The sequence below is a fragment of the Eptesicus fuscus genome, chromosome 12 (genome assembly GCF_027574615.1).
Source record: "Eptesicus fuscus isolate TK198812 chromosome 12, DD_ASM_mEF_20220401, whole genome shotgun sequence".
Lineage (NCBI taxonomy): Eukaryota > Metazoa > Chordata > Mammalia > Chiroptera > Vespertilionidae > Eptesicus > Eptesicus fuscus.
The window spans coordinates 46,392,370-46,536,548 of NC_072484.1; the positions used below are offsets into that span (position 1 = coordinate 46,392,370).

Below are 144,179 nucleotides of genomic sequence, written 5' to 3' on the forward strand. Positions count from 1 at the left end.
TTTAAAAAAATATATGTATTGACTTTGTAAGAGAAAAAAGTTAAAAGTTAACTAGGATATGTAAGAACTCAGGAATATAGCAAAAGACAGAAGAAAGTTTTAAAAAATCAAGCCAATTTGCACCACACAAAAATTGCCATCTTTAATATAGTGAACCTCGTCCTTTGTAGGAGGGGTAGCAGTTGGCACAGATGCAGGGGTGTGTGGTTGTGTGTGTGGGGAGAGAGAGAGAGAGAGAGAGAGAGAGAGAGAGAGAGAGAGAGAGAGAGAGAGAGAGAGAGAGAGAGAGAGAGAGAGAGATACAGTTACCTGTCACCTGGAACACCACAGAAAACCAAGCAAGACATCTACTCTACTTGCTATGGTGCATGAAGCATGGGATAGAATATTGAGGAAAATAAAAAGGTATTTTGGGTCGGGCAATAAGAGAGATGTAATATTCACAGGGAGTAGCTAGGTTCAATAAGAGAAAGAAGAGGGATATAACCCTGAGAAAGATGATGAAGAAGAGATAAAAAGAATTTTGCAAATGTGAGAGACTGTGTTTGGGAGAGAAGAGTGGAAGATTTTAGTGGGTCAAAGAGGCATCAGAGATGGGTATCACTGAAGTATTGTCTAACAACAAGGGTATACACACTCATTTGATGATGATGGCCGGCTGAGGTAAGGTGATTTGGAAGCATGCTAGGCTCAGTCAGGAAGACGTTTCCAAGAGATGTGTGGGTGGCATCAATTTTAACTTCACGGGTTTCTCCTACCCATCCACCAACCCCAGGTTGCATGTCTAGAAAATTAAAATAGAGAAGCCGATGGTGTATTTATAGAGAGTGCTCTGCTGGGCTTCTCTGTCTTTCAGTAGGAGGGAGTCGTCTAGCCCAGTGCCTGAGACCTACAGGCCTTCAGAGGAGATCCTTCTTACTAGAATGCACCCCCGAGTGCCCTCTTATCACCTACAGTTTATTCTCTTGTGTCCAATAGTATCATAAAGAGTACGTATATTTCTCTATATTTGTTTTAACTAATAAAAGAATGTAACAAGGGGTCTAAATCCACTTTTTTGATGTTTGCTGACAGTTTTTAGGTCTCACCCCTCGCTGTTCCTTCTGCTCCACACCTGGACAAGTTGATAGAAAGTCTGGGTTCTCCCTCCTTTGGTGCAGGTGGGAAAATGAAAAAGCAAGTCCTTGTCTGCATTTGGGAACCTTCATCCCAATCCTTCTCCCTAACTGTAATAAAACCCCAGCCAGTGTTCTTTCTTGCTCTCTCAAACCATTTTGCACTTGCATTGGTGGCCTGCCCTGTATCTACAACACACCTTTCATGAACTCTTGCTATGTGTTTCATCATCAGTCTTAACCTCAAACCAAACTGTACATAGGGGTTCATCTGCTTCTTCAGGATGAGAATAGCAATAACAAGGACACAATAAATGCATTGACTATGGATGGGAAAGAACACAAATTTTCAACATTTAAAGGATATTTTTAAAATTAAAGTGGCTTTAATTCATGTCTCCAATAATATCTCAAAACAAGATGTTTTGTCATAACTTATAAAAGTTAATATAATAGGATCTTGAGACTGAATGTTTGGGTGGCTTTGGTAATTGGCAAAGGGAACACCTGACTAATTTTAAAAATATATGTTTTACAATCCTACATCCCAAATACAGCTGCAAATAGTTGGTGCTAAAATGACCTCTAAAGGTTATTAACTGGAAGGCAAATAAACTCTGCTACCCTGACCATACCCCAGCCAGATGTCTTCTGCAGAGACCTTCCTGGGACCCATGTATATGATCAATTAGTAGAGGGGAGAGGTTGGATAAATACACAGTGAGAATTAAAAGCATGCATTTTGGGAAAGTTGAGAATATTGCAACTATCTCAACCTGTTCTACTGTTGAATAAATGCAGAATATTCCAAAAAGCCAGGTTATAATAGAATCACATAGATTTTGAGGTGCTTTTAAAGGAATATTGTTCACTCATCTCCAGCAAGATGTCTGTTCAGGCGCTGGATCTGATGTCTACTGCACCTTCCCAGGTAGAAGAGACATTGAAGACAGAATGGGTCAAAGAGGCATCAGAGATGGGTACCATATAGACACCAAATAATATAATATAATGTTTGTATAATATTTTTCTGCTTGATTCTATTCAAATATTGAGTTGGTCAATTCTAAATGAAGACAAACGTGCAAGTCTAGACATGTAGTGATTCAAGCCATTCAGGATGTTGAATACAATCTTATTAATGAATCCTTTCCTATGGACTCACTGTGTGAAATGAGAATTCCTATATTTCATTTTTTAAAATCCTTTTAACTTATTATACCCCTCTTTGCATATTTAAGGTAAACTATATGCTCTTTAGTGCAAATACTGGTATAAGACATATTTATACTTTAATCCCATATCCCATACTGCATTTTACTAAGATGCTAAGTATTTTGTTTAAATTATTATCCTTAATATATTTTGTTATAAACACTTTATTTAACAAGTTATGTGATGGGATACTTAGACCTACCAAAGTGCTCTAAGCAGGAAAGGCACTGATATTTATGTTGCTCATTCATATTTATTTGGAACCTTAATTTCCTTTTGTGTAAAATGATGATTTTGTACTAAATCAGAATGATTTGGGGAGTTTACATGGGGTAGTGTTTAAACCTTGGGCTCAAGAGTCAAATTGCTTGGTTTTAAATTGTGACTGTGCCTTTTAATAACTAGATGGGTAAGTTATTTGAACTCTCTGTCACATTTATGACAGGTATGATTGAGTATTAAGTTCTCAATGCTTATGAGTATACCTGGGATAAAAGTATGTTTGTATCTAACTTATTATCTACCTAATATATGCTAAGTGTCTGATCATTCGACCAGTAGCTATGACACACACTGACCACCAGGGGGCAGACACTCAATGCACAGGCATGGAAACATGGAACAGATTGAAGAATCTCAGAGATTCATTGCAAGAGGGCGCAGGCCAGACCAAGGGACCCCACTGGTGCACGAATCTGTGCACCAGGCCTCTAGTTTTAAATAATTATTTTATTAATGAGCCCTAACATTTTAGAAGAAATTACCTGGTAGATCACATACCAGGTAAAATAGCTCATGTCAGGAAATACAATCTAGAACTAAACTTATTTATTCAATTATCTGACAAAGTTTCTTTTAAAGTAATATAAAGGCACTGCACTTACAAGATTGTTACTAAAATATTTGGCTTCTTTATTTTTTTCTTAATAGATGGATTATATGCTGCAAAACTATCCATTTGGGGAAGTCGATTTCCATGCATTTTTTAGAAGATTAGAACACATTTCTCCATTTAACAATGTGAGGAAATTGGGGAAGCAGATTAAACATCAAATTGAATCTCAGGTGAGATAAAAGGAATAATTAAAGAAAAATCACTTTAAGGTGGTTTTCTGAGGGAGTCCCTTTAACAGCTTAACAGGAAAAACTTCTTAAGAGAACTGTGAAAGAATATATTAACAAGTCATGGATACACCATGCGCTAATAATCCAAAACTCCTTAAAAAAGTTTTTTTGTTTACACATTTCCTAGTGTGAATTTTAATGATATCCATGTATTACATTTCTCCCACTGGGGACTGTCAGGACTGCTATTTTTAGTTTATTGGTAAGTATAATACTATATATTTTTATTTCAGTTGCTGTGCTGAATACTGGCTCGCATTGTTCACTATAGACTAAATAAAACTCTTTAGTGTTTTAGTAACCATAGTACTCATAGAACATTATTTTTGGATCATAGACAAAATAAAAATGTATGTATATGACCAAGTTTGCATGTAGGGATATGGTCCTGACCTAGAGAAATTATATACTTGATACATGCTGGATATTAAGCAACCCTCTCATCGAATGCAAACTTCACCCATCAGTCGCAAAATCCAGCTTATGAAACTACTGTTTGACATATAATCATGTATATTTTACTGATTCGCTAAAAAAGCATTTCATATTGTGGAGATTGTAAACATAAATCATGATTTTAGAGATCAAGGGGCTTATAGCCATGGAATTATAGAACAGTTGCTACAGCCCTGATTTTATTATGCAAACATAGTCATTTGATAGTATAATTTCACATTCATGGTCAAAAATACAATGATAAAATATAGCACTTGGGGAATAAAAACATCCTTCTTCACACATTTATTTAGGGACTCTAACACATAAAATCACATTTTAGAGCACATGCTTAAATTGTCAATCTCATAATAAGGTAAATACTATTATTACTAATAATGCCTTCATTTAAAGAACTCCATAGAGAGGAACCAAGATGGCGGCATAGTTAAGCAGCTAATCTGCTGCCTCACACAACAATTTCGAGGGTACAACTAAGGGACAGAGCGTCTACCACCCACAACCACGGGAAAGCTGGCTGAGTGGAAGATTTACAACTAGGAAAAGAAAGGAGCACAAACGCTGGGGAGCTGAGGTACGGAGGCACGCGAATCGGGCTGGCAGCGGGCGACTAGGCGCGCGGTTTTTCTTCAACCCGCAGGGAGACAAGCTCCCGATCGCTCTGAAATCCAGTTTCTGGGGACACTCGGGGGACCCAGACACCTACGGGGAGAGGCTGGACTCTCGGCCATCGGGTCGGAAAGGGAGAGTGACTTTTTTGCAGTGGTGTGCCCAGCAATCATTATTTACTGCGCTGGAGCGCGGGGCGCAGGGACTTGGAAACGTGGAAAGGCAGAGACGGCGGCTGACGCCAGCCATCGCCGTTGGCCACGCCCCAACCTAGTGACGCCCTGAGACCCCGCCCATCCCTGAGGCCCCGCCCCGCACATTCTACAAACCCGCCCAGGCTCCACACAGCGGCTTTTGCATATAAATGGCCTGTTCTGTGGCAGCTCATCCAAATTAGCTGCAGCTCCAGTCAGACTGCTCCAAAACCGCCCAAGCAAAGGAGGAGAAAACTAGTTCTTGCTGTAGCTCCTGCTGGGACACACAGTACACAAGGGTACACCAAGAGTGTCCATCTCAAGTAACGGGGAGGCTGACCCGTTGAACCAATAGGACATCTAGTACACAAAGCTACCCTACCAACTCAGGGAAGCAGAGAATATGAGAAGGCAAGGAAACAGATCACAAACCAAAGAAATGGAGGAGAACAAGCGACTGGACATAGAGTTCAAAACCACAGTTATAAGGTTTTTCAAGAATTTCATGGAAAAGGCCGATAAATTCAATGAGACCCTCGAGGATATGAAAAAGGACCAACTAGAAATTAAACATACACTGACTGAGATAAAAAATATTATACAGAGACCCAAAAGCAGACTAGAGGATTGCAAGAATCAACTCAAAGATTTGGAATACAAAGAGGCCAAGGATACTCCTCCAGAGAAGCATGAAGAGAAGAGAATTAAGAAAGTTGAAGATAGTGTAAGAAGCCTCTGGGACAACTTCAAGCGAACCAACATCAGAATTATGGGGGTACCAGAAGAAGAGAGAGAGCAAGATGCTGAAAACCTATTTGAAGAAATAATGAACGAAAACTTCCCCCACCTGATGAAAGAAATAGACTTACAAGTCCAGGAAGCACACAGAACCCCAAACAAAAGGAATCCAAAGAGGACCACACCAAGACACATCATAATTAAAATGCCAAGAGCAAAAGACAAAGAGAGAATCTTACAAGCAGCAAGAGAAAAACAGTTTGTTACCTACAAGGGAGCTCCCATACGATTATCAGCTAATTTCTCAACAGAAACCATGCAGGCCAGACGGGAGTGGCAAGAAATATTCAAAGTGATGAATAGCAGGAACCTACAACCAAGAATACTCTACCCAGCAAAGTTATCATTCAGAATTGAAGGGCAGATAAAGAGCTTCACAGATAAGAAAAAGCTAAAGGAGTTCATCACCACCAAACCAGTATTATATGAAATGCTGAAAGGTATTCTTTAAAAAGAGGAAAAAGAAGAAGAAAGATAAAGATTATGAACAACAAATACATACTTATCAACAAGTGAATCTAAAAGTCAAGTGAATTAAAAATCTGAGGAACAGAATAAACTGGTGAACTTAATAGAATCAAAGGCATAGAATGGGAGTGGATTGATAATTCTCAGGGGGAAAAGGGTGTCTGTGTGGAGAGTATGGGAAGAGACTGGACAAAAATCATACACCTATGGATAAGGACAGCGGGGGGGAGGTAGGGGCAGAGGGGGGTGGGAATCGGGTGATGGGGAGATATGTGGGGAAAAAGGAGAAACAATTGTAATCTGAACAATAAAGATTCATTAAAAAAAAACAAAAAAAAATAAATAAAGAACTCCATAGTGCCAGGCTTGAAGATGCCCAAGGACAGTGTTTGTGTGCTATTTCATAATTAGGCACTGAGGTGCTTTGGCATAATCTATATAATGTTTCCAGTCTGAGCTACAAATAGCCCTTTTATAACTTATTCTTATAAAATCACATTATTCTTCAAAAAATAATACCATCAACTTTCTGACTTTTTCCAATTTACAACTACCTAATTTTATGACATGTTCCTAAGTAGTTCAGAGAATCAAATAACTGACTTTCCTTAAACATTATATAATAGAAAAATATTTTCACATTAGACTGTATCCAATGCATTCTTTCTCAAATTAGGTGATACTCAACCAACAGGACTTGGTTGTCTAATGAGAGGCAAAGTAAAATCAGACAAATAAAAGAACAAACAAAAATCTATTGCAAATACTCCTGTAGCCAGCCTTCATTGTTAAATTTCATATCACCATTACATTGACAAGACATTTTTATCCTATATCCTCATGCTTATATTTTCCTCTCCAAGTTGTAACTAGAGACAATGCTGAGAAGATCACAATGAGTGAACATGCATCACTGTATTGCATCCATTACTGCAAGCACTTCCATTCTCCAATGAAATAAGGAAATAATGCCCTTTCTAAGTGTACCAAATGATCTCTGCATTTAAAGGCAAGCATCTGTTAACAACATAAATAAAATGCAAATAAAGCCATAAAATCTGTAAGCTTATGGGAACAACTATAAAAAGCATATCTTTTCATTTTCAATAAATTCTTCATGGCTCAGCTGCAAAGAGAGTGTCTACACTGACTCGTGCTGGAAATAAATGCAGTTCATCACATAGCTGCAAAATATTTGAAAATACAATAAACATAAAAGACCTATAAAATATTTCCATCACTTTTATCTGGTATAGAATATTTGTTTTTAGCTGTCATGTGTGTGCTGATTGACTCTAGGAAAAAATTGGTGAGCCTGTGTCCATCTCTATCAATATTTGTCTTGAACTGACTTTATAATCCATAATTCAGTGTCACCACCTTCCCTTCCTATTGTATTTATGCAGCAACAATTAGCACATTTAATCTCCAAATAACAAGAAAGATGAGTTTCTTTGAAAGTGACTGAAATTAAAAAATATGATACTATCGCCCTGTAAAATAATTCTAATGCAGCCAGCTGGCTACGTTTCTGGGCATCTGACACTTTTTAGGACTGGAGTTAAGAGGAGAATGGTTTGTAATCAAAGCCTTATCTGTCCATCTTTCTGGTCCTATTGCATGTTCTGCTTGATGTTTTGTGGGATTGTATCTCACAATCACTTTAAATTGAAGTTAATGGAAATTTCCACAAGTCTGATCAATGTTTCAATATTTCATCAATTTCCAGTGTTCATTCTAGTATGTTAGATGATTTTCTATATTTTCATGAACATTTTCCATGAAGTTGAGAGAGATGGTAGCAGAAACAGAGGATTATATTAGCCATTGTCTTGGTTGGGTTCCCCTGGAAAGAGACCTGAAGATGTTGATAAGTAAAAAGTGATTTATTATTTTATGTAACTTATGTTTGATTCTTATTTTAAAAATTAAAGATCTATATTATATTAAAAATAAATGTTTTTAGGTTTCCACATGAACTAGAGACATAGTGAGTTACCCCACCTATATACTGCCTATAGAGTACACATACATATACAGATATACACATTTACACACAAATACAAATATACACACATATACATATAAACATGTACTACTTATACTATTGGATATATAAAATTAGTTACCATAATTAAGCATAGCTTTGTTACTTTAGATATTAATTAGCTGATTACACCTGGTTAGATATAAATGCATATATGTTGTATTGATTTTTATAGCTCACCATATATTTATTGAGCTCTGATTTGCACCTTTCCATACCAAAATTTAGCAAGAATTTAGACCCACCACTTATGAGACAAAATAAGTGGTTCTGATAGGAACAAGTAACCTCCAAGGCATATTTTCAGAAGATAATTATGTCATACTTATTACAGTTGTGGATGCCATCATGATGCACTGTCAAGATTTCTTCTTTAAGACTAAGTCATTTGTTCCTTTGGTGCTAAAAGCAGTGACATCTCAAGGCGCTTAGCCAAATAATTCTGTGGGAATTTCTTACTACCTTGTCCATGCTCATGGCACATTCTTGGAACAGAGTGCATCTAATGATTAGTCAACATAGAGAATACAAAGGCTTATCAACTTTGTCTTTAGGTAGGGCAATTCTAAAGGGTTTTTGCCAGGTCTAGAAGATTTTATGGGATCATCTGAAATCTTTACTGCTGCTTTTGGGTTTTTCAAAATTTCTCTTTTACTTTCTTCACTTCCCCACTCTCCATACATGTAGCACTGAATTCCTCTAGACAATTTTTCATAAACCGTACTATAACAATCACACCTTATCTTTGCAAGCAGATCTACACTGTTGTAATAATACAGAGCAATTCCATAAAATGTGTTTATTTTCTCTATCAGATTTGTTCTGTCTTCACTGTAGATTTAATTTTAACATTTGAATGGCAGTAACTCTGTTATACTGCAGTAGGCAATCAAAACAGATATGAGCTTTTCAAGAATGTAAAATATTTATGTAGTGGTTCTCAAGGAAAACTATTTAATTCTGTGAAATATTTTTATCTATTCTACCACTTGAAATACCATGATTAATCTCTAATTGCCACTCAATCTTTATAGTAATTATATCCATACTGCCTCTAAAGGAAAGGCACTACAATTTGACATATTCTATTTTAGAATTTTATATTCCCCATTGAAAACAGGGAGCATAGTTTCACAACGTATCCCTATTATCACCTATGGCTTACAGAAAGAAGCCACTGGTGACCTAAACAATAAAGTCAGCATGAATTTCATCAGCACAATTTTTATGAGCTCAGAAACAGAAAGCTGTTTGGCTTTTTCAAGGAACAAAGTCATCTTGTAGGTTCTCTTACAACATAGATCCATTCTTGCGTGCCCACATTCTGAGTTATTTTATCATATTCTCTATACTCTGCCAAGCGAGTTCTTTAGTTTTCACTCTATTTTAGATGAGCCATCACAATGCCAAGCTTCTAGGATGATCCTAGTAGTGGGTTATGATTAGTTCCTGGTGTTTTAGAGAAAGGAATTTAAAATCCTAAATCAGAGAAGAGTCCCCAACACATATCAAAAAATTTTATTTCATGCTCTCAACTTCTTATTCCCTGTTGTTCTATAATCCTCATGGTCCTCTCAAAAGCATGCTCTTCAAGTCTCTAATGATTAATATTAGTGAATTACTACAGTTGCCTTGATTCACATGCTAATTTGTACACAGCTGCATCCATTGTGCCAGCAGAGATTTGACCTCATTTCTGGACTTGTGGCCAGGAGAGGAAGTAGGGGTCAAATCTAGAGAGGAAAGTATTGTTTTGCAAACTACACTTCACAGTTTCAGGACAGAAGTGATAGGCTCATTGAGGAGAACTTAGATAGGAATCAATACTATTATGTGTGACTCCACATTTCCCACTGAGTCCCACCTATACCACTTAGCAGACGTGTGGCCTTTGATCGCATTATAGATACTCCCAGTCTCAGCTTTTGGATATGAAATGAAATGTGGATATTGTATGTTACATAATATATATGTGTGTATATATTATATACAGAGAGAAAGAGAGAGTTGAAAATTAGTCCATTCTTGGTATTTTAGGTTGCAAATCTAAGTGTTAGAGTTCAACATAAATGTTGAGCTAACAGATTATGGCCCAAAGAGTATAAATAGGATTGTAAGGGGGGAAAAAAGTTCACATATGAGAAATGAATTTGGCTTTTGTAAAAGAAAAATTGGGGGGTGGGAGAGATGAGAATTATCTTTAAGGAATCAAGAGGATACTCTCCTAGGAGGAATAGGATGTGTGGTATAAAACTCCAGATGAGATAATTAAAATTAATGGGCAGAAATTATGATGAAGAAGATTCTGTATCAACATAATATCCTAAAAACAACTACAGAGAAAATTTACTAAAATTTATCTGGAATGGGTTTATTCTCGTGTCTGTGGATGTGTTTAAGCAAAGGCATGATGGACACTTGCCCACTGTGTTGCACAAATGTATGCACCTCTGGAAGGCCTGTAATATATGCTCAGCGATTAACTTCTCACCATGAGATCCTAGTATAGTATTTTTACCTAGCTGCATTATCCTATCCTATATAATAAAAGGGTAATATGCAAATTGACCCTAATGGCAGAACAACTGGGAACGAGGGATCACTGTGATGCGCACTGACCACCAGGGAGCAGACGCTCAATGCAGGAGCTGCCCCCTGGGGTCAGTGCACTTTCATGGGGGAGGTCTGCTCAGCCACAACCTGGGCTGATGGCTGCGAGTGCAGTGGCAGTGATGGGATCCTCTCCCGCCTCCTCTGCAGCACTAAGGATGTCCTACTGTGGGTTAGGCCAGTAGTCGGCAAACTGCGGCTTGCAGCCACATGCAGCTCTTTGGCCCCTTGAGTGTGGCTCTTCCACAAAATACCACAGCCTGGGCGAGTCTATTTTGAAGAAGTGGCGTTAAAAGAAGTTTAAAAAATTTGGCTCTCAAAAGAAATTTCAATCTTTGTACTGTTGATATTTGGCTCTGTTGACTAATGAGTTTGCCAACCACTGGGTTAGGCCATTGGGGAGTGGGCCTAAGCTGTCAGTCAGACATCCCCTGAGGGCTCCCAGATTGTGAGAGGGTGCAGTTCAGGCTGAGGGACACCCCCCAAGTACACAAATTTCATGCACCAGGCCTCTAGTATATTATACTTAATCCATGATTACATTTAATGATATATTCAGGAACAGCAAATATTAATATACTTACTTTGCATTTCTTTATTAAAATGATTTGTACCATGATACGTATAACACTTTCTTTTAGGAAAAAATAAATAATTACTGACAAATTCAAAATAGCCTGGAAGTACTGATTCATTTATAAAAATAAATGTGAAATGTCACAGTATTTTCTTACATTCAGTACTATTAAAAGCCATGGCTAAGATATATTGATGTTTTTCCTCATTTTACTTTTTATTTATTATAGATTTATTTTTTCTGCTATATTAATCAATGTGAATATAACTGAAATAAACAGAATTTTTTATTGTTTTTAAAAGGTTTGTGTAAAACTTTAATCACCAGTTACAATGGTGATTAAAGTTTTACACAAAGTACCATTTGTGAATTTTCCTCCAAACATTAAGACTTTAAATATTCATTTAAATTTTTCTAAATAAATTTTCACCCAAGAAGTTTTTTACCAACTTTAATATTGTTAATTTGCTGTCATTTGGTAAATATATTAAATTTATATTGGTGAATATGAACTTCACTGATTTCACAGTATATTTAACTCCAAGAGGCCTGGTACATACTAGATACAGAAGTACTAGAAGTCTGAAACAATGAACTATCCTTGTAAACATTTAACTCTCTGTTTTAATTAATTTTTATTAACTTTTCTTTTGAAAATAATGTCTTTAATAATTTTCAGAGAAATAGATGAGATTAACAACATTGAAAATGTTACACTATATGATGGATAATGTCATGTGTCAACTTGTCTAGGCCATGTTAACCAGATATGTGGTTAAATATTATTCTAGATATTTCTATTTAGGAGCTTTTTCTTTTTTAATGTGAGATTAATATTTAAATCAGTAGACTTTATCATTAAAATCCCCATCATTGCCATTTTAGGGGCATTTCTGAGGTAAGATAGATAAATCCATATACTGAGTCTAGTGGTTCTATATGAAATGATCATAGGATTTAAAAAAATATATTCTTATTAATTTCAGAGAGAAAGGGAGAAAAAGAGATAAAAATATCAATGATGAGAGAGAATCATGGATTGGCTGCCTCTGCACACCCCATACAAGGGATCCAGCCTGCAACCCAGTCATGTGCCCCCCTCTTGGTTCATAGGTCGATATCTAATCACTGAGCACACCGGCCAACCTAGCCTTTTTATGTATTTACTAGAGGCCCAGTGCATGAAATTCGTTCATGGAGTGGGCAGGTGTCTCTCAGCCCAGCCTGCACACTCTCCAATCTGGGACACCTTGAGGGATGTCCCACTGCCCGTTCAGGCCAATCATGGTGGGATCGGGCTTAAACAGGCAGTTGGGCATCCCTCTCACAATCCAGGACTGTTAGCTCCCAACTGCTTGCCTGCCTGCCTGCCTGATTGCCCCTAACCACTTCTGCCTGCCAGCCTGATCACCCCCTAACCACTCCCCTGCTGGCCCGATTGCCCCTAACTGCCCTCCCCTGCCAGCCCGATCGCCCCTACCTGCCCTCCCCTGACAGCCTGGTCACTCCTAACTGCCCACCCCTGCTGGCCTGGTCACCCTTAACTGCCTCCCCTGCAGGCCTGGTCCACACACAACTGCCCTCCCCTTCCAGCCTGGTCACCCCTAAGTGCCCTCCTCTGCCAGCCCAATTGCCTCTAACTGCCCTCCCCTGCCAGCCCGATCGCCTCTAACTGCCCTCCCCTGCCAGCCTGGTCACCCTCAACTGTCCTCCCCTGCAGGCCTGGTCCCTCCCCCAACTGCCCTCCCCTACAGGCCTGGTCCCCTCCAATGGCCCTCCCCTGCAGGACTGGTTGCCCCTAATTGCCCTCCCCTGCCAGCCTGGTCACCCCTAACTGCCCTCCCCTATAGGCCCAGTCACCCCTAACTGCCCTCCTCTGCTGGCATGATCACCCACAACTGCCCTCCCCTGATGGCCAACTTGTGGCAGCCATCTTGTGTCCACATGGGGGTGGACATCTTGTGTGTTGGAGTGATGCTTAATTTGCATATTACTTATTTATTAGATAGGCTATTTTTTAATTGATTTTAGAGAGGGAAAGTAGAGGGAGGGAGGAAGGGAGAAAGAGAGAGAAACATCACATCGATTAGCTGTCTCCTGCATGTCCCCATCCAGGGATCCAGCACACAACCTAGCCATGTGCCCACACCAGGAATTGAACTGGTGCCCTCTGGGTACACAGGATGACCCTCAACCAACAGGTCAATCATAGGTTTTGAAGATAACATTTTTATAGTATTATCTATTTGTCATTTGTCTATATCCTTGAGGTGTTCAATACTAAAAGAGAAGATGTGAAGTGCAATTATGAATTTGGATAGAAAAGTAGAACACTGCTAGAAAGGATATGGTGACATTTCAAATACAAGCTACTATGCTGGAAGATGATAATGCAAACTTTAGCTCAATCCAAACATACTATCAAAGCAAAAAAAATATAGCAGAATAAAAGTTCAAAATATTTATGCCACGCCAATTACCTTTTATAGCCAATATGGTCAATTTTTTCTTTACTGTATATGAACTGTTCAAAGAAGATTGGTGCAGGAGTCAAGGACATCGATGCACTAAATAAACCTAATTACAATTGCCTGGTAAGTCTCCAACATATAGAAATTTACTTGCCTTGTTTTGAGATAATATTTTAAAGGTTTTTTTTCCATATAATCTTTCTAGAAGGGGAGGTATAAAAGTGAAATCTTGTGCTCTTTCAGTAATTAATGTTATAATTTGAAGGAATGTAAGAATGTGTAAGTCCATGTAAGTTTTATCATTTGGAAGTATTATCTTATTGAATAATGTTAAACTTTGCTTATAAATAATAAACTTCACAGCTAAATTTTTTACAATTTGTTACTAATAATACACTTCTCCAGTGTTTACTGTCTTTACTGTGTGGGATGCAATCAAGTAGGTGTAGTGAGAAACTAATGTTAGTAATTGCCTGGTAATTTTCATGCAATTAGCAGATTTTTGTTGCTCTGGAGGAGGGAAGATAATATGGTATAAAAGAGAAGGATATAAATATTGACCTAAGAATCAGGGAAATGAGCGTTAGGATTTGGGGTAAAATAAATTAACCAAGTATAGACATAAACACACTATCATATCACCTTCTTACATTATGAGATCATGAATTGAAATATCTGTTCCATGACCTGCAGAAATTGGAAACCCTTATTATTACCACTCAAGGCAAATGGAGCCTCTGTTTAAGTCACTGGAATTCAGTTTCCAGCTTGAGAAGGAAAGTAAAACTTAATGACGTTTCCTCTATAAGACAGATCAGAAAAGATTAACACAAAAAGAAAACACAAACAGAATGAGTTTAATTCTGAGGAAGCTAAGTAGCTCAAATATAAAGTCAGGAGAATGGAGAATAGAGAACTATGGCCCAGAATTAGAGATGGAGTAGACTCTGGAGTTCTTCAACTTACATTGGACATTGTTGAAACTAAACAAATAGGTCAATATAAAGAAAAGTTTGGTCCCTTAGATATGTTGAGATCATAACCCTCAAGGTCATGGTATTAGGAGGTGAGGCCTTGTTATTAGTGCTTCTATAAAGGAAGCTCCAGAGAGCTCATCTGCCCCTTCCACCAAGTGAGGGTACAGTGAAGAGATGGCCTTCTATGAGGGTGCAAGACACTAACTTGGCTGGCACCTTGATTTTGGACTTCCCAGCCTCCAGAACTGTGAGAAATTTCTATCATTTATAAGCCCCACAGTCGATGGTATTTTGCTATAGTAGTCTGAATGGACTAAGATACCATCATATATCTTTTTTCTTTTAAGCCTCACCTGAGGATATTTTCCCATTGCTTTTTTTTTTAATTACTTTATTGATTAAGGTATCACATATTTGTCATCAACCCCCCCATTCCCCTCCCAAACCCCCCCACACGCATGCCCCCCTCCCCCCGTTGTCCGTGATCACTGGTTAGAGAGAGTGGAAGGGAGAGGGAAAGACAGAGAGAAATATTGATGTGAGAGAAACACATCGATTGGTTGCTTCCTGTACGAGCCCCAACTAGGGCCCGGGCTGGGGAGGAGCCTGCAACCATGGTAGAGGTACAATGCCCTTGACTGGAATCGAAACCCAGGACCCTTCGGTCCACAGGCCAATGTTCTATCCACTGAGCCAAACTGGCTAGGGCCCATCATATATCTAACTTTAATTGTTGCAAATTTGAAACCTTAATAGTATTGATCTTTTGAGCCATTAACACGATGTGTATATTTCTTTAAATTATAGAGGTCATCTTTAAATTTTCTCAGCACTATTTGCACTGTTCAGTGTAGAGGTGTTTACGCTTGTCAGAATTGTTTCTGTTCTATTTGAGAAATTAAGAATATTAATAGAAATGATTCTAACTCCCTCTAATCATTGCCCTAAAATGAAATATGGCATGTCTTGGGTGTGCTCCCAATAATGGTACACAGCACTTTACTTGATGTAAAGCTCACAGGAAATGGACAATGAGAGCTGACTCAACAGAACTCAAATGATCTTTGCATTCATCTTTGCATTGGAATGAGACTTTTCTTTTTACATCTGTGAGGTTAAGCATGTATAATATGTTTAGTTTTACAATACAACTTAGAGAAAGGTATTTGTCAATTTTATAGAGTCAGGAAGATGGCTAACACTGGTATGTGAGAATGATTGGAGCTGTTTAATTTGCAAAAAAGAAAAATTGATGTGAAGACAAAGTTTGCACATAATAGTAATAGCTGATATTTAGCTAAACATGTAAACAACCTGACATGAAAAAAAAAAAAAAGTACACCCATCCCACCTACATAATTTAACGTGCCTTTCAGCAAAGCATTTGGTATTGGGTTTTATTAATTTGCCAGCCTTCAAAGTTTTAACATGTTGCCATTTGGCCCATTACTACCCTGCTTCTGAAAATTCCTAAATCTAGATTTCACATATTGGTCCTGGTGACAGTATTTTGGTTCTATTCTTCACAATTAGAAGAGAGATAATCATTAATATTATTGTTTCTTGAATTTCTATTTGGCACAGTTAAAACTTTTACAACTTTTTAGCATCTTGGCAAATAAATTTGAGATAGGACAATTACTATAAGTTGGCATTGTGCATACTGTGCATTACTTACTAGACTTTATTAGAACTACTTTAATAACACTACCAAAATTTATCATGTTCAGAGAAAAGAGATCTGTGCTTATTTAGACATTATTTTCAGAGCATAACTTAATTATATTTTATATAACCTAGATAGTAAATATGATTATTTAAAAAGTTATTCATCATCTTTATTTTGTGATTTTTTTACAAGTCTAAGTTCCTAAGAAAGTTTTATATTAAATATGTTATGTAACAGAATGAAATTGCTTCAGGATCTAAAAAAAAAAAATACTAGTATTTCATCTCTATGTTTTTCTAGTTCCTTCTTCCCTTATTTATTTGCACACTCTTTATTTACTATTTTATTTCTTTCTTTTTATTTAATTTATTGTGGTGACATTAATTGATAAGATTATATGGGTTTCAGGTGTACATTTCTATGATACATGATCTTCATATTGCATCTTTTAAAAATATGTTTGTGTTTATTTCAAAAAGGAAGGGAGAATGAGAGAGAGAGAAACATCAATGATGAGAGATAATCATTGGTCGGCTGCCTCCTGCATGCCCCCTACTAGAGGTTGAGCTTGCAACCCGGGCATGTGCCCTGACCAGGAATCGAAACATGACCTACTGGTTCAAGGTCAATGCTCAACCATTGAACCACACCAGTCGGGTTCATATTGCATCTTTACTCAGTATTTTTTTTCTCTAGAAAAGTGATTCTTACTAGTTTTACTAGTTTTAATGTGGGCTTATACATTTTTGGTAAAAATCACAGATGATTAAAACTGAGTGTTCTTCCAAATTAGTAGTCTCTATTAACATTTTGGTTAAATCCATTTAATTGGATATTTGTGAAATAAAATTCATTATTAAATAAATTTGGAATGGTTATTTTCTTTACGTACAATCTAATAACATAAGAAAATAATAATATATGTGACCTTAAACATAATTCATTTTCAACAGGACATCAAATAACTAATACTCATAAAACATAATTTTCTGCCCTAATCGGTTTCACTCAGTGGATAGAGCATTGGCCTGCGGACTGAAGGGTCCCAGGTTCGATTCTGGTCAAGGGCATGTACCTTGGTTGCGGGCACATCCCCAGTAGGGAGTGTGCAGGAGGCAGCTGATCGATGTTTCTCTTTCATCAATGTTTCTAACTCTCTATCCCTCTCCCTTCCTCTCTGTAAAAAATCAATTAAATATAATTCAAACAAACAAACAAAAAAACACAACATAATTTTCCCCAGGAACTGTTTGAATTGCTTTACATAAACTAAGTCACTAAATGATTGTAGGTTTATTATTAGTGCCATGCTACCTTTGATAAAACACAGACACAGGGAAGCTCAGTGTTGAGCCGGTTTCACACTCAGGGTATAAGGAGCTTAGGAAATATTTTAATTTCCATCATGTTATAATATATGTGAACTTAAACATAATAGTTGGTATTAAAATTTAGAAATATGACTGTTGAATTTGAATTTTATGGAATACATTTTATATAATTAAATTGTGATTCTTATACATACAGGATTCTCTCTAATGTGAGAGATTTATAAAGATCAATTGTGTGTTTTAACTGAGGCATTTTTCATTGTACTGCAAATATAAACAACTATTCACTAATGTAAATAATTTCAATATTCATACTATATAAAGATAGGAGGAATCCTCTAACCCTGCTAAATAATTCAGGATATTTTCATTAAATCATGCCCTTGATAAACTTCAAACTTCAATGAAATGCCCATTTAAATATGAATAGCTAACCATGCTACTGTACAAACCAAGTACCACTTCCAGAGGGTTTCCAAAGTCAGGCTACTTTCAAAGGCTTTCAGTTATGTCTACAACACTAATACTTAATGAAATATAAAATAACTTTTCAAAAATCAGCACAATAACTTCATATGCTTTTTACATTAAAAGGAGCAAACTTAAATTATTACTTTAAAAGAGATAAATTTGTAGTGAAATTCATCGATTTATACACTTCCTTAACATTAACTCAGCACCCATATTTCTGCAAGTTACTGATTTTTTAAAATTTAAGACTAAAATTGAGAGTTAGTATTGGTTTTCCTAGTCTTGATTTCTTCAGCATTCTCAAGGAATTTTAAGGATATCAGTCCATGTACTAAAAAGCTATTTGCAAGAAAGAGTGGCTGTCTGACTCTGGTTAGACTGTGCTCCATGTGGAAATGGGCTGAACATCCCTCAATCTGCCTTATTTTACTTTTAATTCTACCAATAAGAAGTGGTTGTGTACGATGGGGACAACACAAGAGAAAGGGAAGGCAATTATTCCCGTGGTGATAGGCTGGCCTATAGGCTTCTGAGGAAGTAATACATTGCAGCTCCTCCATGAGTTATTTTCTTCCTGCAAATTTTCTGTCCTGTGCTATAGGCATGTGTGATTATTGTCATTGTTTTCCTAATTAGGTAACTTTTTGACTTCCTGAAAAAGAAAATAAACTGTCTAGGAAAGGTTCTCCTAGACTTTTGTAAATCAAATCCTATACAATAAAAGACCACCATGCAAATCAACGGAATGGAGGAACAACCAGTCGCTATGAGGCACACTGATAACCAGGGGGCAGACACTCAACACTGGAGCTGGCCCTGGTGGTCAGTGCGCTCCCACAGGGGGAGCGCTGCCGGGCTCACCAGTGGGCTCATGGCTGGCGAGCGCAGTGGTGATGGTGGGAGCCTCTCCTGCCTCTGAGGCAGCGCTAAGGACCCCTCAGGGGTCCTGGACTGCAAGAGGGCGCAGGCCAGGCTGAGTGACCCCCCTCCCCACCCCCGCCCCAGTGCATGAATGTCGTACACCGGGCCTCTAGTCTTTCAATATTTTCATGCATTTAATTCTTTCAATTGCACCATATCTCTTTAACTTAGAGGGATAAAAATCAAACTTCAATAGGTGCATCACTTGGTCCTGTAAATCATGTTTAGCAATTACAAGATCAGGACAAAGAGCAAGACAATAATACATCTAGATTTAACAACAAACTTGGCAATATTTCTTATATTCTTATGGATACCTATGACTCCTATGAATTCTGTGATAATATTTTTAAAAAGATGTATATATGTTGATGAGATATCTATCTGGAGTTCACTTTAAGATGCAATACTAAAGATCTCTCATAGAAAATGACTGTTGAACCTTAAGCTTTCAAAATGTTTGTCCATAACCCCAATTAAAAAGTATGAAAAATGTTATCATATCATCAGATGCAATAAAGCTAAGAGATTGAAAAAATAAATTGTGTACCATTAAAATTCCCCTGTCTTGTGCTTTTAGCCAATTTATTATTAAGTTTATTTTGACATTTGTCAAATCCAAATCTTTAAATTATGCGAAGTCATGTAGTATAGGATATATTTCACCTGCTTGGCATTTTTCCCATGCTTGACATAAGACTATATCAAAATAATTTTGGTGTAAATTCATGGGATATAACACATGATATCATTCGGTCCACAGCTGTTCATTAATTCTTACTAACTTGAGATAGAAGGCATCCATGACCCCAAAAGAGCAACTGTCTCTTTCAGCACAGCTTTAACCACTTCTCTTTTGGATAAGTGAATTCTGTAAGGATAATTTATACCTATCCAAAGAGCCTAATTTATTATTTCATTAATGACCTAATAAGTACTCAGCTCTGCACAATGTCCTATGATTATTAAAGAGATAACTTTTTGGCATGATAAATTGCAATCCATTCAGAAAGGAGTAACTGATATGAATAAAAAAAAATCTAAGCTAACTAGAAATAAAAAGATCAGTAACCACTCTATCTTTCTATGACCTGTAAAGTATCACTATGGGATTTTGCAAATTAAGTGACTTGCACTTAATCCCTTTTCTAAAGGTACTTCTTGAGGCATTTACTAGTTTTTCAGAGTGAATGTGGATGAAGACAGTGCTTTAAAACTATTTTAAAATATGCTCTGCTGGGGTTAATTTTGAAATCTAAAAGGCTGCTTCACACTGGACTATGTTTCAAAATAAAATTGCCCATAAAAATACTATAGTTCCAGCCTGATAAATTCATGTTTTAGAAAAGTTTCCATAATTCTTTAGTAAAGCATTAAACCCACTTCACTGTTAAATTATATAGGAAAAAATGATCTATAGGCTTTTGTTTTAAAGAAATGACAGGGATGGCCACTACTTAAAGAAGATCTGTATCATATGAGAAGTACTGTATAATGAAAATCACTCTACCAAAAGTGTCCATTCAGAGGAATGGCTGCTTTGGGAGAAATTATGGATGAAATGTGAAGTTAGATGCTGAAAATCTAGGTTATTTCAAAGTCATAGAATCCTCTCTGAACCAAGCCAAGTTAAAGCTTAGGCAGCAGACAAAACTATCTATTCCTTTAAGGGGTGAAAATACCAAAGAACGAGGGATAAAAAGTAATGGTTAATCAATTAATCCAGGGGTCCTCAAACTTTTTAAACAGGGGACCAGTTCACTGTCCCTCAGACCGTTGGAGGGCTGGACTATAGTTTAAAAAAAACAAACAAACTATGAACAAATTCCTATGCACACTGCACATTATCTTATTTTGAAGTAAAAAAAACAAAATGGCAAAAACACCCGCATGTGGCCCGCGGGCCGTAGTTTGAGGACACCTGAATTAATCAGTCGATTGAAGAGTGCTTTAATTTCTAACTGGACAATCAATGGGTACATGCTGCCTGTCACTACTTGAGCCAGTTAAGCAGATACAGGGTTGAATCATATGAGCTCTGTCTCTCCCCATAAGTCAGCTGCTTATATTGGGTAGAAGAACAAAGATTACATGGTGAAGTAGGCAAAGGGGTATGCCAAATGGGCAGTTAACAGGTAGTGAAGGCTGGAGATTTGCAAAAGCCTGCTAGTATGAAAGGGCTGGAGGTCTTAAAAGGGCTGGTGGCTCTGGTTTCTGCACCCAGGTTGTTAATCTTTCCATAATAGGCAGCTCCCTGATCGGGAGGGTGGGCTGCATTTCCAGGTGAGCTCCCAGGTCCCACGTGCAACTCCCAGCCAGGTTAGAATGTGCCTTCTTTAATCCGAACAAAACAATCATGATTAACAGGCATCATTAATATTTTTAATAATGATAGCTGGTCCCCAATATTCTATTTCTTCCCCTATCAAATTCACTGGAATATGTCCAATTAACTTAAATAATATTTACCTGAATATAAAAGACAGAATATCTTTATTTGTTATAATTATAAAAACATTTTAATTATCCAGTATCATATAATTTCCAGTAGATTTTCACATAGATTTTCTAATTTGATATTTAAAAACAGGCCACATACATAAAGCAGGTGTGTATTCCTACAATGAACCGTGACAGGCATAGGAGCATATTTGTTTTCCTCAACTCCACCTTCCTGGCAGATAGATATTACTATCTTTGATTTTGCACTTGAATTAAGTGAAGTGGGGCATTTTAATCACAGGTTGATTGAATCCATACCTGTTCTCCAAGCATAATCCAGGCAAATTCCACATCATATTGTTTAACACTTTAGGACATTGAACATAAATCATTATTCAGAGCACTAGAGTATTGAAATGTAGCTGTAAGTGTATTGGATTTCCAAAGAACACACTACCACAAGGGCTGGAGAACTATGGCCTGTGGGCAAGCTGCCTGGTTTTACCATGTTTTATGGAACGGGAGCCCAGTGAACCTTCTAATTCAGGCATCACCCATGGCTGTTTTATATTATGCAAGCAAACATTGAAAAGTGGCAATAGAGACCAGAGACAGGGCGCCCAAATATGCCCTGATTCTTTAAGGAAAGATTCGCTGGTCACAGCCTTGAATTCACAATGGCCACCGACAATTTCAAATTTCCACAAAAAAAAACAGTGAGAAGCTCAATCCCCAATTGGAAGGAACTCAAAACCCAGAGCTTTTCCCAAGGAGAGAAAGGGGCCAACCCCACATGGGCACCCAGGTTGTAAAACCTGCACCTGAGAGTCAGACCCCAAAACGTTGAGCTTCAAAGTCAAGAGTGCTCTGACAGGAGACCCCCAGACTGCAGCAAACTGAGAAACCATTTCTAACAGGCTCCTTGCAGACTCCCTTGCCCCAGGCCCCACCAGAGAGGATGCCCTTTGAAAAGCTCCCAGAATTTATGTGAAAGAAGCTCATTGCTAACCTTAAGCTTCGGCCTGAGGGTCAGGGTCTTGCCGGGTTTGCTCCAGGGATGAAGGCTGGAGGTGTCATCACCTTTTCCCTTCTTTTCTCCAGCCAGGCCAGCCCTGCTCCAGCTGCACACACACCGCAATCATCTTCAGGCTCTTCCCACGCCATCGCTCATATTTGTGGGAGAGACTTCTGGTCCAAGCGTCAAAGGGTAGAGAGCTTGGGAGATGTCACCCCCTTTCTTACAACAAAAACTGTACAAACTAAAAATCAAGGACTGCGTAAACAGGTCGGAGAACTGATAGAGCAGCTCTTAGTTCAGCCAAACTGCCCACTGGAACCTAGAGAGACAGGTGAAGGCAGTGAAGGCCGGATTGCTAACCTGGAGAATGGGCTTCCAGAGCCTTTAACTGGTGATTTGCATGAATTGCTGGAGGCTGTGTGCAGCCTAGATTGAGAGGGAGAAACTTTCAGAGCTTCAGTCTTTCCTAGATTTCACCTCTGGAATTCCAGCAGATTCTCAAGGGAAAGAGACAAAATAAAGAAGGAAAGGAAGAAAGGAGGGAGGAAGGAAGAAATTAAAGGAGAAAGAAAGGAAGGTTCCTTGTGTTTCTGGGAGTAGGAAAGGAAAAGTAACTAGTGTGTAAATGTGCCCAGAAAGTTCTCTGTGAGTCTCTAGAATAGCATGTCTCCAGACAAGAACATACTGTATATATGGCAATAACTTCCATTACACAACTCTGAGGTGCTTACAGTGTTTGTGTGTGTGTGTGTGTATGTATGTCAATTTTGTACTAGTACAGTGGTCGGCAAACTGTGGCTCGCGAGCCACATGGGACTCGCGAGCCGCGGTTTGCCGACCACTGTACTAGTACATGTATATCTCTTAGTATACTAGAACTAAATCATCCTAAAAAACGGAATGTTATAGGGCTCACATAGATACTAAGTTTTGGTGATATTTAATAGTATTATTTAAGTGGATTGTTTGAAGAAAATAATTGCTGAAGTAACAAAAAAGTCTAAAATTTGCATTTTCACCTCTTGCTAATTTGAGTCATTGAGCGACAGGATAGGGATATACTGTCTAACAAGTAGTTTAACTGTATGAGATTTAATCTTTTGAAAAGATTAACAATATTGCCCTAAAGAATATCTACTAATGTTTGAGTATTCCAAACCAATATCCCTTAACTCTTTTACTTTTAACTAGAGGCCCAATGCACGAAATTCAAGGGGCTGAGCCCTCCGGCCGCCGCCGCTTTGTCTGGAAAGTCATCCGGAAGGACATCGGAAGAATGTCCGGTCTAATTAGCATATTACACTTTTATTATTATAGATGCAGCGCAGTAGAGGTATGCTATTTACAAAGTCAGTATTATTCTGATTTTTTCATCTGGGGCAATGTCTTAAGGCAGAAGTGAATTGTAAAAGCCACATATCAGATCATTCCTGTCTGAAAAAAGGAACTGCCTGAAAGAAGAGACACATCTTTAATTGCTTTATAAAGGTGATGATGCTGTTGAGATCCCCATGTCTCTCAGTGGGGCTGTTGCCCTGTTTAACATATTTAATACATTTAAACATCCTACCTTCAGAAAAGCAATTAGAGGTCATAATGAAATAGTCTGGTTTAGTTAATGTTATATACAGTATGAAGATAAATAGAAGTGATTAGGGAAGGGAAATTTGGGGCTGAAATTTGCCTCAGGGAGTAACAAAGTACTGCCATAGAAACCAGCATTTGGCTTTCAGAATTATAAGGCTTATAGCTAAACAAGAGTCAGCTTGGAAATGAATAGCCCTGTCTCTATAATTCTCTCTCAGTTCAAATCCCCAGGTTCCACAAGCTTTTGTGCAACAAATTTAATTAGAAAAGAGAACCCATTATAAACTAACAAATGATTTACAAGGACAGAAAACCCTTCTGTGATCTGGAATGTTACACACACTAAGATGATTCACTCTAGTTATAGTTATTTCTCTATACATTTCAGTTCTAGTTATATCTCTATACATTTTAATAAATCTATTAATTTTTACTAAGGTTGCAAATCAGGAATTTGAAATACTGGACATTATAAAAAATGTAGGATTTTAATGAAATGTACATTTCTGGGTCAGTTTTACTTTTTCTTGTACATATTCAAGTATGTTCTCTTCCTCTAAGCTGATAATAGTGAACATTTGCCTTCGCACAAGATGTAGTGGAACCCAGTCTTCCGTCTAAGTAAAAGTGAGTGGAATGCACCCCCTGCTGGGGCAGATCATCAAGTTGATCACTTGTCTACCTTTCCTTTGCCAGATCAGAGTCAACAAAATAAACTAATGAACAAAATAAACTGATGAACAAAATAGGTCCAGAGGCCTGGATACACGGAACAAACTGACAGATCTCAAAGGGGAGGCAGGTGGAGGCAACTGGAAGAGATTAACCAACGAATATCCTAATATATATAAAGAGCTAGGTGGCGTCAAGACCGAACGGGCGACCCGTCACCATGAAGTGCATGGAGCACCTCTCGGGCCCCCCTCTACCCCAGCCCCTGAGCCGCTCACCATGAGGGGGGCTGGCGGCGGGGCGGGACTGGGGACTGTTGAGCGGTGGTGGTGGGCTGCTTTGTGGGGTGGCTGTGAGCTTAGTGGGGCAATCACCCAGGCGACAGCGAGTTGCGCGAAGCAGTCGTGGGGTCGGGGAGCCTCGTGGAGCAGTAGCAGGGTGGGGGGAGTTTTGTGGAGCACCCACCTGCGAGCTTCGCTGGGCTGCAGCAAGTTTAGCAGAGCAGTCAAGAGGCAGGGGGAGCCTCGCGGAGCAGTCGAGGGGCTGCGAGCATCCCGGGGCTTCCCGGGGCGGGGAGCTTCACGTAGCCTCGCAGGGCGGCAGAGGCCATGGGACAGAGGCCAGGCCAGGCCAGGCCTAGGGACCCTAACCATGCACAATTCTGTGCGCGCTGGGCCTCTAGTATGTGCATATATGCATAGCCCTGGACACAGACAATAATATGGTGAAGGCCTGGGAGTGGGGGCGGAGGGGCTGGGTGAAGGGGAGGAAAGAGGGGAGGAATGGAGGACATCTGTAATAGTGTCAACAATAAAAAAATTTAAAAAGAGTTACAGGCATTTTAATGATCTGGTTAGCAATATAGTAAGGATTCAATGCTAATCTGTCCTGACTATATTTTCATATTTTTTCTAAAAGTATTATAAAGGGAGTATTTTAGATTTACTCTGCTTTTCACCAAGTAGAGTAAAAGGAGAAAAAGAATATGGTCACTTAAGGACATTTTCCCTTTGAAAATGTGTTTAGATATGTAGCTCTGATTTATTCTCTCTTGTTTTCACCCTTTCCCCAGGTTTATTACTAAAAGAAATAGAAATGTGTGAAGGAAGATTGGTTCAGGCCTGGAAGATGAGATTGGACAAGTGAAGAGACTGTGATCAAAAGCAGGGATAGGATAATTAGGTAGGACACTGATTTGTATTTGAAATGTGCTTTGCAGCCCTTGGGACCCACTGTGTTCCAGCAGAATAGCATCAGCCCTGGTGATGATGCTGTTGTTACTGATCCCACACATGGTCAGGTGCTGCTTGTGCTGCTTGTCTGACCGACTCTTCGCAACAATCTTGTGTACAAGGGAGACTGGACCTCATTTCACAGATTAGGAAGATTAGGCAGTTTCACAAAATTCAGTTTTTCGGATAAAGGTGAGTTAATTCAAACTCAGCTCTGTGAGGCTCAAGCTGTGCACATCTATTATTGCTAACTTTTTATTTATTTATATAAACAACGAGATATTTTTCTGTCTCCACCATTAGTAATTTAAGATTCACATCTAATCCTGTGAGTTAACTAAGGGTGGTATTGAAACACTTTGGGGGTTAATGTGAGGCAGTGCTGTTTTTTGTAAATATCTGAATTGATGGAGCCTCTATTAAAATTAAAAATTAGATCTTAATGCCAGGTCTTTAGATTAGGATATAACTGGTATGAAACACCCATGTGACTAGGAAGAGATTAAAATAGGTATTGAGATAGTGCCAAGTACAATATCTAGTTACATGTACCCTTGATTGACAATCCCATCATTAACTAAACCAGAACTTATTTGAACAAATCTGTTTAATACACCTGAGCACAAATGTGAAACCTATGTATATGAACACTGTGCACTTTTATAAGGTGTTCATCCAAATTGAGAAGTTTTTATAAGGCTTTCAATGACAGGACCTTCTGCATCATCCTATTTATTTTTTCTAATAATCTACTTTCCATAGATTGCTTCATCTGTTGTTTATCATTATTTCTAGTTCTTCAACCATCATTACATGTGTTACTTTTTAAATACAGGGAAGATTCCTGCCTGGAATAACTTATACAAATTTCCCTAGCTATACTTTTTCAAATTTTATGATACTATGGTAGAAATACAAATATCATCTGTACTCATAAATTTCTATTCTACTTGCAAGTTTTCACTCTTTAAAAATTTTCTTTTAATATTCTTACTCTTTCCTAAGTAAACAATAATATGAATGCATAAGGATTTACTACAGCTTATCTACTTGTTCTTGCCTACTTCCAATGTCTTCCTAAATTATTGTATTTCAAGTCTGATTTTCTCAGGCTTTTGTAAAGTTGATATCTGTGTCACCAACATAATAGCATTTGATTGATATTGGTGTGGATGTTTACATGGTGTGGATGTTTACACTTCCAAGTACAGGGTGGAAATATTGTAGCCATTCAACTACTCTAACTTTAGCTCAAAATTATTCAAAATATTTTATTAAAACATATATGCCCAACTTGGTTCAGATCAGTTAAAAATGAACATATAAACCAATTTTAGAACATTGTTCTCCCTACTTTATTTTTGTTTAAACTATGAATTTTGAACTCCACCTTGATTTGAATAGAATAATAAGGATCATTCTTAAAAAGTTGATTAAAATTAAAAGTTTTATTTTATGATCTAATGTTACCATAAAGCTTTATGTCTAGCTGCTTAGCATCTATTCTCCATAAAGTTACAATAAAAATAGCCACTGCACCTAATTCTATATTCCATAATAAAAAACACCTCAAAGCACAAGTTATACTCTAAGTTTTTAATAAAAAGGAAATGCTGATAATTTTATTGCTGTGCATGATAGGATTCAGTGCAGTTGATCATATTACTTAGAATGAATATTAATTCAAGTTTGAACACAGTTCTTTTATTTGCTTGTCTCATTTTAGTAGCAATAAAAAGTTACTTATATTATTTCACACTTTCCACCATTTTTACAACATTTAAATTTAATGATGAGTAAATGTTGACAAATATTCTGTCATTGTATCGTGACATAATAAAGTTGCATTTTGGTTACATAGGAACACAAATTATGAAAAAACTTTTAAACAAAGTAAATAAAATTTATGTACAAAGCTGTAATATAAAAAATAATATATATATACTATATTTTGATTAGCATATGCCAATTAGCTGTCTAAATGTGAAATCAGTTTTAAAATATGGTCTTGACAAAGATTAAAAAATATCAAACTAGAATGAATCATAGAATCCTTGTAATAAACTTGCTTATTTATGTAAATAAAATAGTTTTTTCAAGTTTTATATGATTACTCAGATTCTCCTAGGTGTTTAAGTTTATCTGAGTATAGTATCAGGAACTTAACACACATGTATACTTTACTCTTACTTGGTAAGATTTAATAAATGCATAAATGAAATACTATTAAGATACTCTAGGTTGGTGCCTTTCCCACATTAAACATTCAAAAATGTTGAGAATTTGTATTGGATGGTATGGGGGTAAATGCTAGGAGAGTTTGCAAGTGCTGTGCTTGAGGTGCCTTGCACTGGCATTTTTCTCCATATCATTCATTATTCAGTGACAACATGTGGCTAGCTTGAAATAACCATGAGTATTTGCTCCAAGGAAATCAGAAAACATTATTAACACAGGTCTTATTTTTCTCTCAGAGAAATGGAACCTACAACTCTTTACCAAGAGACTCCCAGTTTGCCTCAAAACACATTAGCGTTTTAAAACTTTTATTTTGATTGAACTTATTTGGATGACATTGGTGAATAAAACCATATAGGTTTCAACTGTATAATTCTATAATACATCATCTGCACACTGCATCATGCGCTTACCACCCAAAGTCAAGGCTCTTTCTGCCACCATTTATCCCCCATTCCACCTCACCCACCCTCCTTTTCCCCTGGCAATCATCATACAGTTGTCTGTGCGCCCCCCCCACCACCACCACTTAATGCCTTCACCTGTTACACCCAGTTCTCCCCCTCTATCCCCAAGCCCTAATTATTTGACTGCATAGCAGAACCAAACATACATGCTTATATTTGAAAGGGAAGTTCCAAATCATGAAAGCAATCAAAATGTTCATTCTCACCAGAGGCTGATGATTCTAAAGAGCTCAGGGATCCAGCTAATGACCCTGTTCCCTCAAAGGCATAGGTCTGGAGGGAGTCCAAAGGATGAGCGTAAGTATCAGTGTTAGCTTCTTCCAGCTTTTCCAGGATGAATTCCTTGATTACAGCATCATCTGGACCAACCTGCCATGACATCCTGTACAAACTCCTAATCTCTGCAGAGGTGGTTTTCCGAGTCCGAGGTTCCCTCATGAAGGTGCTGCAGCTCAGCTCTCCAATAGCAAAGGCCTCTGTATCTTCTTCTCTTGTCCCTCCATCATCATATCTGAATATATTCTCTCTGCACTCTTTATCTTTCTCAGGAAAAAGAGTCTGTTTTCTTCGTTGTTGTAGATGCAGGATCATAAAAATAAACCCTGACAAATAAAGCATACCAAAATATTAACACAATATAGCATAACATAACAAGACATATTATGATAAACTTCACAATCCTTGCTTTTGTGACAAAATCAATACATAAGATTTGATTTTTTTTTTATTTTAAGACAAAAAAAGATATATTTGTTATTGAAAATTTACCAAAGGGCTTGCAGAAAGACGTGGGATGGATAGCAAACTTTCTGGTTGATGATTTAGGGTAGATAAACATCATGAAAATATAGTGAAATGTTTTTGATGATGATCAATTTAAAACCCCTAAAAATTTATTTTTTTCTTACATATTGGAAATAGAACAAAGCAGAATATGAGAACATTTTCCAATCTATTTGCATTTGTCCATTTAGTAACCAAAGAGGCAGGTTAATAGAAATTAAGCACAATGGACCAGTTTGATAGTCCCCATCGAGGCAAATTCGGTGGTATAATTATTTTCTAAGTTAATATTTACTGCCTACAAAGTGTGCACTGGGCATTTTTCTAAAAGCTTTTAATCTATTCACTAATTTAATTGTGAGACCCATATGTTATTCTTAATTCCCTATTAAAGTTGAGGAAATGGAAGCCTGGGGATATTCAATAACACAGTCACACATCAAGGAAACAGAAAACTGGCACTCAAAATCAGATAGTTGGCTCAGAATCTGCAATTTGTGACACCATATTAATTTTAGAAATTCCAAACTATCAAGTCTTTTAATCATAACACTGGTATATCCAATATCAATAATTATTAATAAGGTAATTTTAACAACATGTAGAAACAGAACAATTTCAGTACACTCTAGATTTTAAAGAAAATGTGCATGTGTGTGCATGTGTGTGTGTGTGTGTGTGTGTGTATGTGTGTAACCAATTCTTAGTCTTGGATCTTATGTGGCTGTTCAGAATTTCATATATAGGACTAGAACAAAAATTGAAGCAATACCATTAACATTATCACAAACATAAATACATTATGTGATATTTATATAAAACTTACATTTAAAATATAGAAACACTGCTCTTGACTCAAATAAGGTCATCATGTTTAAATTCAGGTACTGTAGTTTAAAATTCATCTGAGCCCTGGCCAGGTGGCTCAGTTGGTTGGCGCATCATCCTGTCCATCAAAAGATTTTGGGTTTTATTCCTAGTCAAGTCACATACCTAGATTGAGAGCCTGACATCGGTTCAGATCATAGGAGGCAACAAATCCATCTTTCTCTCTCTCTCTCTCTCTCTCTCTCTCTTCAAATCAATGAAAATATATTGATTAAAATATATTTTGGGTGAGGATTTAAAAACCTAAACCAACCAACCAAACACAAAAATCTCATTTGAGATATATGTATAGTTGAAATTGAAAGGGGTCTAGTAAATAATTTCTAAAGTCATGAACTGGAGACAGTCCTCATGAAACTCTCAGAGGAAACTACCATTGGTGGACCCCACTTCCCTTCCTCTAAATATTATGCCTGTGTGGCTGCCCTGGGTTTACCTGCAGAGTTTCAAGACTTGGCTTAAGTCTGGTAATTCAGTACTTGCCAAAACTACACTGTTTTAACTGCTTCTTGATTCTGATGTCTAGCTATGTAGCTCTAAATTCATTTTTATGATCCAAGATCATTAAAAATAACAGGAAACACTGAAGCTATGTATATGAGAATGTTGGATGGTAAAAGAGGAAAGCATGGGTTTTGAAGCTTTGAGAAAGTTGAGGGGAGCAAAGGCAAAGCAAGTCCTGAAACATATTTTATGTCAGTTGAGCCATAAGTTTGGGAATTTAGAAACAGTGGCTGTTATAATTGCTTTCAAGACTTAGTAAGGTTGTGTTGGTTTTAATATATAGTTATGAGGTATGGAAGAGAAGGGCTTAGATTATAGACACTGATAGATTATGCAAAAGCTTATGCTAAATGAATCATTTGTTGTCTTGAAAGCCTGACTACATAAAACATTTAGGGGCTCATTTGCCTCATCAGTAAAATGAGTATAACTTATCTTCTTTTGAAAACGATAATAACAACAACAAACAAGAAATAATGGAGTTATTTGACAGCGATTTCTTTTGTGTTTAGCACATTGATTAAGTAAAACTCTCTTGTTTATATCCGTCCATGCTAACATTTACTCTCTTTTTAATACTCCAAAGCTGAGAGTGAGTTGCAGTGTAGTATTGAATCGTGGTTGCTTATGGTTATGGAATCTCAAAACATATTTTAGGAGCTATGGAACCCTTTGTAAAGCACATAATTCTTTGAGTTTCACTCTCTGTCTATTCAACACAGGTGATAATAGTTACTACTTCATAACGTTATTCTAAGGATCAAATTGCAATATATATGCAAAGCACTTAAGACACTCCCTGGAGTGTAATAAGCACTCAACAGAAGCTCATCATGATTGCTACTAATTTTTACATAACTATGTATGTTGCAATGTGTGTGTGTCAAAAACATTCCTAAACAAATGAGCACATACATACATACTCATATAATTCAAGAATTGTTGATTTTTAGCTTGAAGTGCATATTCATCATTTTCAAAATTTACTCCACTAGATTTAAGAATTGTAATACATCCAGAAAAGAAATTAAATATGTGCACACACACACACAAAGCCATGATATATTGCTATCATTATAATAGAAATGACCTATTTTCTATATTTATCATCTTATCTTCAGTAAATGAAGGTATGTTCAGTCCAGCACTACTTACCAAGTAGTGTTATTATCACAGCGCATATCAGAATAGCAGTCATGATCTCTGTCCTGGATTCCATGAAAAGCATATCTTTATTGTGGCAGGTCTGTATACTTCCACTGTCACCACAGTCACACACTTGGATGGTAAGCGTGTTTGTACTTGTAAGGGATGGGATACCATTGTCAGCAACTAAGACGGATATATAGAAGACAGGCTCTTCTTGAAGGCTAAAACCAGTTCTATTGGTCAAAATTACAGCTGTGTTATCTAAAACAAAAATCCATGTGCATAATTTTTTCAACAATACATAAGAAATTCCTACCAGGCATATGTACTGGAGGCAATGGTATAGAAATATCTAAATAACTTTTTTCAGTTCAATTTCTTATGCCTCAGTACTATGTTTTCCTTTTTGTTGTTGTTTTTTGTATTTCCGTCTCCCCAAAAATATTTTCTGTAGCAATCAGACAAACTTTATAAGGTAATCTATAAAACCTAAACAAATGGAAGTCTTTTGAAATGTATGCCTACTTATAACTTTTCTCAAATCATCTTTTTAAAATAAATTCTCCATCTTGTTCTTGAAGTCTATAAACCCTTTTGATTCTAGTTACTAGACAGATATAATGTGATATAATTTACATTTTTCCTAATATATAGTTTATTTGTAATCACAAACATTAAACCAAATCAATTATTTTCTTTGTTTCAATATCTATATGTTGCCCCAGTACATTGGTTTATATTAATATATTTGGGTTTTCTATCCTAAGTTCATTTGAGTTCCCTTCACTGGGGAATTCAACCAGGACTAGAGGGAGATAACATGTCTGCATTTATTCTCCCAACAAAAGATCCCCAACATTAAAGATTAACCTCGGTTTTCTGGAAGGACAGCTGCTGATATTGGTTAAAGATTCTTGAATAATAAAGGCAATGGTTCATATCTTTGGGATATAAAGGAGAATTAAAACAGAAATCCATAGGATGATAAAAATATTTTACTGAAGTTAAAGAAAAAAAATAACAGAGTGACTCTTTATAAAGTTAGTCACTTCCATATGGAAGGAAAGGAAATTTTGTCTCTCCACATAAAATCCTTTAGAACCTTTTGTCCTTAGATTGATATAATCATTTCATTTTGAAGGAAAAACAATAATATTCAACCTATTTTATATAGTTACTAGTGGCCCAGTGCACAAAATTCATGCACATTAAAAGGGGGACCTAGAGTCAAGTCCCTGCCCACCCACATGTGCCTCAAAATTGTGTGAGACCCAGACCCATCAGCCCTCCCCTGCATTGGGCTAGATTTAGACCTGGCTAGTCCCACCTTTGTCAAGCCCCACCGGGCAGGGTGCGTAGCCTCAGGTCCCCTGGCCTGGCGCCAGGATGGGGGGCATGGCCTGAGGTCCACCAGATGGGGCAGGGAGCATGCCTTGAGGTCCCCCGTCAAGCCCCACCAGGTGGGGGACATGGCCTGAGGTCCCCTGCCAAGCCCCGCCAGGCAGTGGGGTGCAGCCTCAGGTTCCCCATCAAGCCCCACTGGCAGGGGGGTGCAGCCTCAGGTCCCCTGGCCTAGTGCTGGAGCTGGGGTGTGTCCTGAGGTCCCCCAGCCTGGTGCTGAGGTAGGGGGTGTGGCCTGAAGTCACCTGTCAAGCCCCACCTGGTGGGGGTCGCGGCCTGAGGTCTCTGGCCTGGCGCTAGGGCAGGGGACAAGGCCTGAGGTCCCCTGGCCTGGTGCCAAGGCAGGAGGCGTGGCCTGAGGTCCCTCAGCCTGAAGCCAGGGCGGGGGGCACAGCGTCAGGCTGTCAAGCCCTGCTGGGTGGGAGGTGTGGCCTTAGGTCCCCTGTCAAGCCCCATGGGGGCGGGGGAGGGCATAGCCTCAGGTCCCTGCTGATTGCTTGTTAAGGCTCCTTAAGGGAACTTGGCCTCAGCTGTGGGTGCAGCCATCTTTGTGATGGAATGATGGTCAATTAGCATATTCCCTCTTTATTAGATAGGATAGCCAGAATTAATGACACCAAATATCTTTGAATTAATCGAGCTAACATGAGTACAAGTTAAGTATGTATCACTCACTCTGATCCCAGGATAGATTGAAATTTGAGTTACCTGATGACATGAAAGGAACCATTCTGTCAGAATTGCAATTATATTTGCAAAGCTATTCAGACTTTCTAAGGACTTACAGCCACTCATGACTTGAAAAAGTGCTTCTAATTTCAAATAATCCAGTAGAAAATGGGGATAGTATTTCAGAACTTGACTTGGGTTTTCTTTCTCATTTTCATTTCCACTTCTTGCTCTACTGGTATGTCTCAACATTATCAGTATGCAGTTAAAGTATAAAAGGCAATGCTGTTAAGTTCGCTTAAAATCAACCACAATGCTAGGAAAATGGGTCAAAAGCCATCAAGAGTGAAAGTAATTACCTTTATTATCTCTGATTGTAAATTTAGAGTTCTCTGTGTCTTCCACAGATAAATTAAAATAAAAATTTGGCCTTTCTATGGAGTCATCTTTATCCACTGCACTGATGGTCTGAATCTCCTAGGGGAAAAAAAGTTTTGTTTTGTTTTTTATTCAGGAAAAAGATCACTGTTGTTGTTATTAGGCTTTTTATTAAAATTGTTTTACCAAAATCTTTATGAAAATTGCAGAGGATAAATATCAGATAGAGATATTAATATATTTTCTCAGATTAAAAATATATTTACTTGCCCTGATCAAAACAGTGTTTTTGCTATCACATAATGAATCTATTTTTGTTGATGGGCCAGATGGTTTTCATGAGCTAAGTTTGTTAGAAGTTCTCAAAGCCCTGCAGCTCTATGTCAAGACTTCCTCCCATTCTCCCAGCCTAGATTTCTCCCTTCCTTCTCTCCTTCTCCCTTTCCCATCTGAATGCCAGCCATTATGATTTGCTGCAATTATACGTTCCCTGCTTATATTGAGAGTGTAACTGTGGAGAAGTTATTATCTTACTAAAGTATTTGCTAAAGTAATGAGTTTGTTTAAATTTATTTCAGGAAATAGTGCATTTAAAGCTTAGGGACAATGTGCATGATTTCCTTTGACCCATAAAGATTATAGGAAAAGTGTTCCACCTCAGATAAGTTCCTCTATCTTGGATCATAAGAAGTGAAGTAATGCAACTATAAACAAATCAGATCTCAATTAATTATTTTCTTTAGACATGGATGTGTCAGTCAGGTAGCTCCGTATCATCAAAAAAGAAAAATAAAAGATATGCTGTCAGGGTGAGATAGTGAGATTGTGATTAATTCTGGAAATTAAAAGTTCATTATATAAGTTAACAGTGTGTTTATACTTCTGAACACACAATTTCTGAATTATTACCTTTTAATATTTTCAGAAATTACTTTTAATTATAATTTACATCTGATATTTACAGCCATATGCTTAATAACTTTGTTGTGTTTGATTTTATGTGTGCAGGTAGGTGTTTAATTATGGCTTCTTTTTTTATGAGTCATTTGAAGAGAAGGATACAACCTGTACTCTACAATTCCTGTCTTATAAGGATTTAGTAAATTTCAATACCATTAGATGAGTACATGGACAGAATTGGCCTTTGTTAAAAGTAAATTTATTAATATTAGCAGTGATAGTTAAGACTAGTGTCATACATTACAAGTTCTTCACATGGGGCCCATTTCCTTCTTAAGAGATTCTGAATGAGTTATAAGATGTCTGTTACACTCAGCATTGCAGAGAAACACTGTCAGAGTGTGACATTTTTAAAAAAGAAATTTAAGTTATACAGAACCCACAACATAAAAGCATGTGATTAATATGTCAGCAATTTCTTATGAGTTCTTACCTGACCAGAGCTTGCATTTTCACAAACATAAGTCTTATAAAGTTCAGGGAACTCAGGAGCATGATCATTAATATCAAGAACTTGTACATACACAGGAACTTCAGAAGTGTGTTCTTCATTGTCTACAACAAACAGAATACAAATAGATAATGCTGTCTTAAAGGGGAAGTTTTTTTTAAAAAAATTAGTACGTAGTATAATTTCATTTGAATAAAAGCTATCTGAAGACAGACTGTCTATATCATTCATATATTTATCAATAATACAGAGTGGAAAAGAATGTTATCAACACATTTAACTCAACCAATATTTATCAAGTGCCCTGTACCTGCCATAGATGTAGGAGCTGATGAGAAAAATTAGTAGAGAAAATAGTTATATAAGCATCTTCCTAAAACCCAGGAAATTTTTAAAATATTTGTATAAATTCATCTAATCATGATGAATATGTGTTATTATCCTTCCCAGTTCTACTGATAAAAATCATTGAGAAACTGTTTAATTTTCCACATTGTAGATAATTGACTTGCCTAAGCTCATAGCTGAAGTAGAAAAAGCAGTTAAGAAGCCAGCATCCAGTAGTCTCAATGAAGAGCATCATTCAGTATATTTTTAAAAACAAAAACAGGACATGAGATATAATCTAAATATATGGTAAAATAAGATAATTAAAATAATATCTAAGTATGCATACATTGAGTTGGGAGGATTTTCTTAAGTGAGCCAAGAAATACAGAAACCATGAAAGACTGGGAAGATATGATTAAATACATTTATTTAATGGCAAAAAGAAATGTTAAAAAAAAAAAGCCAAAACAACAACCAAACAACAGTGATCAGAAAAAGTGTTTGCATCACAAAATGAAATATTAATAGCTCACATTTTCAAATCCAGACAAATGATATGAAAAAGACAATTCATTCCCAAACCACAAATTCACAAATGAGAAAATTCAAATGATTCATACCAGGGTTTCTTAACCTCATCACTATTGATATTTTAGACTAGATAATTACTTGTTTTGAGGGGTTATCTGTACATTGTAGAATGCATAGCTTCGTTTTTCAGTTTCTATTAAATGCTAGTCATGATCCCCACATTGGTTGTGATAATTAAAACTGCCCTCAGACATTGTCAAATGTCCTAAGAGGAAAAACAGCCCACATTTAAGAGATGTGGCTCTATAATAACAGTATTCACAAAGATTTTTGCTCACCAGAAGTAAGGAGAATGATTATTTGGTCTATGTAATTTATGTTAAATGTGCAAAATAGACCCAGTGATGGGGGAGTAATGAGAAATAATGGGGATGTCCACATTTTCTAGAATGTAATCTGGCAATAGATAGTAAAAATTAAATTACACATAATTAGCCTGGGCACTGTCACCAGAAAGGGACTGGGACCAAGGTGGGTCTACCCACGTTCGATCTGGAATGTGCAGGTTCTTGACTTCATACAGGACATGAGTGAAGGCACTTTTGAGAGTGCCTTCATTAAAGCTGGGGACACTGAAATGAAGAAAGGGCTTAAGAGAGAGGAGGGAAGATCACAGCAACAGGAGTGGGCCTCGGCAGAGCTGCCTTAGCTCTTTGGAAAGTGAGGGAGTCTAGACTAGCCTAGACATGATTGCTTTGGCCCTTTAGAAAGAAAGTCAAAAGGGCAGAAGAATTGACTGGGCTGGGCTTTATGGACTCAGGAAAAACAAGCTACAGAGGCGAAAGCAATGTCCTTAGAGACAGGTTCAGGGGTTAGTCCAGGACAAGCTGCTGCTGCCCACTGCTTCCCTGATTGCATTCTCCTGGGAACCTTTACTGCTCAGGAGGAAATAAAGCAAAGTTGCCCACCTGAGGAAAGAAGGAGTGGGAGGAGGAAGGCATGGGTAAGCTCAAGGGAGAGAGCGTGCACTGGGTTTTTTGTCCTAAGAGTTGTTATCTGTTTTTTAAAGGTGGGAATTTTATGGGAGTTCTTAGGAGAGAATCTAAATAAAATACTCATCAGCTTTCCAGGCCTCTAGTTGTGTTATCTATACTAATAAAAGAATAATATGCAAATTTGTCCTCACAGTAACAACTGAACAGCAGGCTGCATGGGGCGACCAGGCTGGGAAGGGGGCGCAGTGAGGGGTGACCAGGCCAGCAGAGGGGACAGAGGGGGGCAACCAGGCTAGAGGGGGGACAGTTGGGGGCAATCAGGCTGGCATGGGGGCAGTTGGGGATGACCAGACTGGCAGTGGGGGCAGTGAGGGGCAACCAGGCCAGCAGGGCGGGGCAGTTGGCAGCGAACAGGCTGGCAGCAGGGCAGTTAGGGACAATCAGGCTGGCAGGCTGAGGCAGTTAGGGGTCATCAGGCTGGCAGGGGGGCAGTTAGGGGCAATCAGGCAGGCAGACAGGTGAGCAGTTAGGAGCCAGCAGTCCCTGATTGTGAGAGGGATGTCCAACTGCCGGTTTCGGCCCGAGGGGTCCTGGATTGGAGAGGGTGCAGGCCGGGCTGATGGGACCCCCTCCCCCCATGCACAAATTTCGTTCACCAGGCCTCTAGTAATCATGATAAATGGATAAAATAAAACATTAAAATATTTAAAAAGTATTTCTAGAGTTTTCAAGATAGAATGACTCAAAATTTAAGGTTCATCTTTTAATGGTTTAAACATATAATATATCATCATAGAATCACTTCTTGCTTAAATAAACTAGAAAAAGTATTGCAGGCACAAATAAATTTAAGAAAAATTAGCAAGAAATTCATTTAAATATCGTATTCTTTTTTTCTGAAAAAATCTGTTTAAAATTAAGTTCAAATTAAACCTCTGACATGACTATATAAAACATACATATATCTTCACAGCTTTATTTTAAAGTAGTTAGTATTTTTATTCACTTAGCTGACATGCTGAGAAATAGCTTGTTGCTTCACTTGGGAAGTTTTCCAGGAACTAGACTAAGCATAGTGAACTTCATTTGCTGGTAAAACAAATGTTACAAAGCAACATCTCTTTTCTACAATCAACAGCACTATTGTGCTACAAGCTTCTAGGTAGTGAACACATACAGCAGGGTTTTTATGGGATGCCCTGTTTTCCATGATTCAGGCAGTTTGTTTATATTATTACTGAAACTTAAAAGGTGATATGATTTATAAGCTATAATAGCAATGAGCAGGCATTGTTAATTGAAAATAATAAAAATATACATGTATGAATTGACATATAATATATCACTTAACTTTATTCCCAATAACATTTTAAACTAGTTTTTGTCCCTATGTTCAGAAGTTATTGAATGGTTTAAAAAGTATAGTGAACCGATACGTGGTTCCCAAATGAGTACTTACATAGTTCTCTGGCTGCAATGCTGAGGTTCCACCAAGCGCTCATCTCTCGGTCAAGAGGGTGAGTTGTGATGATGGTGCCATTGTCATCAATTTGGAACATGTTGCTTTTGGTAATAGAATACCTGAACCAAAAAAAAGTGTTCCTCAATTTTATTTACTCTGTATAACAGTGATACATAATACCTCTTTAAAAGCAACAAGACAAATTGTTAAGTGCATGTCCACATAGATAATTAAATTCAGACCAATTTTCAGAAAGGCGTATTTATATATTTAAGATTCAACTCAGAGGAGACAGGGGGAAAACACTAAATCACTTAAATTGATGTATGCTCAATCTAAACTCACACTCATTTCTAAGAGAGAATTTTAATAAATGAGTAACTTGTTTAAAACAAAATGGCAAAATGTCATTTATAAAGAGAAATACAAAAAAATGCGGATAAAAATTAATTTTTGTGAAGCTCTTTTTTAAAAATTTAAAGCAAGGTAAAACATATTCTCAGCCTAGACTGTTCTGAGTCTCTTTCCAACACCGCATAATTACTTGTTAAATCTGAGCATCATATTATAATTACTTGATAGCTGACCTATGGGAAATTCCTTGTTTTTGTTTGCTGAAATAACAATTTGATATATTATATCAAATATAAAACAATTTGATAATATTTAATAAATAAAGCATATATACAGGGGTGGGCAAAAGTAGATTGATGGTTGTCATTATGGAAAGTAATACAATACTTAATAAATTATAATACAAGAATAAACTTGCATACTCACAACTGTAAACCAACTTTTTAAATTCATGATATGATGAAAATGGCATATCAAATCTCTGGGGAAAGTTAAATTATGTTTTTAATAATAAATGGTTCTGGTATTATAGAAATAGCCATTTGAAAGTGATAAACTTAGATCCATACTCCAGCCTTCCATTAGAATAAAGTTCAAAGGATACCCAGGTTACAACAATCCTTCACCCAGATTACATTTTTGGATTTTTCTGCTTTCCCTTATGATTAGTATCAGATTGTAGTTTGGCAGAAATACTACACAAGTAAGAAAATATTATTCTCTCTCTCTCTCTCTCTCTCTCTCTCTCTCTCTCTCTCTCTCTCATATATATATATATATGACAGATATAGAGATAGAGATAGAGATAGAGATAGAGATAGAGATAGAGATAGAGATAGAGATAGAGATAGATACAGATATATACATATATACATATAGATATCCCAGGAGTAAGGTTAGAGATCTAATGTGGTATTAGATCATACATGGAAAGAAGATAGATCATAAAATTCTCTCACGCAAAAGCCTGGAAATTGATCTCCAGTTCCACAATGAAAGAAACCTTTGAAGTACTTAGCAAAAGCTTACCTGCCTGCAAATGATTAATAATAAAAATTAAAAAAGAGTAATAACTAGGGTTTGGTGATGGCTTCGCATTGCACAAATATTCTAGATGACTCTGATGAAACATCAATGAGGTTTGCCAAAAATCATGTGGCAAAAGATAAGAATATTTTAATCTTGAATTGATAGGTCTCTAAAAATATCAGTAATTTTCAGCTTGGTGTTCCAGGAAGAATTAGAATTGAAATTACAGAGAACTAAGCTTTAGAAGAATTCAGTTTTAACTCTACTCACTTTTAAATATTTATAAGCAATTTACTTACAGGCCCACAGAGGGTCACATTTCCTACTTAAGAGATTTGTTAACTAATAAAACATTAGTTTAACAGTTAATATTTTGTTTTAAACATCTAAAATATCTTTTACTACAATACACCATTTGAAATAAAACCAATCAAATGTTAGAGATTATTTCCAAATTAAAGTTTTTAAAAATTATGATCCTGAGTCAACATTAATATTTTAAGTAACAGTCTATAAACACATTTTAGAAAGAGCACATGTCTGCAATATATTTCATAAAAAGCCTGAGCTAAAAAGCTTAAACAATAAAGTTTTATGCTTAGAAAATTAATCTTTGGTTCACTTCAAATGTCCTTTTATAGACTCTTCATTCTAATATATACAATGAGATATAACTCAGCCATAAAAAAAGATTAATTACTATCATTTACAACAGCATGAATGAATCTGGAGAATATCATGCTAAGCAAAATAAGTCAGACAGAAAAAAATAAAAACCATATGATTTCACTCATATATAGGATATAAAACTGAAATCAACAAATGAACAAACAAGAAAAACAAACAAAACTCAGACACAGACAACAGTATGATGGTCACCAGAGAGAAGGGGGATGGGGGAAGCAAAGAGTAAAGGGAGGATATAATGTGACAGAAGATTTGACTTTGGGTGGTGGGCACACAATGCAATATGAAGATTATGTACCACAGAAATGTACACTTGAAACCTATATAATATTATTAACCAATATCTCCCCAATAAATTTATTTTTAAAAACTGAATGATTAAAATGTGACTGTGCAATGTTTTCTCACTGCTAATGGCTCTTGAAGGAATGATATAAAAAAATGGTTCTTCCAGCTTTCTCCTCCAGATGCCTTTATATCTTGTTCTTAATGTTTGTGCGATCACAAAAGTTCTATCCCCACTTCACAGAAGAAACTGAGACATGTGAAAGCCAAGTCTCTATACATTTAACTTTGTTTTAATGATATGTCTTGAACATTTGCTATACCACATAGGAAAAACAACACTTGTGAAAGCAATATATGAAAAGAAATCTTATTTATAAGATACCTATAAATGGAAGAATGTCTAGAAAAGGCATTGAAAGATATTTTTAATAGGTGCTCACGAACTATTTTTAAAGGTAATTAATTTCAATGTAAAAACAGCAATTGTTATTAAAAATATATTTTTTTTGTAGAAAATAAGGTAAATAACTACCAGAAGTGATACTATATAACACATTACCTCTGTTAACATTTGGGTTTGTCTCATATATACCTAACATTTTCACTAGTAGTAAACACACAACTCTAATAATTTTGTATTATCTTTTAAAACCATGCCATTTTTTATCGACGTTCACAGGCATTATAAATCATTCATTATTCATGGCCTTATTTACATCACTAAGATTCAATATTTAAATATTTTTCAACAAGTTCCTATAAATTATAACATAATGAAGAGCTTAATCATTAAGGCATTTTTAAAAATTAGATAGTCTTAAGTATTCTAAGGGAAAACAATAAATAGGTTAATATGTCTACTTCTTTAAAAATCTAAACAATTGATTTACTGGGTTATAATTACATATATAACATCTATACATATAAAAGGCTAAGCGACCAGCCAACTGGCCAACCAGCCGGTAGGTATGATGCGCACTGACCACCAGGGGGCAGACGCTCAATGCAGGAGCTACCACGTGACAGCAACTTTGCAGAGTGCCCTCTGGCACTTCGGGGCCCCTTGAGGAATGTCAGACTGCCGGTTGGTTTTGGCCTGATTCCCACAGGCCAAGCTGAGGGACCCCACCTTCCAGAGGGACCACGGACACTCCACAGATGCCTTTGGAGCCCCAGCGCCGCCCCAGGTGCGGCTGGCTGGGGAGGGACCACGGGAGGTTGGCTCCAGGGCATGTCTGGCCCGTCTTACCCAGTCCAGGCCCACTGGCCACCTTTGAATTAATTTCCTTTCAATGTGCATGACTCTGTGCACTGGGCCTCTAATAGACATATTTTTCCTAAAATCACTATAACTAAATAGGAACTATATCTGCAGATTAGGAGGTGGTTTGTATTAGTAGTTACTGTGGAAAACTGGGAGCATTGGTCTGTCTCACAAATGCAAAGAAGCTCCTTCTCCTCTCTGTAGCGCCCCCACGCCCCAAAACGCATAGCAGAGCCAGCATCGTCATACATACAGAGAAATTTGTGGAATTTTCTGCAGTGTGGAAAATAGAGGATTAAGGGAACATGTAATAGATTTTACTTTTATATCTAATCAGGCCTACGATGTGAATACTGAAAAAACTAAAGAAGAAAATTGAGTACATGAATGTAACAGTCTAGTTTAATAGTGGCAAGTACAGTTTACATGTAACACAGATATTTATTTCTAACCAATTAGACTTATTTCATTTTTACTTCTTTAAGTGGTATCCTATAAAAATCTTTCCACATTTAAAAAAAATATATCTTTATTGATTTCAGAGAGGAAGGAAGAGGGAAAGAGAGATAGAAACATCAATGATGAGAGAGAATCATTGCTTGGCTGCCTCCTGCACATCCCCTACTGGACCTCCCGTGGCCCCTCCCCAGCCACCTGCAACCTAGGCATGTGCCCTTGACCAGAATTGAATCTGGGACCCTTCAGTCTGCAGGTTGATGCTCTATCTACTGAGCCAAACCAGCTAGGGTGCTTTCTACACTTTTTGAATATTATTTTATTTAAATAATATTTAAATACACCACATTTGGATCAGCTTTGTTTCTTCTTTGACTGGGCACCCTCACCTCCTTACCCCACTTAATGGAGTTGGTTGCATCCAATTTTAGATGGTGACATGCCTATTTTTTGCATGTTTGCAATTGCTTATTTTACTGCTTTTTAAGCAATAATGAGGTCACTTATTGTAAATTGTTTAAATTGTTGCTAAATTTGATAAGTACTATGCAGAGAAATATAGACATATCCTTGTTACATCCACATCTTATATTTAAGCCAATCTGTGTTCATTCATTCATTACTGCAAAGTTGGCCTTCCAGACATACCTGATAGGACATCTGTTGTAATCTGGATCTATGGCGGAGACCACGCCCACCAAGGATCCCTGTGGGCTTCCTTCAGAGATCTCTAATATGTAATACGGAAGGAGGAAGACAGGCGGTTCATCTTCATCTTCCACCCGGACCCTAATAAAAGTGGTGGAAGCCACAGTGTGATACTTCTTGAGCTGCTCGTCAACATGGCGGTTTTTAACTTTTGCTCTAATATTATAGTAGGTCTGTTGCTCATAATCCACTTTCTACAAAGAAATACAGTGTACAAAAAGAAATGGCTTCAGTAACCCACCACATTACTTAGAAAAAGAACGTTTTTGTTGTTACATTATCTCAGTTTCAGTTAGGTTTTACTTTTTCATCCCCTTACGTTGTTCTTTTTTTATTTTTTCCTTTTTATTAAATTTATTGGGGTGACATTGATTAATAAGGTAATGTAGGTTTCTATGATTCGTGATCTGCATATTGGTTTTACTTTTTATCTACTGGATCCCTCTGATATTATTAAGCAGTTGCACAGCAATTCCCTACTTGTACTTTGTTATTTTTATCTATTACAAAATGTTTTGGGATAATAACTATATTTTTTAAATTTAGGTTAAAATTACACTTTTCTGGGCAAAAGAATCTTATAGAATTAAAAATTAAATTCCTGTATTTTAAGATCGTTTCAAAAAGTTTGTCCTCTATTTGAAATTTTGAAATATATTCTACATATAAATAGAAGCTCTGTAATAAGTAAATCTCATCTCTAAATACCTTGTCTCCCTAAATCATAAAGCACAGGTTCTCATTTCAATTACTTAATAAAGCAAAACTAACTGCCTATACAAAATAATCATGTGTTTTTCTGATTTGATTTTGCATTATTCTGCAAAGCAAATAATTTTAATATATCTACCTTTTTCAATATAACGATACCTTCTTGGGTCTCATTATTAGTAATGATGTCAAATGTTTGTGAATCGTCATTTTCAATGCTGTAATCCATTTCTGCATTCTTTCCTATATCCCTATCATGTGCCATGATTGTTCCTATAGAAGTACCAATGGGTGCAGATTCGGAGACATTCATGCGGTATAAGCCTTTAAAAACAAAATTCAAGGTACTTTGTATTAACATAAGACTCTCCCAATTGTAGAAAATCCCATGCACACTTTTCCACCTTTTATTTTTATAATATGAACATTTCCTTAATATTATAATCCAGCATCTATTATTGTCCCTTAAATATATCTTAGAAAGTTCTATTACCAGTACATATAACTTCAAATTTCTATTCATATAAATACTTTCTCAATATTCATGGATTTATTTTTTATTGTACCCTTCAACCATCCCAAATTAAATTTGATAAAAAGAGTTTTCCAATTTCACTCAAGCATTCTGATACCTAAAGTTACCAATAAATGTAAGCATGAAGTAAAGATGGGAGAGACTAAAAGAAAATAGTTGATTTCTAAGTATGATGGTTTGATTTGGAGATATTGAACCTGAATTCCATTAAACATAGTGGAAGTGAAAAAGAAAGTTGGATCCTTAACATTTGGAAAGTAGATATAGTGGAAAATCTGTTTAAATTAAATGACCCTACTGCTTTAGCCATAACAAAATAATGACAATTATACTTGAAATGCAGAAATAATAAATAGAAATAATGGAGCTCTTTTCCTTATTTGGCAGAAGAATCTTGCAAAAAAATTGGTAACGAACTAGCAATTCATATATTATTATTTGTAATATATGCTTAAATGTAGGAAATAATCATATATGTTAATATTCTAAAGAATGAAACTTCTTAGAATTAAAAAAATAACCCATGCAGTGTAATTTTCTTTAAAGGGATTCTTGATCTTCTTAGAAGCATAAGGCAAGTCACTTCACACGTCACCTTGTAATACGTTCATTTATTTTTTGAGCGAAGGAAATGTTACTTAAAAGTTGCTAATATTTCACTGGGTAAGGAGATAACAGTTTAACTATACTGCAGTGTTTATTTCATTGTGGGAAAATGAAAAGAATTTTTATTTGATTGCACAAATTAAAAATTGCCAACAAATTAATCTGGAGAACAGAGTGGCACTGCACTAAACCTGCAAGCATATGCTTTAAACAATTTAATAACACTTTGTGCTGTTTTCCATACTTTCAAAAAATATTTTGGACAAAAAAAATGCTTTATGAGGAGTGCAATGGGATAGAAATAAAGGAAAGTAACTCAAACAAGAGTAAGGAGGCCAGCATACATCTCTTTTGTAAGAATAGTCAATACACACACTTTCAAATGATTATGGTGTGGGATGGGAATAGGGAAATCATTTTGAAGAATGAGGTAACTTTATGGTATTAGAATCATGTCCTCCACACTCACATTCAATTGAAGTTACTAAACTATCATTGTGCCTTAGGATTCTGGGTCACTAAGAGGAGTTAAAATGATTATTTCAGTTTTTTAATAACTGATAAATATTGGTTTAAAAAACTAAAAAAGTAGCTAAAGTTTGGAGGATTTTCTGAATCGACATGCTTCATTGAGAGCTCTCTTCCTTCTAGTCTTAAACTTGTTTTTTTCACCCATATATGAATAAAATGTAGACCATATTTATTCAATGAATTCAGCCACCATTTCTCTACATATATTATATGCCAATTATTTTATAAAGTTCTCAGCATTTCAGATTTACTTAGACATTGTCTTCTTGCCTTTAGGGCATATTCATGTTGTGGAGAGAGTCACAACACAATACAATTAATGAGGAGATAAAGGTCACAAACTGCTACTCCATTGCCTACATTCCATCTGAAGAAGAGCTTTTATTGACTCATAAGAAATAGCACAAAGGGCGAAAAGTTGCAATGATATAGGATGAATAAATTTTAAAAATCTAGAAATGAGCTTTAGAAATGTAGATCATGGAAATTATAGTTAACTAGGGGCCTGGTGCACGAAATTCGTGCACTGTGGAGGGGTCCCTAAGCCCAGCCTGCCCCCTCTCACATACTGGGAGCCCTCAGCGGATGTCCTACTGATGGCTTAGGCCCGCTTCCCATTGGGAGCGCACCTAAGTCGCAGTCTGGCCTCCCTTTGCAGGAGACAACAGGGCTGATCAGGGGAAGGTGCCAGCCCCATCACCCTGCTGCTGCAGTCACTGCCAGTCACCGCAGCTGCCAAGGTATTTTCATCAACACAGACTCCAGTCCCTTCACCATGAAAAAATGACAACTTTCTTTAAGCATTTTCAAGATGTGTCTTTCATAGGATATGACATTTCTTTCTTTTCTTTTTATCCTCACCTGAGGATATGTTTCCATTGATTTTTTCCCCTTCCCTCCAATCCCAGGCTCGGCCCCTTCCCAAGCCTAAAGCCTCTGCCTGATGGCCAGCTGGGAGTGAACTGGGTGCTGAGGAGGTTCCCGGGACCCAGGTATGTATGCAAATTAACCACCATTTTTGTTGGGTTAATTTGCATACTAACTCTGATTCGCTGTAGGCATAGTGGAGGTACAGTCAATTTACATGTTTCTCTATTATTAGGTAAGATTATATTGTATTTGGTAACTAAATTTTCTGAGAGTATATATCTCTCAGTTGCTCTCAAAACACACACACACACACACACACACACACACACACACACACGCACATCTACCCATGTGCGGAGATGGACAGGTTAGTTTGCAGTAATGATTTCACTACGTATATATCAAAACATCATGTTGTATGCCCTGAATATGTATAATTTCCATTTAAAAGAAAACACAGTAGCTACATTTTGTAAACAAACACAATTTAAAATTGGATGATAGCACAGAAATAAAAATTCAGAATTCTAATATTTCTCAAAAGTTCAGAAAATCTGTTAACCCTGGACCTGGCACAAATTTGCTTCACTGAGTAGTGTCTGCATCATTTAGGAGTGTGTATGTGCGTGTGTGTGTGTGTGTGTGTGTGTGTGTGTGTGTGTGTGTGTGATTTTCTCATGATTTATGGAAATGCTTGCAAATTTATTTCTGTAGCTAAGAAAGTATTTCCTGAAAAAGAAACTCCTTAGAAAATAAGTTCCTCCTAGGAATGTCATAAGAATTTCTTTCTGAAGCACATCATGTGATTTAACTTGTACTTACTACTTAAATTCTTAGAGCAGGTGTGATTTTTTTCTTGCTACAAAAATAAAAACATAGATATACTCATTTTATTTTATTATTTTTTAAAATATATTTTATTGGTTTTTTTACAGAGAGGAAGGGAGAGGGATAGAGAGTTAAAAACATCAATGAGAGAGAAACATCAATCAGCTGCCTCTTGCACACCCACTACTGGGGATGTGCCCGCAACCAAGGTATATGCCCTTGACTGGAATCAAACCTGGGACCCTTCAGTCCGATGGCCGCTGCTCTATCCACTGAGCCAAACCGGTCAGGGCAATATACTCCTTTTAAATTGTTCCTGGTAGTAGGTAGAAGAATGATTCCCAAAGTTATTTGTGTTGTAATACCCCCGAAAACATGCAATAGGGAATTAAGGTTTTAGATGGAATTTAGGTTGCTAATCAGTGAACTTGAAATGTGGACATAGTCTTGGTTTATCCAAGTGGTCCCAATGTACTCACACGTGTCCTTAAAAGTGGAAGAAGAAATAAAAGTGTGGGTCAGCGTGACAGCAGTGAGAGAAGGATATAACACCTTTCGGTGCTTCTGAGATCTGTGGCCATGCACAAAACCCAGAAAGAGGCCTCTAGGAGCTAAGCATGTCCTTCAATTGACAGCCATTAAAGAAACAGAGACTTTTATCCTACAAACACAATAACTGAATTCTGGCAACACCCAAATCCAAGAAAATATGTTCTTCCCTAGAGCCCACAGAAAGGAGGGCAGCCCTACAGACATATTTTACATGATCCTACTTGGCCTGCTGACACGCATATTAGACATCTTAAAAAAAATAAGTTAGTGTTAAGACATAAAGTTTGTGGTGCTTGATTAGAGAAGCAATTGAAAAATAACACATTACTTATTCATTTGCATTTGACTTTTCACACTAATGAAAAATTAAATTTATTTTATATAATTTTAGTGCTGTTGCAGTGCTTTTAGAATGTACACCAACACCTGCATATATTCAACAGACTTATAATTATGGTATAATAAAAATCCAAGATGCTTTCTGCTTACCTTTTTTAAATGTAGGTATGTTGTCATTAATATCAGAAAGTGTAATTAATACCCTCGTTGTTCCAGACAGTGCTCCAGGCAGACCAATCCTGTCTTTGGCTTGAACAATTACCCAATATGAATCTAGCAGCTCTCTATCCATTTTAGAAGATGTTCTTATAACTCCTTTAAAAATGTGATAAACTCCAATTATTATTTTATTATTAACCATGATATATTCCTAGTAAATTTTAAGAATTCAACCATATTATCATTCTTTTGACACATTTTGAACTTCTACAATGTTCCAGACACGGCTCTAGATAAAATAATAACAATAATAGTAGATTAAACAACAATTCTACCTAGACTTTCATGGGTCATCACAATATTAAGGACAGTAGTAGACCCTTAATAAAATCCCATTGTATGATAACCCACAGGTACAGAAGAAGACTGTATTATTTTTACATCAATCTATTTTCCACTGTCATCTCTAACATAATATTAGTGTGCTACAATTAACTTTTCTTCTTAACTTGGAACAAGTTAGGTTATTATGGGTAAATGTGTAAATTACAATACCAAATGTATGTAAAAATATTGTGCACCTGTGATGTCTATTTTGAGTCATGTCGAATAAAGAAAGATTGGTTTCTGACACTATTATTCATAATTTACCAATAGAGATGAACACATGCACAGATATTCGAACTCAAGATGAGCCATGATGAATATGGCAATACATGTCCACTATCTGTGAAGTCATTTAGTGAAAAAAATCATCACTGAATAAACCCTAGAAAAAAATGTCAGCAGTTTATAGGACAGGGGAATGCAGTCCTAAAGATTTGGGGAACATGTAACAAAACACAAGAAAAATAATGGCCAATCCTCAAATGTGTCTGGAAAAAGAAATGCATTAAAAAAAATTGTGATACCAGGTTTTGTGTGTGTGTTTTTATTTTTTAAGAACAATAAATAGCTACATTGTGAGAGGATTTAACTGTGGATAGAGTATTTCACAGCTATAATCTATTATGTGAATCAGTATGAAAACCATTGAATATTTAAATAGATGCTGCTAGTATCTCCCTATATGTAACTCAAGAGAGAATTGTTTCATATCAGCAAAGGAGAATAGTATTTGAGCTTCTGATATATGCTATGATATATCCAAAGATGAAGAGATCAGTACATCAGTGAGTGAGAGGAACACAGAGGCCTTCACTCCCCATATGGGGGGGCTTCCATGAACTTTGCCTACTTTATTTTCAATTTTTCTTCTCACCTTCAGACTGCAGAAAGGATATACAATATATTCCCAGATCCTCTTATACACGCTGAAATTTACAGCTTCATGTTTTTTGGCTCTCATCTGTCTTGCTGCCCATTCCTACCTCTCCTCCTTTCATACAATCCACAGCTTTAACTAACTTGCTCAATATATTTTAAGAAAATAGTGAGAATTGGGAACAAAGATAGTGCTTAAAATGATCAAAAAGTCCCAGTATGACCCAGCACATGTCTGTTCTTCAGATACCTCATTTTCTACTCTCCTGCTCTGTGCTTGTCTACACTGGCCTCTGGTCTAAGAGGTTCAACACTCTCCCATCTCAGGAATGTCTCTTACACTCCATAACCTGGAATGCCCTTCCACGCCCTTCACCTCTGCCACAGGCTCAGCTTTGCATTCTTGTTTCAGGTTATTCTGTCTTGACCACCCAATACAAAGTAGTCCTCACTTTCTTTCTCTTATTGGATCTTGTTTGTCTCACTTAATAATAACATTCACAAACTGATTGTACGTATTCATGAGTATTCAACATGTTTAATATGTATTTGTAAGTTCCAAGGAAGGAATTCATGTTCTTTTTCTGTCTTTGTTATAATTTTTAAGGGTGTAATATCATAAATCCAGTATATTGCACAATGCCTGTTAACATATTTGACCCTTCTCAACCAAGATTGTGTGGGGAATTAAAACCTAATGTCTTAAGGAATCCACTGCAAGTATTAAAATAGCTTTTGTCCTGTGCATCCCAAATAATAGAAGCTAGGTACCATCCTTGATAGAATTAAAAATAGAGTCACTCAAGCCATATTTTTCTGAAGCTGATTCTCTTAAGAAACCCTGATTGAGAAAGAAAGGCTGAGATATTTAATATTTGCTAATTGAGTGAATTGATAAGAAATGTTTAAAAGTCCAATAGAATGCTCTAATTCTTTTAAGCTTTTCATGTTACCAAGATGAAAATAATAATTTGGCTCTTAAAACAAGTATAGAATTTCCCTTCTTTTGAAACTTGCCACAATCCTGGCTGTTAGCTATGTACTTGTTTGTTTTATTTTTGTTTCTTGGTTTTCCATTTTTAGAGACTATAAGCTCTTAAAGGCAGGATTTATATGAGCTTAATCTTTGTTTTGGACATGGCAATCAATATTTTTTAAATGAATTAGTGTCATATAACTTCTGCATTCAATTGACATTTTTAAAAGAAGAGAAAAATGTCCTATTTATTTTATAAAGTATTCAATTGATTAATGGAAATTGGAAAAGCAATTTTAATATGTAAATGTTTAAATCTAAATAAAAATACATAAAATGCAGAAATAAATTTTTGAAAGCAAATGCCTTATATCAGTTCCTACATCCAGCTGTAAATTCATGCTTAATATTAGTCATTCTGGTTGTTTTTTTGGTGTATCTCATTGTGGTTTTAGTTTGCATTTCCATGATGATTAACAAGGTGAGCATTTTTAATATGATTGTAAGCTTTTTTATATCAACATTTTTGTCAACTGCTTATAAAGTTCTTTTCCTCAAATTTTGAATTGGGTTATCTGTCATTTTCGAATTCATTTGCAAGAATCTTTACATATGTTTTATGCCCCACAAACAAACCATTTGTGGTATGAGTGTGTGGAGTCCAATCTTTCAACCTTAGAAAAATCATTTAACAGACTAGAAAATGATTAAATGTCTTAAGTACGACCCATTTATTTATTTTATATTATTTTTTGTATAATAACAGGTCTGCAATACGACATGTTTGTAAGCTGAGAATTTTTCCTATTATATTTGCCTATTTAGAATTATGCTGAATTGCACTTGGTTTCATTTAGAAATACCTGTTGTTGGTTCAATGGAGAAATATGGCTGGCCATGTAGTAACTCATACACAAGACGAGCATTATTATTACATAAAGGATCATCAGCATCATTTGCTGTCACCTGGATGATGAATGTCCCTAAAGAGAAAGTAAACAGTTAGTACAATGATGATATACAACACAAGACTAGTCTACATCCTTGTTCTGAATTTCAAAACCATGTATAATTTCTATATAGACAAGAGGATATAACCTCATACAATGTAGAATTTTAAGCATTATGCCTGTGACATAATTAACTGTAACCATTGAACAATCCATTATAATGTGTGAGTCAGGATTTTCAAAGGCGTGTTATTAGCAGAGAAATAAAAAAAAAATGGAAACACTTTCCTTCAAAAATCATGGTGTGATCAACACCTCAAAAATTGGAGAATGTTGATGGAATTTTAATAAATATTACTTAACTAAGCTGGAAATCGTATCAAGTTGAGGACAGGTATAACTATTTTGCCTGTTTAATTTCCTTCTACAAACTCCCTACTTGTTTAAAGAACTTCTGTTCTTAATGCAAAGCAAAATCTACTAGATACTGATAAGTAAGCATTATCATTAAAATCCAGTAGTAATTAATAGAAATATGAAAAATAAGTACTTGTACATTTAAAATTAATGTTCAACTTAAATTTATTGGAATCTAGCATTATGGTTTTTTTTGAAAATTTGCATTTATTGATTTATGATGTTGTGTCAATAAGAATGTTAACACAAATAGCACAAAGTCAAGTAGCCTATGTGATTTTTTTTTTGCAACTAGCATCGTGTGTTTTTAGTTTTCTAATTTTGTGAACTGAAAAATTGTAATAGAAAGCCCTTGTATTCTTCAGTAATAAAACTTTTGAAACTTTACCATATCCCTTAATTACATGTAACTAGAGGCCCGGTGCATGGATTCATGCACTGGTGGGGGACGTGGCTTGCGGGGATCAGCCAACTATGGGAGTGCTGCTCATCCCCGTCAGCTGAGTGGCTGTGGACCCGCCCTCTGAGCGGCTGCTCCCGCAGCGGGAGCAACACTCCCACTGTGGGAGTGCACTGACCACCAGGGGGGCAGCTCCTGTGTTGAGCATCTGTCCCCTGGTGGTCAGTGAGTGTCATAGCAACTGGTTGACCAGTCGTTCTGGTCATTTTTTGGTTTGGTTGCTGGGCTTTTATATATATATATATATATATATATATATATGGATGTTTGCTGTTTGGTCTTAGTATTTTTATGTTATTTATTTAACACTTGTTTTATACTGTACAAGTACTCAAAATGTACACACATTTGTTTCAAGTGTTTTATTTTTTTAATATATTTTTATTGATTTCAGAGAGGAAGGAAAGGGAGAGAGAGAGATAGAAACATCAACGATGAGTCATTGCTCCTCTGCCTCCTGCATACCCCCTGGGGATTGAGCCCACAACCCAGTCCTGTGCCCTGGCCCAGAATCAAATCCAGGACCCTTCAGTCTGCAGCCAATGCTCTACCCACTGAGTGAAACCAGCTAAGGCTGTTTCAAGTGTTTTAAAACTTATTTCTGCCATTTGTGACACCATTTATGGACCTTAAGAGCATTAAAATAAGTAAGATAAGTCAGACAAAGAAAGACAATACTACTTAATATCATATGTGAAACCTAAAGACGCTGAACTTATAAAAACAGAGAGTAGATTGCTGGTTACCAGGGGCTGAGAGTGGGGAAATTGGGGAGATATCAATCAAAGGATACAAAATTGCACTTAAAACATAAATTCTGTATAAATGCACAACATAGTGATTATCATCAAATATATTATTTTATAAACTTCAAAGCAGCTGAGAGACTAAATCTTAAAGGTCTCACTACAAAAAGAAATGATAACTATGTGACATGATGGAGATGTTAGCTAATGCTACAGTGGTAAGCATAGTGCAATATATAAATATATCAAATCAACACATCATACATCTTAACCTTACACAATGTAATATTAAAATTATATCTAAATAAATAAATAATAATATATAAATTATTGTAGTGACTGTGAAGTTATTTCAACAAAAGCCTTCTTAGGAACCACCGATTCAAACAGTTTTTATTGGGCAAGATGTTCTCTTAACTACTCTTTTTTGGACACATCCATTTACTTCCCCTACAGCTTCTCATTGTTTCCATTTCATTTCTTTCCATGGGAGTTTTCTGTTCCTAGGTTGCAGAACTAGACTATCTGTATGTAGCTTCAGAAATAATAGTCAAAATCATGGTATGGTTAGTTGTTGACCAAAAGAAATTCTTTGCAATAAAGCCTTAGATTTTCTAACACACGATTATTTCTCATACCCCATGGAAGAAGCTACAAGTAAGAAGTAGGTATCTACCAAATTCACTCTAGCTTATTGCAGTCCACCTACTACTACTATTATTTAAAAAATAATAAAAGCAGGTAAACTTTGGCTGGTAAAAACACAATGCAATATACAGATGATGTATCATAGAATTATACAAATGAAACCTATATACTTTTATTAATCAATGTCACCCAAATAAATTTAATTAAAATTTTTGGAAAAAAAAAACAATAAAAATAAAAAATTAGGGACAAACATTTCCAGGAAAATTCCTGAAATAAAATAGGGTGAAGCAGAGCTGTTCTGGGTAAAATAGGACATAGAATTACCCTACTTCAGAACACCTGTGACAATATGAAATGACCCCAGGATTATGTATAAAGGAAAGCGACAATTTCCCAGAATATATATGTGTATATTAAATTGCCTCACCCTTAACACCTACTATTCCATCCTAAGACACCACCCTATGATTAGAATTAAATCTTAGGAGTTTAGGTGGGCTAAGTCCTTGAAATTGAGTTAGAAATTAATGCAAACCAGTCTTCCCTTGGGGAGTGAGGGTGCCTAGGTCAGCATGCATTTCTGAATGGAGTCGTATTCGCTTGATCAGCTATATCATTTGTAAGAGCAAACAATTGTATTTGCTGTCTAAAGATTCTCTTAAAACCTTTTTTATCTATTCATTTTAGTGAACAAAAGTTTAAGTACAAAAATTATTCTCTCAGAATCATACAAATATTCAATAGAATAATTCTGGGTTCTATTATAACTTTGAGAGTTGCTATTGTCTGCCAATATTACCCTTGAGAGACTTCTTCAAAAATGCAAATTTAAAATCAGTTTTACCTTTCCAGCTAGCTTTTGAATCTTCAGAGCTATTTTTTTTTTGCAAAATAACTTTATGATAATAAGTTTAAGAGATATTTGACTTCACCTATTTTTCACACACTGTATTGCAAAAATGTATTGTTATGTCTGTCACACAAGATGTAAACTTGTACCAGAGCTTGAGAGAAAAATTATAGTTTAGTACTCTCAAGAATCTCCATTTGCTGACATAATTTGTGTTTGTTATAACACAGATAGAAAATTATAATGAAGTAATGGTATGTTAATATAAAGTATTTATCATATGTGAGCAATTACATATGAATTATGCTTTGTATGATAATGTTAATAAGTGCTAAAACTTCTTGAAGATTGCAAGCATTATTGATAGCATCAATTATATTCCCAACACTTTAGACTTATTTATCCTTCAAGAGTAAAATCTATTGTAAGAATAGTGTAATTCTGTCAATGTTGATTTATATGGACTTTAGTATAGACCAGAAATATAACAAAGGACTGAATGATTCTCACCCAAATGTTGTTGAATATCTGTAACAAAACTGTATTAGATGGTGATGTCTCATATTTCACACAGAATGCTTCATCTTCTAGTGATTATGGGAGGCATTTAAACATAAAAATGGAAAAGAGTGATAAATTTTGATATACGGACTAGTTTAGACATCATGTAAGCAATAGAGAAGTCAGCTACCTGTGGCAAGAAAATTAGGAAGTAAAGTTTGCATTTATAAAATATTAAACAGCACACTATAGTTTAATATAGTGCTTGAATGATAAAATTTGAACTGTAGATTTCAAAATGGCTCATTTATTTTTATATGCAATGTTTTTGTTTTAAATTCAGTGGTAAAAATATTAACAACCTTTTCTTAGAATGAAGTTATAAATTGTCTAACAGGAAAGGTATTTTCACCTGCATTTTTAGTACGGGTACACTTTGATTAATCTGAAACAAATTTATTGAGGAGGATATTGACTTGTATAATGGTTAAATTCCACATAGCACAAATTAAACAATAGTATTTTGACATACAGTCTGAATCTGTGATTTTTGGCAATAACAAAAACAGACATAAGATATTAGATGATATAGTAAAAATGCAATTTTCAGAAATCAAATCCATGATGGAAATGGTGGTTTAATCCATGCATCTGCTCACTCCTTAAAATTGTGAACTCATTTTATCAGTACAATAATTATTAGTTATTTACAAGTGTTAATTGGCCCATCCTTACTGTGTTTATACTTGAGATACAATTACTTTACAGCTTAGAATCTCCAATGACATTCAAGAAAGAGATGGCATTTCCCTCTTGTCCATGCACTCATTCATTTATTTAATCATCCCAAACCTCAGGTGCTGTATTACTCTTGGCCTATTAGATCTTATATTTTTGTGTGGAAGAAATATACTATTTGCAAGCCCAGACTGATGAGTGAGCAAACAGAATGTTTTATCATAGTTCCACCTGATAGTTCTAGTTTAAAAGTACTGCATTTCTAAGGTAAATATAATCAGTACAAACCTATCATTACTTGTAAATGAATATTACTTGTAAATAAATATTACTTGTTAAATAAGCAATGCATGGTTTATAATTTTCTTGTTTTTCTCTTTTCATTATTCTCAAATGTAGATTCCTTTTAATAGTCTACCAAGTTCTAAGTTTAAAGTACAGATTCAAATATAATAATTATTAGTAGACTCTAATACAATACAAATCTACTTGAGAAAGACAATGGAGAATAAAATTTTTCACTGGTTGCTCTATAAAAGATAAAATAGGTATGTAGGGAATTTGGAAGCAAAATTAACACTCAAGAACCTGTTAAATGGCAATGAATCTGGAAAGAAGATAAAGAATTAAAGATATATTCAAATAAAGTCCACACTGTCCATTAATTAAATGTTGAGATTGAGGGAAACAGAAAAAAAATATGTATAATATAATGAGTTCCTTCAAAGCAAAGTTAATAACTGTAAGCATTTTCCAGAGGAAGACCATCTAAAAAAATGATTGACAGAGCAATGGAGGTGTTCCACTATTTCCATATTAGAAATTATTTCTGGTTGCAGCTGCCCATTACGCTATTGACCCCTTCCATCACTGGACAGATATGAAAAGTGCTCATTGTTTTTGGTATGATTCCATACAAAGCCTGAACCCTGGACTTACTTGTAATGAAATATTTACTCGCACTTGCACAGGCTACATTACATTACACAGAATGACTAGGTTAATATGTACTGGGACCTCTAATTGCAAAGCATAAGCAGCCACATATCGTACAGACCAAACCCATGTTTTGCGATCTCCATCAAATCAAGCACAGCGTGGCTACATTTGGTGCCATGATACAAATACTGTATTGTACACACTGGAATCCCATCGTGGGCTCATTCCCCAACTGTATAAAATGCCCGTGTTGTACCTCCTCTCTCTAAAATGCTGCCCCTCTGCTCTCAATTACTGCCTTTGCCTCAGGCATCACTGATTAAATAGAAATGATCATGTGTTACTTGGTTTGTTAACAATCAATGTGTTAACCTACCTAGATCTGTCCCCTCTATTATTGCTTTAAATTTCATCACTCTTTCTTCCTCAAGAATAGTTTTCTAGCAGTCACATCCCTTTTATTTTGCTTCAAAAATACTCTTTTTTTTATCATTTCCTATAGTATGTAACTATGCTATTAAATATTCCATTTTAATTATTAATTAAACAATAATTTTTAAAAATCGCCTTTACACTTCATATCCCTCTCTCTCCTGCCTCACATCTCTATTTTCTTTCTGTATCATAGCACATTTAAAGTGGCTAAATTAACTGTCAACCTCCTTTTCTCCTTCCATTCATGCAATAGAATAATTTCCAACATAATGTAGTTACACAAATTCAACCAAATTACTCTTACTGAAAACACTAGGGGCCTTCAACTTGCTAAATCAAAATCAGGGCTATCTTAATTTTATTCTACTCACAACAGCATTCCACATAGTTAGTTGGAGGATCTCTTCCATTGCAACATCTCATCTCAGATCTTTCTCTTCTTCCTATATCACTGGCCAATCCTATTCATACTAATTTACGAGCCAACTCCCATTTGCTTAGGAGTCAATTCACCAGGTATGTTTTCCTCATCTCTGCCTATATTGTCTACTATGAGGATCTCATCTAGTGCCATGACCTACATGCTCACAATAGGCCAATAACTCTCATACTCATAAAGCAATCTTCATCACACTGCTTTTCCTAGAACATGGCATGGGTATCCTCTGTATCATTCTGTTCAAATTTTACCTGCTGACTTGTCCCTACTTCCTTCAGTCAATTAATCATCAGCATACTTTTCCCATACTGAACACTTTCATAGCACACAGTATCAAATATTATTTTGTTTATTTCAAATAGGTATTGTTTGTATTATAACTAAATCATAAGTTTCATACTGGTGATTAACTCTATATATCTCCTTCACAATTGAATCTGCAGTTTCAAAGGAAAGTTTCTAGAGCATGTTAAATTCATATGTGCTTATTGAAGAAGGAGGATGAGGTGAATAAAGAAAAGGAAAAGGAGGAGGAGGAGGAGGAGGAGGAGGAGGAGGAGGAGGATGAGGAGGCAGATTGAGGGGGAATAAATAATTTTCATTGCCTAGCTACCAAATGGAACAATATTAATGTGTCCTTTAAACCTAATGATAATTGGTTGTAATACATATTACACAACTAAAATTGTTTATGCTTTAATTAAAGACCTATGTTCTGAATACATGTAGAAAGAGGTTTTTAAATTGCTACCTGGAAGGTTAAAAAAAACAAAGAAATCAGGAAAATATACAATGGAATGTACATTTTTATATTCACTGGTTAATGAATCAAATGTTAAGGTAAAACAGTTTTTGAGTATGGAAGCAAAATTTTAAATGATCATTATTAAATCACATTTAAGTTTATCACATTAGTAAATTATATATATTTAATTTAATTATATATTGTGTTTTCAAAATTATCTGACTCAATGAGTAAGTGGACCAATTTTACACATCCACACTATAATTATCCCCTATTGGAAAGACATTTCTGATTCCCAAGGTAGCCAATACTTATATCTTATGAAAAACATTCTTTTCTACATTTATTATTTTTGAAATATTTATAAAAGTAACATTGGGAACTTGAAAGTGTATAATTGCTCCATAGAGGTATTCAACCTACTCATTTTATTTATTTTTTTATTTATTTTATTTTTTAAATATATTTTATTGATTTTTTACAGAGAGGAAGAGAGAGGGATAGAGAGTTAGAAACATTGATGAGAGAGAAACATCGACCAGCTGCCTCTTGCACACCCCCTACTGGGTGATAGATCCTCCCTTCCCCCAACTGATGGATGGAGTATGAGGTAAACTCCACCTGCAGCCAGACATTCCTGAACACCTTATATGGACTGTACATTGAACCACCAATCAGCACTTGCCATATACCCTAAGCCCCAAATTCCTAAATCCCTAGGCCCCTAACCATGTACATTACATGAAACCACCAATCAGCATGGGCTGAGTGCCCTAAGCCCCGTCCCTTCTTTTCCTCCCCCTAAAAGGCACTCTCACCCTGGCACACACTCTCTCTCTCTCTCTCTCTCTCTCTCTCTCCTCTCTCTCTCTCCCTTTTCCCCTCTGGAAGGCGGCTGGCAGGGTGATCTCCAATAAAGCCTGTGTCCTGGTATCCCATGGTCTCTGGCCCTCTGTTTCATCTTTCACTGGGGATGTGCCCGCAACCAAGGTACATGCCCTTGATGGGAATCGAACCTGGGACCCTTGAGTCTGCAGGCTGACGCTCTATCCACTGAGCCAAACCGGTTTCGGCTCATTTTATTTTATTTATTTTTAATATATTTTTATTGATTTCAGAGAGGAAGGGAGAGGGAGAGAGAGATAGAAACATCAATGATGAGAGAGAATCATTGATCAGCTGCCTCTTGCACGTCCCTTACTGGGGATAAAGCCCACAACCTGGGCATGTGCCCCTGACTGGAATCGAACCTGGGACCCTTCAGACCACAAGTTGATGCTCCATCCATTGAGCCAGACCAGCCTGGGCACAACCTACTTATTTTGTTTTTAGGGTCCTGTTCCATGATTTTGATGCACGAAGAATTTTTGCCTTATAAATGGACTATTCCTCTTTTTATATGCATATCTGTTAGGATCCATCATTTTTCCTTTATTAGAATACAAAAGTATATTTTGTCTTGGAAAATAAATTCTTATATTGAAGAAACCAATAAGTGAACAAGCTAAAGAATTTCTTAGACCACTCAAATAAACATGTTTAAACTTTTCCCTATTGCTTTGAAGACTGAGAATATATTTTAATAAGACAATTCATCAATATGTATTACCATTGTTCACACAATTTTAGTAGCTTCCTATTTCAAATATTTTACTTAACATGCTTATAAAAGGAAGTACAAATGTAGAACTTTCAAATAATTCACTTGCAAATCATATCCTCAAAATCTCAAACTTGTTTACATTGCTAATATATGTTTGGTGTCAATTAATATGCAATACCTTCTGGAGACATCTCTGGTACAACGGCCGCATAAGGTTCATGTAGGAATTTTGGTGCATTGTCATTGATATCCGTAACTTTGACAACAAACTCAGATTCAGATTCCACATCCTTTCCAGTAGTGATGTCTATTAAATGGGCTTTTAGATTGTAGAAGGCCTGTTTCTCTCTATCCAGCTTCTGTACCACAGATAAGACACCTGTTGTTCCATTAATGAAGAAAATACTTCCAGCTCCATCTCCTGAAATCTTGTACTTCAAAGACTTGGATCCATTATGCATATTTGAGCTCAGCTGCAAGTGCAAAGAGCAATCATTTCGTTTCCATACATGTCAAAATGGGTTAAGTCAATTGTAATGGTTTTATTTTCTAATCTGCTTATTATTCCCCAAGTTAACAATTCCATATAACTCCCATATAATATTAAATAAGGTATGATGTTAATTTTAAGATTAAATTATATCTCCGCGTATATTCTACTCAATTCTCAAATATACCTGTTCTCTTTGCGCTGTCATTGTTTTCATCTTTTAAAAGCAAAGTAAATCTGTTTATCTTTGTGTTAATGTAATTTTGAATTTTAGATATAAAAAAGGGTTATTATGATATAGGGTACATTGGTTGTATTTATTTATATCTAAATTATTTTTACACAAAGAGGAAAATCTGCCATAAGCTCCTAATTATTGTGAATCCATGATTTTCTTGTTTCATCACTTAAGAATATGCCCTTCTTCAAAGTAAGAACTTCTCTGAAATTTTACAAAGTGAACCAAAAAATACAATCTTAAATTCATAACTTTCTGATAGCTCAAGATATAATGTATTATTCCTGACTAATTAATAAATTGTTCTATGTGCTTGGGGGAGAATATCTGAATATATCTAAAACAACCAATTTTAATAACTTTAATAACGTATTGAGTATCACTGCCATGCAATAAAAGAAACAAATTGGTACTACTAATAAAAAGCTAATGAAAAAGTTCTAGCTATCTTAATTTGACAATTCATTATCGTAAAATAAAAAGTCTTCATGACCTAATAATAAGAAATTAAGAAAAACAAATGTCCTCTCAAATAAATATAGTATATGGAAATAAAGCATGGACCATGGTTTCCAAATATCATTGTGATGTAGTTTGAAAATTTGATTCAATATTGGAATGAAAATAAGTAGAGTTTAGTAAAGTGCTTTTTAAGTACATTGATAGAGTAATTTTCATAAATCAGTGAGCTTGATCTTTTTAAGAACCCAGATTTAAGTTAAAAAAATATTTTTTTGAACATCTGCTTCTTAATTTCATAAGATGCATCAGTTACACACATTTCAATTTCATGGATTCAGGTATTATTAAATTTCTATATTCCCTTTCAAAAATATTTTCTCAATCATGCAGTTATTATCAATTTGGCAAATCAACATGACTTTAAATTTTTACTTAATTGTGCTTTCCAAACTTAATCACTTTTAAAAAATAGGTCAAAAAGAAAGTTATGTTGGATACCTCAGATACATTTTATTTTTACCATCTATTTACTTACAAGCTCCTAAATATTCATTACTACTCTCTTTTAAACAAGTTATCTGTATAATATTATTTAAGCCTAATGAAGTTGTTTAGTGGGGAAATTACCATATTTTCATAAATATGTTTACAGAATGCAAAAATAGGCAAAGCCAATTGCTATATGAAAGGGGTGAGGGGAAGGAAACATGTAGGGAGGAGAGAAAAAAACACACACACAAAAAAAAAAAACTGGAAAATATGACTGTGAGCCAGGGAGGCAGTCTGTTTGGATTGCACTGATGCACTTCCCTGCAGAGCCTTACTCACGAGCTACAAGCCCTGTTGGCCTGCCATTCTTTCAATGAATGGAGAGCATATGGAGTTCTGTGGAGTCCACTGTAAATGTGGTTAGAGAGACTCTGTTAAGTAGCAGACACTTAACTACGGACCTCACTTATGGTATTCTGCCTGTGATTTACCTGCAGTCATCTGACAAAATGAAAAGGGAGGAGAAATATTACTTTCAGGACACGTGTGCATGCACAGTTTGAATATGTGCCTAAGATCCTAATCTAAACCGTTGGTTGAGTGTACTCATACACATTTGGACAATGGAATAGATGAGCTCCTATGGATTCTGGACATCAGGCTACTGCTGCAGTTCTCCTGAAAGGGCTAGAAAAAAGAATTAATGAATTCTGAGTGCTGCACCCTTTGGGCCCAATTAAATTTTAGTGCCAGTTAATTAGCAGTTAAACTTACTTCAGTTCATTCATCTATAGAAAGAGCTTTACAGAACAGGACTTGATATTGTAATTACCTCTGTTTAAAGAAAATCAAAGAATAATAAAAGCCAAAAGTATAAGTAGGAAATGTTCTTTCTCATTAAGGAAATTTTCTTACAGTATATTCTTATAAGAAAGTGAAAATAATAATTCGTTATACTTCAACTTCACTAATCAAATGTATATGTAGGCTCTTGAAGGTACTCAACTGTAAAAGAATTTGGTATTAGCCTGCTTCATTACAAATTAATGAGGTGTATATCAACACCTGCTTAGCATAATAGAAAATCAGGCTAAATACTGTTGGTTACTTTATTGTTCTCAGTGTAGTTGCTTTGATCCATTACCAAAAATAACACCATCAAGTTTCCAGATGTGGATAATGAGGGCTGGGTTTTTACATGGGAGACTAAAGTGAGATGGGAATATCATAGCTTTCCCTCTTCTGCAAGCTTTTGTGGTTACTCTAGGTGCTAACAAACCTGAAGCAATTAATTATGCTGGTATTTGAAGTTTTCGAATGGTTCTACAGAGAAAATTTAGAATTCATCAAATACCAACACTTTCAACTCATTTATTTAGATTTATACAACATTATTTCCTGTAACATTTTCAGAAAATCAGTACCCGGCCAATGTCCTTTCCCGTGATATTCATTTCCTCTTCTACAAAATATTGGTTCCAAATCCAGCCACTCTTCAGTCTCGGATGAGACCCCTCTGGGTGCTTCGCTTCCTCTGTCTTAGAGTTTTCTGTTGCTGTAAGGCAAGGCCGTAGGAGGGAAATTCCCACCACAAAAGGTAGGAATAAGCAACAATTCATTCTGCTCCTTTGATGCCAGCTGATGGATACTCTTTAGAAGAAAGCATATGTTGCAAACGAAAATCTTAGATTCCTTTATAATATTTTAAAAATCTGAAGCATCTTTCACATTCCTAAAGAACAAAACACAAAAACAAAATTTGTCATTTTAAAAATAGCACTTTCTCACATAATTACTAATGTAAGGATGCAACTTTTGTATTCATAAAAATGAGACAAAAATACACATTTAATTTCTGTTTCAATTAATCCCATTAATTATATTTTGTAGCTCAGCAATAACGTGAATGGAATAATGGTGCATTTCTGCTCAGGCACTGTGCAGTTTAAGCTGTAGTCAAATCTGCCTGAAGGTTGGAAAGTTGGTCTGGCTTCTCCTTGATTGAGAGCTGACATTCAGATAGACTTTAAACAAAATTATCAGGGTAATATTGATTAATAGAAGCATATAGGTTTCAGGAGCAGATTTCCATGATATAAGATTTGTATATTGCACTGTGTGCTCACCACCCAAAGTCAAATCTTATGTCACCATATTTTAGGACTCCCTCACCCCACCAACTTCCCTCTGGCAACCACCACCTTGCCTTTTGTGCCCATGGGTTTCAGTTTTATATCCCACATGTGAGGGAAATCACATGGTTCTTAGAATTTTTCTACTGGCTTATTTTACTTAGCATAAAATTCTCAAGGTCCACCTATGTTGTCACAAATTGCAGTATTTCACTTTTTCTTATGTCTGAGTAGTATTCTACATCTTCTTTATTCAATCCTCTATCTCAGGACACTTTGGTTGTCTCCACGTCTTGGCCACCATGAATAATGCAATGAACATAGAGGTACGTATATATTTGCAAATACATGTTTTTGAGCTTTTCAGGTATATATATATACAGGAGAGGGATTGCTGTATCATATAATAACTCTATTCTTAATTTTTTGAGAAATCATCAGATTGTTTTCCATAGTGGCTGGACCAGTCTACATTCCCATCAGCAGTGAATGAGGGCTCACTTTTAGCCACAACCTCTCAACACTTGTTAATACTTGTCTTGTTAATAAAACCATTCTAAGAGGTGGGAGGTAGTATTTCATTGAAGTTTTTATTTGTATTTTCTTAATTGCTGGTGAGGTTGAACATCTTTTCATAGATCTGTTGGCCGTTTGTATGTTTTCTTGGAGAGGTGTCTGTCTAGGACTTCTGCACATTTTTTAATTGGGTTGTTTATTTGACATTGAGTTTTATGAGTTCTTTATACATATTGGATATTAAACTATTATTGGAGCTATTGTTTGCAAATATCATCTCCCATTTGGTCGGCTGCCTATTTGTCTGGCTGCTGTGCAGAGGCTTTTTAGTTTAATATAGTCCCATTCATTTATTTTTACCTTTACTTCCCCTGCCTTTGGGGTCAAGTTCATAAAATGTTCTCTATGACCAATTCCATAAGTTTAGTACCTATGTTTTCTTCTATGTAATTTATTGTTTCAGATCTTATATTTAGGTCTTTGATCCATTTTGAATTAATTTTGTACATGTTGGAATTTGCAAAAGAAGAAGAAGAAGAAGAAGAAGAAGAAGAAGAAGAAGAAGAAGAAGAAGAAGAAGAAGAAGAAGAAGAAGATACCTATGAATAAATTTAATAAAGAATGTGAAAGACCTATATACTGAAAACTACAAAACAGTATTAAAAGAGATTGAAAAAGACACAAATAAATGGAAAAATATGCTGTGTTCTTGGATTAGAAGAATCAACATAGTTAAAATGGCCATATAACTCAAAGCAATATTTATATTTAATGCAATCCCCATCAAAATTCCAATGTCATTTTTAAAGTAAATAGAAAAGAAAATCATCATATTTGTATGGAACCACAAAAGGCCCCAAATAGCCAAAGCAATCCTGAGAAAAAAAGAATGAATCATGAGGTATTACACTACCTGACTTCAAATTATACTACAGAGCTACTGTAATCAAAATAGCATGCTATCGCCAGAAAAACAGATACACAGATCATGGAACAGTATTGAGATCCCAGATGTAAAACTACATGTATATGGGCAGATAATTTTCAACAAAGGAGCCAGAAACAAACAATTGAGTAAATAAAGCCCCTTCAATAAATGGTGCTGGTCAAATTGGAAAGCCACATGCAAAAATAAAAAATGAAACTAGACTTTTATTATTATTATTATTATTATTATTATTATTATTACTTACAGAGAGGAAGGGAGAGGGATAGAGAGTTAGAAATATCGACGAGAGAGAAACATCAAGAGAGAAACATCGATCAGCTGCCTCCTGCACACCCTCTACTGGGGATGTGCTCACAACCAAGGTACATGCCCTTGACTGGAATCGAACTTGGGACCCTTCAGTCCACAGGCCGATGCTCTATCCACTGAGCCAAACCGGCCAGGGCTAGACTTTTTTTTAAACCTGCTTACTTCTTCCATTTTATCTAGTAAAAACACTATCCCATTAAAGCAACAGCGAAGAAAAAAAATTGATATTTCTCCTCTTTTTCAATAAAAAGATGTTTTCTCATACAATCTTCAAAAACTATGGTTTTATGTAGTATTAAATAAGCAAACTGACAATTCACCTTAAAACCCAGGGGATTTAATAATCACTTATACTGATGTTATAAAACATTCTGAGAATAGAACGTTTGTGCAAGATATTTCCCATTTTTGTACTACGAAAGAGAGGAAATGGAATGCTTTTTATCTTAAAAATAAAGATAAAAATAAAGAATGCAGGTTTTTGCCCTAGATGGTTTGGCTCAGTGGATAGAGCGTCACCCTGTGGAATGAAGAATCCCTGGTTTGATTCTGGTCAAGGCACATGCCCAAGTAGGGGGCGTGCAAGAGGCAACCAATCAATGATTCTCTCTCATCATTGATGTTTCTCTCTTTCTCTACCTCTCCCTTCCTCTCTGAAATCAATAAAAATATATTTTAAAAAAAGAATGCAGGTTTTAGAAAATAAATACAAAATTATAGTGACTGGGCAAAAATGGCTGAATGTTTTTAATATGTAAGACAAAGATGATAGGTATCTTCTAGTTATAAATATTAAAACAATAAAACTCAAACTATGGAGTTTTCTATTTAAAACTTTCCATTTACCTGAAATTGATTATACCAATTATCTCTAAAATGACATAATTCTCAACTTTATATGTAATTGAAAAGCTTTCATTTTCCACAGCTTCACAGCACCCCCATAAAACCAAATTAGATTTGTTTGCTTAGGACTCATGAAGAAAAACAATTTTGTGACCTCTACAATGGACTTTAATGCCACAATCAACAACAATAACAGCAAGAGCCACGGAGTTCCTATTTCTGTTAGGAGATTTCCATATGATCTTGTTTGGATTATTCATGTATTTTTGTAAGTGCCCTGAGAGATTTTTTAGGTCTTTGGCTCCTGTTAGGAAGAGTGTTGAAAAGCACCTAATTAAGAAAGAATACATTGTGCCTAGCCAGTGTTGCTCAGTGATTGAGCATCGACCCATGAACCAAGAGGTAACTGGTTTGATTCTGGATCAGGGCACATGTCTGGGTTCCAGGTTCTATCCCCAGTAGGGGGTGTACAGAAGGCAATTGATTGATGTTTCTATCACTCAATCCCTCTCCTTTCCTTTTACTATAAAATTAATAAAAAAACATACATACATACATACAATGTGTATATATATATATATATATATATATATATTTTTTTTTATATATGAAAAATCACATTGTCAAAAATGGGGATGGTGTAGTCCTTCTGCAGTTCCTTTAAGCCAATGTATTTGTTATAAGTTTACTTAACAAAAGTCATGAAGAATCCAGCTGAGGTGAAAATTAAAGATAAATTTCACCCTTACTATTTGAGATTCAAGTAATGTCTATTGTTTAGAAATTGTTAAATATGTATATTTAATATCTAGTGAATAATTAAAACCTTTGGAACATGTAGTTTCCTTTATGAGAATGTATTTTGCATAAATTTGGGAAATTATCACTAACAGTAACTTTAAGTATACTTATAATGTTGGATGAATGACATTCTTATTAACTTTATATTAAGATATTTTCATACTTCTAGAAATAGAGAAAATAGTACAATGAACACCTAGAGAACATTACTGAGATTCAAAATGATCAAGGCTGGACAATTTTATTCCATCTATGTACATATCCATATTTGGATGTTAAAACAAATTTAAAATGTTATAGTATATTAACTATTCATTACACACTCAGGCACAAATGCTACATATCTGTGTGCAATTTATCCTCCTAAAAATCAAAATTGAATACTAAAAATTGAGAATAAGTCTTTAATATAATCAAATATTCAACCAGTGTTCAAATTAAAATATTTTTTACTTAGAATTCAAAGATGTCCACACAATGCAGTTTGTTAATATATCCCTTTGGTCTTATTTTGTCCACAGTTTTCATCAGTTTAAATTTAAGTTTCCTTTTCACTTATGTGTTGTACAAGCAAGGTAGAGTTTCCCAAAATATGACTTAATATGTTTATTTTCTATATATCAGTAGAGGTTTGATTAGATGCAATTTTAAATATTTGTCAAAAAATACTCAGAGCTGATGCTCAGTACTTCCTATTGCATGATGTCTGGAGGCATGAAATACCTAGTTTTTTTCACATTTTGTTTTTAGTGTTAAAGTTGTTCTTGTTTCACGATTCATTAGTAGATGCATGTATTGTTGGTTGGTTCATTTATTATGAATGTCCTACTTACCATTTGTTTTAAAGTCTTACCAGTTATTGATAATTGCTTAAATTGACTATTTCAATGACCACATGGTGAAACACAACAGAGAAATAGAAATTTAAAAAGCACCAAAAGAAACTCCTATACAAATTAATATCTTAAATAAAAACAAAATTCACAGGATGGTTTTATCAAAAGATGAAACACTACAGTAGATAATACATTGGTTTTGAAGATTGTTTAATAGAAATTATTAAAATTACAGTACAGAGATAAAGTACAATAGTCACTTTTAAAATTAAAAAAATTAGTAACTGAGAAACGATTTTAAGTGGTATAATAAATATGTCATTTGAGACCTAAAAAGGAAGAGAGATATTGGCTTAAGAAATGATAATGGCCAAGTGTAAAGAGCAAATAATAAAATTTCACCAGAAAAAATGAAACAGTAAGAATATCCAATAAATGTTCATCAGAAATAATGTAGGACTGATAGAATGGCATTCATAAAGTTATGAGAGAAAAACTTTTAACCCATAATTAGATAACCTTCAACAAAAGGGTAATATAAAGCAAAGTAGAAAAATTAATCAATAATATCACTGAACTCTAAAAATACTAAGTAAAAATTCTTCAAAATTAAGGGCATGTGAATTTACACAATGTAATAAAATATGGAAATATAAAGTATAAAGGTAAATATAAAATGTTATTTTGTGTTTTATTAATATTTTAAAAATAATTTCACTATTTATGCATTAATAACAATGAGTTGCAAATATATAACATGTAGAAATAAAATTCATGATAGTGGCACAAACAACAAGATGTGGAAAATAAAAATATCTGGTAGTCAACTTCTTATAAAGATATAACAGTCATTCAAGTAGACTGCTGTGACAAGTGACTAATATACATCAAAATGAACTACCGATACACACATCTCAAAATAATTATGCTGAGTCAAAAAATTCATATTCTATGTTTCCATTAATATGTCATTCCAGAAAAATGCTAACCTAGCACAGGACAGAAAACAGATTAGTAGTTCAAAGAGAATGGAGGTGAGGAAGGAACACAAAGGAAGGATGGCCAGGATCATGATGGAACTTTGTGAGTTAATGGCTATGTTCTTTATCTTAATTGAGATTATGGTCTCACAGGAGGAAAAAATATGTTTAACTTCTAAACTAACAAATATTTTTTACTCCTTTATACATGAAGACACTTTCAAACTTGTCCACTGGGAGGCAATATAGATCCAATTAATTGGAAAAAAATATATTAAAAAAGAAAGTTCAGATTGAGGTACTATATAATACCAATTGTAGAAGTGTTTCAAAATTAGAAAATAATACCCTACAATACAATTTTCATAAATAGATTTTGTAAAATAAGTGTAGGTTAAAAAAAAAAAAAAGACATGCAAAGTTTATCATGATAATTACCATGATAGTAGGGAGAGAAATTGGCTTAAAGGCTGGACTTTAGAAATAACTATCACATGTTTCTCCCTCTAAAACAATATAATTATATATATCAAACAATAGTATTCATTAAATCTGGGTCATTCCTCTACCATTTGTCATATTTTTATATGATTGAAATATTTCACAATTAAATTTAAAATTAAGTCATAATATAATTTTATAATCCTAAATCATAATTAAATAAATATGGGTACCCTTTTATTTGAACCTTTTTGTATAAAAATACAAGAATGAAACAGTAGCAGAAATGATGTCTGAATGATGAAATAATGTGGCTTTGTTTATACTCTTCTACATTCTAAATTTTCTGTAATGGTAAAAATATACCCTTCTATTTAAGGGAAAGAGAAAACATTTCAAATAGTGGTGCACTTGTGATTGAAGAGTGTTGGCAGCTGTCAACATGCCAGACTGAGAAATACTCAGGGCTGAGTCCAGGCTAATAAGGAAAAGTGCTATCAATTAGTATTCTGAAATGGTCCCTAGAGAAACAAGCAGTGACATTTTCACCCTACATCTGCAATCCTTGTTATAGTTTCCAATCAGGTGAATAGCTGGATAAAAACTGGCATATTATTTAAATATGGAAAAAGAAATTCATGCTAATACTGTCTCATGTTAGTGTGTTTCAATTTAATCTAATTGCCAGAATCTAGGTATAATTCTTTATATTTATTAAGTAAAATATAGAGTATTGTATAATTCAAAATATATGGTGTATAATAACAAAATAACTGATATTAACGTAACATTTATAATGAAACAATTTTACTAGTACTATATTTAAGTAACACTATTTCATAAATATTAAATATTATGTTCAAGTAGAATCATATAATTTCAGTATTGAAAATGCCAGGCCAGCGTAGCTCAGTGGTTGAGCATAGACCTATGAATCAGGAGATCATGGTTTGATTCCCAGTCCGGGCACACGCCCAGGTTGTGGGCTCTATCCCCGGTGTGGGGTGTGCAGGAGGCAGCCAATCAATGATTTCTCTCATCATTGATGTTTCTATCTTTCTCTACCTCCCCCTTACTCTCTGAAATCAATAAAAATATATTTTAAAAGGAGAAAAATTTATTTCATCTAATACATTGCATTCATATAGAAGAAATTTATATCTAGAAAATTTAAGGGATATGCACAGTACCAAATAGTTATTTAACAGTAAAGGTAGGACTGGAAACCTAATCTTAAGGGCACAGAGTGAACAATATATACTATGCTTTACTGAGTGGAAGAAAGAAATTTTATAGATATCTGGCATATCATGCATAACATCTGTCACCTTTAAAAATTGAATATAGATCTATAAATTGCATTATACTGTTTGGACAAGTCTTGAAACTAGACATAAAAAATGTTTTCTATTACCATCTTTTAAGACACCTCCACCCCACTTATTCTAAAGACTCATGAGATTAATAAAAAATGGAAGAATAAGTCAGAATGATGGATTTGGTGGCTGTCGGGGGGAAGATAAAAGTTGAAGCTGGGGAAATGTGGATGGTTTAAATATAGAAACCTAATCCTATTTGTGATCTCTTAAAAATCAAAGGAAACTTGGCAGCCTTATAGAGTGACACTCTCCCTCAAGACTTTTAAATGGCTTTCTCAGAACTGCTAATCGGAAATATGGAAAGATATATGAGTGATATAGCCTGCATACATAAATGAGAAGAAAGCAGCATTTCTGGACTCAAAATTGTCATTGTCCATATGCCAACTCTTTCTCCACAGAGCTAGAATATAAAAGATTGTTCTCTGTCCCCTTTATGAACTCTCATTAAACATACTGTGCATATTTACTGTCACGAATAAAAGCTGTGTGCTACAGATAAAGGAATATAAAGTCAGACTGCCTGTAGGAGAATGTTTCTAGCCCTCTTTGACAGTACTGCCTTCTCCTTTCACTATTTGTGTGGTGTCCTAAGACACGGACTAATAAGTGCCGTTCTCCTGGGCTGGCCATCAGGAACTCTGTTTTTGAGCCGTGAGGAGGGCTGCAGTTTAATAAGCACCCCATTCGAAGTGCTGAACATTGACAAGATTGAGCCTGGGTGGGCAAAATATTCTAGAATGAGAAGAGATAAATTCCAGTTGCTAAAATACACACTGCAAAATCTCATTAAAAAAAAAAAATCAGGTATCTCACCCCTGACACACACACCCCTATCCTCCACAAGATACCAAAACATGATTTCTCCTTATTACTTCAAGGCTAAATCTTTGTATGCCTCTGTCCTGATGATCTGTCTAAAACTCTTTTTGGACCATATTCTTAACTATATGTTGCCAATCAAGTAATCTGTATAGAATTTGTGTCTTTGTCATTATGTAATCTGATATTAATTTAGCCATTACATGTCCACAGGCTATTTCTTACACTTATTTTTTTGTGTGTGTGTGACTGCTATCAAACCTGGAAAATATTTTCTTTTCAGAAATATCCTCTTCTCTTAATATTCTTTTAAAAATAAGTAACAAGTACAAATAAAGCAATTCTTTATTTCTAATATCTGAAACATTATTCTAATGTGACTATCATTATTAAAGAGGTAAACCCATGTACATTTGTCTCTATTTTGATTGTCATTGTATAACTTAAAACCACTGGGAATTCCCTGAAAACTCCAAATCTATTCATTTGGAGAGAATACATAAAATTAGTCTCAGTTGTTTTCATTCACTTGTTGAAAAGTGAATAAAAACAAATTTCAAAATTCATATTCACACAATGTCATTCAGCCATTAAATGTGATAATTTAGGTCATTTTATGATATGGGAATATGGGTGTAATACTTGGTTAAATGGGAAAAGAAATTAAATACATTTAAAATGATTCCATTCATTTAAGGAAAAAAGGTAGACAAATGCAGAGAAAGTGTAGAAGATTATGCCCTCATATGCAGACAGTAATCACCTCTGAATTGAGGAATTATAAATTGATTTAAATTTCCTCATGAGCATTTCTATGTTTCAATATTTATTCAGTAATACATATATACATCATGTTATAATAAATTATAAAACTATTTTACATAAATAATGGTTATTTAGCATCATAGTAAAGATCAAGAAATTATTCTTTTTTTTAATTAAATTATAGATGGCAACCAATATAACTTTCACTGTGTTGTACCCTCAAAGTTCGTTGCTTTTAAATAGTGTAATCAAAGTTTTTTCATTTTTTTTATGTAAGTATAGTTTGCATACAATATTAAACTAGTTTCAGGTATACATCATATTGATTCAACATTTATATACATTACAATGTGATTGCCACAACAAGTCTAGTAATGGTCTGTGACCTTGCAGACTTATCACAATATTGTTGGCTATATTCTCTTCTTCAATTTTTTAAATTTCTTTATTGATTACGGTGTTACATATGTGTCCTTATTCCCCCATTACCCCCCTTGCCCGCCCCCTCATACCCTCACCCCCCTGTTGTCTTTACCGACTATGGTATTATTCTCCCAAATATGTCGAGATGAAATGTTCTGAAGACAGTTGGTGAACTGAAGATTCCACCTGTGCAGCAAGGATGGCTGAATGGCTAAGGCAGTCTGCCACCCACTAGCTGAATGACTTCAGGAAAATGGCCCAACCTCCGGGAGCCTTAGTCGCCTCATGTGAAAAGGGAGGATAATAATAGCCTATCCCGTAGGGTTGTTATCTTGATTAAATGAGTTTATGCATCCACTGTTTGACACATACTGTTATGTGTTTTAAACTAACTATACAAATACCTACTTATCGGTGAGTGGTAAGGATCTGATCATTTCTTTACTCCAAAACTTTGAAATATTCAGCTGCTGCTATTTCCACAAACAATACACACAAATTTCAAACTTTATAGATGACTTTTGTAAAAATAGTGTAAGATACATTGTCCTTGATGTATGTGCTCTACATGTATTTTCAAATGATTTGAATGCCAGTATATTTTTCCCCCAAGCATGGCTAAATGACTATGACAAATAAAAATTGTCATGCTTGAAACAATATATGATATTGCATGGGCGTATATAGGCTGAAAATGATCCCAATGAGACACAGAACAATTATGTTTTCAAAGAAGGCTAATTATGACTTAATGGATGAAAATATTATAATCTAGGCACTTATACCATTTGTAACTGGATCTATTTAGAAATTGTCTTTTCTATGACCCCTTCTTGATTACATAAAGATAATTATTCCATCTGTGAAAACTTACCAAAATATAATGTATTATGGAAGGCTTGTGGAAAGCTGAACTAAGCTCATCTATACTAGCTTCTCATAGAAAAAAGCATATAAAGAATATAATGTCTCCATCTTTAGGAAACCACTCAGTAGGCCTAACCAAAAATAAAAAGAAGAAAACTCTTAAAATAATGGGTTCTAAAGCTATCCTTAAAAAGAAGAGAAAAGTGCCTTAGCCAGTTTTGCTCAGTGGATAGACAGTCGGCTCTCAGGCTGAAGAGTCCTGGGTTCAATTCTGGTCAAGGGCACATACTTGGGTTGCAAGCTCGGTCTCCAGGGTGCGTGCAGGAGGCAACCCACTGCTTTGTCTCTCTCACATCAATGTTTCTCTTTCTCTGTCTCTCCCTCTCCCTTCTACTCTCTCTAAAAATCAATGGAAAAAATATCAAAATATCCTCGGATGAGGATTAACAAAACACAAAAAATAAATAAAAGAAAATAAAGTTTTATCTGCATCAATTTAAAGAACTATGTCTAACTTCTTACAATGGGGTTGAAGCCAGCAAACAAAGTGCAAAACACATATTAAAATGTGGCTCTTGGGGCTGTACGTGGCAATATTATAGTAAAAGTAGTTCGAGATTTTTTTCTTTCTCTCTTTTAATTTGAAGGATTACTTATAGGAGGGAAAAACTGAGTCCTTGAAATATCTATTAACAATCTCCATTCATCCCATAAGCACCTTTATAATACTTTATAACAAAGTAGCATGGATGGTTGGTGGCCAGTTATAGACTAAATCTCAAAGTTTATTTATTTTTTTTAATGACACTGCCTCAATACTCATTTTGAAGAAGGCACTCTGTATGGTGTGAATCTACTTAAAATCTTGTCTACTTAAACACCGAAGCAAGGATATTTTAATGAATGTTAGGTGTTTTGAATAAAATGTTAGGTGTTTAAAGCTGAAATATCTTGGAGAAATCTGTATTATCTATTGTCTTATTTCCCATCTAAATGTCTACCATTATATCTAATTTCTATTTATTTTTATTTTAATTATTAGTTGTAATACAATGTTAGTTTTCAATGAAATAATGTGAATCTTCTATTCCAAGCATGTTAAATTGGTGACCCATGGGCCACATGCAGCCCACAATGAATATTTTTGCAGCCCAGCCAATATATTGGTATGTAAGAAATGTTTTAATAAAAACTTCATAACTTAATTTTTACAATATTTTGTTATACATAATCCTATATAATAAAGAGGTAATATGCAAATTGACCATCACTCCAACACACAACATGGCCCCCTCATGTGGTCAAAGATGGCTGTACCAAGATGGCCAGCAGGGGAGGACAGTTGTGGGTGATCAAGACAGCAGGGGAGGGAAGTTGGGAGGGACCAGGCCTACAAGGGAGGGCAGTTGGGGGCGATCAGGCCTGAAGGAGATGGCATTTAGGAGTGATGGGGCTGGCAGAGGAGGGCAGTTGGGGCGACTAGGCCTGTAGGGGAGGACAGTTTGGAGGGACCCAGGCCTGCAGGGGAGGGCAGTTATGAGCGAGTAGGCCTGCAGGGGAGGACAGTTAGGGGTGACCAGGCCAGCAGGGGAAGGCAGTTAGGGTCAATTGGGCCGGCAGGGGAGCAATTCGGCATCAATCAGGCTGGCAGAGGAGTGGTTAGGGGATGATCAGGCTGGCAGGCAGAAGTGGTTAGGGGCAATAAGGAAGGCAGTCGAGCGGTTGGGAGCCAGCAGTCCTGGATTGTGAGAAGGATGTCCGATTGCCCATTTAGGCCCAGTCGGGATTGGGCCTAAACGGGCAGTCAGACATCCCTCAAGGGGTCCCAGATTAGAGAGGGTGCAGGCTGGGCTGAGGGACACCCCCCATGCATGAATTTTGTGAACTGGGCCTCTAGTTATTAATAACAAACTATAACGTTCGCTAATGACTGATTACTATAATCATGCTGCATTCATTTCCCTTATGTGCCTTACACACAGGCACACCATTTCTCTCCACATGCTCAAAGTCACTCACTAATCAGTGTAGAAGGGTTCCTTTTTCTCTGCATCCTTGCCAGCACTTGTCCTTTGTTGATTTGTTGATGATAGCCATTCATATAGGTGTGAGATGGTACCACATTGTCGTTTTGATTTGCATCTCTCAGATGATTAGTGACTGAGCATGTTTTCATATGTCTCTTGGCCTTCCTTATGTCATCTTTCAAAAAGTATCTATTTAGGTCCATTTCCCATTTTTTTATTGGGTTGTTTATCTTCCTTTTGTTAAGTTGTATGAGTTCCCTATAAATATTGGAGATTAAACCCTTATCGGTGATAACATTGGCAAGTATGTTCTCCCATGCAGTGGGCTTTCTTGTTGTTTTGTTGATGGTTTCTTTTGCTGTGCAGAAGCTTTTTATTTTGATGTAGTCCCATTTGTTTATTTTCTCTTTAGTTTCCATTGCCCTAGGAGTGGTATCAGTGAAGCTATTGCTTTGACATATGTCTGAGATTTTGCTGCCTGTGGATTCCTCTAGTATTTTATGGTTTTCTGTCTTATTTTTAAGTCATTTATCCATTTTGAGTTTATTTTTGTGTATGGTATAAGTTGTTGGTTTAGTTTCTTTTCTTTTTTTTTTTTGCATGTATCTGTCCAATTTTCCAAACACCATTTATTGAAGAGACTGTCTTGACTCCATTGTATGTTCTTGCCTCCTTTGTCAAATATTAATTGAGCATAGTAGTTTGGGTTGATATCTGGGTTCTCTATTCTATTCCATTTGTCTGTATGTCTGTTCTTGTGCCAGTACCAGGCAGTTTTGAGAACAGTGGCTTTGGGAATGCAGGCTGGTGCAGCCACTGTGGAGAACAGTATGGAGTTACCTCAAAAAACTAAAAATGGAACTCCCATTTGACCCAGTGATCACACTTCCAGGAATAAATCCCAAGAAACTAGAAACACCAACCAGAAAGGACATATGCACTCCTATGTTCATAGTAGCACAATTTACCATAGCTAAGATTTGGAAACAGCCTAAGTGCCCATCAGCAGATGAGTGAATTAAAAAATTGTGCTACATCTACACAATAGAATACTATGCTGCTGTAAAAAAGAAGGAATTCTTAGCATTTGCAACAGCATGGATGGAATTGGAGAGCATTATGCTAAGTGAAATAAGCCAGTCGGAGAAAGATAAAAATCACATGATCTCACTCATTTGTGGAATATAATGAACAACATAAACTGATGAACAAAAACAGATCCAGAGACAGAGAAGCATTGATCAGACCATCAAACCTCATAGTGAAGGTAGGGGAGGGTGGGGGTAAGGGGAAGAGATCAACCAAAGGACTTGTATGTATGCATATAAGCCTAACCAATGGACACAGACAACAGGGGGATGAGGGTATGCGTGGGGGGTTGGGGAGCATTGGGGAGATAAGGACACATATGCAATACCTTAATCAATAAATAAAAACAAAAACAAAGGAAAAAAAGAGAAGAAAATAAATAAGCAAAGAGAAAACAATGTCTTAGAGAGCTCTTAACAGGAAAGTGTCATTTAAAAGGAGGGTTAATATATAACTATAAATTGATATCATGGATCTTTTATTTTTCATCTAACACTACAGGAAAAGGGTTATACTTTGTTCTACTAGTTCATGAGCAATTCCAAGAATTATTTGCTTAATGACAAAAAGCATTACTATTAAAACACAAGCAAAGGATGCAGCTATGTTCTTTTCTCTTTATTATTTTTAGTGTTCTACTTATAGTTCATATTTTTCTCTGAATTGGGTAATATTATTTCTTTATCAAAGGATGTCATAGAATCTTCACTAAAGATTTTAAAGAATAAAATATATGGCAAATTTTTGGAAACAATTTACTAGTAGTTATAATTCAACTTTAAAGCAGGAAAATGCTCATTTTAATGGGAATGACATTTCTAAGTTTTGTGCCTAGAAAAAATTACTTAGGTTATTTTAAACCATAACTTATGTGCCCAAATTATTTCCACTTTAATATACTATTTTGCAACTTTACAATGATCCTTTATCATGTAAGTTCTTAGAATGAAGACACAGAAAATGTGGATATACTAATCCTGCATGTTGATAAGTTACTGTTGTATAATAACATATAACATTTTTATTTTATTAACATTGGCTCAGATCATGATATAATTTTCAGGTGTACAACATTATAATTCACCATCTAATATTCTACAGTATGCTCACCACAAAGAGTCTAGTTTCCATCCATCACCACACAATTAATCACCCTTTACCCATTTTGTCCTCCCTCCACCCCTGAAACCCCTCAGTAAGCACTCACCTGTTGCCTGCCTCTCTGTTGTTTTGTGTTTGTTTGTTTGCTTGGTGTTTTTGTTGTTGTTGTTTTGTTTTGGTGGTGGTGGTGGTGGTGTGTGTGTGTGTGTGTTTATTTGACTGGTATTCCAAAGTAGGGTCTCTGAAAATTGTGTTTTGCTCTAATATTAAGACATTCTTTGATGATTGTGAATGTCTTCTATAAAGCAGTTAATGCAACAAATTTCTGAAGCCAACATTTCTGCTTTACTAAAGCTAGAACTGTTTTGAAACTGAGATGAGAATTCTCCTACTGATATATATAAGAATCTTCAAGAGGGCATGTATCATTTCAAAAGGAAATTGACTAGTTAAGTTGTGGAAAGGCAGATTTTAGAACATATGCTGGATTCTCTCAAATGAGGGGTAATGTGAGTTGCTAACAAACTCTAATAGTGTGGATTTTTTTAAAAAAAGTGTCAAACATATTTCTGGTCACTTTGGTAAAAGTAACTCATTTCTCAAATATGTGAGCTGTAAGCAGTTTTGCCAGAGAAAAGGATTCATACAAGATTATTAAATTCCATATTTGTTTATGTTTCATCCCCAATCTGATATGCCAAAGCAAAGATACAGGAATTTGAAGATCATGGGCAGTAAAGAAATTCACCATAACAACAAAGTAGAAAAATTCCATTTTCTCATATTCATCAGCAGAGTTCTCAAACATGAGGTCAGTGGCAATAAAACCCAGTCAACAAAGGTATGTGAAAAGAACACTATATTCTTTTAAACACAAAACACTAATTTATATCACAATACTGTCAATAACATGTTAAATACTACTGTGTAATATCTGAAATCCTATCTAATGAAAGAGTAATATGCAAATTGACCACACCTCCGCTATACCCACAAGCCACACCCACCAGCCAATCAGGAGTGAATATGCAAATTAACCCAACCAAGATGGCTGCGGCCACAGAGCGAACAGGAGGCTTAGGTTTCCCCAGCAATGGAGGAAGCCAAGCTTCCCGCACACCCGGGCCAGCCCTGGATTCCACTCAAGGCTACAAAGTTTCAATTATAGAAGATAAATAAATCCCAACAAAAATAGCTGAGGCCACGTTGCGAGCAGGAGGCTTGGATTTCCCCAGTGATGGAGGAAGCCAAGCTTTCCACCCACCCTGGCCAGCCATGGACTCTGCTCAAGGCTGCAAAGTTTCAATTATAGAAGATAAATAAATCCCAGATACCAGGGCCTCAGCTTGGGTTGCTAGGGGGTGTGGCCGGCCTGCAAACCAACACAGGCCCCTCACCCAGGCTGCCCCACGCCCAAAGGGAACCCCCACCCTGATCCAGTACACCCTTCAGGGCAAACCAGCTGGCCCCCACTCGTGCACCAGGCCTCTATCCTATCTAATAAAAGAGTAATATGCAAATTGACCATCACTCCAACACACAAGATGGCTGCCCCCATGTGGACACAAGATGGCCACCACAAGATGGCCAGCAGGGGAGAGCTGTTGGGAGGGAACAGGCATGCAAGGGAGGGCAGTTGTGGGCAATCAGGCCAGCAGAGGAGGGCAGTTAGGGGTGACCAAGCCAGTAGAGGAGGGAAGTTGGGGGCGACTGGGCCTGCAGGAAAGGGCAGATGGGGGGGACCCAGGCCTGCAGGGAGGGCAGTTAGGGGTGACCAGGCCTGCAGGGGAGAGCAGTTAAGGGCAATCAGGCTGGCAGGGGAGCAGTTAGGCATCAATCAGGCTGGCAGGGGAGTGGTTAGGGAGTGATCAGGCTGGCAGGCAGAAGTGGTTAGGGGCAATCAGGAAGGCAGGCAGGTGAACAGTTGAAGCCAGCAGTCCTGGATTGTGAGAGGAATGTCCGACTGCCCATTTAGGCCCAATCCTATCAGGATCAGGCTTAAACGGGCAGTCAGACATCCCTCGAGGGGTCCCAGGTTGGAGAGGGTGCAGGCTGGGCTGAGGGACACAAACCCCTGTGCACGAATTTCGTGCACCAGGCCTCTAGTATAACATAATATTTAAGGGCTACATGGGTGACAAACAATGCAGTATCAATTTATATTATAAACAATTTCTAAAATAATAATAACAATTCTTAAAAATGCATAGGAAGCTTTTGTGCATATAATTTTAAAGCATCCTCAATTTATGATGATTTAATTGAATTTATAAAAAGTCTGGAGATAAGTATTCTGGAAACATTCCAAGAGGGAAAACAAAGCAACAAAAATATAAGCAGATAATATGTGCTTTAAGACTTTTACAAATTGTGTGTGTGTGAGGGAGGAAGGGAAGTAGGAAGTGAGAGAGAGAGAGAGAGAGAGAGAGAGAGAGAGAATAAATATTTCATTAACACACAAGTAAAGGACTTATTAAAACTGAGGCTGTAAAATGCCAATATAATTTACATAATCTGATACATTTCATTCATTGTTAAATCTTGGAAAATTATAAAATACATGTAATAAATTAGATGATTTCTAGATATCATAAGCTTGTTGTTTTTAAAAGTTGAATGATTCCTTTTAGAAAATAATTTATTGGTTGAAAAATTAGAAATAATATTTCTCCTCTGTAAGGAGAAATATTCAGATTATATTGAATTTTAAATATTTTAAAATATTTTTACAATATATTTTAAAATTATGATTGACGTACAATATTACATTAGTAAGTTACTATGATTTTATTGACTATATTCCCTATATTTTATAATACTTCTCAGTAATTTATTTTACAACTGGAAGTTTGTAATTCTTCACCCCCTCTAGCTTTTTCAAATAAAAAATTATAAGCATGCATATTTATATAATTGACATACTTTAACCCTTTGCACTCGCTTGCTTTTTTCTCGATTCCTTTATTCTAATGCTAACTGCATCGAGTCACACTCGACATCTGAGTGCAAAAGGTTAGACATCCAAAGTATTTAGAATTTTAATAGAGTATTATTGAACATATTTTATTATGTTATTTGATACTGTAAATACACCCAAAATATCCATATTACTAAATTTGCAAACATTTTATATAAATAATGTCTTCTATATAAATATAGTAAGTGAATTCATAGAGCTCAAGTTAAATTTATATAATATAAAGAAAACATTTACCATTCTATTTAGATATTTTTTATTGTTTACCTCATCCTGTTTGTTGTTGATTTTTTAAATATATGTTAGTTATAGATTTACTAAATCCCTTTGACAAAACTTCAATGAATATTTTTTCAAAATTAGTAGCCTAATTAAAATTATTTTTAACAAATTACAAATTAAAATTGAAACAATATTAAATGTCAATATTAACATTTTGCATTTTTTTAATTTATACATTCATGTGATTTGTATTTGATAAATTAGCCTTTTTATTATATGCAATGAATATAATATATTGCAAATTAATATATATGCATGTTTTAATATGTATGTGTTTATATTCATAATATACTCAGTAGTTTACTTTCATTAGTATTATTATTATAACATTCTTAGTTACTTAAGCTTTTGGTTTTCAGAATTGTCAAATGTCAATGGCAAGTTTGATAGAAAAAGAGGAAGAAAAGTAAATAACTGTATGTCAGATTTGATAATAGATTGTCCTTCAAAGAAACATTTAGATTTATTTTGATATGCAGAAAGCACCAAACTGAATATCATTTACTAAAATAAATTATTTATCATATATTAAAATATTCACTCTGTAAATAAATATTTCCCTCATATCTTTAAGGTTGACAACTTTATTGTTCATAACATTTGATAGTACAGACTAATGCATGATAAATTAAAAACCAAATGCTAGAGAAAGTAAAAGATGCAGTAGTGAGTGGAACATATCTCCCAGGAAACAATGTTTCGAAAGTTCTAGATGTGAGCAACTTTTTATTTTCCTCAATCTAAATGGTAAAGATGGCGAGTTGCTCTCCCACATAGTTGTGTTAGAGAAAGTTCAGTATACATGTCACAGGTTTAAAATTTTATCATTTTTTCTTTCCTTTATGAAATGCAAACTAACAAAGAGCTTTTCCAAGTACTTTTTGCCCCTATAGTCATTAAAGAAATAATTTATATAGTTCAATATATGCCTGATTAACACATTCTTACCTGTGTCTCTTCACATTCAAGGACTTCTGTGGAAATTAACATTCAAAATTCATGTTTACCACATGAGAAATATTAGAAGAGATCATTCTTACTTTGCTTCTCTGGCTCCTCATCAAAACTGCATGAGCCACATTGCTCTGAGCTGGGCTTTAAGTACTCTTATGTCACTACTTAATACTGAATGCTATTTTGGTTTTTTGTGTGTAAAACCACAGACACTGAGCCCTTTGTGTGAAATATCATAAGGTCTCTTTGGTGTCCACTCCTAGTCTGGAATTCAAATGCAGACAGCTCTAGCAAGTTGTATGAGCTGATTATATATGTGTTTTTCCTTTTTTTCTAACAACAAACAAAAAGAAAAACAAAATAAAAGTACTTATTGGTTTGAGGTGATAAAGGGGGGGGTGCAACTTATGTAAGAGAATTCCGCAAGTGGAAAGGCCATGCCCTCTGCTTGGGGATTAGCTGATGAAACAAATGACCAATTTAACGTTAGCAGGAAAGTTTCTAAAAAGAGAAGCGCTTTTCCATTGTGTCTATGCCTTCTGGCCACTTCTTAATTCAGTCTTTCTGCTCAGAAATCAGTAACACAGAGAAAGAGAAGGCAGTGTCTAAATTGTAACCCTCCTCTTTTCCTGGGCTTATTTTCCACCTAAATATACTGATTTCATGAAATGTATAATTAGATTTTGTCATAAATATTAGGTATTGTAAAATACATAATATCAAGTTTTATGCTGTTTTCTCAAGCTGTGTTCAGTTACAAGTAATTTGTACCAGAACTTGAACTGTTTCCTAGGGTCAATAGGAGGTAACCACTGAAAATTCCCACATTGTAACCAATCACTGAAGAACAAACAGTCCCTGACTCCTCACTCTATCAGCGGCTTGATAACAATTCATCCCTGAGCCACATGCATGTTTCAGTCTGAGTGCTCCCAGTTTACAAACTGTCCTTTTGGTGTGTGCACAATAAACTTAGATTAATTCCTAAAAATAACAATAATTCACAAAGCAATTCAGAGAGAGGTTAAAAATATGAACAGTGTCTAAAACTATGAATGTCTATATAACTTAACATTTTAAGGTGTGTATGTACAGTTATTGTAAGAAGACAGCATCAATTCCAGTCCTGCAATATTGGGACTATAAGCATGTGCATTGCTTTTTTATCCTAAGAAGGGAAAGATGGTAGCAAAAGGGTCACAACTAATGCTGTGAGAGTGAAACACAATGCAGTCTGATTTATGCTTATTTTGTTTTTTTGAATTCACAAAAAAAAACACACAAATTTTGTTAGTTACTGTTTGTTAAATAAATGTTCCATACCTCTGTGACATGTGGCAAACCAAACAAAAGTTAGCTTTAAAAAAAAAAAAAAGCATGGTAGGGACACAACATAAGATCGATCCTCTTAACAAATTTTAAAGTGCACAACACAGCATTGTAAACTATAGCACAATGTTGTACAACACATCTCTAGAACGTACTCATCTTGCCAAACATTATACCCATCAAACAACCTCCGTTTCCCTCGCTGCCCGGCTCTGTCCACCAGCTTCTCCTCTCTGCTTCTGTGAATGTGACGAACTCAAATGGCTCATGTAAGTGGAATCATTCAATATTTGTCCTTCTGAGACTTGCTCGTTTACTTAGCATGATTTCCTCAGGGCTGTATTCGCATTCCAGAATACGCAAGAGATGTGAGAATCTCACATTTTACAGGATGTGGCTTCTTGCTTAGATACAATTTCCAGCCCCACTTTGGATTTCAATGACACTTTTAAACCTAAGAGGTCACATTCAACATCATGTCCCGAGAGCTTGTTTTATGGCATAAGGGAGCAAGTGTGGGCCAGCCTGCTACACTGATTGTTACAATACCTTACAAAATCCACCAGAACTGTAGAAACTACAGTGAGAAAGGATTATGTTTCAATGGACAGTCTGGAACTCTATGTTTTATGTAGGACACCATTAACAGCAATTTTTTTTTAATTTCTTTAAATGGAAAATGTTTTTATAAAACACCTGTGCAAAGACACCAACTAGATTTGATTTTCAGATAGCCTCTAAGTACTTTAAAATTTAAATTACTTAGCAAGGACGTTGTCTGCCCTGGAGAACAAAAGGTGATTCACAGCAGACAGACTGGAACCCAGCAAGTCTTCACAACTAAGTCACAACCAAGAATGTAGACGACAGGGCTGATGGGAATAGGAATCAGACCAGCTGAAGTCTTTTCCAGCTAGAGGAGGAGAAAGAAATTTTGAAGAGTGAATGGAACATGACTGTATATGAAAGGAGAGTCTCAGAACTAGTACAGCACTACTCACAAGAGAGTCAAAGCCATGACATGAAGGGTTTTTGGAGGTCTCCATAACATAGAATAAACACGTGAGAGGGTGAACAGTTCTTGAGACAGATGCTGTTTCATAACTACAGAGAAACATTCTGTAAACAGCAGCATTCTCATGCAACCTGGGGGAATTCTACCTATGTCATCCGTCAGCAGGATGAGCAAGAGAGCCTGAAGTTTCAGAGCATTCAAGCAAGAATTGTATTGAAAAAATCTAAAGGTATGAATTAAAATATAATAATTCATCAATGCTCTGAAGAGCCAACATTTTTTATAAACCAGATATTTGAAAAATGTAAATATATTGATTAACTGTAGACTGGACCATCTAATAAACTTCAGATATAATGTAGGCAGGAAACAAAAGCCAAACATCACTCAGATTCTGACTTATTCCTTGAAGATAAACCTTTAAGCAGAAAGCTTAGGTCTACCAGCTTCACAGCCTTGACTATCCAGGTACCTTCCATTAAATATTTAGGTTTCATCCAATCACTGTGTTCAGAATGATAGAATCTAAGGTCTACACCATCACCAGTCCTGGGCATAGTATTTCTCAAATTAAAATTATACTCAGACATGTTTTTTGGAAAAAAAATTATGATATATTGTCCTAGCCGATTTGGCTCAGTGAATAGAGTGTCAGCCTGCAGACCAAAGGGTCCTGGCTTTGATTTTGGTCAAGGGCATGTACCTTGGATGCAGGCTCCTCCTGGCCCCAGACCCATGTGGGAGGCAACCAATCAATGTGTTTCTCTCGCATCAATGTTTCTCTCTGTGTTCCCTCTCTCTTCTACTCTCCCTAAAAATGAATGGAAAAATATCCTTGGTTGAGTATTAAAAAACAATTACGCTATATTAAGATAGAATAATTTGCCATGGTTGTGTTTCTCAGCGTTTAGAGCATTGCCCCACCACCACCACCACCCCCCCCGCCCTCCCCCCCCACACACACACTCTCCAAAGGATTTGATTCCCAGTCATGGGCATGTACTTGGTTGCAAATTTGATCCCAGACCCAGTTGGAGTCCATGCTGAAGACAACCAATCAATGTGTCTTTCTCACATAGATGTCTCTCTCTCTCTCTCTCCCTCCCTCTCTCCCTTTCACTCTCTAAAATAAATCAATGAGTATAAACAAATTTTTTTTAAGAAGAAAGGATAATTTGGAAATGTATTTGCTATATGGTATCACTGTATTCATTAGGATTTTTGAAGCTGCCGTATAAAATCTAATACAAAACAAAGTCCCAAAACGGCTTAAAGAATGAAGAATTTTGGCACATGCATAGAAAGATAGACTTAGGATTAGTTGATTCAGTGACTTCACAATGTAATTAGTTATTCAGGCCCACTTGATCTCTTCTTGTGCTCAAGAGTAAGTAATTTTTCCCAAAGTGCCCCCAAAGCACTCTGTTTGTTTTATTGACTAAAATAATCATTTGTCCATATGTGAGCAAATTATGCCAAAGAGAAAAGCTTAGAGAACCACTAAGCCATTCCTGCATCAGGAAATAAGAAGTACCTGTTGGAGAAATAGATTGATTTCATCAAATAAAAGTGAGATACTTGACTCTAGTTATAAACCAATAGTATTCACTATAAGTATTACTGGTGGGAGAGGTTTGCAGCCCCACCTGTTGCTTCTGGTGTGCCCTTCTTGCCATATCCTGAGAAAAGGAATTTTCTGAGACTCACATGGGAGGATGAAGTATTATTGAAGGCTTTATATCTGTGGAATGACACCTCCGAATGTCTAAGGTCCCCTCTCTCGCCTACCAACCATGGAAGAAGTGTAGCTGTGGCTTCAATAGGGCTAAAAGAAGAGCCAGGGAGAACCAAGATGGCGCCATAGGTTAAACACCTAACCTGCAGCCGGGCACAACATTTTCAAAAATACAACTAGAGGTCAGAACGGACATCGTCCAGAATCACAGGAAAGTTGGTGGACTGAAATGCCCACAGCTGGGGGGAAGGAGAAGGCCACGGGGACAGTCGGGGAAGCCGTAAAAGCCTGAGGTATGGAGAAACGGGCGGAGACACGAGCACACGCGCCTGCGGGGAGGATGGAACCAGAGAGGAAGGGGCGGCTGAGGACCTGGCCGGCGTTCGCTGGCAGGAAGGAGATAAAGGCTCCCGAGTGCGCTGAGCGTCGGCTCCAATTGCACTGAACCCCATTCCTGGCGAAACTCTGGGAAACTCACTCACTTTCGCAACTCCGCCGCCCCCGCAGGCCGCCCTGCCCGGGATGCTGGGAACGCCCCCGCAGCGGCGGCGCCCGGAGCCGGGCTGCCTCCCAGCACCCGTCCCCGCCGCGCAGCCCCCGCGCGCCTGGTGCCGCGGGACGCGCGCACCGCGCACCGGACGGAGGCCCGGGCGCCCTCTCCGTGCACCTCCCGGCGGCGCTAGACTTCAGTAGAGTTGACTGAATTCAAGGGATTAAGAAGTACAATTTGGGGGGACGCCGCGGCGGCGACGCCCGGAACGCGGCGATGGCGGTGCCTGGAGCTCGGCGGCCGCCCAGCGCCCGACCCCGCCGCGCAGCCCTCGCGCGCCTGGTTCCGCGGGACGCGCGCACCGCGCACCGGACGGAGACCCGGGCGCCCTCTCCGTGCACCTCCCGGCGGCGCTAGACTTCAGTAGAGTTGACTGAATTCAAGGGATTAAGAAGTACAATTTGGGGGGACGCCGCGGCGGCGATGCCCGGAACGCGGCGATGGTGGTGCCTGGGGCTTGGCGGCCGCCCAGCGCCCGACCCCGCCGCGCAGCCCTCGCGCGCCTGGTTCCGCGGGACGCGCGCACCGCGCACCGGACAGAGGCCCGGGCGCCCTCTCCGTGCACCTCCCGGCGGCGCTAGACTTCAGTAGAGTTGACTGAATTCAAGGGATTAAGAAGTACCATTTGGGGGGACGCCGCGGCGGCGACGCCCGGAACGCGGCGATGGCGGTGCCTGGAGCTCGGCGGCCGCCCAGCGCCTGCCCCGCCGCGCAGCCCTCGCGCGCCTGGTTCCGCGGGACGCGCGCACCGCGCACTGGACAGAGGCCCGGGCGCCCTCTCCGTGCACCTCCCGGCGGCGCTAGACTTCAGTAGAGTTGACTGAATTCAAGGGATTAAGAAGTACAATTTGGGGGGACGCCGCGGCGGCGACGCCCGGAACGCGGCGATGGCGGTGCCTGGAGCTCGGCGGCCGCCCAGCGCCTGCCCCGCCGCGCAGCCCTCGCGCGCCTGGTTCCGCGGGATGCGCGCACCGCGCACCGGACGGAGGCCCGGGCGCCCTTTCCGTGCACCTCCCGGTGGCGCTAGACTTCAGTAGAGTTGACTGAAATGAAGGGATTAAGAAGTACAAATTGGGAAGTTTGAAAAAGATGGCGGCGGAGGTTAAAGGCTGTTCTGTTGCCTCGCACCCAGCGAAATCGGAGGGGATGAGGTGTGGAGGCGCGTGGGTCTGGCTGGTGGCGGGGGAAAGGGGCTTTTGTTCCAAAACTAGGGGAGATTAGCTCTCCATCACCCTGAAATCCATCTTCTGGCGAACCGCGGGAGACCCAGATGCCTGCGGGGAGAGGCGGGACTCTTGCGAAGGTGCGCCCAGCAATCAGTGTTTGCTGCGCTGGAGTGCGGAACGAGGGGACTTAGATACGTGGAAGGCAGAAGGACCAGACTCACAGCCATCGCGGCTCGCCGCACCATGGCCTGTTGGCGCCCTGAGACCCCGCCCCGCCCTGGGACCCGCCCCGCACGTTTTGAAGACCTGCCCCGCAAGTCTTGCAGGCACACCTGCGCCCCAAGCAACGGCTTATGCATGTGGGTGGCCTGCTCTCTGGCAGCGGACCAGATGAACTGCTGTTCTAGTCGGACTGCTCCAGGGCCACTCAGACAGGAGGAAGAAACTACAGTTTTTGCTGTAATCCTTGCTGAGTGCCTAAGGCAGTAGCTGATCTACACCCCATTGGAGACCCAGAAACGAGGGCATCTAGTGGTCTGTGGGAGATGACACCAGATTTCAACCACGTGCATAAGGGACACATTCAACAGGAATATTCAGTGAGCGCCAAAGCTTTGCTGCACCAAGACCCGGCCCATAAACGAATCTCCTGCACAGCAACTCTTCCTTTATAGACAAAGAGAGCCCCCCCAGTGACACCAACAACAATCAAGACTTAACTATACAAAGGAGGACCAAGATGGAGGCATAGGGCGGAAGCCTGATTGTTGCCTACCACAACAACTTTGAGACTATGACAAGAGAGCAGAGCTGACACCATCCAAGACCACCATAGGGCTGGCTGAGTAGATGCTCTACAACTAGAATAAAAGAGGGGTATGTGGGATGATGCTGATGCCGGTGACCCAAAGACCACACTTTAAGAACTACGGCTCAGGCGACACAAAAGAACTATGGCTCAGGCGATACAACAGCGGCCTGGAACGTGCTCGGCGCAGTTCCCCCGGCGGTCTCCGGCTGAGGGGACGGCTCCACTGGCAGCCAAGCACGGACAGACGAGCCCCTATGAGACATGGGGTGGGAGACTCCGCGCTTGCTGACCTCCGAGTCCGTCAAGAATCTCAACGCCCCGGAAGCGGCCAGGTGCGCATGCTCGGCGACCGGCCACCGATGCAGACCCAAGGGCCGACGCAGCGACGCCAGACCGGCCCACCGCCATGCACCAGGCGCACCGGAGCTTCGCCGAGCCGCCGCCCGACGAGTTCTGCAGCAGCCATACTGGAGCTCTGGAAGGATGGCCAGGGGAATTGCTGAGGGGGGATTGACCGGCAGGAATTGGGATCGGGAAGACGGGGCCCCGCTGAGACCCGGGTGCGGGCGGGGTTGCACGCCTCTGGGCTAGGGTGTGGTCACACGCCTCTGGGTATAAGTGAGGCCTCACGTCCCTGGGTCTAGGTGAGTCCACATGCCCCTGGGTCCAGGTGAGGCCGGACTCTGGGTCCGGGCGAGGCCATGTGCCCCTGGACCCGGATGACGCTGGATCCCATGCCCGGGCGAGGCCAAGCGCCCCTGGCTCTGGGAGAGACCACACACCCCTGGGTCCAGGCGAGACCATGTGTCCCTGGATCCGGGTGAGACCTCGTGCACCTAGGCCTGGGTGAGGTCACGTGCCCCAGGGTCTGAGAAGCCAAGCGTCCCTGGGTCCGGGTGAGACCATGTGTCCCTGGATCCGGGTGAGGCCGCGTGCACCTAGGCCCGGGTGAGCCCAAGTGGCCCTGGGGCTGGGAGAGGCCAAGCGTCCCTGGGTCCGGGTGAGACCATGTGTCCCAGGATCCGGGTGAGGCCTCGTGCACCTAGGCCCGGGTGAGCCCAAGTGGCCCTGGGTCTGGGAGAGGCCAAGCGTCCCTGGGTCCGGGTGAGACCATGTGTCCCAGGATCCGGGTGAGGCCTCGTGCACCTAGGCCCGGGTGAGCCCACGTGGCCCTGGGTCTGGGAGAGGCCAAGTGTCCCTGGGTCCGGGTGAGACCATGTGTCCCAGGATCCGGGTGAGGCCTCGTGCACCTAGGCCCGGGTGAGCCCAAGTGGCCCTGGGTCTGGGAGAGGCCAAGCGTCCCTGGGTCCGGGTGAGACCAAGTGTCCCAGGATCCGGGTGAGGCCTCGTGCACCTAGGCCCGGGTGAGCCCAAGTGGCCCTGGGTCTGGGAGAGGCCAAGCGTCCCTGGGTCCGGGTGAGACCATGTGTCCCTGGATCCGGGTGAGGCCTCGTGCACCTAGGCCCGGGTGAGGCCACGTGCCCCTGGGTCTGGGAGAGGCCAAGCATCCCTGGGTCCGGGTGAGACCATGCGTCCCTCAATCCGGATGAGGCCTCGTGCACCTAGGCCCGGGTGAGCCCAAGTGTCCCTGGGTCTGGGAAAGGCCAAGCGTCCCTGGGTCCGGGTGAGACCATGTGTCCCTGGATCCGGGTGAGGCCTCGTGCACCTAGGCCCGGGTGAGCCCAAGTGGCCCTGGGTCTGGGAGAGGCCAAGCGTCCCTGGGTCCGGGTGAGACCATGTGTCCCAGGATCCGGGTGAGGCCTCGTGCACCTAGACCCGGGTGAGCCCAAGTGGCCCTGGGTCTGGGAGAGGCCAAGCGTCCCTGGGTCCGGGTGAGACCATGTGTCCCTGGATCCGGGTGAGGCCTCGTGCACCTAGGCCCGGGTGAGCCCAAGTGGCCCTGGGTCTGGGAGAGGCCAAGCGTCCCTGGGTCCGGGTGAGACCATGTGTCCCTGGATCCGGGTGAGGCCTCGTGCACCTAGGCCCGGGTGAGGCCACGTGCCCCTGGGTCTGGGAGAGGCCAAGCGTCCCTGGGTCCGGGTGAGACCATGTGTCCCTGGATCCGGGTGAGGCCTCGTGCACCTTGGCCCGGGTGAGCCCAAGTGGCCCTGGGTCTGGAAAAGGCCAAGCATCCCTGGGTCCGGGTGAGACCATGTGTCCCTGGATCCGGGTGAGGCCTCGTGCACCTAGGCCCAGGTGAGGCCACGTGCCCCTGGGTCTGGGAGAGGCCAAGCGTCCCTGGGTCCGGGTGAGACCATGCGTCCCTGGATCCGGATGAGGCCTCGTGCACCAAGGCCCGGGTGAGCCCAAGTGGCCCTGGGTCTGGGAGAGGCCAAGTGTCCCTGGGTCCGGGTGAGACCATGTGTCCCTGGATCCGGGTGAGGCCTCGTGCACCTAGGCCCAGGTGAGCCCAAGTGGCCCTGGGTCTGGGAGAGGCCAAGCGTCCCTGGGTCCGGGTGAGACCATGTGTCCCTGGATCCGGGTGGGGCCTCGTGCACCGAGGCCCGGGTGAGCCCAAGTGGCCCTGGGTCTGGGAAAGGCCAGGCGTCCCTGGGTCCGGGTGAGACCATGTGTCCCAGGATCCGGGTGAGGCCTCGTGCACCTAGGCCCGGGTGAGCCCAAATGGCCCTGGGTCTGGGAGAGACCAAACGTTCCTGGGTCTGGGTGAGACCATGTGTCCCTGGATCCGGGTGAGGCCTCGTGCACCTAGGCCCGGGTGAGCCCAAGTGGCCCTGGGTCTGGGAGAGGCCAAGCGTCCCTGGGTACGGGTGTAGCCAGATCCTGGGTCCGGGTGAGGCCATGCGCCCCTGGATCCATCCGGGTGAGGCTGGGTCCCAGGCCCGGGTGAGACCACGCGCCCCTTGGGTATGGGTGAGGCCACGTGCCCCTTAATCCGGGTGACGCCGTGCCCCTGGGTTCGGCCAAGACCAAGCCAGAGGGAGTCGGACCTCCATTACCACCATTTGTCCACCATCCAGAGCTGAGGGGTCAGGGCTGACATGTACACATAAGGAACTACTGGACATTGAAATTGGGTCTCAAAAGAACTGTTGGTCCAGGGGGAAGCTCGCTACAGATTGATTCATTTGCCTGTCAGCATAACTATTATTGCTCGTCTCACATTTAGTTCTTGTTAGTATATATCTAGTGACATATGATCTCGCTCATCTAGGGGAAATGATGAACAACATAGACTGAGGAACAAGAACAGAACCAGAAGCAAGGAGGCATTGATCGGACTATCGGGCCTCAGAGGGAGGATATGGGAAGGTAGGGGGAGGGTAGAGGGAGGGGGAGAGTTCAACCAAGGGACCTGTGTGCATGCATATGAGCCTATCCAACGGTTGAGTTCAACAGGGGATTGGGGCATGCGTGGGGAGAGGGGTGGGATGGGAATGGGGGGATGAGGACAAATATGTGACACCCTAATCAATAAAGAAATATAAAGTAAAAAAAAAAAAAAAAAAAGAAGAGCCAGTGTCCAGATTTCCATTCCACGTTAAGGCATAGTCAAACCCAGCATCAGGCTAGCTAAGCTGTGTTTCCCACTACAGGCCACCAGTCCATTGATGGCACTGCTGTATGACTATGGAGGGAACACAGGCAGGAGCAAAGCCAATGCCATTTGTTTACCAAAGAGCTGAGAGAGCCATGAGTCCAGAGCCAAGAGAGCGAGCTCCTCTGTTTAGGGGATTATGCATCCCCAAATTTTCCCAGGCTTGCACTGGCTTCACCTCTTCTAGCCAATGATTTCTGTTCCCAGATTTGACTGACAGACATATTCCCTACTCATCCCAACTCACTGCGCGTGCATTCATCTCCTTTTTGTTGGACCCCTCCCCTCGATGACCTGCAGGGAATGGGCTGTTGGTTCTCTGGGGAGTGGGAAATTGCAGCTCCCTGGTGAAGCTGCCCAAATGACATGCCTATAATGTCTGGCTTCCCTTTTGCTCCTTTCCTATTATTCATAACTAGCTAATTACAATGGCACCATAGGCATGTGTAAAATCACTTTTTTTTTTATAAAACTGAAAACAAAAAATAATTTCCTCTGTGGATAATCGTTAGATGTCATTTTTTCTACTAGTCCAATTTGCTCTATTTTATTTTTTAAGAGTGAGCATGTATCACAGTGGTAAATAGGAGAACATAAAATGCACTGAGAACAAAAACAATAAACAAAACACTAGCTAATCAATATACTTCAAACAATGGCAAGCCTTTTTTTTTTTTTTTTTTTTTTGTCAGACTCAGTAAAACTTGGCTCCTAGTTAAAAAACAAAACAAAAAAACATTCAATTGAATATGGCAACTTTTGTATGGCCTTAGAAGATTTATCTTTTAAATTCTAGTTGTAACAGAATTGGTTTGATATAATTAAAATGTATCTGTTCTTAAAAATCCACATTTCCTTCTCTTAGTTTTCTTTTATTTTGTTACAGTAAGCAGACCTTCTCTGGAGTTCTGTATCCAAGGAAGACTTTTGTTTGATTAAATGATAACATAACCTCCATGATAAAGGAAACTGGCAATAAATAAATACATGAATAACAAAAAATGTCCATTCAATAAAAGTCATCCTTCAGCAATTGGCAATATAAAGACAAACAATTTAAAATATTAGAATTCAGAAATGCAGAATTATTACCCTTGACCCTTGACTCTCGATCTATCTATCATCTATCATCTTTTCTTTTGCAAGACATTATGTCAGAGATTAGAGTTATACAAAGACACTTTCACTCTGACCAACCTTTTCTTGAAAATGAAATAATTTTTAAGTATCATAAGGAGTAAAAACAAAATGGACATCCAACAGAATCATTTGGGAAAAGTGGAATGTCAACCTCCACTGAACATGTGATGAAATGTGAAAATTGTTATTGCTTCAAGAGTGATCATGGGAGAACTGTAGAACAGAACAGCTTGATTTCAAACTATGTTGTATTGTATAGCTCGGTGGTCGGCAAACTCATTAGTCAACAGAGCCAAATATCAACAGTACAACGATTGAAATTTCTCTTGAGAGCCAAATATTTTAAACTTAAACTTCTTCTAATGCCACTTCTTTAAAATAGACTTGCCCAGGCCGTGGTATTTTGTGGAAGAGCCACATTCAAGGGGCCAAAGAGCCGCATGTGGCTTGCGAGTCGCAGTTTGCCGACCATGGGTATAGCTAAATGTCCTATATATTACTTAAATTGCCTGAAATGTGATGATACCTCTACAACTTTTCTGCATTTTATAAAAATGTTGCATATACCTATAAAAAAGAAAAATTCTGCTTAAATGATATATTTTTAAATTAATGAAAAACTGGTCATTGAAAATTAGTAATGTTTTAATATGAATTAAATGGCAATCTTTCTCTCTTTCATGACCTGCAAACTAAGAAGCTCACATACTAAATCTGCCTGGCCTTCTATTTACATAAATAAGATTCTATTGGAACTCAGCCATTCCATTTGTTTTAGCATAATCCAAATTGTCTGGTGACTTTCATACTATAATGGCAGCCTTGAGTTTTTGCAACAGAGACTTGACTGAAAAAGCAAAACTACTTTCTATCTAGCCATTTACAGAAAAAGTTTACCAATTCTTGCCTTGTGTTTATGTGATATTGTGACATTTAGTTAATATTTATGGCATAGTTTACTTACAGACACATCAGGAAAAGTTCAGTTGAGAAGGAGATAGTAGGTAAAAACATTAATGAGATGAGGGAGTGTGCTCTGAAGCTATCTTGCCAAAGAACAGCTTAGATCATATGAAAACGGTTAGCCTTAAATGTTCAAGAAACATCTAAGAGTCCATTCTGACTGGAGCGTAAAGAAGTAGAAAGTAGGAGATGGAGAGGTGTGTTTGTGAGGATGTGATCACTTGTTACATGGGGGGCAGACTTTATAAGGCCTTGCTGTCAAATTTAGGTAGTGTGGCTTTTACAAGTAGTGAGATGGAAAGCTACTGGAAACTTTTGAAACAAAGAGAATGTGACCTAACATATTTAAAAAGACCAATGTAGTCTGTGTCTTGAGATTAGAATGGCACTGGCCATGTTGGAAAAGGGGGCGAAACATGTTAAGAACTCTGGTATATTCAGTATCCAGCTTCTTGATTTCAGCAAACTTATGAAGCAAGTATCATTGTAGTTATGCTCAAGCAGAGTTTCATGGAAATAAAGGAAGAGCCTTGGCAGGGTTATAACAGATCTAGTGGTATCCATGGTGGGAGTTCACAGTTGTCTCTTTAGATCTCCAGAAGCTATTTGGCTACCCTCTCTCTTCATCCAGTCCTGTCCCACTTAATACCAAAGTGGGCCATTACCTTCTTCTGTCTGAGAATGGCTTTTCTTTCTCTCAGAGTTGTTGCTTATGTGTAATTTATCCTTTTTATGGCTGAATGTTGCACCTGTAAGTTCTTAGTCACAGATTTTAAACTTCTACTAATAAATGCTTATTCTCTTCCTAGTATAGACCTATCTCAACTAACAAGAAAATGCCCAAGTAAACAACCTAACATTATACTTTAAAGAACTAAAAGGAGACAAAAGCAGCCCAAAATTAGAAGAAGGAAGGAAATAATAAAAATTAGAGCAGAAGTAAATTAAATAGAGAACAAAAAGAGTATACAAAAATTAATGCAACAAAGAGGTGGTTCTTGGAAAATATTAATAACATTGACAAACCTCTGGCTTGACTCACTAAGGAAAAAAGATGAGAATCAAACAAAATGAGATATAAAAGAGGAAGTTACCACAGACACCACAGGAATACAAAGGATCATACAAGAATACTATAAAGACTATATGCCACTAAATTCAAAATCCTAGCCCTGGCCAGCATTGCTCAATGGTTAGAGTGTCGGCCCCTGCACAGAAGGGTCTTGGTTTCAATTTCCAGGCAAGGGTGCATACCTGGGTTTCAAGTTTGATTCTATATGGGATCTAAAGAACAAAATAAACTGATGAACCAAAAAGCATCAATAATCTAGAGAAAATGGATATTCTTGGAAATATATAACCTTCTTTGAATGAATCCTAAAGAACTGGAAAATTGGACTAGACCGAATCAACAGTGAAGAAATTTAAATAACCACAAAAAAAAAAACCTCAAAAAGTAAAAGTACTGGACCAGATAGCTTCAGTAGTAAATTCTACCAAATGTTCAAAGAAGATTTAATACCTACCCTCAAACTCTTCCCAAAAATTGGAGAGGCAATATTTTTCTGTTAAAACTTTCAAGGGGTAAAAGTATTCCATGTATATTAGCAATGGTCCTCTAGTTACTTATATTTTGGATTCACACCTCTAGTCCAACTTTCTATGGTAATTCTCCAGGGCATCCCTCCTGCAGAAAAAAATAAAAGTAGAGAGAGAGAGGATGCGTGGCCTTTCTAAGTGATAACGAGTTCTCAGACCTTGTGATAAATGTTGGATGCTATTATTTCATCCTCACACCAGGCTTGAGGAAAGTAAAACTCAGAAAATGTCATGCAGTTAGGATGTTTTGCAGCCAGATTTCAAGTTCCTGTCAATCTGTTGCCAAAAATAATACAGTTTCCACTCTATCATGCTGTCATATATTTAGGAGTGCCAGTGAATGTACAACATTCATTTATTCAAAGAATGTTGATTGTTACTCTGTGTGATGCCCTGTGCCAGAAGTAGATAAAAACAAACAAATCAAAAAGTCCCACTATAGTCTTTCTCTACAAGACTAAAGGCATCCCTTAGTTAAAGGGCCCTGCAGTTTTTAGACTCTACTATGATATATTTATCACAGAATACTATAGGAATGCAGGAGGATGTGGCTTAATCTACCCATATTTTGCCAATGCAAGTGTGGAGGCAGTTGGGAAAGTTCCCAAAAGAAATGGTACTCATATTGAGTTCCATGAACAAGCAGGTCATCAAGAAAGGTAAGCCTAGTGCAATACCGTTAGGAATGGCATCTTCATGGAATGCTTAAAAAAGCAGCATACTTGGATTTTAAGGTAGATGTTGAGAAATGTTAGGAGTTAAGCATGAAAATATAAGCAGAGCAAGAACATGGAGGTGTTTGATTTAATTGTGAATACATTAATGTCTTCTGGGAAAGGATAATTTGACTAAACTGAATTTTAAGAAAGTAATTTTGGCAACAGTAAGGAGTGGTGTCTAACAGCAAAGGCAGAATATCCGGTCATGAGTCTATTTTAGTAATTCTCACACATATGGATAAAACATAAAGGCATGGGCTAAAACAATATTAAAGGAGATGAAAATGACTTGTAAAGGTATTTGTTATGTAGGCCCTTCAAGATTGGCTAATTGTAAGTAAATATATGGGAGACATAGAATATTTCTTCCATAGATTCCTAGATTGGCCAATTGTAAGAAAAATGGCAAAAGGAAGAGGTATAAAGTAAAACAGTTGGGGGTAATCTGTTTTGGGTATGAAGAGAGAAGAAAATAAAATGGAAGCGACAAGAGATGGGGAGAAAAGGGAATGGTGTTTTAGAGACATGATGCCCTTGAGTTTATAATCAATATGCTCAGGTGGGGGGATGGGTACTTTGTGCCACTGTCAAAGTAGTGATAGCTCTTCAACCTATAGCATCACATTTTCCTCCCTCAGAAGGACATAGAGAGAAACTCTATGTTCACCTCAAGTTATATTTTTAAGTTCTTGCATTATTCACACATAATACAGTTTGGCATCATGAGATCAAAAGAAACCAAAAAAGCATAAATTATCCTATATAATAAAAACCTAATATGCTAAGTGTCCAGTCGTCTGGTTGTCTGGTTGTATGTTCAATCAATCAAAGCATAATATGCTAATGACACACTAAGGTCGCTCAACCACTCGCTATGACGTGTACTGACCACCAGGGGGCAGATACTCTGACTGGTAGGTTAGCTTGCTGCTGGAGTCTGGCCGATCAGGACTAAGCAAGATGGGCCAGACATGCCCTGGAGCCCTCTGACGGTCCCTCCCCAGCTGGCCAACTTCCTGCATCCCTCCCCGGCCCCTATCTTGCACTGGTGGGGTCCCTCAGCCTGTCCTGCACCCTCTTGCAATCTGGGACCCCTCAGGGGATGTTGGGGAGCCAGTTTTGGCCGGATCCTGCTCACTGACCCCTGGTGGTCAGTGCACTCTCACAGGGGGCGCACTGCTTAGCCAGAAGCCAGACTCACAGCTGGCGAGTGCAGCAGTGATGGTGGGAACCTCTCCCAACTCCGTGGCAGCACTAAGGATGTCCCTCTGCTGGCTCTGATGTCCCTAAGCCATCAGTCAGACATACCCTGAGGGCTCCCAGACTGTGAGAGGGTGCAGTCCTGGCTGAGGAATCCCCCCTGCCCGAGTGCCTGAATTTCATGCACCAGGCCTCTAGTTCTCTTATGAAGCACAAAACAAAATTTTACAGATATGTATAATAGCCTCCCAATACTTTGTTTTCTTAGTAGAAGTGAGTTCTGTCTGCTGGGATGGCTAGCCCCACAGATTCATCCCCTTTGGGATAATTATAGAAGCCTTTATCCAAGGCACCAGAGGATTTTCTTGAGGACTTCTCATAGAATCAAACTAAATCCCTTCACTAATTCTGGCCTGCTTATAACTGTTATGAAATTTGCTAGAACACAGTTGAGACACTCATGGGAAACAGTAGTGAAATGGATTTCAGTATCAGTTAATCAATAAGTAAGAAAAGGAAAAATCCAAATAGATTGATATTACAGGTTCTGTTTTATACTCACAACATGTTTTTTCTCCTCATATTAAAGCCATGGATGTCTCCCACTGTAGAAAGAACACATGTGAATAGATCGGAAACATATTTTGCACCAGTAGGCAACATTCATGTTTAGAAATTGCCTTGCAAATGGATGGTCACCTCTTCCATGATTAGTGACTTATCAAAGAATTTCTTACTAACAATTACTTTCTTTTCTCTAAGAATAATGTGTCGTTTCTATGTATACACATTACTCTTAGTGGCAACTCCACCTAAACAAACCATGTGAGTCATCTTGGAAGGGGCCCCTTCCCTAATCAAGCCTTCAGATGACACCACAGCTCAATCGCAGCCTCATTAAAGATCCTAACGTGGGGTGCCCAACCAAGTCATATCTGATTCTGACCTATAGAAATATGAGATTATAGATGCAGGTTATTTCAAAGCACCCATTTTTGGTGTAATGTATTCTGCAATAAAGGTAAGTAAGACAGTAACAGTCCAGGAACCCTGTGTCTACTGCTTTACCAAGTGACCACATGAAACATCAAGTTTAATTCACAAATGAGCTATACTGATGCTACTTATAGATGTATCATCTACAGTTACCAAAGCATAGAAGATAAACATAGGAATTAAGTCATTTCAATGTACCCTTATTCTATTGATTATTCAAACCTTTAGTGAACCTTATAAATGTCAGTGGTCTTATATCTTATTTTTATTTTTAATTCGGATTATGAGTACATTTTTTAATGTAAATTCCCTTCCAGGGGAACTCTGTCTTTTGAGTTCTTACCTCGAGATCCAGTTATAGTGCCATGGTTAGCGGGAGTCAGGGAGAACTGAAAGAGTCCCTGTGAAAGGCCATCCATTAAAAGCAGCCAAAAGTGTTTTTCAGGCCTGATTGTGCTTTAGAAGCCATTCGTAATGTCAGATGTTTGGAGTGCTTCTCAAAATAATGTTAAGAAAAAAATATAGAGAGAGTGGGATCTGAGTTTAGGTTCTAAAGGAAAATGTTGTAAAGTGCAGCAAAGGTTATTTTAGTTTAAAATTTTGAGTTTAGTTCTAAAATTTAAAATTCAGAACTTTCACATGATAATCCTATCTAATAATAGAGTAATATGCAAATTAACCGTCACTCCACGACAAAATGGCGCCCCCATAGCCACAAGATGGCGGCGCCCAGTCCCCTCAGCCCTGCTGCTGGAGTGTCTGGCCTGTCAGACCAGCAAACAGAGCTCGGAGAGCAGGGTATGGCGGCTTCCTTAGCACGGCAGCAGGGAAGCCCCAGGCCCTCAAGACAGAGCCCAGACAGCAGGGCATGGCAGCTTCCTTAGTGTGGCAGCGGGGAAGCCCCAAGCCCTGGAGATAGAGCCCGGAGAACAGGACATGGTGGCTTCCTTAGCACTGCGGCAGCGGGGAAGCCCAGGCCCTGCAGACAGAGCCTGGACAGCAGGGCATGGCGGCTTCCTTAGAGCAGAGGCGGCTGGAACACCCCCAGGCCCAGCAGACAGATCCCAGACAGCAGGGTTTGGGGGCTTTCTTAGTGCGGCAGTGGCGGCGAAGTCCCCAGACATGGCAAACAGAGCCCAGACAGCAGGGCTTGGGGGCTTCCTTAGCAAGGTGACCGTGATAACATCCCCAGGCTCTGCAGACAGAGCCCGAACAACAGGGCATGGGGGCTTCCTTAGTGTGTTCCTATCGGCGAAGCCCCCAGGCTTGGCAGACAGAGCACACTGCAGGGCATTGGGGCTTCCTTCACATGGCACATGGCAGCAGCAGGCAGAGAGCGGACAGCAGGGCATGGGGGCTTCATCTCCATGGATGCAGGGAAACCTCCAGGCCCCACAGAGAGCAGAGAACCATGGGGAGTGGGCCTAAGCCATCAGTAGGACATACCCTGAGAGCTCCTGGATTGTAGAGGGTGCAGGTTGGGCTGAGGGACCCCCCATGCACGAATTTCATGCACCGGGCCTCTAGTGTGTAATATAAACTTTCAAAGACAACTATCCCAGGTAACTTACCAAAAGACCTTTCTGTCCTCAGGGCACCGATAAATGATTGACAAAGTAGTGCCTCCTGTGACAAACACTTCACGGAAATCATTTTTAGTAATTCTGTGAAAGTTGGTAACATGTGAAATTGTTTCAAGGAACCTCGTTATGACCTCCTATAATCTTCTCCTTTTAATAGTTCCATGTAGGATATTTTCTTCTTTAAAAAATATCCAAGCCGTTTATCACTGCCACACTTGTGAAGGAAGAGGGTCAGTAAGTTTTCACACGTAGCCCATTTCCCATCAAGTAGCTAGAGTGGTTAAAAACCTCTAGACTATTTTATGCCTTTTTTTTTTTTTTTTTTTTTACTATGGAGCTCAGGAAACCAGCTTTTTGTCTATTTAAAGATAAAGTCAGTATACGGAACTACAGCAGAAGAACTGACTAATGGCAGGTTAACCAATTTCTGAAATGCAGGCGAGGAAAAACATTGGAATACATTTCAACTGTGGCTTTTCCACATTTAAGTTGTGTGACAAAGAGTAACTCATTGTTTTTGTTATCTATAAAATGGATAGCATTGTCATGAATATTCAATTACATAATATAAATAAACTTGTTATAGGCACCATCCTCACCCTTAAAAAGTATCACTTTTCCGTCTGCTAAAAGCAAATATTTTGCTTGCTAATACTACTGTGGAAGATTAGATGGTGTTGCAAATTGATTCAAACCAACTAGCTTTAAACCTTTGCACTCGCTTGCTTTTTTCTCGATTCCTTTATTCTACTCGGGATTTAATTTTTTTAAATACCCCAGATTTTACAAAGCGTGGCAGTAGAATAAAAAACTGGAGTTTCTTTTCATACAAACTTATTTATTTGGATTTTTTTATATTTCAAATTATTGATACATTCAAAGAGTATAAAAAGAGCTGCTACCAATGCTAACCATGTCGAGTCACACTCAACATCCGAGTGCAAAAAGTTAAAACTTTGTAAGGCTATGTTTTTTTTTAATAAATGTCCTTCAGTGAGAGGATTAAGATAAAAACACTCTTACCCTAGACCAGTGATGGGCAATCTTTTGAGCTTGGTGTGTCAAACTTCGCCAAAAAACTGAGCATAACTTGGGTAGTGTGTCACTTTGAGGAAAAAAACTAACTCCAAGACTCTAGTCGCAAATATTTCATTCTCAGGAGCAGCAAATGTTTCAACCTCGGCATGCGGCCGCATGTCATTAGAAATGGCTATGCGTGTCAGTGCTGACAAGCGTGTCATAGGTTCGCCATCACTGCCCTAGACTCTATGCCAATAACACGACTAAAGAGAATGCCTGTAACTCTTCGTGATTTGGGTAAATGTCCCTCCCTTAAGTCTCTGCAGCATCACTGTCAGGAGGGAAGATAATTGCAGATATCTGCATGGCCTGTAAGGACCTCAACACCTCTTTTATCTTTACTAACAGCCTCAGGACCACCGTTTGTCTGGATCTAATCCTGATTACTATCTAACCCTATCCTATCTAATAATAGACAAATATGCAAATTTACCATACCTCCGACACACCCACAAGCCACGCCCACCATCCAATCAGAGCAAGTATGCAAATTAACCCGAACCAAGATGGCTACAGCCACAGAGAGCAAGGTTTCCTAGGTAACAGAGGAAGCCAAGCTTTCTGCTGGCCGTTGCAGGCCTAAGCCTCCACTCAAGCTACAAAGCTTCAATTATAGAAGGAAAACAAATTCAAACAAATGGCGGCAGAATGGAGATTGAGAGAGCAGGCCAGGGTTGCCGCTGGCAACAGGGGAAGCAAAGCTTTCCACACACCCTGGCCGGGCCCACCCGCTTAAGGCAACAAAGTTTCAATTATAACCCCAACACAAATGGATTCAGGCCTCAGAGGGAGCCCCAGGCTTGGCTCTGCTCCAGGCTATAAAGTTTCAATTGTAGAAGGAAAATAAATTCCAGATACTAGGGCCTCCACTTGCATTGCCTGGGGGTGTGGCCAGCCTGCAAACCACCACAGGCCCCTTGCTCAGGCCACCCCACGCCCCAAGGGAACCCCACCCTGATCAGGGACACCCTTCAGGGCAAACCAGCTGGCCCCCACCCCTGTACCAGGCCTCTATCCTATCTAATAAAAGAGTACTATGCAGATTGATCATCACTGCAACACACAATATAGCTTCCCCCATGTGGTCAAAGATCCTGCCCCCATGTGGACACAAGATGGCCACCACAAGATGGCCAGCAGGAGAGGGCAGTTGGGAGGCACCCGGCCTGCAAGGGAGGGCAGTTGAGAGGGACCAGGCCTGCAAGGGAGGGCAGTTGGAGGTGATCAACCCTGCAGGAGAGGGCAGTTAGGGGTAACCAGGCTGGCAGAGGAGGAAAGTTGGGGGCAAACATGCTGGCAGCAGAGTGGTTAGGGGGTGATCAGGCTGGCAGGCAGAAGCGGTTAGGGGCAATCAGGAAGGCAGGCAGGCAAGCAGTTGGGAGCCAGCAGTCCTGGATTGTGATAGGGATCCCAGATTGGAGAGGGTACAGGCTGGGCTGAGGGATAACCCCCCTCCGTGCACGAATTTCGTGCACCGGGCCTCTAGTTTATAGCATAAGGACCCTGAGACTCCCAGAGTCATCCTATTACCTGACATTCATCACCACAGAGCTGTGCCCATTATTGTCCTTCTTGGAATAGTCAATCATCAGCAAGATTCCTCCAAACATTATTTATAAGCATTTTACTCACTTTCTTGCTCCAATCAAACTTAGCTCTCCCTAAGCATACTGCTTCCCCCAGCAGCCTGCCATGTTTATTCCTCCTCATACTTGTAGAAGTGAGAGCCTCGCGAAGAGACGGGACATAACTTCAGCTATACCATGCACAACTCTTCTTGATACAGTCATCTAAAGAACCTGGATCACATTTTCTCATAATTTGGATATTTTAACTTATTATATTGCTACTCTCTCCAACAAGATTTTCCAGTTCTCTCCCAGAAAACATTATAATTCTTAACAATTTCTACATAGATGACATTAGTACTTTGAAGTCCTCTCCTCCAATAGCCTTCTCCACTTCATGACAACCTTTTTACCCAACCCTAGATTTTGTCTTTACCTATCTAGGATCTTATTTTCAAACTTCACATTTATCTTTTCATCTAACAATCCTTCTTGCCTAATGTTTGACCACAGAGGAATGTATGATTCATTCAGATACTATTTCCTTTCACCTACTACACTCCCAATTGCTCACCTCACTCCACCCCAACTCCACCACCCTCTTGCTGTTTATCCCAAAGGCTGGCACTTTTCTTCCTCAGGTTATTCGGATTTGCTATTTCATCTGCATGGGATGCTTTTCCACTTTAAAACCACATAGTAACTAAAAAGTAAGGTTCACATCCAAGCAAACTCAATTATATTGTAACTAGAGGCCCGGTGCACAAAATTTGGACACGGGGGGGGGGGTGTCCCTCAGCCCAGCCTGCACCCTCTCCAATCTGGGATCCCTTGAGGGATGTCCGACTGCCCGTTTAGGCCCGATCCCAAAGGGGGGGATGTGGTGGTATGCAGGCAGTCGGACATCCCTCTCACAATCCAGTACTGCTGGCTCCCAACTGCTTGCCTGCCTGCCTACCTGATTGCCCCTAATTGCTTCTGCCTGCCAGCCTGATCACCCCCTAACCACTCCCCTACCAGCCTGATTGATGCCTAACTGCTCCCTTGCCAGTCTGTTTGCCCCTAACTGCCTTCCCCTGCAGGCCTGGTCACCCCTACTGCCCTCCCCTGCAGGCCTGGTCCCCCCCAACTGCCCTTCCCTGCAGGCCGGGTCACCCCCAACTTCCCTCCTCTGCCGGCCTGGTCAACCCTAACTGCCCTCCCCTGCAGGCTTGATCGCCCCCAACTGCCCTCCCTTGCAGGCCTGATCCCTCCCAACTGCCCTCCCCTGCTGGCCTGATCACCCACAACTGCCCTCCATTGCAGGCCTGATCCCTCCCAATTGCCCTCCCCTGCTGGCCATCTTGTGGTGGCCACCTTGTGTCCACATGGGGGCAGGATCTTTGACCACATAGGGGCAGCCATCTTGTGTGTTGCAGTGATGGTCAATCTGCATATTACTCTTTTATTAGATAGGATAGAGGCCTGGTGCATGGGTGGGGGCCAGGTGGTTTGCCCTGAAGGGTGTCCCAGGTCAGGGTGGGGGTTCCCTTGGAGCGTGGGGCAGCCTGGGCGAGGGGCTTGTGTTGGTTTGCAGGCTGGCCACACTGCCCAGCGACCCAAACTGAGGCTCTGGTATCTGGGATTTATTTATCTTCTACAATTGAAACTTTGTAGCCTGGAGCGGAGCCAAGCCTCCTGCTTGCTTCATGGCGGTAGCCATTTCTGTTGGGATTTATATATCTTCTATAATTGAAACTTTGTAGCCTGGAGTGAAAGCCTAAGCTGGCCAGGGCTGCAAAACCTTAGCTTCCTCCATCGCTGGGGGAAACCCTAGCCTCCTGCTCTCTCCAGCTCCATGGCTGCCACCATTTTTGTTGGGATTTATTTATCTTCTATCATTGAAACTTTGTAGCATTGAGTGGAGGCCTAGGCCAGCAAGGGCAGGCGGAAAGCTTGGCTTTCTCCATTGCCAGGGAAACCCAAGCCTCCCTCCTGCTCTCTGTGGCTGCAGCCATTTTGGTTGGGTTTATTTGCATATTCGCTCCTGATTTGCTGGCGGGCGTGGCTTGTGGGCATGGCTTGTGGGTGTAGCGGAGGCATGGTAAATTTGCATATTGCTCTTTTTTTTTAGATAGGATGAAGAAACAGGGAATACTCCATTAAAATAAGGAAAGATTCTTCCATTAAATTTCCGGGAGTAGAGAATGGGACTGAAAGGTCTTATAAGCAGGAGTTAGTTCTGAGGTCATTGACTTTCTGGGCAAAAGAATGAGGCAAGGACCAATATACCTACATACACCTATCAAAACAGATTTCTTGAATGCCATTCATTTACTTTAATTTTGTCAAGCTGATAAATGACTTTACTCATGCAGATCCTGATAGTTATATTTAAAGCACTGTTTGTGGCTACCTCTGGAGTGTGGCTCTTTTTTAGAATGTTTTAGACACTCATTAAGCATGACTAAACCATTGATTCCTAAGTGATATTTCAAAAGTTAACTAAAAATTATTGGAGTATTGATTAAAGAGACTAACATACAACTAGGTTACACCATGTATCCTGAAGTATTTGATCACAAGTAAATAAGTCATTTGGATCTATGCTTGCATTATTTGGAATCAACAATAGCCAACGAAGAGTCAAGAAAAGTGTCACCTAACAGATGTTTGCTAAGGATATATATAATGAGCTGGTTTGTATGGAAAGGTGGGATAAGGTGTGTACTAGCTTATTGGGGGAAGTACCTAGTATTGATGACTGTGAGAAATCAGAAGTAGCCAGGGAGAACTGTCAGACCACAATACAAGCCTGATGCCTATGAAGGGAACTGGAAAGGAACGAGGATTGGTTAGGAAAGATTTAAGGCTGCAGCAACACTATTCTGGTAAAGTTTTGATTTCTCTCCTGTGGGTCATTGACTCAACACAGTCTGTAAAGGGAGTCTTCTAGAAATGGGCCTGTACTAGCAGCTCTGTCATCCTCAATCTCTGGTGGCAGCAGCCTCAGGGCATCATGATCTTGGCATCAACATGGTGGTGGATCCAGACTCCAGAGGGGTATTAGTAGGGACTGCCAGTCACCTATGTTCATCATAGCAGCAATTCATAGGGGGGATTGATTCTCATGGTGACCACAGTGACCATTTTTACAGTTTGCATGAAGGTTTTCTTTTTTCTTTTTCTTTTTTGCCCTAACAAAAATGTGTGCAGACTTACAAATTAAATATTAAATACAAATAGTATGTTTGATAGATATTTGTAATATCAAGTCATCTACTTGATCATTATTTGACCTATATCACAGGTAGAGTAATTAAAATAATCTCATATTTTCACAGGAAAGCTGCACCAGGACAGTGGGACTTGCACCATTCTTGGCTCTCTGCTGCTGCTAATTATACCTTCCCATCAAAATCTCTGGTGTATCAACAGGGGTATCACGCCTTTTCTGGGGAAGCATGAGGAGAATTGGCAGGGAAGGCTGTTTCCTCATAAGCCTGCTTTAAGACTAAAATAAAAGAAGCCATGGATGTGTCTACTTAAAGGGAAATTTTACTATGAAATTCAAATTAAGGAATAATTAACTTAAACAATATAAAAACCTTGAACTTTTTCTTGAACCTTGGAAGATGAGCGCTCAGATTCCCCTACATCATCCATCCTATACCCAGCTCTTCCGAGTTTTTGCCTACTAGTATGCTACAATTGTATACTTATTGTTATTTTGTTTGATAGCAACAATTATCAAAGCACTCTTTCTATAGGCAATGGTAATTTTATCAACTTAACTTGGGCTTCATACTAAAGTACACTTCACAAAGGTATGCAAACCAAAAGTTCTGATTATGACAATAAATGTCTTATTTCATTAGTTTGAATGTTTGTACTCGACTCTAAAACTAAATAAGAGACCCTTGACTTAGTTGCATGGCACAAAGAATCAAGTTACTCTAATGGCACCCAGAATATTCAGTAAAGTATCAAAAACATAAAGCTTATAAAACATGATGAAAGCAGTTCTGTATAACAAGCTATGACAGTACTCTGGATAAGGTAGGCCATATGAGCCTCCCCACCAGGAAACAGTGCAGAAAAATACAACATAATGAACTATGAGGCTTTCTAACATTCTGGGTTTGTTTTCAAGTATGTTCATGTTAAAATTACATCTAATGTAAATAGTCGAGATAAAAAAATAAAATTAATCTTAGAAAATCATTTCAATGGTGTGAAGAAAAAAATACTAGAGCATACTTTTTATTCATGTTCAAATAAAATTGATGTTTATGTAAAAAAATGAAATTTCAGATATAATCCTATTCATAAGAGTTAATTTATGCAATGCTACTGAATCTCATTCACATGCAACTATTATTCATACACAGTAAATGGAAGGACACTTGAAGAGTTTTGAATGCTAAATATCTGGTCAATTCAAATATTATTTGGACTATTATTTTACTGGAGAAACATGTAGCACCATTTTAATTAAAAAGCTGATTGTCTCTTGATAAACTAAATTTAACTTCACTGCTCAAAACCATTTTGATCTGTCTTAGTAAATTTTTGCTTTCACTAAATATTGTAAATAATAAATTGAGTTTCTAGAAGCAACTTATTTGTGGAAACTGATTTATGTCCAGGAACTTACGTTTCTCTATTTCAACACATCTAAAAAATCCCAAGAACATTTTCATGTTAAGGAAATCTGTAGCAAAAGGATTTCTAACCTAAGTCAGTGAATAGTAGTTATTTTCTTCACCAATAAAATGGATAGCTAGCATGAAGCTGTATTTTCTGTTCTGTACTCTATTGGTAGGTATTTTTGCAACAGGCTAACAATTGCTTCACTGATTGCTTCTCACTGGGAAACACACTTAAATAGGAAATGCACTATCTAGGCTGGTGTCTAAAAACAACATTGCCACTGGGGAAAAAGTATGCAAAATGTATTTCTTCAACATTTTTGCACAGTTGTACTGGCATCCAGGGTATCATGGTTGCTTGTTTACACTTAAGTCCATAGTGCACTCTGCTTTGTCTTTTTGCAACACAATTTTCCTATTCCTATGACTATATTTTTCTTAATACAGACTATAAAAAATGGATCCTATGTTAACAGTTTCTTCTATAATTAATGATAAATAAAGGGATATGTCTGGATAATAATCATTACATTGTGACTAATGCTTTAATAATTAACATGGAAAATAAGGCTGGGTAAAAATATGCACTCCTCACCACAATCTTGAGTGATTTTCAATAAGTGGTTATATCTATCACGATAGACTAAATCACACTGTAGTTTAAAAAAGTAATAAAAAGTTAAACCATAGTGACTAAAAATAAATGATTCTTTCTCCTAAAACAACATTTTCCAAAGCTTAGCTGGGATTCTGCTTTGTGTGTACTTTCTTGAGAACCCAAGCCATCAGAGGGACGTATAGGCAGACACTATATTGAAATGATGCCTGTTATCAGTGTGGCATAAAGAAAGACTGATGGGCTGTGTACTGGTTCGTTAATATTACAACTGGACCTGACAAATGTCACTTCTACTCACATTTTATGGATCTTCAATGATGCAGGGCAGTGAAATCATGTAAGCTTCTCAGAAGGAGAACCAGCAATATTAGAGGGACATTGCTAGTTATAACCAAAACCTTGGTTCTGCTCCTGCCACCGTAAAAGCCAAACTCGTGGGACAGTTGCTGGTGAAACAAGAAAGATGTTTATTTAAATGTTGGCCATTTGAGAAGATGGGGAACTCTTGTCACAAAGCCCATCTCTCCACCTCAGTGCAGGCAGAGATTTTTATAAGGATGGAGATGGAAAATAGAGCAAAAAGATCAAGGGAAGTGGCTTCAAAGTTCTCTACATGCAGACCAGTACAGTCCAATCCTATAAGGATCTTAAATTGGTAAAGTGCTTGTCTGGTGTCATTCTGGTCTTTGTTATCCTGGTTCTATATCTTCTTGGTTCTATGGTTGAAGGTCAGAAATTTTCCCAGAACTGGGATGACTGAAGGTCAGAGTCTGTATCTTCAGTAGTTAGTTTCTAGGAGTCTTATACACACATGCTGTTTATCTACAAGCTGCATTACTCAGAGTCAGCACTTACAGAAACAATGTCAAAAAGAATGGTGGGGTGGGTTACAATTCCCTTCTGTTACATAATGATTCCATAGGCTGTCTACTTATGCTCCAGTTAGTAGGTTCTTCTATTTACTATATGTAGACACACTCACACACTCCTGTAGGAAACAATGCAAACAATGCAAACATCTCATGAAGTCTCTGTGTTCCAGGTCAAATTCCAGGAGCTTGGAATGATATATGGGTGGTTTTGGTTTGTTTGTTTGTTTTTTTGCTTTTATCATGTTTAGATATCATGTCCTTTTGGTTTAGAGACCTACACATTGAAAAGACAAGTTTTCGCAAAACTCAAACACTATGCAATAATAAAGTAGTTATGGAACACACAATAAACTCCTGCATTTGGAAAGACAGAACTCTAAGTTCACAGAACAGTCACAGATATGCAGCAATTCTGACTTCCCTGCAAGCATGGCCAAGGCCTTGACCCTTAAGGTGGAAAATGCTCAAGGGTCATGCCTTAATTTTGCACATAGGGGGAGTTGCCCAATCACCTTTTCTCTGTAGATGTTGGTATCATATACTGGCAGGGTTTTTTTTTTTTAATCCATTATTCTCCCCGATCATGTCTACATTGGATTAGAGACCATACTTTCATGGGAGTTAAGCAGCTTCCTCAGCCTCTAGTCACCTGCCTCTAGTCACCTGGATTAAAAGAACATTTTAAGTCCAAACATAGTTTGTATTGGTCTGGGAGTAATGATGGTGGATATGCTGGCATGGCAACTCACTTAAGAAACAAGTTGGCCTCTGATTTTAGTCAGATCGACAAGCCAAGACATACACTCACATTCTTTCTAAAGTCTACTTCCTGAATTGGCTGTGCATTTTATTTTTTCATTCCTACCCCAACCATGATGAGGCATGTGGTAGACAGAATTCTAAGAAAAAATTTATTTCAGCAAATGATTAAAATTGAGTGCAGATGGAAATAGTTGCATTTGGTGACATCAAATCATTTTACATAAATGGGCAGTTAAGCATTGACTCAGACTATTACCATAAATCAATACAATAGTCTGAAGAATAGTTACGGTACATTTTTCCAAATGTAGCCAAGAAGGTATAAATTCTCGCTAATCAGAAAGGCTGAATTATTTATCTTGTTTTTGTTTTTATTAATATTGTCATAATTATTGTTTCAGGCTGTATAAGCAAATAAGTTTCTAGTATAAAATTTTCATCAGTTAGCTAATTGATCTTTAACCAGTGATGTACAATTTTAAATGCCAGTATTTTATTTTTAACACTAGTAGCCCATTTGCAGGAAGAATCCTGCAAGCGGCCGCTGCAGCCGCGTGCGCTGCCCCTGCTGCCACCGTTGCGGCTTCCATGCCTGCATCAGTGCGCCACTGCCGCCCGCCCTGCTCCGCTCCGCACTGCCCTGCCCAGGCTTTCCCTCTGGCAGCCACCTTGCTTTCCGCTTTTCCTCCCTCTTCCTTCTAAGTTGTCTTCAGTCTTCACTCCTCCTTCCCTCCCTCAGAGTATGCAAATTAACCGCCATCTTTGTTGGGTAATTTGCATACTCGCCCTGATTGGCTGGTGGGTGTGGCTTTGGTTGGTGGGCGTGGCTTGGGTGTGGCGAAGGTGCGGTCAATTTGCATATTACTATTTTATTAGGTAGGATTATTGCTGCCAAATATAATAAAAATTGGAAAGGTAGAGAAATTTTTACCATGTTACTATAGCATAACTAAATTAAGCCAGATGCAGAAGAACTATAATTTCACATTACATGAGAATAGACATGATGAAAATATTTATTATACAAAACTTATGTAAATATATTTTTGTCACTTAATTTTAGTATTTTAGATTTGATTAAATTGTGAGTTTAAAGTTGGCAGTTAATATTATTTGACTAAAATATTTGCATCTAGATGCTTTCTAATAAATAATAATTACAAATTCATTTCGAAGATTAATATTGTTCAGTGTTTAAAACAAAAATTCAAATATAATTTTTAAATGTTAAGAAAATGCCCCCAAAATGCAATTGAATTTGGTAATAATATAATATCAGATAAAATGAATAGAGAAGTGTTCTCTTCAAAATTTACCAAAAATTGTAGAGTGTTATCTTTTGTATTAATTATCAGAATTTGCCTGTGAAATTATATGGTACTAAAATTTTCATTCTTAGAAGTAGTTGAAGTAAAAAATTAAATTTTTCTATTCGATATAGTACTATTCTAATTATTCATTTTCTTTAGTTGGTTTTTGTAGTTTGTGTTAGTTAAGGATTTGTTCCTTTTTAACTGTTTAATTTTTTTTTAAATACAGTTTCTCAAAATATTGCTTTACTGTAAAGGACCAAAATAATATTTAATTCAGAAGATTATGATAAATTCACCAACTAGTGGATATCAAATGCATTTATTAAATTGTAAATTACTTGCAAACAGTAATTATTGTAGTCATTTGGTATTGTAATGGGAAATAGTAAACCATTCTTATTTCTGTAAATACTGAATCTGACTAATATGTAGCTTGTAGATAAATAGCATCTTTGTATAAGAATCATAGGAAATAACTTCAGAAGATGCAGATTCTGATCTTTAGTTATCCCAGTTCCAGGAGATTTGCTGAACTTCAACTCTAGAACCAGGATGACAAAGACCAGGATGACACACACTAGACTATCACTTGACTAGTTTTTAGACCCTTATTGGAATGGACTGTGCTGGTCTGCACATAGAGAACTTTTCAACCTCCTGCCCTTGATTTCTTGGTTCTGCTTTCCCTCTCCCTCCTTATAAAAAAAACCCTCTGCCTACACTGAGGTAGGGAGATGGGCTTTGTAATAAGAGCCCCCAATTATCTTAGATAGCCAGCATTTGAATAAACCTTTGTCCTTTTCACCAACATCTGTCTCATGAGTTTGGCTTTCATGGTGACAGGCAACCAAAACTAGCTTTTGGTTACAGCATCATACTGTATATCTAACTGATGGGAAACTAAGACTTATTCTAGGCTGGGATTCACAACCTTGGCACTATTGACATTTGGGACTAGATAATTCTCCATTGTAGGGCTTATCCTGGGCACTGTCAAATGCTTAGGAGCATCTGTGGTTACTACCTCAGATACCAGTACCAACCTCTCTTCCTCGGTTTTGAAAACCAAATTTATCTCCAAACATTGCAAATGTATTTTGCAAGGCAAAATCACTTCTGGTTCAGAGCCACTATTCCAGGTTGGAAGATGAGATGCAACATCTCATGAAGTAGTATATACATTATTTTCTAAATAGATGAGAAATGTATTATTATTCCATGTATTCCAGTTTCTAAAACAAACAAAAAAGTTTAATACAAAAGCAAATTGATTTTTTAAATGCCCTTTTTACAAAGAGATTTACAGATATCTTAGCAGCCCTATGGAAATAGTGGGAATACTTTATTGTTGGTACGGAAAGCCCAAGTGACAAGTAGCAGTCACTCTGTCTTTTTCTTACAAAGTAAAGATAGAGATACTCTAGAAAACTGAATAAACATCATTAGGCAATGTTCTTTTCTTTTTTCCTATTTTTATTTATCAAATTTTAATAGGAGCACAGTTTATGAAGTTATCTTCCAAGTGTCAACTAATTGAGATAACTAATAGATGACTATGATAAATACATTCATCATGACAGGATGCTCACAATTTTGCTCTATATCCTTCCTCTGTTAGAACAGTTTTTCGTGATGGCTTATTTTTAGGAGTCTAAAAGGGAAGAATTCAATGTGACCTTCCTTATACCATGTGTTCAGAAAATATGATACGCTCTAGGGAATTAATGACATATCATCACCATTACCCTAGCAAACACATCAGTGCTGTAATTTGTGCTAACCATAAACCGGGTGTGGGAAGGATACTGAAATTAAATTGACATTGAGTGAAAGTTAAAATTATAGCCCCCCTTAAACATGCCCATGGGGTTTCCTTCATTTTAATAAGGTATTATAAAGGAGCATTCTGATTGATAGGTGTTTGGTATTCATGAACCATCTAAAAAAGACCACTTTTAGAAATGATAAGGTTGCAGACAACCTTATTAAAAGTGGCCTTACTGCTCTGACCAGGTGGCTCAGTTGGTTGGAGTATCGTCCTGTACACAGAAAGGTCGTGGGTTTGTGAGGGCACATACCCAGGTTTTGGGTTCATTCTTGGTGTGGGAGGCAACAGATCGATGTTTCACTCTCAAATAGATGTTTGTTTGTTTTCTCTCTCTCTTCCACTCTCTCTAAAATCAATAAAAGCATGTCTTTGGGTGAGAATTAAAAAAAAGTGGTCTTACTAACTTTTCATAACTTATATTCACTGATGCACATGTAGAACTTTTCGTTGTGGGTGAAACCAAACTGACATGATGTCAACTGCATATCATTTGTTTGTAAACTTTGGGATGATATAAATGGGCTGCAAGTTCGGTTTTTAATTCCATTGTTACTATTATATGATGTTAATTTTACTTAATTTTGCTTTAAAATGCTATTAAAAGATAGGAATGTTGCTAATTCCTCTATTAGTAAAAATACAGGAAATAATTTAGTCTAATGTGACACTGACTTGTCACATACTCATGCTCCTCTGAGAACCACTATGGAAACTAGAAAAATACATCATATAAACATAAATATGATGGAAGGCATCTAGGACTTTAAAATTCAAAATTCTGGGGAGAAGGAGAGCCCAGCACTCTGTTCACCTCTTTTTCCTCGGGGCATTTTTCAAACACTTAGCATAGGTAGAGAGTTTGGAAAATTAGTCACATGGTGATTTCAAAAAAAGAGCAACAAGCAGAGCTCTCAACAATCTGGCCAAGTGTAGTGATAAACACAGGAGTTCACGGATTGCAAGACAAGTGGGGCTTGAAAGGGTAATAAAGTGGAGAAGAGAGAGGTTCAGGAAACTGATCTTGACATTTGACATTCCTGAGGCATTTGAGATTAAGCTGTGTAGGGAGAGGGACTAAGAAGCCAAGCAGAAAAGAAATGGAGAATTGTTATTAATGTCACAGTGCTGAAAAAATAAAATATGAATCCAGCACCTTCTACAAAGATGGATGCTAATAATTATTCTAGATTCTCAGTTGATACCCTGAAAGGGCTCTTTGTTGAGAAGGTGAATCAGAGGTATGTTTACATATACAAAAAAATGCATGCTAGCCTGGAACAAATGTAAACCCCAAGTCGATTGAGAGTTGTCCCTATTTGGAGTCTGAAACCAATTTCAACATTTGTCCGTTGAGAGGACTTGTCCAAATACCACGACCAAGCAATTCTCAGGAGACTATCTGGGTGTCCTACCGTTTAACTCAATCTTGACACTATCTACACCAGAGACAACAACAGATCCTACATAGTAAGGGTTCAGTCCCACAAGGCTACCATCCATTTCAGATGTCAGTCATAAGTCCATGTCATCACCTGAGCACCTGACCTACTGGACACAAATTGGAAGATCCCATGACCTCCTCCTTGCATTTCAGGGGCCAGTGGAAAGCTCAGGTTGCCACCTGTACTCCTAGCTGACTGTCTATGAATCAGAGGTTCCCAAGACCCTTATTTGGATTTGATTAAGTTTTTTAGAGTGGCTCACAGAAGTCAGAAAAACAGCTTACCAGTTTATTATAAAGGGATATAACTCAGGAGCAACCAGGTGGAAGAGAGGCATAGGGCAAGGTATCAAGAAAGAGCATGAACCTTTCATGTTCTCTCCATGCACATCACTCTCAGGTCTCCACATAGTCACCAACCCAAAAACTCTTTGAACCCTGTCCTTTTAGGGTTTTGTAAATGCTTTATTACATGGACATACTTGATTAAATCATTGGCCACTGGTGACTGAACTCAATTTCAAACCAGGAGTGGGGAAGGAGTGGGACTAAAAGTTCCAACTCTCTGAGTTCACACAGTTGGCTCCACTGGCAACCAGCCCCATCCTGAGGTGTTGTCTAAAGGTCACCTCATTAACATAACAAAGGACAACTTTATAGCTCTCTTCACTTGGGAGGAGATTTAGTGCTATGCCATAAATGGACAAAGACCAAACATATTTTTCTTATTAAAAATCATAATATCACATCCTCAGTTCCCTATCAATCAAATCTACCCTGAAGATAACTACATCCAGAATTTTTACAAGTTTTTCATGTAAGTCTGAGATTTAATAAAGTGTTTCATAAAATGATAATAAAAAGATTTTTTCAGAAAAGACAAACTCAGAACTAACATACATTTATCAGAAATAGATTTTTTAAAGTTGTATGAATAAATTGAAAAAAAATATATATGTCAAGATGGAGAATTTCACCGAAAACTGGAATACACATTAAAAGAATCAATTAGACATTCTGCAATAAAAAAATACAATAAATAAAATTGAGAACTTAGATGGACAATAAGGGATTCATTAAGACTGAAGAAAATTATTAACAAGTGAGAAAATAAACAGGAAAATACAGACTTTCAAGCATGGAAGGCAAACAGGATGAAACACACACATAAAAATAAGTAAGTGTGCAATATGTAGGTCAGAATGAAAAAGTTTGTAAGGAATTTAAATGGACTCTTAGGAAGAGAAAAGAATAGGTCATCTATGGTTATCCTCTGGTAAAAATGCCTGTGTCATGAGGGAGGCTCACTGCTCCTCTAGCTGTCATGTTCATACCGATGTTTCTATTTGTTGTTTTTTGTTCTCCTTTATTAGTTTCAAGTAGTCTGCTGTGCACTTGCATTTTGGTTTACACCTTCCCAATTCTGCAGGGTCTTTCTTTTCTGAGCTTTCTTTTTTATTGAATAACTGTTTTCTCCATCTGTGTTTTTATTTTCTTTTTTCATGAAAGACAAGCTGTATTAGGGTTTTCCAGAGAAATAGAACTTGAACTTTATCTATACATATGTTTATATCCATACCTATGTAGACAAAGAGATATCAACCCATCATTTATCTATCTACCTACCTATCAATCGATTGATATTTATTAGGATAAATTGGTTTATGTGGTTATGGAGGCTAAGTCCCAGGATCTGCCATCTGCAAGCTAGAGACCCAGGAAAGCAGTTGGTGCATTGCCTGTCTGGATCCCAAGGCCTGAGAATCAGGGGAGCTAAGGATAGAATTCCTAGTGCAAGGACAGGAGAAGCCCCAAAGTCCCAGTTCTACAGGCAAATAGAAAAAAAAAAAGTGAATTCCTCCCTCTGCCTTTTGTTCTATTCAGACCCTAAATGAATTGGGTGATGCCTGCCACATTGAAGAGAGAGGTCTACTTTACTGAGTCTACACATCCAATCTCTTCCTGAAACACCCTCACTGACACACATAAAAATAAAACTTAATCAGGGCACCCCATGGCACAGACAAGTTAACACAAAGAATTAACCCACACACAAGTTTTTACTTTTATTTACATTTTGAGAAAACCTCTTCATTTTTTAAATCTTGATTTCTTAATGGTGGGCTCATTTAACTTCTGAGATTCAACTCAAATTTTTGTGTTTCATTGCTTATTTTTTAGTATGCTATCCAATTATATTCTACTAGAGGCCCTATGCATGAAATTCATATCAGAGTAGGCCTTCACAGCCCTGGCTAGCTCGGCCATCGCAGCCCTGGCTTCGTCTGGAAGATGGTCCGGAAGCTCATCCAGAAGGATGTCCGGATGGTCGTTCCACTGTCCCGCTGTTCGGTCGATTAGCATATTATGCTTTTATTATTATAGATGACTTAAAAATAATATTTGTAGCACTAAATGATAAACTTATGTATTCAGTATGAGATGCAGTGAAATTTGGTTTGTATTAGACATTCACTACAGGATAATATGTGCAAAAATACCTAGTGCATATTTCTAATAATAATATTTGTTAGGCTCCAGGACATGTGAGAACAGGGTATATATTTTGTCAAATAAGGGAGAAAACTTCTCTCTGTATTAAATCTCTCTCTCTCTCTCTCTCTCTCTCTCTCTCTCTCTCTCTCTCTCTCTCTCTCTCTCTGTTTTAATAACACCTCCTTGATACCTATCTAGCAGAAAACATTTATCTTGAGATAATTATACTTCCAGTGTCTCAGCAATTAAAAATATTAAAAGTTCGCTAAACCTGTCTGTTTAATTAAATGAAATTAAAAATTCTATATAAGAGATTTATATTCTTACTAATTTGTTTTTTAAATTGCATTATAAAAATTTAAAAAATAACATTTTAAGATAAGACTAGGCAAGCTATTATGGCATGTTAATAATTTTGACATAGCTGGATGATTCCCAAACTATTTTTATAAATTTTAATTGTTTAGGTTTTGGTTTCAATATATCCATCTCTAGTGGTTTAGAATAGGCCTAAATGTGTCACTTTGGCATGTGAATTCCTTTGAGCTAAAGGCAACGGAGAAACCCTGTCACCTCAGGAGAAACTTTTACCTTTCTCTTAAAAATTTAAATTATGAGCCTTGCTCCTAATAAGAGTTATTACCAGAAATAACATTTTATGACTTACTACAGGGCAGGGTGGACTTCTAATTACTAAACATCTGCTCTTCTCATCATCCTGCAATGACCTGTCTCATCTTTAAGCCCCAAGGGGATTCTTGGCTCAGAATGTCATCTATACCTCCTCTTCCCTTTCTGTCTTTGAACCACTCATATATGCAGGGTTACCACATGTCCATATGTATTACATTTGGTCATTTTCTCTTACTAATCTGTATCATGTAGATTTAATTATTAGACAAGCCAAAAGAACCTTGAGGGTAAAGAAAAGGTTTTTCCACACACACCCAAAATAATGTTCTTACTGCCAAATAAGTAAAATTATTGCTTCTGGTTACTTAAAAATATGACTTTGTCAAGCTTAAACAGATGCAGAAGAAGTATATTTGAGAACTTAAATTTGTATGAATGAAGTTTTCCAAATTTTTAGTTTTATTTCGTTTAAATTATCAGGCTCCTATATAAATTAAAAATATGCTTACTGTTAATAAGACAAACTCTATTTTATATAAATTCACAGAGATAAATTTCAAGAATCAAAATAACAACACCTTCTCTAAGATGTAGTCCATACCCTTCAACTTCTGTCCATCACTAGCATCTACACTCAGAAACAAGTTAATCCAGGAAGGAGATTTGGAACACATGAAGATTTATTTCCCAAAGGATGTGAGAACAAGACTATAACAGACAGAAACATATTTCAGTCCCCTCATGTTCTTAAATGGGAAAATATTAATTGTTTCAGTTCTGTTAAAATTAACAGAAAGGTCAAGAATAAAGCTGCCCAGCCAGTGTAGCTCAATTATTGAGTGTTGACCCATGAACCAAGAATCCCTGGTTTGACTCTCAGTCATGGGGGTTTCAAGCTCAATCCCCAGTGAGGGTCATGTTTCTATCTATCTAAAATCAATATAAACATATTTAAAACAAACAAATAAAGCTGGTGGACCAGTTAAAGTTTTAGTGCCCATAAAATTGTAAAGTTCTATTTTTCTTGAAAAGTATGCATATGGCCCAGCTGGTGTGACTCAGTGATTGAGCAGCGACCTATGAACCAGGAGATCACAGTTTGATACCAGGTCAGGGTACATGCCTGAGTTGCAGGCTTGATGCCCAGTGTGGGGCATGCAGGAGGCAGCCTATCAATGATTCTCTCTTATCATTGGTGTTTCTATCTTTCTCTCCCTCTCTCTTCCTCTCTGAAATCAATAAAAAATATTTTCAAAAGATAAAAAGTATGCATATGAACTATAAAAATTAAGTATTTATATATACATTTATAGGTGTATGTACTTATATATTATTTGGGGGTGGAACAGTAATTTGTCTCATCTTGTGAACAATTAAAAGTTGATCTTTTATAACTCCTTCAGGCCTCTCCTAAATAAACCATTTTTGGTAACCACCCACTTACACATCGATCTATTATATCAGCATGAATTGTATAATGCCAGTGAATATTTATATTTTATAATGTGATGCAAATAGGATAAAGATGAATAAACCACCCAGTCCCCAAAGAAAATATAGTGATAACTTAAAGTTATTGATTTTAAGAAAATAATTTTATTACTCCATCCAAGGCAAAAATCATATGAGCACTTTCTCACAATTAAGAGAAATTATTCATTTTCCACTTTCATGGTAAAGTAGCCAGGGCTCAGGAGCTGAAACTGGTCAAGGTGTTATCTTTAGCCTGCTACCATTAGTTAGGTCTGGACTATTGTCTTCTGCTATCGCAGGAGTTAACAATTATCAGCGTGAAAAGTTAGGTCTATGAGGTGTATATAGAGAGAAGGGGGGAAAAAAAGATTTCTAGAGCTATAGGCACAAATCAAATCAAAATCATGAGGACTCTCAGTTTCAAAATATCATCATTGATCTAAGAATCTAGACCTACATACCCTTCCTAATTATTTTTTCTAAAATCTTCAGGAGTCTCTTCAGAATTTTTCTTTCAATTATGAATTTTATATATTTTCAAATTAATATTGTTTCTTTATACAGAACACATCCTAATTGTATTATTAAAAACAAATACATCTTGACAAAATTTTTTGTCAAATCCACGTAACCTAAAATTCACCCAGAAAATGTATAGACATTTGTTAATTTAAAGTTATATATTTTCAGATTTTTTTCTTTGCAGGCATGTGTGTAACAATATATTTTGTTTTGTTTGTATAGAGTTACTTAAAACTATGCAATTCATTATGAAAATTATAATTTTCTGCTTTAAAAATAGAATATTTGATACATGCAACAGAATCCATATTTTTATAATTTATTTAAAAAATAATAAAATGAACATCCATTAATTTAGCACACAAAGTAACAAAGTATATTATTGATAATCATTGGGAGCTCCCTCTAATTATCTTGATCAGCACAATTTTTCATTTCATTTCATGCTTTCTTAATATTTTTACAACAAATAGTTTATCTACAATAACTATAAATTTTATTACATGCTTATTGTGAACATTTTGGATATGCTACCATGCTGTACCTTGCCTTTTCAACTCAATATTAAAAATCTAAGATTCAGTAAAGTGGATAAGTGAATAGTTGCTTTTGTTCACTGTTAAAAAGTATTCCATTGTGTTATTATCTACACATTACCTTATTTAAATTTGAAAGCTCCCTTCTCCATCTCTTTTCCATTTTTTCATTGCTGTTATAACCCTCTAATATATCATATAATTACTTATTAAGTTTTTAAATTTTTTCCTGTGTCTCCTTCCCAGGATATGTATCACTAAAGCAAGCATTTTTGTTTTGTTTACTGATATATTTCAAACACCTAGAATTTTGCTTGGCACAGAGTTTGAGCTCTCCGATTTTTTAAAGGTTTAATTTAAATCTTGGCCCAATTTATAATTTTATGTTGCACATATTGGTGATTCTGAATAGTTTCATAGATAGCCAACCTGAAGACACAAGTTTTTGTGTTTTATTTTTATGATATCTTTTTTGTCTGATCACCATTTAGAGAAGTGAGCTCTCCCTGTAATGTTGAACATTAAAAGTGACAGTTTAAATAAAAACATGCCAATAGGGAAAAAAGGAAAAAATATCTGAAAATGTATAACTTTAATTTATCAAAAGTCTATAGATTTTCTGGGAGAATTGTAGGTTACTGGCAGTAGACAAAAATTTTAGTCAAGTTGTATTTGCTTTCAATGATACAATTAAGATCTTTTCTAAAAATAGAGAAACAATATTAATTTGAAAAGACATCCTATCTAATAATAGACAAATATGCAAATTGACCATACCTCCGACACACCCACAAGCCACGCCCACAAGCCACACCCACCATCCAATCAGAGCGAGTATGCAAATTAACCCAAACCAAGATGGCTACAGCCACAGAGAGCAAGGTTTCCTAGGTAACAGAGGAAGCCAAGCTTTCTGCCAGCCGTTGCAGGCCTAAGCCTCCACTCAAGCTACAAAGTTTCAATTATAGAAGGTAAACAAATTCAAACAAATGGCGGCAGAATGGAGCTTGAGAGAGCAGGCCAGGGTTGCCGCTGGCAACAGGGGAAGCAAAGCTTTCCACACATCCTGGCCGGGCCCACCCGCTTATGGCAACAAAGTTTCAATTATAACCCCAACAGAAATGGCTGCGGGCCTCGAGGAAGCCCCAGGTTGGGCTCTGCTCCAGGCTACAAAGTTTCAATTGTAGAAGGAAAATAAGTTCCAGATACCAGGGCCTCTGCTTGTGTTGCCAGGGGGCGTGGCCCACCTGCAAACCACCACAGGCCCCTCACTCAGGCCGCCCCACACCCCAAGGGAACCCCACACTGATCAGGGACACCCTTCAGGGCAAACCAGCTGGCCCCCACCCCTGTACCAGGCCTCTATCCTATCTAATAAAAGAGTAATATGCAGATTGATCATCACTGCAACACACAATATAGCTGCCCCCATGTGGTCAAAGATCCTGCCCCCATGTGGACACAAGATGGCCACCACAAGATGGCCAGCAGGAGAGGGCAGTTGGGAGGCACCCGGCCTGCAAGGGAGGGCAGTTGGAGGTGATCAACCCTGCAGGAGAGGGCAGTTAGGGGTAACCAGGCCGGCAGAGGAGGGAATTTGGGGGCAAACAGGCTGGCAGCAGAGTGGTTAGGGGGTGATCAGGCTGGCAGGCAGAAGCGGTTAGGGGCAATCAGGAAGGCAGGCAGGCAAGCAGTTGGGAGCCAGCAGTCCTGGATTGTGAGAGGGATGTCCTACTGCCGGTTTAGGCCCGATCCCTGGGATCGGGCCTAAACTGGCAGTCAGACATTCCTTGAGGGGTCCCAGATTGGAGAGGGTACAGGCTGGGCTGAGGGACAACCCCCCTCCGTGCACAAATTTCGTGCACCAGGCCTCTAGTATAATTTATAATTTGAAGAAAAATTCTGAAGAAACTCTTGAAGATTTTAGAACAAAAATTAAGAGTAGTAGGTACTAGATTCTTAGGTCAATGATGATAATTTGAAACTGAAAGTCCTCATGATTTTGATTTGTGACTACATCTCTAGAAATCATTTTTTTTCTTCTCTCTCCATACAACCCATAGATTTAGCCTTTCACCTTGATAATTGTTAATCCCAATAGCTGGGACCTGACTAATAATAGCAGGCTAAAGATAACATCTTAACCTTAGTTATGTTTCAAGTCTTGAGTCCTAAGGTGAAATGACTCTCTGGCTATTTGTCCATGGAAACCAGAGAGAGAGACACCAGAAAGGACCTCAGAGCTGTCCTCAAGATCTGAACAAATGATTTATTACCCTTAACTCATCTCTGACCAACCAGCTCCTAACAGAACCCTGAACCCCTAACTCAGTGCCTTGTGATTTTGCCCTATATGACCTGTAACCTACACACCATCGGGCAGTTGGGTCTTTTAGACCAGGAGAAAACACCTAGTCTGGATTGGCCAATCCTTTAAAGTGAAACTACTTTGTTTCTTCAGGGCAAACTCCGGCTCATGCATTTCTTTAGGCCAGTGTGCTCAGGTGGACAGACTCAAATATTGGGGTTAAATAACAAATGTAATTAAATTTAAAGTGAAACCTCAAACCTACACATTATAAGCAGAACATACTTCAAAGTCCTTTCATAGCCCTAAAAGACTTTAGGGTTCTGGCCCTTACCTACTTTACAACCTCTGCACCTACCAAGCTACCAGGCTCCCTCCCCTTTGACTCATCACTCTAGCACCCCCCTACCCACCTTGCCTCCTTGCTGTTCCTCAAAGGAGCCAAGCATGTTCCTGCCTCAGAGCCTTTGCATTTATTGTTATAAAATGTTGAAATTTTCTTTCTCTAGATATAGTTCAGTCTCTCAGTTGTCTTTCCTCACAGTCAACTTGCCTGATCATCATGGTTGCTACAAGAGCAGGAAACATATAAAGGAAATATTATAAAGCTGTCCCCTAAATATAAAAGTGTTTGATAATGGAATTGTAAATTGGTACCATTTTGTGCCATAATTTGTCAATTTCTGTCACACACACAGAGCATTTTTTGCTACAAGCAAATATGTGCTCATGATTTTCCCTACAGCATTGTTTTGTGTTAGAAAAACAACCTGGAAACAAACTGAGCATCCACAAATTAAGACATGGATGGAATACAGAATAAGGGACTATTTGGCTAGGACCATGGATATTCTATCTTTGCATTGCATAGAATGAAGAATTTTCTGCTGCCCTGCACAATGTGTAGAATGTCCCACAGGACATATATGTTTATAATTTTTATGTCTTGAACCTTACTGCATTTTGCATATAAATACAACTAAATGTTTGCATGATTTCAAACATATTGAATATATATTTGCAAAACCAATCCTGTGAAAAACTGATGGAAGATTATAATTTATTCTATTTAGAACATTTTTTAAACATTTTGCTGAGATATGTTAACAACAATACTGCATGTTTTATTTTTGCAAGAACAACATCCTTACTTCTGTCTAAATTTGTAGCTAATAATTACACTGAGTTTAAGTACTGGTGCAAAATGATTATATGCCTTCTAGTATGGTCATGTCTGAATACTTTCATATTGAAATACATATTATTTATATAGTAAATAATCTTATTAACCAATATTAACCCAATAAATTTAATAAAACAGTAAAATTGATATGCTAAGAGAAAAGACAAAATGGAAACATATAATATGCTCATCTAAAAACAGAGAAGGAAATAGAGAGAGGAAGACATAAAAAGAAAGGACAATGATCAAAAAACAATAAATCCAACTATATCAATAATCACTTTAAGTGTCAAAGGTCAAAATTCATGAATTAAAGGACAGAGATTGTCATAAGGAATCAAAGGAGAGCACTCAAGTATAAATCATGTACAATAAACCTATTTTAAAGACTTAGTTATTTGAAAACTAAAGGGCTGGAGAAAGATATTGTATTTTGACTTAGATAAAAAGTCCACTATTACTTTGACCATCCTTGAAGTTTGACATATATACAGACTTTATTTAAAAAAATAAAGAACATTTTTACATGCCATAAACTGTTATTGGAAGTCTCTACAAATAATTTAATATTTACCTGAATAATTTTTGATTGATTTTTTAAAAATAATTGGAAAAAAAAACCTTTTTTTTAAAAAAAGGAATCCACATTATTTTATTATAATTAATTTTCCTTTTATTTCTCCTTTTTGTAATTATTATTAGGGTACTTTTTTGACCCACTTAAGGTTTTTTTTTACATGTTTTGATATATTATTTTATCAATAAACTTACTTCAGAAAACAAAATGGCACTGCAAAACTTTTATTTAAATGGCTGAGCAACACAGAGCAGAGAAGTATTTCTCTTACCTTGTGCTGCTCAAATGTCAATGCTTAGTTGTTGGGCCAATAGCAGTAGCAGCATCTAGGAACTTATTAGAAATGCATAATATTAGGAACCTCCTCCAGACCCACCCAACCAGAGTCTGCATTTTTATATCTGTGGTACATTTATATCCACATTGGTATTTGAGAAGCATGACTTGAATCCATCTCTCCCCCTCCTTATCCACTCTATCAATTTAATCCTTTACATTTTAGTAAGGGTTCTGCAAAAGTTTAAGGGCTTCCTATGCATGATCCCTTTCAATGTATTCTTCAAAAGGAGAAAGAATTATATTTTCAAAAGAAAAAAAAATCTAATTTGTCCAATCCCTTCAATAGCAAATTAGTAATTTTAGGAAAACACCTCCCTAAGAGTGCATGACCTTGTCTCCCACTAAGAAGCTTAATGTGATCTGATCCCAGCACACCTCAGCCAGCTTATGGTAGACAAATCTGAATGCTGCAAATAAGGACATGAAGGCTTTCCTATTATCCACTGTCCATGCTGTTTCTTATTTCAGTCATTGCAAGCGCTAAGCCCTGCATTTCAGAAGCTCTTTTCCATCCCCCAACCCAATTTCCTTAATTTTGCTAGTTCTTATTTTTCCTTCAAATATGAATTCAAATATACCTTCTTCAACAAAACTTTCTTTAAACATTATAATTTATTATTTGAAACTTTTATTTATGCTAAATGAAATAAGCCAGTTAGAGAAAGACAAATACCATGTGATCTCACTTATATGTGAAATCTACTGAACAAAATAAACTGCTGAACAAAATAGAAACTGATGTATAGAACAGACTGACAGCTGTCAGAGGGGTGGAAGAGGGAGGTACTGGATGAAAGAAGGTGAAGAGATTAGCCAATGAACATATATGCATAGCCTATAGACACACATAACAGTTTGATGAGACTTTGCTTGAGTCAATGGGTGTGCTATGCAATATGCAGATGGGGTTTATTGAGTTGTACACTTGAAACCTGTATGATTTTGTGAACCAATGTCACCCCAATAAGTTCAATAAAAAAGTTTCTAATTATATTATTACTAGAGGCCTGGTACATGATTTCATGCACTGGTAAGGTCTGGCTGGCCTGCCCCAATTGGAAACGATTGGGCCAGATTGGCCTGCGGGGGGAGGGACCGCAGGTGGTTGGCTGGCTGATCAGGGGTGGGGCTAGCCGGCCAACTGCCTTGGCCCCTCCCCCTGACAGGCCCCTCCCCCTGGTCCAACTCCTGGTTGAACTCCCAGTCCAGGGGACAATTTGCATATTAGTCTTTTATTATATAGGATTTTTTGAGAAACTGAATATACTAATGGACAATTCCCAGGGGGTATAATGATAAAACTTTGACCACAATTTCTGCAGCAATCAGTCAGGAAGCCAAATCATCTTGGCAGTGATCAGCTCAGAAAGTCAGAATTTTGTCAGTGACTGACAGTTTCCAACTCAGGATGGAGCAAAGAAAGCCAAATATGCTTTCCCAGCCAATCACAGAGAATGCCCTGCTTCTAGTTAACCCACCTACAGTTTCCCCAACTTCCAATCAGAGTATATCAGAAGCCTTCCCTCTATTTGCTATAAAGCTTATCCACTCTCCCACATGCCTTTGAGTCTTTGCCAAGGAAATGACTATACAACTTAGTGGTAAGAAAGTCATATACTTTACAGAGAGTTCCCCTTGGTAATTTCAAGTACCTACCTGGAACCAGACATAATGATTGCAATATTATTGACTATATACAGCAATGCTATACTAAATAGTGTAGTTTTCAATTTTAATGAGTGACTGTATTTTTAGAAGCATTTCATCTGTTTTTAGAACCCAGGAAACAATGGATATCCTTTCTGTGCTTAACTAGAGGAGGATGAAGCAAAAGAAACTGCTGTGTTTTTGCCAGTGTTGTGCAGAATTAATTCCACAAATCAGCCTTTCTCACTGCTCATGTTCCATATTTGGTCTCTGTTTTTCAATTAACTGAAAAGAAAGGACTATTAAGGAGACAAGGAAGATAAACAATCATATTTTACGTCAAAATTTTTATTTCATGATTTCTATTAGAGCTAAATGGCAGCTGGAGAGCAATGCAGGCAGTAAATAAATGTACCTTATTCTAAATGAAAGCCCTGCCTTCTCCCAAATGCTTCCTTGCCATAATCGTCTTATGTCATTTTAAAACTTACCCAAGGTATTTACAAATTAAATTACTATCCTTGGTATTTGTGTACATCTATGTATTTCATTATGTTTAATCAACCCTAAAGATTTGTGGCTTCACTCCAAATATATTTATCAATTTCTAATAAGTGTGTTATATTGAGTCAGTTCTTTTCCTCTGGGTTTCTTGTTCCCAGCAGAAGTGAATGGTAATGGGAAGGACACATGAGGGAAAGAGTAATAGCATCTCCAATACAAGGATAGTCTCTTTATAAAGATGAGGGCCCCTTGAAGCTGGACTATTTGTTGAAGTTAGAGAACCCAGGAACAGCTAGGTCTCTGCTGGGGAGAGGATGATTACAGTAATCATCAATGGAGAGGTAAGTAAGAAAAGCAAATCTGAAATTACAGGCCCACGAAGCACCAGTTGAGCAATCAATAGCCAGTACTGACAAGGCCTCCAAACCATGGGATTGGGACTAGTCCCATGAGGGAAGCCACTGCTTGCCAGTACTGTCAAGAGCATGCACCAAGGAATGCGGGAGGCTGATGGACCTTGGGTATTAGCAGGGCTGACGCTAGGCACCAATTGTTCGTGTTGAGAAAGTGGTGGCTTGAAGCAATCGTCTGACCTGATAGCCTCCAAGTAAATGTTTACTGGACCTTACTGATCTTTACTGACCTTTGAGAGTGTCTGTCTGCTATGTGTCTGCCGTGCCTTACTGAGGGCAAGATGTATATCTAAAACTGAACAAAAAGCAGACTAGGCCAGATCTCGGTGTGCGTCTTCAGGAAAGAGGTTCCACCTGGCCCCCCAATGCCATCTGAATTCATATTTCTTGTATAGCATTTTCATTTGTACGTCGGCCCCTTCTTCAGATCCTGAACCTCACTGCGAAGGTCGCGGCAGTCCCATTTGTGGAGTGGTGTTTGAGAGGAAAGGTGGTATGCAGGTGAGTCAAGTGGAGTAAAATGGTGCAAATGAGAGCTGAGGAAGATGTACCATAAGGTTATTTATTCCAGCTGGTTTCCCTTGTAGCTAGCATGATTAACAATATTTGCATCAAGAAAGCTCTGTCTGCTATTAAATTTAAAGGGCTATCATAGTTGTTCTCCCCATTTGCATTCCAAGGAGGCAATGTGGGCTCCAGGTGTGGACAGTTAAATGTGGTCCATTAAACATGCCTTAAGAGACATCAAGGAATGATGTCACACTGTGTAACTATTAGTAAGCAATTGTATACATCACATTTACAGCCAGTAAACTTTTATAAAGGTCCCATAATTAATAGTATAAATCCAGTTAACAGTCTGTGATTGCTAATCTAATGCATGGAGACGCAACAATACATTTTCCCATAAAGTTTATTAGAGTGTCTCCTCTATTCCTGGTCCTTTCTTAAATCTATACTAGTGAGTATTTACAAAATAGAAAATATTATTTCAGTCTTAAAGATGAGAAGACTTGAGTGTCAAAGAAGTCAAAAAAGCCACAGTAGCACAGGGAGAGCCACCAGAGTTAACTGTTTTTGCTTCTGTCCCTGTCCTGCCATGGGCCTGCCACTCAGTCACATTGTCCTGTGCATCGGTCAGGGTTTTACAAAGGGAGCGCAGAACAGACTAAAGAAGATGCCACTGGATACTGTGGGGAAGCCTGGATAAGTAAGCTAACAGTTACATACACATTATTAATGACTAAATGAAGGTATGCCAACAAGGATAATGGGGTTTTCCAGAGGCTTTTATTTAACTTAATTAGAGCTTAATCTGTGAATATTTGTGATTCTCAAAGAATCCTAAGTAGAACAAATTACTATATAAAAAACGTAAAATCATATTGTAAAATTGTTAAAAACCTCAAGAAAAACTAAAATATACTTGTTTCTGCTGACATTTCAGGGGGGATGAGAAGGAGGAGAAAAAACAGAAACTGTGATTATCTTAATTATAAGGTAGTAGCTGTGCAATGTTTTATATGGACAGCAACCCTTGATTATGCCTCGCATTTCCTACTCACCTCAAACTCTATCATTAGTAGCATTGTTGGGCAAACAGTGGATAATTACAAAGAAAAAAACAATACCAACCTGTAGATCTTTTCTGAATTATCACATTTAATTAAATGCTCCCTGGACAACAAAAAGGTTGATAGGCAGAATACAGTGTAAGCAGTTACTGTCTTTTTGTCTATCATTCCCTACTTTTTCTAAGAATAAAATGCATTTTTCCCCTTCAGTAAAGGATGATATTTTTATCCTCCAACTAAACCTTTACAAAAGGAAACAAAGACACTTGCTGTAGGAACACTACTTAGAAACAGAAATCTCCCTTTTACACCAAGAAAACAACCATTGGAAAATGTTTGGAGCGTAAACATCACTACACATAAAAAATGAGTTGCGGGGACCCTGTGAACCTGTAGGAAATAAGTTCACAAAGGTGAGAGTTAAATGCTCAGACATGTAAATCCTGTACCAGATGACCGGCCTTATCACCTCTTTGTTCTTTTATTAAAGGCAGCAGGCATCTGACTACATCCACTCTGGGGAGACTTTTTCAGATTTCAACCTCTTTTGCCAAGACGAATGGAGTGGGAAATGTAATATATTAGGTATGCATTATACAAGCAAAGAAATGTTGGCCTTATAGTGACTGAAAAATGAAAGGTGAAGGCAAACAAAAGCCCAGACCCATTCTTCATCTTACTAAGCAATCCAAAGACCCAGTGGGGAGAATGGAATTTTGAAGAAGGAACGGGAGATTATTCTATGGATATGGAGGTTACAGGTTCTTTTTTCCCTCCTTATTCTTTACCCCCCCCCACCCCCGCCCAATTAAAAGACAGCTTAGAGAACTGTGGCAGATGCACCCTTCCAGGGTAGAGCCAGGCAGCCTTCCCTCTTTTGCAGGCTTCCACAGCAGGGAAGCTGCTGGTTGCACTTTGCTCAGTATGTTTGTGAATATTTGATTTTCACAGAAGACAAAAAGGGCAAGAGCTCTGGAATTCAGTAGAAGGTCAGAATGGCAATCTTTTTGCCTGGTCCAGCTTCCTTTTATACCCTGACATCTGGCACCCATAATGAGACAAATTAGAGCAATGCCTCACCAGGGTGGAGGGGGCGGACTTCCTGTTCCAACAGCATGGTCCTCAGTATGAACACAGGAATTGGGGCTCAGACAAGGCAGTCATAGAAATAGATGGGTGACACTTGCTTTGCAGACTCAAAGCATAGCCTATGCTAGGGGTAATTAAGGAGAAGATGGATTCTATCAGAGTAGCAATTACATTGATGAGTTTCTGCTAACTTTTCATCTTAGGGTAATAGGAAACTCAATTACATAATCAGATTTTTGTTTATGTTGTTTTGTTTATCAAGAGAGAAGAAAATTAGTCATCAGAAACATTATAAAATCCAACAATTTAACCCATGTACTTAGAACGCTGCAGTGTATTTTTTTCAGGTCATTCATAAAATTCATCACCCAATAGGTCTTTCTTGTATCCCTTTTTATCACACATATTGGCTGTCTTCCCAATGCGCCCCTTGTATTTTTCATGCTTAAAAATCTCACTGGAAGTAGTTCAACTCTTTTAATATCTGTTTTTTCTCTTTGATAATAATATTTAGCATCCTTTAAAAATTATTACTTATTAAAAACAAAACAAAAACTAACTCTTATAGAGTGTTGCACACAGGCAAGAAGCAAACAGCATTGTTCAAACAGAACACAGAAGTTGAACTTCTGGGTAGCTCACTCAGTGATCATGCTGGTTTTCATCTGAAATCTTGTGATACTGAACGTGCAAGCTAGAGGACTAAGACACTACTAGCAAATGGTGGCTTAGAATGGAGTACTGTCTCATAAAATGATTTTATGATTTATTTTTAAAATGTTTATAGTAAAATATATTTATAGTCATCAGTGTGTATTTTAACTATATTTTAAAATTTTTATCAGTGGACAGAATGAAATGTGTTCTCAGAACTTTATTTTTTTAATTATTGATTTTATACATATACGATACATTTATATATGTACTAGTGGCCCAGTGCACAAAATTTGTGCACGGTGGGGGGAGGGATCCTTCAGCCCAGCCTGCACCCTCTCCAATCCCGATGGACTGGGACCCGCGGTTAGGGCCTCGTGCTGGTTGGGTCCGCAATCGGGGCTTGGGTCAGCACCCGAGGGCGGCAGTGGGCCCTGACCCAAGCCCCGCTTGCCCCAGTCTGCAATTCAGGATTGGGTCAGCGCCCGCCAGTGGCAGCAGGTGCTGACCCAAGCCCCGCCCCGCCCTGCCCACCGCCTCCGCTGCAGTTGCAGCCGCAGTGGCCTTGTGCACAGCCACCGCTGCCGCCCACCCTGCTCCGCCCCACTCCGCCCTGCCCCACCTTGCCCAGGCTTTCCCTCTGGCAGCCACCTTGCTTTCCGCTTTTCCTCCCTCTTCCTTCTAAGTTGTCTTTAGTCTTCACTCCTCCCTCAGCGTATGCAAATTAGCCACCATCTTGGCTGGGTTAATTTGCATACTCGCCCTGATTGGCTGGTGGGCGTGGCTTGACTGGTGGGTGAGGCTTGGGCATAGCGAAGGTGCTGTCAATTTGCATATTACTCTATTATTAGGTAGGATAAATACACACATACTTATTCCTCACTTATCATAATTTCCACTTCTTTTCTACACAGCTTTCTCTTTCCCTCTCTTCCTCTTTACATATTGATTTATGTTATTATTTATATAAATTCTTGACATCAAATTTATTATATTTGTATTCTTTATAAAATAGAAATTCATTAAATATTAAATGACAAACTATCTGCCTTCTCTACTCAAATACTATGATCAGCTTTGCTTACTTAGTGCACCCAGAGCTATTACATACAATTTTAAATTTGTCAGTAGGAATTTAAATACTGACACTATACTTATATTTAAGTTAAAGCCTCATGACACAAGAGGCAGACCAAGTTTGAATACCTTATCAATTTTTTTCATTAATTTTTAAGTTTTTACTTTATTATATATACTTTTAAAGTAGCATGGCCAATTTGTTAGCCTAATGGACAGCAATATCTACAGTGTAGAAGAGTGATAAATAATCCAGCTACTGCATTGATAGTGAGTGTCAAGGGTGATTGTATTAGAGAGCATTGAGATGTATGCACAATGATTGAGTAGTCGAGGATCACTTAGTCTTTTTGTTGGGTCTAAGATAGCAGAAAGATGGAAAATTTCTCTTGTATTCTTTTATAATTTTGCTACATAATCCCAAATACAATGAAAAATAACTCTCTCCTGGAATAAGACCTATATTCAGTTACTTAAAAAAAAATCATATTCTAAATTGGAAAAAATTATCAGATATTTCCATTAATTTTTAAAATATCTCAAATAATGTTTTCTTATATGAAGTTTATATTATTTTATCTAGTTAAAATATTTTATCTAAATTTACTAGAGTTTATTAGATTACAGTAGATAAATGATAAACTTCATATATGGAGACCAATCTTTGAGAAAGAAAAGTGACTAAATGTTATGTTATTATTTTACTATTAAACTGTATACCACATTTGATCATGATGGATTATATTTTAATACTAGAGGCCTGGTGCATGAAATTCGTGCACGGCAGGGGGCGGTGTCCCTCAGCACAGCCTGCACTCTCTCCAATCTGGGACCCCTCGAGGGATGTCCAACTGCCCGTTTAGGCCCGATCCTCATGGGATCGGGCCTAAACAGGCAGTTGGATATCCCTCTCACAATCCAGGACTGCTGGCTCCCAACTGCTTGACTGCCTGCCTTCCTGATTGCCCCTAACTGCTTCTGCCTGCCAGCCTGATCACCCCCTAACCACTCCCATGCCAGCCTGATTGATGCCTAACTGCTCCCCTGCCAGCCTGTTTGCCCCTAACTGCCCTCCCCTGCAGGCCTGGTCACTCCTAACTGCCCTCCCCTGCAGGCCTGGTGCCTCCCAACTGCCCTCTCCTGCTGGCCATCTTGTGGTGGCCATCTTGTGTCCACATGGGAGCTGGATCTTTGACCACATGGGGGCAGCCATCTTGTGTTAAAGTGATGGTCAATCTGCATATTACTCTTTTATTAGATAGGATAGAGGCCTGGTGCATGGGTGGGGGCCAGCTGGTTTGCCCTGAAGGGTGTCCCGGATCAGGGTGGGGTTCCCTTGGGGTGTGGGGCAGCCTGGGCGAGGGGCCTGTGGTGGTTTACAGGCCAGCCATACCCCCGGCAACCTAAGTGGAGGTCCTGGTATCTGGAATTTATTTATCTTCTACAATGGAAACTTTTTAGCCTGGAGCAGAGCCAAGCCTCCTGCTCGCTCCGGGCGGCAGCCATTTCTGTTGGAATTTATGTATCTTCTATAATTGAAACTTTGTAGCCTGGAGTGCAGGCCTGAGCCAGCCAGGGTATGCAGAAAGCTTGGCTTCCTCCATCGCCCGGGGCAACCCTAGCCTCCTGCTCTTACAGCTCTGTGGCTGCCGCTATTTCTGTTGGAATTTATTTACCTTCTATAATTGAAACTTTGCACCCTTGAGTGGAGGCCTGGGCCCACCAGGGTGTGTAGAAAACTTGGCTTCCTCCATTGCCAGGGAAACCCAAGCCTCCCTCCTGCTCTCTGTGGCCACAGCCATCTTAGTTGGGATAATTTGCATACTCGCTCTGATTGGCTGGTGGGTGTGGCTGGTGGGTGTAGTGGAGTGATGGTTAATTTGCATATTACTCTTTTATTAGATAGAATATTACTGGATTTGAGTTGCTAAAATGTATTAAGAGTTTTAAGACCACAATATATAACTGGGATTTAAAAATATTTTTAATACCCACACTTACATTAATTTCTTTTAGGTTTTTGTACTTTCTAATCCCATTATACCTAGATTTTTTTTTTATCATTTTCATTGTCATTACATGATTAATATGTATTCATAATTTTATTGGAATAGCTGCAGGCCTACTTTATGATTGCATTATTGCAGTTTATACTGAAATGATAATATTCAGAATAATTTCCTTCTTTGAGAATTTTTCATGCTAGTAATTATGCTATATAAAGATAAGGCTATTTTGCATAATTCTTAATGCATGTTCCTATGCTTATATTCTAAAATATTTTATAATTTTATAACAGAAAAGAGACTGTCTTATCAGCACTTGGGATAGTAATTTTTTTTTTACTGTATTATATATGATTCCTTAGTTAATAAAACAAATAAATGGGGGTTCATCATGACTATATTTCCATTTCTTGAAATATTTTCAAGACAAAATTCTTTTAAATATTTATTTCTAAATTTTCTTTTGTATATGATTGTTTTTTGTTTTGTTTTGTTGCTAATCCTCACCTGAGGATATTTTTCCATTGATTTTTAGAAAGAGTGGAAAAGAGAGGGAAAGACAGAGAGCTATATTGATGTGAGAGAAATGCATCGATTGGTTGCCTCCTGCATGAGCTCTGGGGCCGGGAGGAGCCTGCAATCAAGGTATATACCCTTGACAGGAATTGAATCCAGGACCCTTTGGTACACAGGCCGACTCTCTATCCATTGAGCCAAACTGGTTAGGACTGGGTTTTTTAAAATATATATGTACTAGTCTTCGTTTTTTTTTCTTTTCTTTTCTTTTTCCCATCACCATTTTTCCCCTCTATGCCCTCTTCCACTCCCATCCCTCCCTGCCCCTGCAGATGCTGTTATTGTTTCTTCTTTTTTAAAAAAATATGTTTTTATTCATTTTAGAGAGAGAGGAAGGGAGAGGGATAAAGAAATAGAGAAATATTGATGAAAGAGAAACATCATCAATAGGCTGCCTCCTGCACACACCCTGTTGGGGATCCAGCCAAGAAACCTGGCATGTGCCTGATCAGAAATTGAATCAGTGGCCTCTTGGTTCATGGGTTGACCACTCAACCACAGAATCACACTGGCCAGGAATGTTCCTTTTTTTCTTTATTAGTTGTTAGCTCATTGAAAATGAATACATTTGTGATAAATATTTTCTGTTTTGTCATTGCTATTGTTATGGAATTTTTATTTTTATGAACACAGATATCTCTGATCTGTTTTTAAAAATATGTTGTACTTATCTTAAATTATTTTTATCTTACATTTTTAATGATTATTTTTTCTGACTACTTCTATTCAGATTTATATTTTGCCATCTTATCATTTATACGTAGAGACTATAAATGTCTTATTGTTTAATTAATTAATTCACCTGCTTGTTTATACTATAATATTCTTAAAGCTATGTACTAAATTATCATTTCCCTAATTTCGATCAAACATCATGATGCAGTGTATTGAATAACTTTTCTTTATCTTAATTATTTTATTTTATTCCTTCTCGTCAAAGTAAAATTTTCTGTGCAATATAGTATTTTTCAGGGCTACTTTGTCCCAACCTTCCATCTGTCTTTTCCTTGCTAGTAGCAGATGGTTTTAATTAAAGTTTCATTACAGTTTTCACTTTGCAATGCTGATAAATCTTTAGCAGTCTGAACTCAGGAAAGAAAGAAAAAAGACTAGACAGTCAAAGGAAAGTTATTTATAAAAACACAAAAAATATAGAGTCTATTGTTGGGTAGCTGTTCATATAATTTGAGAGTTGGTGTAATTTGATTTATTGTAACATATTTTTCAACTATGCTTGATACAGGTAGCACTGAATATGAACATAATATGACAACATTCTATATGGAAGCTTAGGTTTTTCTTTGTTAAAGGGAAACCCATTTGACTTTTTAATATTTTAATTTCATACTTTCTCTTTTGTAGCATGCACTAGATATTTCTGTCACCCTCCTGTGACTTGTAGTGGTTAAGAAGAGATACTATGTAGTACCGAGATAGACTTAGCTAAACTACTTAAATAAATAAAATTTGAACCTCAGATTAAACTGGCATTATTATTTTTTTCTATATGTGATGTCCCATACTAAGACCAAGAATAAAAGTAACTATATATACTTTCTACTTGCTGACATATAAACTATAATGTTTTCATTTCTATTTAAATATGTACCTATGCTCATTATACATTTATATATCTAGTACAGACACAAGCATACAACTTTTTATAACATTTTATCAATACATCTAATATAAACACATATGGAGACACAATATAAGGCTTTACTGGGCAAAATAACAATAGTGATTGTTTCCATGGAGAGAATGTCATGTTTCAGTCAAACCAACCTCTCAACAAATGCTTAATCTTGCTTTTGTTAACATTTTATGAAAGATATTGATTATAATATGTTAAAGTCTAGCTTTCAAACATCTTAAAGTTAATTAAGAGTCAGTAAATTATTTGATTTCTTCTTAAAAAGAAAGACCTAAAGAAGAATTAGCAAAACTGTAAAATCTATTATATTTCTGTGTTTGATTCATTGTGTACATAACATTATTTCCTACCTTTTTTTTTTTTTTACATTAGCTAAATTGTTTACAGGCACTAACTAGATGTTTTAATTGTCTTCTAGAAAATCTGTGTAAAATGGGCATACTATTTTGGACAATTCAGTAAAATGCTCTTTTCCATTTTATTGATCCTATTTCCTGACATCTATGTGACACACTCCAATAAAAGAGCAGTGGACTGTGGACAAATTGTAGCTGATCTAAAGATGCATGTTTTGATGCAAAATTTTTATATCTCATAAAAACAGAACCAGACTTATAGATCACCTTCCTAGGTGCCGTGAACAGCATTTATATGAGTTCAGCTCATGTCCTGAACTCTCTCTTAGCATAAAATGATTTTCAAATTATACAAAGTTTGAGGTTTACTATGCCAAATGAATCATAACAAAGGACATACTTTTATTCTGCAGGTAAAATAATCAATTTTTTTAAATGTGTGCCAAAATGTTGAATATATTGATTTATTTCATTGACTTTAATGGAAAAGCTCATGAATATTACATACAATAATGAGTTTATTCTTTGCCCAACAAAAAGAGTTTACCTAATAGTTGAAAAATTCCCCCAACTATACCTCTCCTTAGTGGGGCAGGGCGTACTGGATATCACTGAATACAAAATGGTTCCTAACAGTCTTACAATTCTGAAGGGATCACTGTTGCTCTGCCCAATTACATCAAAGCTATTTGATTTGTAATTATATTAAGTATAAGAAAAACTCCATTTACTGTGTCTTATCCCTTTGAAAGAAAGAAAATGAACTCTTGGTCAAGCTCTGTTTTCTCCTTCAATATCTTGTGTGCAAAGACATTTTTAAAGAGTGAAAGAAGGAATAATAGAAAATACTAACAGTGCACTTAGCAAAGAACAGTGTGCATGTGGCAACTTGAGAAAAATAAATGGCTCATTCATTAGCTTTGCCTGTCATAGAAATCTAGATGACTTAGGCAGGTGAAACTGATTTTAATGCCTAAAATTCACATAATGCTTACCACAGTATGACAAGGTTTCTGGTCAATAAAATGTGCTTTCTTTTTCTTTTTTTTGAAAAACTTCTTAGTATTTCCAATACCTAACACAGGAAATGTTTAATGAATAAATAAGTTAATAGATGGCTTGATTTATTGTGTACCTGAGGCCCCTAAATGCATATTGAACAATATATGGATTGGCGAGTGTGGTGGGTGGAGAGTCGTGACACATCGGAACAGGATGTGAGTACAGTCGGTGCACTGGGGTATTGGAGATGGAACACAGTATTTTTCAAGTGAATGTCAAATGCTGTAGGTAGTATTATAGGCTCCATTGGGAGATATTAAACTTAATGCCTTCTTCCCCCCCTTGGAATCTCATTATTGCTAATAAGCTAAAGAGAAATATAACTGTGAGCCATAATAAAGGACAGGATTGAGGGTTCACATGGAGATGATAAAAGATAATAAGAAATGTTTTTGGAGAAAGCATATTTCTGAAATATAATAAAGAACAATATATGAAAACATTAAGTCAGGGAGATTATTTTTCAAAGATTTTTATTGTATTTTTTTTAATTCCACATTAAGGATATTGGTATTTCTGCTGTTACATAAATTCCTTAAAAAACAACAACACAAAACTCTTGGAAGGGGAAATTGAGAATGAAATCCTCTATGGCAATAGGGTCAGGAAGCTTCCCACCTGGTTCCCAATTCTGCTGCTGCTGATGGAGATGGAGAGCACCTATGCCTTCCTCCTCCAGAACATGCATAACCATTTCCATTTCATTAGGGAGCCCTGTGGGCACCGCCTTCCTTCTTAGAGTGTTTCTCTAACATTACCCACAACTATGTGCCTACTTCAGGTTTCAAGATAATTTTGTGTCTTTCAGTCACAGGAGCAGTTTCATGTAAGGATCAAGAGCAGCTCAATTATTGCTTCTCAAATGCCATGGACTATATCTCTGTGCCTGGAAATTCTCTAGTCTAAAATTCTAAATATCTCTGCTGTATGGTGACACTCCTAGGGCTTTTGTCATAAGCTCCAATCTGCAAAACGTACTGGTTGCAAAAATTTCCAAATCATATTTGAGTGTGAATGAAAGAGCCCAAAGATACTGATTGAGTCGCCACTGTTTGCAATTCAAATTGCTAAAGATTTTGCTAGTCTTGGCTCAGTCATCAATTCAGAGGGAGACTGCACACAAGAAATCAAGAGAAGGCTGAGACTTGGAAGGCAATGGAAGAATTAGGAAAGATCACCAAGAACAAGGATGCTACATAAGGGACCAAGGCTAAAATCATCCACTCCATCATATTCCCAATTACTATGTATGAATGCATAAGTTGGACAGTGGAAATGGCTGATAGGAAAAAAAAAATTGATTCACTTGGAATACAGTGCTGAGGGAGAGCTGTATGAATACCTTGGACCTCTATGATCTAGGAATAATTAAGCCTGAAACATCACTGGAGGCCGAAATGACAAATTCGAAGTTGCCCTTCTTTGGGCACATCATTATTTTTATTTCTACCAATGTATATATATTGTGCATGCCTACATATAGTATTATCAATAAATGCATTGTAATGCCCATTAGAGCCAGGAGAAATATTGAAAATATTTAACTAGTCTGACGATAACCATCAATTCAGAATCTAATCAATATGGACACATGAACCAATCAGAGCAGATGCCAGCTGGCAACAAGTGGCCAGGCTATACTTGTGCATTAGGTGGAATAACAGTCCAATAAGTACCACAGGCATAGCTACTTTTTAGGAAAGAAATGGATTAAGGGGGGATAAATGATGATGGAAGGAGACTTAACTTGGAGTGGTGAACACACAATACAATATACAGATGATGTATTATAGAACTGTACACCTGAAACCTATACCATTTTATTAATCAATGTCACCCCAATAAATTCAATTAAAACAAAAAGATATGAAGTGCAAAAAGAGAGCATTCCCAGAAAAACAATCCCTTTTGATTAATGTTTTTATTGATTTTAGAGAGAGAGAGAAAGGGAGAGGGAGAGAGAGAAACATTGATGAGAGAGAATCATCAATTGGCTGCCTCCTGAATTCCCCCTACTGGTGATCAAGCCCAGAACCCAGGCATGTGATCTAACTGGGAATCGAACCAGTGACCTCTCGGTGCATGGGACGATGCTCAACTACTGAGCCACACGGGCCAGGGCTGAATAATTTTTTACAAGTGTAGAAAGATAGACGGAAATATTTAATGAAACTACTAATTTTTAAGATTTCATATTAAAACTCATCTATTACATTTCTGGTAATTATAGTGTCTGAGAAATGTTAGAAAGAGACAACTACGACCCTAAAACTTCTCTGTAAAGCAGTGTCCTAAGACATCTTGATATGCAAATTAACTGTCACACCATCACAAGATGGCTGTGCCCACAGCAGAGGCGGAGTCCCCATAACAAGCAATCAGCAGGGACCTGAGACTGCATGGAGCTGGGCCCAGGCGGAGGACCTGGGGCTTGACTGGGGACCTCAGGCTGCACTCCCCCGCCCCAGCACCCTACCCTAGCACTGGGCCCGGGTACCTCAGGCCATGTCCCCCACCCGGCAGGGCTTGATGGTTGACCTCAGGTTGTGGCCCCCATACAGCAGGGCTTGACAGGGGACCTCAGGCCACACCCTTTGCCCCAGGCTGGGGAACCTGAGGCCATGCCCCCCGCCCCGGCACTGGGCCGGGGGACCACAGGCTGCTCCCCTGCCTGGCAGTGCTTGACAGGGTATCTCAGGCCATGCCCCCCACCTGGCAGGGCTTAACAGGGGACCTCAAGGCTTGCCCACCTGCTTCAGTGCCAGGCCAGGGTCTTCAGGCTGCGCCCTTCGCCCCGGGCCAGGAGACCTGAGGCTGCACCCCCCCACACACCCGGTGGGGCTTAATGGGGGACCTGAGACTGCACGCCCCCACCTAGCAGGGCTTGATGAGGATGGAGCCAGCCGGGTCTGGATCTCGCCCAATGGGGGTGGGGCCGGCCAGGTCTGGGTCTCGTGCTATTTCAAGACATGTGTGGTTGGGCAGGGACTTGACTCTGGGTCCTGTGGCGTGCCCCAGACTCTGACAGGAGGAAGATTTTCATATACATTTTACTAATTTTCTTTCATCTCTGACACTTCTATTATAGAGAAAGGGCAAATAGCAATATTAAAACATTTCCTCTAATTAATTCCCTTTTAATGTGTATAAATTTTATGCACTGGGCCACTAGTTTACTGATAAAGATTATAATTTATACTGGTGTAGAAGAATTGACGAGTTGAGGGTTTGAATCAAAGGAAAGAGTAGAAATTCTTGAAGATGTTTAAGGGAAGCTTTCTCATGGTATTGGGGAAAGAGTTAGAGAATCAGGGCAAATTATAGTTTCCTTCTCTCAATTGCATTGTTATACAATATTCACAATTTAGAAAACTTACTGTTGACTCATTCCTAATGACTAACTGAATTCATAACATGGAAATTATGACCACATTGGCTGACTAAGTAGTTAAAGCACTTGAATTCTTAAGCAACAAAGACCTTACTTTGATGTAATTGTCCTTAGGAAAGAGGGACTTTTTAGGAGAAGGATTGTTTTCAAATAAAACTAATTTGTTTTGAGAAAGTTATTTATTGACGCATATAAATTGAATGGATTCCAAAGTACAATTCAGAATATATTGTGATGAGAAATATTAAATATTTTTTGTGTGTTTTCAAAAGATGAAAGTTCAAGTCATTAGTTTACCTAATTTGCTGTTGTCATTTTCCTTGGGAACTTTCCCAAATTTGATATAGACCTTAACCTTCAATAGATATCAACCTCAGGATAATCCAGATATTGAATTTAGCAGACAAAACTATAGAGTAACATTACTATGTCTAAACACTGAGAAAGAAGATATGGTTGTGGGACAGATGGGGAATCGAAGCAGAATAACAGAAAAATAAAAACATTCTAAAACTGAAATGTATACTATATGAACTATAAAATTCACTTGAAAGGGCTTTTAAGATCAAAGTATATAAAAACTAGGCTCAGTGATCTTGAAGATAAGACAGTGGAAATCATTTGATTTGCAGGAAAGATAAAAAATAAAAGACTAAAAATGATTAGTTGAACCTCAGTGATCATTGAGACATTATCAATGGACATCCAGAAAAAAAGAAAATGAAGCAAAAAAAGAAATTGAAGAATACTTTAAAACTTCCCAAATTTGATAAAGATCATAACCTTTCTAACAAATCTGAACAAAGAAAAATTACTCTTAGACATATAATAGTAAAAGTACTAAAAAATAAAGAAGAAAAAATCCTTATATTAGCAAGTAAAAAATGACAGATTTTATGTAGGAAAAGCAAGATACTCATGCAAAATAAAGACCAGAATAGAAAACACTGGAACAAGAGCTGCAATATTCAGAAAATAAAGCAAACACTATCCAGAAGAAATTCTCTTCAAAAGTAAGACAAATTAAGATAAAAGTTGATAAACTGTTTTTTACCAACAGACTTGTACTTCAAGAAACACTGAAACAAATTCTTCAGCAGGAACAGTATTGACATCAGATGAAAACTCATATTTGTAACAAGGAATAAAAAAAAATAGCAGAAATGGCAAATATATGGAGAAATATTTGCAAACATAAAATTTTCTATTTTATTTAAATGACACGTAATTGTTAAAGCAAATATCGCAACTCTACTGTATATCAGAGCGTTTATAATATAGTAGATTATCTATACATACTAGAGGCCCAGTGCACGAAATTTGTGCATGGGAGAGGGTCCCCTCAGCCCAGCCTGCACCCTCTCCAATATGGGACTCCTCAGGGGATGTCCAACTGCCAGTTTAGGCCTGATACCCAAGATCGGGCCTAAATCGGCAGTTGGACATCCCTCTCACAATCTGGGACCGCTGGCTCCTAATTGCTCATCTGCCTGCCTGCCTGGTCACCCCTAACTGCCCCCCCGCCAGCCTGATCACCCCTCACTGCTTCTGCGTGCCAGCCTGATCATCCCTAACTGCCCCCTGCTACCGGCCAGGTTGTCCCCAACTGCCCCCTCTCTGCCAACCTGGTCGCTCCTAACTGCCCTCCAACCAGCCTGATCACCCCTCACTGCCCCTCCTTCCAGCCTAATCACCCCCAACTGCCCCCCCTGCTGGTCTGGTCACCCCTAACTGCCTCCCACCCTGCCGGTCTGGTCACCTCTTACTGCCCCCCTGCCGGCCTGGTCGCCCCATGCAGCCTGCTTGTTCAGTTGTTTGGTTGTCCCTCACTAACCCCCTGCCGACCTGGTCATAGGCAGTCATCTTGTGAGGGCGTGATGGTCAATTTGGATATTACCTCTTGATTATATAGGATACTTGCTGGGAGAACAGTAACTATTCTGTTTCAAGTTTATTTTATTTTATATAAAATAGTATAGTATGACTTTAAGTGGTCTGTGATAAATTAAAAATGCATAATAAAATCACCAGAGCAATCACTTTAAAAAAAAAAAAAAGAAAAAGTTAATATAGTCAGCTAAAATTCAATACAAAATTAAAATGGAGAAAATTAGAATGAATTCAGATCACAAATTTCTATAAAAATTATTTGCCCCTTCAAGGACCTCCAGTCCATTAAGCCTATCAATTATTCACTGCCCATCTCCTCACTCATATCTCCACATTCTTTCTTTTTTATCTAGGATTCCTAAGCTTCTAAAATTAATAATTCCATTGTACATATCTTCAACTTCCTTCTCTCTCTCTCTCTCTCTCTCTCTCTCTCTCTCTCTCTCTCTCTCTCTCCCCCCTCCCTCCCTCCCTCTCTGTTACTTTAATATCTTGAAATTTAACTCCACTCAATGTCTGTATAAGTAGATCAAGGAGGAATATTAACCTTTCTGACTAGTCTCACTATAAATTTTTCATAACTTCTCAGCATGGGTAAACAAACCTCCTTATTTTCTTCAGACAAAATATTCTTCCATTTTCAAAAAAATGATGATTTCAACTATTTGTCTCTTTACATCACCATCACAGCCTCTTGCTTTGAAATTCACAAATGACATCCTTTCCT

The 144,179-nt window shown here is 38.0% G+C and overlaps 1 protein-coding gene across 1 annotated transcript; it reads right to left on the reverse strand.

Moving 5' to 3' along the window:
- Positions 1-28,860: 28,860 nt before the first annotated feature.
- On the reverse strand, positions 28,861-83,113 carry CDH19 (cadherin 19). The gene is made up of 12 exons (XM_008160570.3): positions 83,011-83,113; positions 63,945-64,252; positions 61,020-61,314; positions 52,231-52,350; positions 49,120-49,284; positions 44,848-45,032; positions 43,938-44,191; positions 39,209-39,330; positions 35,876-35,997; positions 34,464-34,581; positions 32,041-32,295; positions 28,861-29,312 (listed from the first exon to the last, which is right to left on the reverse strand). The coding sequence occupies exons 2-12, from the start codon at positions 64,137-64,139 to the stop codon at positions 28,861-28,863; spliced, it is 2,283 nt and encodes a 760-aa protein (XP_008158792.2). The 5' UTR covers positions 64,140-64,252; positions 83,011-83,113.
- Positions 83,114-144,179: the final 61,066 nt, after the last annotated feature.

Excerpts from the sequence above, each read along its gene's own strand:
- CDH19 (XM_008160570.3), bottom strand. The coding sequence starts at position 64,139 with ATGAATTGTTGCTTATTCCTACCTTTTGTGGTGGGAATTTCCCTCCTA. Across the intron at positions 34,582-35,875 it reads AAAATGCAAGCTCTGGTCAG|GAGATTCAGACCATCAGTGC; the intron begins GTAAGAACTCAT and ends TTTTTCCCCTAG. Across the intron at positions 29,313-32,040 it reads TGTGATAATAACACTACTTG|GGTTTATTTTTATGATCCTG; the intron begins GTAAGTAGTGCT and ends TTTATTTGTCAG.